Source organism: Mugil cephalus, chromosome 4 (genome assembly GCF_022458985.1).
Source record: "Mugil cephalus isolate CIBA_MC_2020 chromosome 4, CIBA_Mcephalus_1.1, whole genome shotgun sequence".
Taxonomy (NCBI): Eukaryota; Metazoa; Chordata; class Actinopteri; order Mugiliformes; family Mugilidae; genus Mugil; species Mugil cephalus.
Genome location: NC_061773.1, coordinates 27,725,564 through 27,860,036, shown reverse-complemented (window position 1 = coordinate 27,860,036; position 134,473 = coordinate 27,725,564). Strand labels below are relative to the sequence as shown.

At 42.2% G+C, this 134,473-nt stretch overlaps 1 protein-coding gene across 9 annotated transcripts; it reads right to left on the bottom strand.

Annotated features, from left to right (window-relative positions):
• Window positions 1–15,521: 15,521 nt before the first annotated feature.
• Window positions 15,522–96,557, bottom strand: chl1b (cell adhesion molecule L1-like b). Of its 9 annotated transcripts, none has more exons than XM_047583131.1 (32): window positions 96,399–96,557; window positions 74,875–74,988; window positions 59,775–59,974; window positions 55,636–55,653; window positions 54,056–54,164; window positions 53,687–53,877; window positions 52,998–53,120; window positions 51,525–51,695; window positions 51,251–51,277; window positions 51,040–51,151; window positions 49,685–49,866; window positions 46,987–47,118; window positions 45,171–45,311; window positions 43,775–43,886; window positions 42,812–42,978; window positions 42,551–42,716; window positions 42,337–42,461; window positions 41,839–41,940; window positions 41,324–41,521; window positions 40,054–40,124; window positions 38,215–38,437; window positions 35,753–35,868; window positions 35,315–35,519; window positions 34,995–35,117; window positions 29,481–29,660; window positions 28,345–28,374; window positions 26,457–26,528; window positions 23,252–23,359; window positions 22,917–23,078; window positions 22,384–22,515; window positions 20,285–20,357; window positions 15,522–17,397 (listed from the first exon to the last, which is right to left on the bottom strand). In XM_047583131.1, exons 3-32 carry the CDS (start codon window positions 59,872–59,874, stop codon window positions 17,193–17,195), a joined length of 3,876 nt encoding a protein of 1,291 aa, XP_047439087.1. In that variant the 5' UTR covers window positions 59,875–59,974; window positions 74,875–74,988; window positions 96,399–96,557; the 3' UTR covers window positions 15,522–17,192. The 9 variants fall into 9 exon arrangements, with proteins under 9 accessions (XP_047439087.1, XP_047439086.1, XP_047439088.1 ...); XM_047583136.1 differs by lacking the exon at window positions 74,875–74,988 and adding an exon at window positions 20,078–20,148 and having other exon boundaries at window positions 17,260–17,397; XM_047583130.1 differs by lacking the exon at window positions 74,875–74,988.
• Between the last annotated feature and the right edge of the window lie 37,916 nt (window positions 96,558–134,473).

Below are 134,473 nucleotides of genomic sequence, written 5' to 3'. Positions count from 1 at the left end.
CTAAATTCTTTTATTCTGGAAGTCTAATTCGTGTTGCACAGTTTTCTATTCTTGATGCTTATGTAAGTGCTTTGTACACTTATCTATTTAGTACGCTTTTATTTTTCACGCTTATTTAAGCGCTTTATACAGTTTCCTATTTTTTTACACTTTTATTTTCCACACTTATCTAAATGCTTTATACAGTTTCCTGTGTTTTACTGCTTTTGCTTTTCACACTTATTTAAGTGCGTTGTACAGTTTCCTATTTATTACACTTTTATTTACGCTTATTTAAGTGCTTTGTCTTGTACTGATGAGCAAAGTGACCTGAGTCAAACTCTTTGTATGTGCACGCATACTAATTTATTTCCCAGTATTTCTGTCCCAATACACTACGTGTTCTGATGAGATTGTAATGTGACAGCCACTCTGTTAGCAGTGAAGTTCAGACTGTATTAACCTTTTACAGTTCCTTCAACATCCTCAAGATACCAAAATAAACACAAAGCCTCAGATTGATTTATAGGCAGAGATCAAGTTGAGATATGTGAGCTCCGCAGAAGCAAAACAGTAGCAGCAGGATTCCGGTCAGTTAGACAATGAAATCAGATAATCTGTTCCAACATCAGATAAGCATCACCTGTTAGCTTCTTTCATCTCCTCTCACGAGGAGAAGGATCAATGTCAACAAGGTCATCATTCCTGAAAATAAGCTCTCCCTCTAAAGCACTGCTGGTGCATTCCGACTTCTTTTGAAATGATATCACCGCTCAGGCCGTCACTGCAAAGTCAGACTGTCTGTGGACACGGCGCAGTATGGCTGAGATCCAACGGGTTCAGGGTCACGTGTCTGCAGGAAAGGATTCTATATGTACAGAAATGCTCACACTTCTGTAATAACTGTAAAAAACCATGAGCAAAGTTGCTCAGATACACAAATATCAAGTTGACCCAGGTTTGTGTTATTGTCACTCTTATGGGTGTGTGTGTGTGTGTGTGTGTGTGTGTGTGTGTGTGTGTGGGTGGGTGGGTGGGTGGGGAGGGGGGTTACACTCTGAAGATGTGCGAGGACAAGGCTTATATACAGTGAAGGACAGAAGAAGCCTGTCAGCCAGATGAGCTGCACTTAGAAGTTTTTTTTGTAACAGTGCCACGCATGTGTACGAAAGAGCATTAGGGCCACAGAAGATAAATAATATTCACATATTCAATCAAATCATCAAAAAAAAAAAAAAAATCCGCCAATGAGTTAAACCTTTTTTGCAAGGAATTTTTGCTGTGCACCCATGACATAAAAAATAAGAGGAGGTAGATTTTTTTTTCATCATGAACTTCGCACATATGGTGCCACCAGTTTGAATACCTTTAAAATAAAACTGTACTCTCAAAATTCACATTTTTTTACTTGAAATTTTGACTTTTTCTCAAAGTGCATGATGAAAGTGCCATGATTTATTGAAAATGCATCTAGAAGGAGTTGGTACAGGTATCCCAGAATGTAGTAACCTTAGAACATACCCAAAGTAAAATGAACCCTGTTCATGAACGTTTTGGAGCTCATACATGGCCTTGGTCTCTTTTGAAGCCAAGACTTGTTTTATTCTAATCAAAGTTGTTGGGTGATTTTTTTATTTATTTATTTTTTCCAAAAAACTTCTGCTGTCCCATATAGGACGACCCAACCGAATGTGCTCCAATTGCAGAATGAACGTCCTCTACAGCCCATACTTCAGAATTTAATTTGTCAAGTCTGAACTACCAAGCACACAAGTAGAGTGTTCATTTACTTGGTGCTGATAAATGGCCTTGGTCCAAACTGAGATACCTCTGCAAAGATCTGCTTGGTGAATCAGATCGTTCAGGCGGGTGGCATGTGGTGATGGACAGAAGAAGGTTCTTGTTTACAGTCAAATTTAGTGTATTCTGTTGTTGTTGTTGTTGTTGTTCTCTCTATTGATTGAAACAAGGCCCATCATGAAATCCAGATGGGATGTCAACACCAGTGTAGTGGGTGTGGCTCAAACAAACAAACAAAAAAAAAACTGAGTGAAAGAGTGAAACAGCTTCACAGCAGCACTAAATATAATTAGCAACAACAGAAACACACCAGAAATATTAAAAATACCACCATAAAAATCAATTTGAGATATTGAACCAAGCATAATATGCACGAGATCGAACTTAGACCGGTACTGTTACGTCCCCTGAGGAAGTCTATGGGACGAAGGGAGTAACATTAATGATGAAAGCTTGGGAACGTGTCAGAGAAACAGTTTTAAATGTAAAACAACACCTTCAAAACAGATACACAACAAAAACAACAACAACCTCTGCAGCTCTCAATAATCAATCGATCAGGCAGTACATTATGACCACCTTCTTTATATTATGTAGGTCTGTCTTGTGTCTCCAAAACAGTTGTTTTGGAGTCTGGTCCTGTGGTGTCTGGTAACAGGAAATGTTAGTGTGGAGCCTTTGATGGGCCTTTGTGGATCATCCCACAGGTACTTGATAAGTTTGGAATCTAGTGAAAATTGGAATTTGGAGATTATCTACATTTCTTATCAGAGTAAGAGACCAAAAAAACGAAAACAAAACAAAAATCTGAATGCAATTAGATAGTCCTCCAACCAATCAGTGTCATTGGCTCATAAAAAAAACGGTTTGAAAAGACCAGAGATGGTAGTGGAGAAGTGGACGAGACATTTTCAACGAGTAAGAAATTGGAATATAATATGTGCGCCAGAGATGAAATATAAAGTCAGAGCGGGCATGTAAATGTCGTGAGAAAGAGTGTGCCACAGCCTGCAGACATTTTACTGAAACACTGAGACTAAAGGAAAGAGTAAGTTTTGACGATCAACTATCTCACCACCCACCGGGAGTTCATTTGTGGTGGTCAAAATCCCTCCTCCTGGCATGTGTGAGCAGGAACAATATCTTGTTCATGATTTTGTTACTTAGTATTTCAACCTCTCCTTTTTTTTTTTGCTTCCTGAAGGTCAGAGGCGTCTGAGTGTAAACTGCTGTGACTGTCGTGGTCTGAAGCTGATCCCTGAGCCGTGTTAGGAGCTTGGCTCAAAGCTTATCCTGCAGTAACTAGTAGTGATGTGCAGATTCATACTGAAATATCAATACTTCTGATACCAGATCTTTATGCTCTAAAATCAATTCTCAAATCAAAATACAGATACTTTGGATACTTCAGTCATTGGAGGTAATGGAGGGACACAGTGTAATGTAACTTAACTATTGAGTTGTGGCAACACAACAAACCTTGTGAAACACCTCAGGTTAAATCACAACACAGAATACAAGGTATTTATGATGAGGAGGACAGAAGAGGAGAGAACAGGGTCACAATTAAGATGCAAGGTTTCATTTTATAGTAGTTCTTAATAATAAAACAATCATTTATTTTAATGGTGGTATTATTTTACTTATTTCTTTTTTTAGTGTTTGAACCAGCATTTTCACATATTTTGTGTGAATGTGTCTCTGTTTGGTTTTTCTGTTGTTGTATTAGCTTGGCTATACGGTAAATGAGGCCACTACCTCAATATACTTCAGAGTTTGAAATAAATAAATAACTTACTCTAGTACTGTCAAGGTTCTATGTCTGTCTTTTATTTTGTGTCTTGTTGTATCCTGTTTTATTTTGTTAAGCTGTGGATGTCCTGTCTTGTGCCTCCTTGTCTCTTGATTGTTTATTGATCTCACCTGTGTTGATTGCCCTCATGTATTTCACCTGTGTCTTGTCATCCCTCAGTCCATAGCCCTGCCTTTCCCTTTGTTCCTTGTCGCGTCATTAATGTTGCCTTCATGTCTTCATGCCATGTTCCATGTTTTCACATCATGTTGAAGGTTTCTTTAGATTTTTGGATTTTGTATTCTCCTGCCATGCTTGCAGCACCTTTAGTTTGTTCTTAAATACTTTTCGTTTGAACTCCGTGCCTCATCTATAGTCCTGCATCTGGGTCCTCACCTACAACCTCAACTCCCCTTCCTGACAGAACGATGCGACCAGCATGGACCCAGCAGACTTTATTTTTGATAAGGTAGAGGAAATGAGGTGAGTAATTGCGTACTACAAAGAACGTATGCTCGGGAGCCAGCCCTGGCTCATGCCAGAGTTCCAGTCCCTGTCTAAGGGAATTCGCCTGGCCAGGAGGGCTCCAACTGGGAAACAGGTCCCTCTTGGCTGCCGAATTTATTTACATCAAGTATCGGTATCAGATCGGTATTGCAGATACCAACATGAATTGTACTGGAAAGGAAATCGGTGGTGTTGAACATCACTAGTAACTAGGTTGAAAAATGGGAAGTGAATCTTTGAAAGACCTGCTCCTGCTCCTGGCTCCCCCACCAGTGGCGTGGCCCATGCAGGCTAGTGACACAGGTGGGGGCAAACTCGCAGCAGATAACTCATCTGATTGGCTCAGAGCAGAAGAGCCCTTGTCGACGCTGTGGTGGAAGCTGGGGTAGAAACTCTCAGCCTGGGGAAAGGGCTGCAACGAGGCTCAGGCCACTCACAGCAGAGTCATTATTCTTACCTGGAGCTAAGACCAGGGCCTTGGGAAATCTCCTCGCCTCCCACCAAGCAGAAAGAGGCTTTGTCTGATTGATTACACTACAGCAGCATAATATACATTGCAAACATTATAATGGCCACTCTAAAATAGCTGCAGACCAGGTATGCATCACAGATAATGTTCAATTCCATTGTTTTCATTATTTTCCTCCAATATCCAGTGCTGCTCTACGAGAAAACTTTATTTTAAGGAGAGCTGCCAACATGTGCATCTAAACCCCACAAATTCTAATCTGCATTATGCTTCCACTTGCTCTAAAAAGTCTTACGACAACACATGTCTCACTCATCTATATCTATCTATATATATTTACCCACAATTTTATATTGTCTACATATTTTAATAGACTACTATGGCTACATGCAATATTGAATGCAAAATGAAAAAACCTTGACCAGAGACCAGCTCGTACAAAGGGACACATCTGCTTGAGGCTACAAAATATTTGAGGCTTTATACATTTCCTTTCACCATGTATGATTTGCAATTTCAGCACAATACCTGCAGGATGTAGCTTCTTAAAACTTCAACCTAAAAACATGCTTAAACCAAAGATCAGCTCTATGCTTTATGAGGAGGAAGAAGAGGAGTCTTTTTCATTTAGTTTGTCAATGCAGTGCGGAACAAGGCGTGAAAACACGTGGCTGCGAACTAATGGAGAAGGGAGGTCAAGCATGAGAGTCACCTGGATGCAAACATGCCAGCGTTTCCCCTCCTCTGACCTGGCAGCGTTGGGACACACAGAGCTTTCTGAAGTGTCTAATATAGGCCCATCTGCCTTCCTCCCCTGGGTCCACTGCTACCTTTGCCCCGCCATGTGTTCCCCTGTAGCCTACATTTCCAAAACGGTGCCAGCCGAGTCCACATTGAGCATCTGTCTGTGCTAGATACGTCAGTCCACGCCGGCCCCCCCGCTCTCAGCCCCTCAGCTCAGAGGATACTCATGCACTCCAGGCTTCCCACACCTCTCCACTAAATTATCACCTCCGCAGGAAGAACGCGCTGTGTTGCCTGAGCATTTGGATTACACATCATCAAGTGCTGGGCCCAGACAGTTGACATTGCAGCAAATCATCATTACCCTCACAACTATTTCTCCAGTAGAGTCACGCTTGAGTGTCATACAATAACTGCTATGTAAATACTTCAATGTCCAAACCCCTCCTCAGACAGACAAGTGTTCACTCAGTGGCTTGTTTAGTCGAGCTCTGAAGATGTGGAGAAGCAATGATTGATAAAATGGGATGCACTCCATCCTACGTTTATGCTCAGCCTTTTAGTTTCTGTGGTTTGTGAACCTTCAAACATGTGAGGACATTTTAAAATTGAACTTTGGAGAAATTAACTTTTACATCTTTCTCAAGCATTGTGTTTCTAATCTAAGCATTTTGCTGTTTTTTTTCTTCTTGGAAAACTTTATTTTTTGGGTTTTCAACTTACCATCCCATGTATCATGCACCTACTCTTACTTTGTACACTTTGTACATTGTGCTTCAGCTGTTGCATACACCAATCTGGCATAACATTATGACATGATTCCTAATATTGTGCAGGTCTCCCTTGTGCCTCCAAAACAGTTGTGACTCAGAGAATGGACATAGGCCTTCTGAGAGTGTCCTGTTGTGTCTGGCAACACAGTGGTGTTAGTAGGGGACTTTGGGTCCTATGAGTTGAGGGGAGGGACCTCTGTGGATCATCCTACAGATACTGGACCTGACCCACAAATTCACTAGATCCCAAAGTGATCAACACCTTGTGCTGTTCAACATTTCTTTTTGTGGTTGTTGCTACATCCTCCTGGGGGTCATTGCTATGGGGTGGGGTGCCTAGTCTGGTGGTTGGAAGTAGAGAAGGTAGTGTATTTTATTGAGCTAACTGTCCTGTGGGAAGACAGATTTGAGGGGGTAATAAGTGCAAGAGAGCTAGGTATGCAGAGATGGTAGAAAAGGGGGAGGTGGGTTGCTGTGGATTCCCGGCAAAATCCACCATTGCTCTCTTGTGTGGGCTGGGCATTCACGGGAGAGAACAGAGGGCAGCAGTAAACAGTGTGTCCCTAGCAGCAGAGCGAGCAAGTGAGTGGTTGCAGCTGGAGGAAACATCTTAGCTGGGGAGCATGCTAAAGGTAAGGATGGCTGAGTGGTTTTAGTAGTTAGTAGTAGGGCTAAGCTAATATCTTGGTTGTAAGTCACATGTTTGCGTGGTGGCTGCATGGAGGGAGGTGATTTCAGGACGCTGGAACCCACTGTTAAGCCTTCTTGAGGTGTCATGGGCCTAACTTAACAAAACATTGGTGAAGTCACGTGCCCACTTGAAAACCCCAATGATGTGCCGCATACTACCTACTGCTGTTGGCTAGGCTGGTTAGCTGATGTCTCCTTGTTGGTTGCTAGTAGTAGCTGACTGCTAGCCTGCTGTTTGGTTTTTCAGTTGGACTGGACTTCTAAATGCGTTTTGCCTTGGATCTTGGCATAAGGGATTGTAACATCTCATCCTATGTAATAATAATGACTGGTCTTTATCCAGCTGATCCCCTGAATAGTAAAGACGATAGAGCACCTCAAACTGAACCAAACCATGTCTCACACACAATGAAGAGATGTGTGTACGGGTTAGACTGTCATGTGTGGGATCAAAATACTCTCCTAATGACCTTTAATCGACAGGTACAGAAACAAGGGGATCATTTTCTTTGTGAAGCTACGTATATGAAAACACCTGAAGAGATTTGTTGCTTTTTAAGAACTTGTTTCTGCAAAAGTTCTTGGAACTGGAGTTTATTTGTTTTCAGAGTTATCCAGGTCCACTGTTTCTCCTTTTTATTTGCATTTCCAGAAGTAGACTCCTCATTAGGAGGTTTCTGAAAACTGCTGTGCCAGTTAGACGACAGGATGAGGAGTCCCTTCTAGAATGGCCTGAAATCTGGACCGAGACTGTTTTCAACCCGCTGTGTTGAAGATGGAAAGGAAAAGGGAAAGGACAACCGTGGGACAGATAAATGCTGATTAAATTTTCCAGGGTAATTACTCCGCAGTTATATCACTCAGCGGATTTGCGGGTGATGCCTAATGTCTCACATAAAACAGATTTTAGTCTTTAAGCCACAGTTGCACTTGGTTTTTTATCCATAAACTATGAAGAATTAAAAATACACTGATATGAATATTTCCTCAGTTTTAAATGGTTCTCCCCTTTGTTTTAAATAACCCTTATAATTAGTTCAGGATTGCATTTTGTGGCTCATCTAAAACGTCAAATGCATCAAATAAAATGTTCACATTCAAAATTAAAAGATACATAAAATGTAAAATTATCCAATTGATAAAAGCACTTACAGTATCAGTGCAAATTAAGTGTATTTTTATGAAGACTAATGATGTGCTGATTTTCATTATTTCAGGAAGGAACTAAAAGCAACCTCAACATAAGAGCTAGTGGAAAAAAGTTAGGTACATTCCCCTCTTCCTGTTTTCTATTTTTTTTTTCCTTATTCCCAAAGTTGCTGTTTGCAGGAAAAATGTGTTGATGAATGAAGCTCTCATACAAAGTGAGTTTTTGACAGCTTGGGAGACCTGGGAGACCAATTCATTTGCAGCGCAAGTGAGACACATCGAGTCTCAGTCCCTCAGATGTCCCAGACCCCCCCTGGGCTCTCTGAAAGAGTCGCTTGCCTGTGTGCTGCCACTGGAAAGGCAGCAGCACTCCAAGTGAATCGAGGCGTTGGAGAGCGGAGCCTTCGCTGTCAATGTGAAGCAGGATTTCTCATTACCTGACTCTGTGGATCAGACATTCCACTTGTAATTTCTGATGGAGACTGTGGCAGGTCAGGGGACACAGATTATGGAACGTGGTCATTGTCGTGAATGGAATCACTGCTGCAAAATGGACATGAAGCCTGGAACTGAAGATGTGCAACTGTGAAAATGTACATTAGTGATGTTCGATACCACAGATTTCCTTTCCAATCCAATACCGAGTCAAATTTCGGCTGGTATTGGCGATACCGATCCAATACAGATACCTTATGCAAATTCACCCTAATGTGTCTCATTAACCTAAAATAAACTCTTCTATCCTCCTCATCATAAATACCTCGTATTCTGTGTTGTGGTTTAACCTTAGGTGTTTCACAAGGTTTGTTGTGTTGCCACAACTCAATAGTTTAGTTACTTTCCACTGTGTTCCTACATTACCTCCCATGACTGAAGTATACAAACTATTGATATTTTGATTTGAGAATCGATCTTAGAGCATAAACACCTGGCATTTAAAGTATTGATATTTCAGTATCGATCTGTCACTAGTACTAATACATCACTATTATATTGTTTGGAATCAAAGCCTGCAATGTGATGGTTGCACCCGCATCTAACCAACAGAATAGAAGAATACTTTATTTTGACACATTCCATGTAGTTTAAAGACAAAAGACATGACACAGGTTTTATTTTACACATTGTATTTATATAAATATATGTATTTCCCCTAGTGTGTCCATGTGTTCTGATCAGCCACTATACACAGTATGTGCCCCATTGTGTTCTTTTTTTTTTTTTGGTATGTTTTTTGAGTATGTTTGAGGTCTGTTTTGTTTAATTTTCCAGTTACAGCCTGAGTTGGTTTGTTAATTTGAACCCAATTTGAGCCCAGAACCTTAATTCCTTTGTTGTAGATTACTTATTTTTGAATTTTGAGTGAATAAAGTGTAAAGTGTTTTCTGTAAACCATTCGAGTATCCTCATGCTTTAGCCAGCTCGGTCTCTCACACTTTCTCGAAACACACTTTGTGACTGATCACTGTGATGCATCGTGATCTTCAGAACCACGTATTCTCCCGTAATTCAAGTATTTCTATTAAAAAGTTAAGAGCTTCTATCTGCACGTATAGGGAGCCAGATATTAGTGCCGTCAAGGAACATGAGGTCAGGGAATGTGAGGCAGCAGCGTGCAGGCATTTTATCACTGCTGCACTGTGAAATGATAATTGGATTCGCAATTTCCTCTGCTTTTGTAATCGTTCTCTTTTTTTTTTTTTTGGCAACATGGGAAGAAATTTATTTGGCAAGGGGAATGAGTCCATTTTTCCTCTTTACTTAATGTAGCTATTATTTTTTTTCTTTCAGTGCAAGACCTCCAAGGCAATTCTTACATTCATTTGAGTCGTGTATTATTTAAAACACTGATTTAGATGAAATGCTGTTGGAGTGCTTTGTCTAGGAAAAAGGAAAAAAAAAAAAAAAAAAGGGCTCTGTCACATCAGTGAGGCTCTTAAAAGTCCACCTCATGCTTTAAGTAATTGACCCTCTCTCTCCTCCATTCATCGCTCAACAAATGCCAATGCTCATGGAGAGGCACACTTACGTTCCCTGCTGAAAACTCCATTACAAGTGCGAACACACAATAGAGTAATTTAAGCGTTTGACATAGCCATCGTAATAGACTGGAGGATACGTAGGATATATTGCGTAAAAGATGTTATATGCTACTCCTGTACGTCACGGTTTTCAAATTGTAGGTAAATCCTAAGACCAAGAGATCGTATGGGAGTTCATTCTGTACATCCTCCTTAAGTTAACTACGTGACCACATAACCCAGAGTATACAACATCATAGGATTCCCATTTTAAATGTAGTTTGAGCCGCGAATGGCTGCCTCTGAGCTGCTACTGTTCCTGTTTCCCAGGTCAAATTCACAGGGGAATAACTACTAGACACTAGGAAATAAATTGGTCAACCTTGTTCTCAATTTATCATCAAATCAGAAAGTTTTACTTTTCCTTTTCCTAGATGCTACAGAACACCGTATGCCAAAAACAATCAGGGCAACAGTTTCTTCCCACAGGCCATCACTCTGACAAACAGTCAACCGTCCGACAGTTAATCAGACAGAGACAACCCATGTCTAACAGCAAAGCCCCTACTCGTAAGTGATAAACACACATACATCATATAAAAACAAACAAAACAAAACATCGCTCTCACCCTCATGACTTTAGGCCTGGGAGTTTGAGGGTTCTGCTGGTTCAGTATCTTAGCTGTTCCTAGAACTGTGCTATTCTTAACCTTCCACATCCGTTCCAGCTCCTCTTTCAACCCATGGTACTTCTGAACCTTTTCGTGTTCCTTCTTTCTGATGTTGGTGTCAGCTGGTATCCCCACATCTATCACCACCACCTTCTTCTGCTCTTTACCCACAACCACTATGTCCTGTTAGCCAGGACCTGTTTGTCAGTCTGGAAGCTCAAGTCCCACAGAACCTTGTCCCTGTTGTTTGCCACCACCTTCTGTGGTGTGGCCCATTGGGACTTGGGTGCTGCTTTTCCATACTGGGTACAGATGTTCCTTTGCACTATCCCAGCCACTTGGTTGTGCCTCTCCATGTACGCTGTACCGGCTAGACTATTACACCCTGCTACTATGTGCTGGACTGTCTCAGGGGCTTCTTTGGCACAGTCTGCACCTTGGCTCTGATCTGCTCTGGTAGATCTTGGCCTCTGTGGCTCTTGTACTTAAGGCCTGTTTTTGTGCGTCCATGATTACCGTATCTGTGCTGTCTGTCTGTCCAGCGTTTTCCAGCCATTGGCATATTTTCTCGATATCAGCCACTTCTTCAATTTGGCGGTGGTACATGCCGTGTAGGGGCTTGTCCCTCCAGGTTGTCTTCTCCTCTTCCTCTGCACTTTCTTCAGGTTTCTGCTGCCTGAGACATTCTCCTAGCAGTTCATCATTTACAGCCATTTTCCTGATGTACTCGTGAAATTGTTGTTTCATCCTGGACCGTGGCCTTGACACTCACTGGTCCTCAGTCTCCCTCTGTCCCCTTAATGTACAGCCGCTTGTACAGTCTCAGGGTGTTGGACTTGGGGTGGAACCCTCTGTGTTCTTGTTTCTTAAGGTGAGGAGCTTTCTTCTATCTTCTCCTTTGGCCAGCTTATGATTCCAGCAGGGTATCTGATGACTGGTAGTGCTTACATGTTGATGTTCATAATATTTGCAATTGTGTGAAATTTTAAGGGTGTCCAAAAACTTTTCTCCACCACTGTACTTCAATATATATATAATATTTATCTGGAAACTGAAAGCTATGGAGCAGGTCTTAATGAGGACCAAGATTGGAGCTATAGTTAAAATAGTTTCCTGCCATGTAGATTTTTTTGTTGCCCTAAAAAAACAAAAACTAAAATGACATAAAAACATTGATTCAAGTCAAGATATCTGTACCCCTGTGAACCTGTAGCTTTGCAATGTAGATTATTCCAAGAAGACCTCGCTTTGTATTGGTCTTAGAGTTACAGTGAAAGCACTGAAGATTCAAATTTTTGGATTTCTGAGTTTCATGAGGACCCAGTGGCAATAAATGAAAAGTAGCTCTCCCAAATATTTATGAATCATTGGACTCACTTTAATAAAAGATACTTGTGTTCCAAATGTGGTAAATTCTTTTAGTAAGTCATGGAACAAAGCCCCCGGCTGAACATGACCTGCTGTGATAATAAGCACGGGAAGTTGTGGGCATTTAAAGACCCACTGTTCCACCAGGCTTTTACTGTTTCATTTGAGTTATTTCAGACACTTATTATTAACTTGGTCTCAGGCAGAAACTAAGTGAGGATGTTTGAGGCTGGCTTGGCTGCGTGTTACAGCTTTACTTCACTGACTTACAGCTTCTTCCAAGTAAACTATGAATTAGAAACAAGCAGGAAGATTAAACGACATCTTCAGAGTCTTTGGAAGTAGCTGATAAAGATACCACCAAAGATACCATCAAAAATCCACAGGTCACAACATCACAGATAAATCATGGTTAAACAAAACTACTTTCACCAGTTTTCTGACACATCCAATGTTTTATGGGTCCATCCACCCACCCCCAGACCCTCACATATTACAATTCATTCTTTTAAAAAGACCAAATGTGCTTGGATTGGGATTAAAAGGAGAAAGGGAAAGAAAGTAGAAGCCATAGATGTTGAGAACACCAGCAAAGTGATGTGAATTCAAAGTGAACAGTCACAGTCTCCTTTGTAGCTGAAAACATAATTGCCACCTTTTAACAGCAGGCCTATAGAGGGTGAATGCTGAATAGGCTATTGTAATATTATTTTTGTTAACGTTACAGATGGAACATCACATGAAGGTAGGCCCAGTCAATGGGACTGTAATTTAGACATTTTCTAGCTTAATGAGTGAATGGTCATGAAGTCTTTAAAGTCACAAACATTTGGTTTGGTTTTATAAAAGTTTATTTGTGCATATCCCTCCTGGAACGTTTAGATTCACATAAAGACAAGCTGATATGACATGCATGGGTCAGAAATGAATAGTAACTGTAAACATTGTGATGTATTTTGAGGGGCGGGGCTTAGCTGGAGGCAAAACATCTCAAACATACTAGCTTCTTAAAGCCGGGTAGCATATTTTAATGGACTGTTTTGGCAAGAATAGATGGGGAAAATGTATATTTTATAGAATATACTAATGGATGGACGATTTGACAGGACTGCCCGTCATGCAATGGCCAGAAATTTACATGAACATAATTGAGAAACCGTCTACACAAAAGGGTCTATATGGGAATGTTTAAGAAATGTAAGGATACTTGTGCTTTTTAGTTTGAAGAAGGTATTTATCTTTGTTTTCAGACAAACTGATAAATACTGATTTTGACTGTACCAGACGTGGTAACTAATGTTATTCAGTTCTGCATACTGTAAGTCAGCTAGTAACTGGTGCAGGTGCCAGTTTCCATAGGCTTTCCCCATATCCAAAATGTATTTTCATTTTGTCACACAGCTAACGTGTCAATCTACTGGACACAGACTATATCTTTCGTACTATTATTCAACTTAAAGTGGTTTCAGTTGAAGTATGGATACATTCAGTTGAAGTATAGATGCATTCAATGGAAGGCCAAGTAAATTTTTATTACACACTTTTTTCCAGTAGAAATTAAAATGTACTCTGTGCTTAGTCCAAGAAAGCAGTGTTTCATATACACTTGTCAAATCAAAGGTGGCAACTCTATCCAGCAGCTTCGGATGAATACATTGTAAGTAAATGTTGTTCCCTTACCTCAATCTGTAGCCAGACATAATCAGACTCAATTTTGTCTGATAACATACCATTTGGATTTCATTAAGGGCCTTGTTTACCATCTTGTGATAATTCAGTGTTCTGCTGGGAAATGTTTGCAACTGGCATTCATTGACATCCCCCCCATCCTACAACAATGACAGCAGCCACACACACAAAAACACTTTAGGAACAACAACAACAAAAAACAAACAACAACAACGACAAACAACAAAAAAACAAACAAACAAAAAAAAACACGAAGAGCAGCACAAGGTGTTGACCTGGTTTGCAAATTGACTTGATCCCAAACTGATCAAGCATCTGTGGGATGATCCACAGAAGCCCCTCCCCTCAATCCATAAGACCCAAAGACCCCCCACTGACAACTTTGTATTGCCAGACACCACAGGACACCCGCAGTCTTCTGTTTTGAAGGCACAGGTTACACACAATATTAGGAAGGTGGTCATACTGTTCTGTAATAGGGTCAGTGTAATACAGTTGTACTGAGGACACGAAAGGTAAAACATAAAAGTTTAATTGAAGCACATTGTTTTAAAGTAGCCATTGTCTCCTAAGGCTCCATTCTGTGGCTTTGAATAATTTGCATTTCTAAGTTAATCATCATTTGAGACAAATTCGTCACTTCTTGAAGGATGAGTTAGGCCACGGTCTGCAGTAATAACGCTGGGAGCTACTTCCTCTGAAGAGGTGAAACACCATTTTCGTAAGTCATCAGAAAGTGCTGCAGTTTGAAGTGGGCTTCTCATACAGACACATTATGACACACAAAGGTTATCATCAAACTAATGTTATGCCTGATTGAGTGTTCTACAATAAATCAGAGCCATTTTGTTGTAAACAAATTTAATTCAGATCACTTGATGTTTCTCTTCAGTCCACTGCCACATCATGCCCTCCCAAGCAGTTTGATTGGCAGATCTTCATTGTGGCCTTCTAAGTTCTCAATGGAGAGATTCCCTCCAAAATGTTGTTGTGGGGATGGGAAAGTTTGGGCTAGATCCAGGTGGCTCAATCTAGGCTAAGAATGTCAAACTCATATGGGAAGAATTTTTAGGGCAAACAAGTACTCCTTTAATGTACCGATACATGTGGGCATGTGAGAAGAAATTCTGAACAAATCCTTCAATTCTCCAAGGCTTTGTTCGCCCCAGCTGTTTTTCTGCTGCTGTGACATAATTTAGTTTCTCTCCAGAGAGCAGAAATTGTTATGGTGCACAAATAAACCTCTGTAAGCAGCTTCCCCAACACTGATTGCATGTGTAGAGTCAGATGCAGCTGTTAGCATTGTTGCCAAAGAGCCGAGGACCTTCAGCACAAGTAACAGAGGCTCCATTATCAACACCTAAAGGTCATATGTGTATAAAAACCGAAGCCTCTTAGTGCTGCGGATAAGGCAAACCTGGCTAAACAGCGAGAGAGAATTTGAGGCAGATGTGACCCACGTAGTGAGAACCCTCACACTGACACTTTCCACCCCCTGCTATCAACCATCAGACATGATTACAGCTCTCAGTCCTTCATCCACTGCCTGTCTGAGCCGTCTTGGCGATTCTCTCCTGCAGCCAGAGTAATCAAACAAGAGGCTCGACCCCTGTGCGACATTTGTCATAAGTCGCACTGCGAATACGAAGGATTTGTCAGACATCTTCTATTTTATTCAGAGCGAGTAAGGACGTATCACCAGGTGCTTTCTCTCAGGCTCATGTTTTACTGCTGACCAGAGGTAAAGGCAGAGATTCATTCAGCCATGTAATCATCTAAGGGCACATACAAACTGAACTAGGGCTATGAGGAACATTAATACTCTCCCCTTCCTTGACAGCAGTGAGCAGACAGACCATTACCAGGGTGTAGGAAAGTAAAGCAATTTAATGACATCCATAAAACCAATTAACATTCGTAACATGCAATGGCTGAATTTACAAAACATTGCAATTTTTTTTTTTCTGATCACGTGGTTAATGCAGAAACATAACGACTGTTTTGAATGGCAGTATATTGGAAGTAAGGCTTGTTAAGACTGATGTAACACTTCATTTAATACTACAGCATTCTGAATCAGCACGCGTAAAATACCATGCCACCAGATAAAGTCATCTGATTACAAAAAACTGTTCATAAATCCACTGCAACACCTCGGCCTCCTCAAGTCTGAGAAAATTACCCTGTAAATCTCTGGGATAAGTCGCCATGGACTTAAAAGAGGCATTGTGGGAAATGTGGGATCCAGCGATTTGGAGACTGACTCATATAAAAATACATGATATCATGGCTTCTTTTGATTTCAACCATTTTTTTTTTAAGTGTGTGTCTGTGTGCGAGCCCTTCAGTATTTTGGAAGGGAAGAACTAATTTACTATAGTAACACTTTAAAGAAATCATTTTGAGAAACATGCATGTCCTAAATATGAAGCCCGAGCTAGCAGCCGGTTAGCTGGTTAGCTAAACTGAAAATGGAGGGAAACGGCTACCTTTTCAAAACCCTTCTACCAGAACATGTGAAGCACTTATTTTAGGATCTGGATTCTTTAAAACACCTTGAGACAATATTGTTATAGGGGATTTTTTAATAAAGCGTATTCACTTTTTTTTTAAATTAACTTGTTTTTCTTTTTACCTTTGAGCTAAGTTAGCCGTTTCCCCATCAGCAGTTTTTATGTCAAGCTAAGCTAACAGTTGCCTATGGCTTCATATTTAGCATAGCCTCTAAAAGACACATCAAACTATAAATTAAAGCCTATAACGCTCAACTAAAACCTTCCTTATCTGAATTATGAACTCACAGCAAGTACTGGCAGTTTAAAAACTTTGATGGAAAATTACATTTTTGCAACTTTCTTTAACGTGTATTGGGCTGCAAATGCAGACAGAAGCTAGACTGTATACAGTTACACCGTGTAACAGATCTAAACGCTCATAAACAATATGGAAATAATACTGCCTCCTCCTCACGTCACCGGGAGATTTAAGAATCAAAGTTTATGATATTTGACGATATGTGAATTTGTTATTCTGTCAGGTATAAAACCACTGGAAAAAAAAAATAAGTTAATAAGCAAACCTTTATACACATCTTACATCGTATTTAATCAATCCCTTTCCAATATAAAAGGTCAGTAATCTTTTCCCCGATTAAAAAACTTGATATCCCCACATATCTGTGGCCTGCTGTAAGGTGACATCCGAGGCAGAGCTCCATACAATGATGGGAAAAGAAGGGAAAGGGGGGGACAAACAGTTTACACTTAAAAGTGATGGAAATAAAAAAAAGAAAGAAAGAAAATCCAAGTCCTCTAAATCTGTGTGTAATAATAATTATAAAAACAAGACACTCCGCACATACAATATACACTATATATACACAGTATTTAGTAATGCTCATTCTGTTGCAACTTGACAAAACAGAGCTTTATAAAATGAGAATGGCAGTGTGCAGTTGGCAATGACGCATTACATTTGACACAAAACCTGTGCTCAGTATGGATAATGTCTGTTTCCTGTTTCCCACGGCGGCTCCGCTGCTCACGCCGGGGTCTGAATGGTGGCTTTGATCTCGACGGACGCCCTCTTCTCTTTTCGCCCGGCGTACTCGCCGATGAAGGAGCCGTCTTCATTGAACTGAACATCCTCGTCGCCGTAGTCCACGAGGCTGTCCCCGCTGTCCCCCGCTTTGATCTCCCTGCTCAGAGAGTGTTGGCTGCCCTTCAGTGGCTTCTCATCATTGTCACTGCGAGAGAGGCACAGTGGATTTAGAATCACCTAATTTTACCCATGGCTTCACTCGGTGGCTTATTGGGGAGGACGGGTGGGGTGCGGTCTTGAGCTATCCTACCTCCGCAGTGAGCTTCTGCGACTGACATTAGCTTTTTACCTCTGACTGACCAATGGGAAATAATCTCACAGATGCACACGTCGGGACTAAATTAATAGTTGGAATGTACATGCATCAGTGCATCTGACAAAGTCACAACTGGATGACAAATGAGGCAGAGAGGGGGACATTAAACTGATGCTGATGCTACACAAGCTGCAGTTCTCTGACGCGTTCTAACACAGAGACTATTATGCAGGCTGAACTATGAGCTACGAACTATTTAGTTTTTGACATGAGCTGCCAGTCACTCAGGGGCCAGTTGCACCACTTAGCCGTTGACAAATTCAAATAGAGCGATATACAAATCATTGCATTTAAACTGGCTGAAGAAGAGATTGGCCATTACAAAAAAAAAAGTTTATTGAAGTCTAGATGTCAGCTTGCTAAAACAGTGAGCATTTGAGGAATTGCAACTAACAAAAAATATTCTGACCCACACAAAAATAACTGGATTCAACTAATATAACTATAACTCACATACAGCCTCTGAAAGGTGTCTGGTGTTACAGAATCCATGCTGACTTAGGTCCTGTCCATACTTTGCATTTATGATGCGTTCCATTTACCTCAGAGTTCAGAATTCGGCACTGAGAATGACGTCACACCTGAGTTATCGGCGCTCCAGTTACCAGTTAAGTCGGAAAACCAGGTGGCCGCATCCATGAAGCTCTTGTCTTGCCCGAAAATAACTTGGTGGAAACTTGGTGTGTTCAATATTTACATTTCTCAAGTGCAGAGTGAAATTAAAGTTTTTTAAAACATCTTGATATGAACTAATGTTATTGCTATAACGTTAAACTAATTTCAGGATATTTAAGTTCCACGAATTGTAAATGGAACCGATAACTTGAACCAACTCATGAGTCAACAGTTTTAATTGTTTGCCATGATAGTGTTTTGGTTTTACCAGGCTAATGTTTTTAGCCTGTTTTTATTTCAACATATGTATGTGGAAAAAATACTGTCTGTATTTTTCAAATTTCCATCAGAAGTGCTAATAAATGGAATATTACAGGAGCTTTATTGTTTACACATGGAGCGGCCATCTTGGTAACTGAACTCGGGGGTAGTGAGGATTCTATGACTTTCTGAGTAAAAAATCCGACTTCGGGGGCCGTTCCAGTTGAAATTCCAACTCAGAACTCAGAATTTCCGACTTTTGAGTACACACGGAGCGCACCATTAGATCTGGGTGATCCGATCATGGATCATTTGAGAGATGTGATTTTTGATCACATTTGGAGGTGGTCTGAGTCGCATGTGATTGGATGGCCCAGATCGAATCTTAATGCAAGGTGTGAACAGGCCCTTAGGCTGTGAAGTCACTGGCAGGGAATAAACTAGCCTTTAGATAAAGACAGTCTAGTTAAGGGTTTTATAACATATTCTGAATGGGGAATATACTTTCTGATCCATACGTCTTTCTTGTCTGTATGGAAGGTTTGAAGCTGCAGCCAGAAATGTGCTAGAGGTGCAGCAGAGCCATAGTTCCTGGTCGTGCCCATATCTACATTGTGTGCTAAACTAAGCTAAGCTAAGCTAAGCTAAGTAGCTGCTGGCTTCAAAATTAATTCCCCATTCAGACACATGAAAGCCCATTAGGAGACTTTCTCATACTTCTATCAATGCTGTTTTTTTCATGCTGTGAGCTTCTTCCTTGGTGTTGTTGGTGGTATTTCGTGCCCTGCTTCATTTTCTCTTCGTGTATTCCCTCTGCTTGTGATTGGTTTCTGCTCGTTTGTTCCCCCCTCAGTGTTTTCACCTGTGTCTCGTCAACCCTTCTGCTCATGTGTATATATATAGTCCTGCCTTTCCTGCATGTCCTCTGTCAAGTCGTCTGTGAAGTTACCTCTGTTGTGTCCTGGAGTTCTTTGTCTACTTTTTGGATTTCACCTGTTTTTGAAAAGCCTGATTCCCCTGCGGTGTTTTCTTCTTCCTGATTTTGCTAAATCTCATTTACGCCTTCACTCCTACCTCCCTAACTCACCATCAAACACAACACAACAATTTCTCTCAGGGTAATCTACCATTTACCCACTTGAGTTCTCGTGGTTTATTTGGAACAGAACACGGTTTAAACTTGGTGGCTGTCACGGAAAAAGTTTGGGACGTAAATAAAGCCGGGGAGACTGGCTCCAGAAGTACAAATGCTCTCACACTGAGCCACTTCTGACTTCATCACATCCACATTTGTTGTGCTGTGCAGATCCCGCTGATTGGACAATTACACTGGGGCTCATACTGCGGTGGACTGTTATGAATTGGACCAGTAAAGGATTAATGAAACGAGGCCCAGATATTACTGCCCTGGAGATGAGCTGCTTTCAATTACACTGATTGGTTTTAGCTGCCTGCTGCGTGCTGGGCAGCCTGTGTTTAGCTCCATCCGGACATGAAAATAGCACCATGTGAGCGGCACAACCACCACCTCCATGATGCTCCATGTCTTTGACGACGCACCACCACCTAAGACCACAGTTCTACTACTCCGACCACACCCATGCATAAACAGCTACTGCTGTTTATCACATACTTTCCCGTTACTTAGTTGGTCAGATATCAGCAGCAGAAGGCGCCGTGTGAACCTCGTGCATGCTGGGTTGTCTTTTGCCGCGTGAGGAGAAATGCAAAGAGAATTACTGGGAGATGGGAAGGAAAAGTCCGCTAGCAGAAGACAAAATTAATAGCTGTTGAATTGCAGCGGGGTGGTGAAATAGTGCTCCGAGGGCGACATGCTTACCTGTATTCACAAAATGTGTCGTCATTCATGCCCTGGGACTCCACGTCTGGGTGAAGGTCTTCTTTTTCCTTTACTGCTCACAAAATGAAGAGGAGATATGAGCAATTTCCTCAAGAGACGTCTGCCAGTGAAGATCACTTTGTCCCCTGACTGTTGAACGCTGTCTGAATACGCTAACGGTGTCAGTGTGATTTCACGAACCTACTCAGTGATTGAAAGATAAACGCAAGCCTTAGAAATTATTGCAAAAAAAAGGGGACATTTATATGATATTTTTCTGAATATAAACCCAATCTTATTTTAACCCTTCGATGCATGACCTACAAATACCTACACTCTTACATGAGTGGTATCAAAAATAACTCCAATTAGAACAAATGCCTTTTATGGTGTAAACTTACAAAATTTCTTTCATATTGGTTAAAGATGATGTTTTTTTTTTATTATATTTTGATCAATAAAAGAATTCATATTTTATCACAAATCTTTTAGAAAGATAAAAATGGTAATCATCCAATAACGATCCCTACATGAGAATGGTTTCATATTTTATGTAATAATAATTATGGAAGAGTAATAGGGCCACCCATGAGGAAAAAAATTAGAGGAGGTAGATCTTTTTTTCACCATGCACTTTGAGAAAAAATTCAGAATTTGGAGAAAAAAGCCGTCATTTTCAGAAAAAAGTCGAAATACATCATCAAAAAGTCAACTTTCAAACGTTCAATACAACTTTAAATTCTTATTAATTGTACCCCAACGCTCTTCCGCGGCGTATCGGCAGTATAATACACATACGGTACTGCCGTTGAAATGTCTTTCAACTTTTGGCTCAAAATTTCAAGTTTTTTCTCTTTTTTTACTTTTGTTCTTGAAATTTCAACTTTTTTGTCAAAGTGCACAATGAAAAAAAAAAATCTACATAATGCTCCCTAATACTCTTCCGTAAATAACTGTTTTTATGTAGTGCTTCTCTAAATAAGACTGCTGCTTTTAGTCTACAAAGTACTAATCTGATCATGTGCGTGGAAAATAAGTTCATATTTTATAACAGCACATATATTATGAGGTATGATACGCTGCATGTTGCTGTGTAAAAATAACCTTCAGGGTGGTGAGACTGCCAGCATTAGATGTGAAGATCAACAGTAAATGCACCAGACAGACACACAGGTTCCTAAGGTTAACCTTTCATAGGGTTCACCTTTGGTATTCCCCTGGGGTCATTTTTGACTCCATGTAAGGAAAAGTGTGGCACTGCATGTTGCAAGTAATGCAATTGGATTACAATTACAAATATATTGCAAAAACACAACCGCTGGGGTCATTTTTGACCCCACTTATGCATCTAAGGGTTAAAATTATGCCTCATCTTCTGCTTGTACCTAAATGCTCTTTCCAAAGTGACAATAAAAACATTAACACTTGGGTCTTATATGTACGTAGTGGAAGAAGAAAGAAAACTAAACACACGGCACAGGCTAAATGAAAGAAAAGGTTGTCAGAGCAACGGGTGATAATGAGAACTTAATGAGGAAACAAAGGACAAAGCTGTGCTTCTCTGCTTTGTTTTTCTTTTTTTTCTGCTGACGATTGAAGCGATAACTTCCCACATGACGACCTGATGGCCATTTAGCTGTGAATAATAAAGCCGATAAGGGCTCTCACGTCCCCAATCGGAGGAATAACATTGAGACACCACCACAGGGCTTGCGCTGTCGCTCCCTGTGCAGCCACCTCACGCGCAGCATTTGCATTTGTCTCGCTGTGGGCCGCACTTTGTTTGGATTGTTAGCCGGAAAAAGCTGCGTGTCTAAATAATGCAAAAAATTCAAGCGCTGGACGTACAGTAGAATGCTAATTTTCCTATCAATACAGCGGTCTATTTTATGTATAAATTTGCATTAAAATGATTTTGCGGCCTGGGAAAAAAACAACAACAACAGATCAGCTTTCATATTCCTGTAAAGGCTTCTTGGGTGATTGATTATTTCTTTCATAGCAACAAACAGCGAAATGGAATTATAATGATGCTCCAAGCACCAATTATTATTCAGGCAAGGTGATGTGCGTGTGTGTGCTTGTAGGTGAGCACCTACCGGAATATTTCCCTCCTTTATTTCTGTTGACAAAGCAGGCGATCAACACAATGAGTGTGAGGAGAGCGATGGCACACATCAGGCCGATAAACCAGCCCTGGGTGGATATTCCTCCGTGGACGCTGGCCAGACCTGCGGAGAACAATAGCCGGTGACTTTGACTCGCCTTGGCCTTTTCATCGGGACACTTGATTGAATGTTTACATCGACAAAGCCGATCTGATGCGAAGGCGAGAAGGTGGCAGGGCCCCGACGCTGATGGAGACGGTCCAATATTAATATTAAACAGCTAATCCCCCCCTTGTCTAATTAATCAAGTAAGGAACGCTGTACAAATGTAATTCCTCTTAGTGAGCTAAATTAAATCCTAGTGACACAGCGAAGGGCCACACTCCTCCGCCGCCGCGTGAGTCACAGCTCAAGGACGCACCGGGTGCAGACTTTTCAAAGGGAGGTCAATTAGTTCTGCTATTACTTTTCTTTTTCTTTCTTTTTTTTTTGTATTTTGTTTTACTTCCAGTCGCCCTCCTCACCTGTAGACCCGGTCGTGATAACATCTTCAAATATGCTAGAATTATGAACCCCGCTGTTGGGAATTAGCCGCACAGTGTACTCAGTCTCAGGCTCAAGCCCCTCAATGACGTGGAAAGTCCTAGAGGAGTTTAAGGCCTCTGAAATCTTCCAGTGACCCTCACCTGTGCAGAGGGGCAGGGACGCGTCATGAAAACACACACACACACACACACACACACACACATCTAGATGTTATCTAACGTAGAAATGTGAAGAAAAGACACGACACACACAATTAGAGGTGGTAGATGATTCACTCTATTCTATCAGAAACAAAAAGGTGAAAAGAGCTTACGGTTGTTCATATAGGCAATAAAAAACTCTGTGTGGGCTCCTCCGGACATCCAGCTGATATTTGCAAAGCTGTCGCTAACGGCCGAGCTAACGTTCAACAGGGCCGGGACTGACAGAGACACGGGACGAGATGAGGGGGGGAAAGGAGAGAGATGGCAAAGAAGGATTAGTAAAGGACAAGGCGAGATGAATGGCGTCATGGGGTGTTTAGGAGTGTTGTCATTATCTGATGGTGCATCCTGTTGAGGAAGTGGAGAGTGCTCTTTCCTAACGCAGTCGTATCAATTACGCCTGACAAAAAGGGGGGACGCCGGGTCAGTCTGGCAACAGCTCGCATTGAAAGAGTAATGTGGGTATGGAAATGGAACCACAGGTGAGGGCTGAGAAGCTGAGTGAACATCTACTCGGACCTTAAGGGAGATTTAACACCAAAAACCTTCAGGTGATGGACAGGAGATTTGTCCGTCTCTCGCGATTCTGAAATACGCAGCAGTGAGGTCACGTTACCCGTGCAACGTATTTACAAGCTTTTCATTCAGGTTATGTTCATTCATATCTGAGCCTTTCCCAGGTGTCATTGGGCATGAGGCGGGCTGCTCACTGGACAGACCTCCAACGAGCAGCAACCTCTGGGTCTGAGCGACGAAGCACATGCAGAAGTGCAAAAAACTGCAGTTCATCGAGCGGCCACTCAAGGCTCCAAAAATCCCCACAGACCCGCATGTTAAAAAGCCCAATTTATAGCATTATTAAACATGTTTATAGCCTGGTATTTTATTTCTGTATTAATGACAACTGTACGTGGGGTGGATTTTTTATTAAGGTTTAATATGTTGCATAATTAAGGGCTTTGATTGACTGAGTTGGGTGTTCAGGTCTCAACATCCAGCACGACGTTCTAATTTCTCTAATCTAATCTAATCTCTTACATGATTATTTAAATATCTTTTACATGCAGCAACAACAACTAACTTCTCCTTTTGAACAAAAAGCAAAAAATCTTCACATCTGACAAGCTGTATTTTCTTCAAGATAAATAGTTAATCATCTGTGGTCAGAATTATTCCTGTATGTAAAAATACAAGTAAGCGAATAATTGTTTCAGCTCTGATGTTTAGAAAAAACTATCTCCATCATGGAGGCCCTTGCCAGATTGCAGACTATTTTTAATACCATCCATTTTTTTTCACCTAAAACTGCTTTTAAATCCTGCACAAAACTAAGCTAATGTTGTTTTCTAATAGGTCAAAACACCTTAGATATCGTTACAACTAAAGGAAGGAGACTACAGATTGTATCCTGCTATAAATATCTAGGCATATGGACAGACGATTGAAGTCAAGGTTTTATTTTAGAAACAGGAGATGTTTCTCCTTTGAGGCCAGAAAGAAATGAATTCCTGCAACCTTTTTACCTTTTCTTGATTATGGGGATATTTTATATATCAATGCTCCAGCCCATTGTTTGAGCATGTTGAACACGGCGTATCACAGTGATCTGAGTCTGTACTATGAATGTACTATGTGTTCCAGGATGGGGTGGTCCTCACTGAGTATGCGAAGGCTCAGTCATTGGTACCTGTTCGTCTGTAAAGCCAAGCTCTCTTGTTATATTTGCTCTGTGATTGCTCAGAAAGCTGCTGGTAGCTATAGCTTGAGATCACAAGATGTTATACTATTATCTGTAACAAGTGTAAGGACTGAATTGCGTAAAAAGGCCTTTAAGTGCTCGGCTCCTCTTACCTGGAACAGCCTTCAAAAGCACCTGAATCTTGGGGGTCTAGTCCCACTTATAGTTCTCATTACCTCCATAATAAATCCATTGGTTAGTGTCAGTGTCTATAGCTATTTTAAAGTCATCGTTTGTAATGGATTAATATTACTTTTAATGTATTTGTTGTTGTTTGCTGTGTCCACTGTTTTGGCCACGCCCCCCATGAAAATGAGATCATTGATCTCAATGGGACCTGGTAAAGTAAAATAAAATAAATCAGTGTGTGTGTGTGTGTGTGTATTAGCATATAAAAAAATGACACACAGTGCGTGTCCTAAACGGTAACCGAAGGGACGATGACACGCTATAAACTTTATTTTAGTCAGAGCCTACTAATCTGCTAATGTTGTGATTGATGTGCATCATTAGTATGGAAAGCGTGCGCCTTGACAGCAGCTGTCTGAGCTAGTCAACAAAGCACCAGCCACTTCATTTCACCATGGCAAACATGCAAATCATCCACTGTGTCTCCAGCTCAGGTGCATTATTTGCCCAGGTGATAATTCAGTTCACAAGGACACCTGCGTCTGCGCCGTCCGTCCCCACCCCTGCAAATGACACGCTCCGGCTAATGTTGATGGATTAGTCTGCAACTATGGTAATTCCAGTCATTGGAAGTGCATGATGACTTCCACTGACATAGTCTCCTCCACTAAAAATATCCCAAGGCAGGCTGCTGTGGGTTGTCACTGCGCTCCTCAGTTTGCCATTATGTGCTGTAGAAAGCATCTGTTCACCCAGCGGGGAGCGGTGCCCTGGAAGACGCCCCTTCAAAGTCAAGAGGCTCTTTTTTTATTTTATTTATTATTATTTTTATTTATTTTTTTTAATAAACGGAGAGACCAGGAAATATTCTGAGACGGACGATCTAAACAGCTTCCACTTATCCACTTATCTCAGTGTCCTGTAAATATCACTGTCCAGGCGTGGCCCAGGAAGCTGCTCTTCCTCCTTATTTTCTCACTCTACCCGTGAACTTCTCGTCCCACAGCTGAGAGGCCGTTTATCCGGCAGAAGATTACATGGAAATGTCAGGTGAATGTTGGGTCAATACGCCGCCGCATACGAGGCAGACCTGGTCCCGATAAATCAATCACTTACAATTAGACATATTTGTCCTGTTGGAGTGACTTCACTCTACACTGTCGGATCGGGAAATGGATCTAGTATCCTAGATTTCCCTGTGGTATGGCAGAGAAATTAAACCCAGCTCACAGTAAAACACTGCTGCTGTCTCACATCACAGCTCTTTGTTCCAGCGAAGAAAAGAAACTGTCAAAACAAAAATATACCTGAAGGCGTATTTTTGCTATCAAGCCATTCAGAAAAGCCACATGTTTAGGGTTTAGGTACATATATATATACATTTCACAGCTTTGGCTTCACTTTGTAGGGTTTGGCGATTGTTGTGTGAGAATGTGCTGCAGCTCTACCTATGGTGGAACGAGTGGGTTTGGTCACTGGGGGCTTTGGAGTGCTTGGAAGTGAGGGGGAAGCTGACTTGCCTGAAAAGAAACAGATCTGGTGGTTATTAATTGGGGCTAAGAGCTCCGGGGCGCTACGTTCTACCGTTAGCACACATGCTATTTTTAACAAAACTAAAATTAGTGACTAACGTGAGCTACAATTCGGAAACTACTACTTTTACGTTTGAGCATACATGAGGAGAAATGTTCTTAATTTTCCTTGCACATCATTAAAAACAGGGGCGGGTGCGTGGCGTGCCCGCCGCTCTCCGTGGGTCGGGCTCTTAAAGGATCATTTATTACCTCAGCTTGAGTCAGACGCGTTGCCGTCTGCTGTTGCTAGGATAAAAGTCAATATTCGTTTACAATCGCTAATGAGCCGAGATTAATAAGAATTTATAATCAGGTTGCTCATTACCAATGCGATTAGAGAGGAAGCCACAAACTTTATCTAAGAAGAGGTTGACACTTTCCTAATGAAATGAGGCATCAGAGTGCTCTCTGGTGATGGCAAGGGCAAACAGCAGACAAGGTCGATTATGTGCATAGGCTCGGGTGTTTTGGGGCTGTGCAATGATCTACCAGACGAATAAAATATTTCAGGTTTATTCAAACCTACGACACCCGTCTACGTTTCTTCATCTAAAGCATGCAATCTCTACATCTCTATCTAAAACCATCAGGACTGTCGTGCATGTTTTACCGAGAGCCGTATAATTACAAAAATAGTGTGTTAATACAAACAGGTTTCGAGGAGTTTGAGAGTCTACATCTAAAGTGCGGTTTATGCCTCTGCAGGATTAGACGCAGTAGCCTACGTACGAGCCATTTCTACATGTGTGTTATAACTCCACCCAAACACGACTCGGTGCTGTGTCTTTTTTAGCAGTCGGGTTAATTTTTTTGTTTCTACTTCCTGCTTCACTGTCAACAATGGCAACTGAGACTTTGGCAGAAATTTGAACCTCCTCAGTTAACCTTTCCTCGATGCGTTCCATCTTTATTGATCCAAAACAATCAAATGGAAAAATAGAGGGTGTGTACGTGACGTCACAGCAGGCAAAGTCTCCATGGTTACGGCCACCGAGCGGCAAAAAGTGACAGTTGAACATGGAGATTAGCAGCATTAGCTTGAAACAAAGGCTTTACAATTTAAAAAACGGGGAAGAACTGTTATTTGATTGACTGAACAAACAGATATATTTTTACAGATATCTGCACAGGCACAGAAACCTGGTGCTGTGGTTCACATTACTTCTTCAGTTACGTTCTGGAGGGCTGTCAGATAAGTTTGTGGATGTTGTTGTTTTGATATAGTTACGGCCGACAGTAACTATTTCAGTTCCAAAAATAAATAACAATAAACTGAATATTTGTGATCTCTCCTCATCATCCTTTTCACGCTACACTATTGTATGGCTAACGTTACTTCTCAGTAAAGCTCTTTGCATTAGCATCTTTTATTTAGCTACATTCAACATAACTGAAATTACCTAAAACTAACTGAAGCTGAGACTAATCCACTTTTCCAAATCCACACTAGTTTGTATGGATCATTGTTGAGTCCAGTTGTCCTTAATTTAATCTGAAAATCCACATTTTCCCCGGTTGCACTATATGTACTGATACATTTCACCATGTTTCTGTCTCTTAGGGGGCGTGGCCATGGGGGGCTAGTGACGTCAGTGCATACCCTCTATTGCGGACATGAAGTAGAAGCTACTAGTTACGTTCCTGGAGAGGTGCGCGTCAGGCTACGGCGTTATTGTCTGGGCTGTTGCCGTAGCTACGGCGTCAAATTGACGCAGAAGCATAAACCGCCTACATGTCTGAGCATATACACAGATCTACATACTGAGCCCAGTAGTGGAAGCCAAAGTGGAAGCTGCAGGGGAAAGAAAAATTAAAAATGAGAAGACGGAGGGGACAAGCATTCGTGGCCAAGCAGACGCTCACACACACGGCAGGATCCGAGCTCTTTCTCAAAGCGCTGCATGTTTTTAGCGTATGAGGAAGCAGACAGAGGGCCATTAGGAGAAGCAACACTGACACAGAAACACATGGCACAGTTACCGCAACCAGCCTTCATGCGCAAACACATGTGACACCTCTACAAAACTGCAATTTAGGACATAAAATGAGTCACTTTCCCCGTAATCCTTTTTTTTTTTTTTTCCCAGAATGCAAGTAAACAACCCTCACAGCCAATTAAGCTTCTCTCTGTGACTGTAAGGATCCTTCCAGTAAACGCTAAGTAATGACTTGCATATTCAACACCTGTAGTGTCTTCTAACATTAAGTGGAGCATTCAGAGTTTACACGATGCCACTGAAATGCCTTCGGAGCTGCATTTGAGAAACCGCGGATAGTTTCCGTCGCTCCTGTCCAGTTAGTGAACCTCAGGTGAATCCGCGTACGGCTTTCCGAGTTTCATTTCCCATCAAATCACGCGCTCCTGTTTGAGCCAGCCGAGGTACGGGCCGCAGTCCTCCACAAATGATATGTAATTGAAAAGAAAAGATTACACGCTGCTAGCCGGCTCGTCGTGATTACTTACCCACCGGCTCGCTCATGATTATACAGTTCAGTATCAAAACCTTTAGTTTCCCTCCTGCTCAAAGCAATTTTCTTTCTTAGCTGATTGTTTCATAGCTCACACTCTCCCTCCAATCAATAAGCACTTGCTCTGTCATGACAGTGACAAATGAAATCCTACACTAGAGCCACGTGAAATTGTTTATCCATAAAAATTACTTACATGGGGATATGAAAAGCTCGGCTGCCCGGGCATTTATCACACCGCATGAATTCGGTGCCATTTTATTTTTATTTATTTTTAAATGTAAAGGGAAACCTCTTTGTCACCTCGCGCTGCTTAGCCTCAACTTTTGAACGCTCCTCACTTAGAAAGCACTCACCCACCCAACAAACCCGTCGGGTCCGGCCGCGCGCTGACAATAACGTGACTTTCCTGGACCTTCCAGCACTCACTTGTTTCCAGGGTGGTGGTGCACTCCTCGGTGACGACGGGCCCGCAGCCCACCGTGGTGCAGGAGCGCAGGTACAGCTTGTACTTGCTCACAGGCTCCAGGTCTCGCAGGATCCACGTGGTGGTGTCAGGGTTGCTGATGTCGACCGTCTGCGGTGGTCCCACTTCCTCCGTGTCATTAACTAGAAATAGTAAAAAAAAAGAAGAAACTTAATGCTTTAAATCGTACCCTGTAGCAAGATTATGATAAGGGTGAACGCGTGGCTTTACGGTTCACGAATCCAGTGCATGCGCTATAATAAGAGAGACTATTTTCTTTTCATAATGCCACTGCACCACCACCTAAAGGAAACCTACCACATGTCCTCTAATTGGGTTGTAATTACAGTTGGAAATACGGGGATAAGTGAAGGATTCATTTTTCACCACACACACCTTGTACTTTTCCTGTGCTCCACCGTTTTCTTTTTTTCATAACAGCTATTAGCTTAGCTGGAGGTACTTATATATGCGTTTTTTTTTAAAAAAATGATAAAAGTGATATAATGGGATCTGTGAGCGTTGAGTGCAAAAATCTTCTGTCCGTGTCTCTGAGGCTCTAAAATGTCCAATAAATTCTGACTATGTTCTAAAGTAAAACTAACCAGATTCATCCCTGATGTGGACCCTGTGTGTGATCGATTGTAGGGAAGAAGGCCCCAGTCACGCATTCGCACGTGTTCTGGTTTTGTTCCAAGCTCGATTCCAAGCAGCAGTCAATATTTATTTTACCTCATCAGGTGTCTGGAAAGTTCTCACACAGCCTCACAAAATACACGCTCGAGCCACCAGGCCATTAAAAAAAAAATAAGAAAACATGACAGCCTTGTATCGTTTAACTGGAAAGAAAAATCACCTCCAATTTTTAAGCTGTGGATTAAAGATCTCACGCATCATTTGACGCTGGAGAAAATCTGCCACTCTTCAAGAGGCTGCGCTCCGAGGTTTTATCTTCTAAACCTTCACAGAGAACAGGAATCCCAGGGACGTTATGGCTGTGCTACAGTGTCTTTGTTTTTTTCTGAGTTTATTTTACTCATACTTCTTATTATTTAGCTTTCTGTTGTTGTGTATAGGTGCATTGTCTCCCGGGTGTTGTGTACTGTCTGTATTGTGTTGTTAGTCTTTGCACCATCTCTTGTTCTTGTACACGTTCACTTTAAGCTCAGTCCCTTGTATTGTTCTTAGTCCTATGTGTTCATGTAGCTAACCTGCTCTATACGGTTGTACTGACAGTAACAAAATCTCTTTCAGTTTATGTGTTACTTATTGACCAATTCATGTTTATCTACTTTTAGTTTGTCTCTTATACACCTGATTATACTTATTAACTGATTGATTTGAGGCATGGTTCGGTTTAATGGACCATAGGTTTGCATTAAAAACAACCTTTCATTAAGTAGTGCATGAACAACACGTTGAGTTTGATCTATTAGGCTATTTGTTGTAACACAACACATCATTTGCCATCTAAATAATATGAAACTATTATCTTTAAAATGCTTAAATTAAATACAGTTATACATTTGTGTTCATCTATGTGTGAAATTTCATTAAATGTTTAGGAAACATGGGTTAAAACTGTCATTTTTTTTATTATTTATTTTATTATTATTTTTTTTATTTGTAGTGTGATAGAAATGATGCTTTCCTCTGGAGTAAAATACCTAAATGATGGAATATTTAAATAATTTCATTACAACCACTTTCAGGAAGTATTGCTACAAACAGTATTATGTAGGATGTCAAAACTATTTCTACAAATATGTGTTAGATTAATTCAAATTAATTTCCAATTTCCAGACCAAATTCAACCAAAATTGTGAAAAATATGTGACGTAAAGACGCTGCTGCTGCTGCAAGACGACTCTACCAGGTGAGAAAAAGACAAATTTGTTTTTAGCTTAATACAGCAGCAAATTATGACTTTACATCCTGAATTTATTTGTGTATTAGGGGTCTGCGCTCAGTCTCATTGAGATGGGGAGTTATTTTTTTTCCCGCTATGTAAAGCAGCCCAGTAAGCAGGGGGGTGGCATTTATGTTCTTTGTGGCAAAAACAAACACAGCAGGTGTTGAGGTGACCTTTGCTGTGAAAAACTGCAATGTCTCTCTGGTAGAAGCAACGGAAACAATGACGAGAATGTATTGGTCTCCTTCTATTTTTTTTCTCCCGGACATTTTTATTTCTAGAAACAACAAAACAACAAAACCACGCTCAGTGTTGGGTGAATTTTGCAATTATTACGCTGTCAGCTTCCTCTGAAACACTGAGGCCTGACTCAGCCAGGGCACATGATGTTGGTGGTGGTGAAGATGGAAAGGTCTGAAGAATTAAGCGGCAGAATGAGAAGATTTGTGCCAAAAAAAGGTGCCGTGTTAGTTGTTTTCTTTAAGGGTGACCAGACGTCCACGATTTCTGGGGACAGTCCCCATTTTGGATGACCTGTCCCCCGGCTAAACCTGTCCACGAAAATGTCCCCAAATTTTGGCTGTTTATGAATGAGAAAAAAATGGTGCACACAGACTACAAGTATTATGGTAGCCGGTTGTGCTTCTATTGACATTACAGACATAACAGATTAAATATGTTTAAATATGTCAAAATAAATGAAACCATAATTGTGCCTGTTTCTTTATTTCATTATTATTTACTTAATTACTGCAGTGGGGTCGCAAAATCTTTGGTTGATTAGACATTTTCTTTATATATATACTTTTTTAATTTACGGATAAATGTGTATATATATATACAGTTACATCACTGTATATCTGTATGTTTATGTCAGCTGTGTTTATGTTTCTGAATATTTGAACCTGTGTATTATTTGAACAGCTTAATATTGAATGTAAAATGTTAATAATAATGTATATTTATAAATAGCACTAGGCCGAGTTTAATATAGAACACATATAGTAGGTAGAGGGTCCCTACTTAATCTCTCCATCAGTCTGTGGATCCTTGGCGAGAAAAACGTTGAAGACCAAGTTCAAAGTGTTCAAATATGGGCTCAGATCGATCTGCATTATAATACAGACGCAAACAACGTGAATAATTTTTATCCTGGAATAAGTGGAGCTACTGCACCATGCGAAGGATAATACTGCTTGCATTTTAGGTGTGTAATGGTAAATTGCTCTGAACAAATGGGTGTTTTGAAATGATAGAAGAGATCGAGTGCAAACCCTCGTCTTCAATCTCCCCGTGAGAGGAAGCGAAACCATCTCTTCAGGCTGTGTAGGCATGCCATGCTCCAGGCTTTAGAGTGGGTTAACAGCTCTTTTAGGCACGATGCCACCCACTCACTTTAGGGTACATTCAGCCTTTATATTCTAGCGGTTCAGAAAGGAACAAAATCATGTGGTTGTATCTAGATGGGTTTAGGGAACCGTTACTATAACCACCGCAAAATGCACTGGTACAGGAAACGGCATCGTTGATTGTCTTTGGTGACAACGTGTGTGATTGGAGTTTTTCTTTTATTATTTGTTTTTTTTTATCTCCAATCATGCTCGGTGTGTTAAACAACACAACACAATCCTGAGATGTGACGTCGCTTTTAAAGGCTGCTGTTAACAGCTGCGTCCTCGTTTGAGATTCCACTTGAATCGCCGAGGTTGCCCTGACAGCTGGCTGCATTATCCTCAACGCTTCACACACCACTTCCTTTTGGGAGGGGGGGCGTCAAAGAAAAACGTTAAAAGAAAAGTCACACTTCGAAGGGTCCATACGCTTAACTGCTGTGGCACAATGAAAACGTCCTCTCGTGAAATACTGTATGACGCTCGCTGCAGCCGCCAGATCAACCTCAATTACCCGGGAGAGGCGGCGCTGTTTGAAGTTAGCCATTAGCTCCCGTTATGACTTTTGTTTAAGGACAGCGATGTGTGTGTCAACACACGGGATGTGTTCGGTGACTATGTCCCCCGGGGGCTGTGAGCTATGCTGAAGATGTCCCCTGCAGACAGGATGGGGTCAGCAAAGCAGCCGGATCTTAACAGACTGCGACACCGTGGCTTTGGTCAGCACTACCCCCACCTCCGACATGTCTCCTATACGCACGGTCTGACCCCGGCCTTTTCAGAGCAATGATTTTTCATCCCGAGGATCACGGGTTACACAATCACACCTTCCTTTCCCATACAAACACTGCACACTCTCGTCTGCGTCGTTGCAGTGCATCTTAGAGGAAGACATGGCGTATTACACTGAAGCTGTTCAGCATGCTGATGCATAGTCAAATTGAAATATATGGCTTGCGGGTTTTCCTTTAGATGGTGAAAGCGAAAGAGAAGCACAGGTATGCAAACACGATTAAATGCAAGAAAAGAGTCATCATCTGTCATCATCGTAGTTGATTAGGGATGGGTACCGATACTTAGTGCTGATGCTAACGGTAGCAACCAGAACAAAAAGCCACCCAGATTTCGGTGCTTCGTTTCAGTGCCATTGAATTTTTAATTACGGTCCCCTTAGTCAAGTGTAGCATAGGACATTTTTTTGTTATTTGCACTTTACAAATTTTCAATAAAGGAGCTAAGTATGGGCATCGATAGGATTTTATTGATACCGGTGCCATTATCGATTCTGCTTATCGATCCGATTCTTTATCAGGTCCCTTATCAATTCCTCCTGTGAATTTTTGATTTAGAAAAAGTAGGAATTCATGGTTTTGTGTAGTTTCACTTGTGTAAGAAAACAAATATAAAACTAGTCATTGGATCCTCACTAACTCTGCTCTGTGTAACTAAGTAGCTGCACTCGTTGACCGGAGATTGTCAAACACATTACACTCTCTGTATTTAATACATTGCGTCATTTACATATTCTCTATCGTGTTGGTGGCGTTGTCGCCTTTGCTTGAAATTCCGGTGCTGCATAAGTTGCACGTTGTGCCGTTAAAGTCCCTTCTAATGAAATGTAGCCACCGTTTCAGTCTCTCTGCCAGCAAGTCTTCCTTGTCCTGATGTGAATGACGTGCTTTGACATAAAGATTCTTCTTCTTCTTTCGTTTTATGGAAGTTGGCAAACTGCTTAAGTTTTAGGTGCATTACCAAGCCACCGTCTGGACTGGGATGTAAAAATTCAGCATGAAAAGTATCGATAAGGGGAATCAATAAGCATGTAGGCTAATGATATCGATTTATTAGATCAGTTGGAGTTGGTTCTTTAGAAGAACCAGTTATCGATGCCCATCACTTCACGTGACATCGAATCAGTTTTTCACCTACATGGAGGGAAGTGAACCTTAAATGCCTAAGGCCAAATGTTTGCCAAAAGTTTGCAACCTGCAACAAGGGAGGTAACACCTGGAATTAGATTCAGCATCTGACTACGAGTACCACAAATAAAATGGCATCGTTTTTGGACAAAGTTTGTATGTTTTCATTCTTTAAGCACCGGATAAAACCCTTAACGATACCCATCCCTATAGTTGATATAATTAGGCATGAGGACAAGGCTTGTGGATACGTACTGAGCTGGTACTCCAGGAGGTATCCAGTGAGAATCCCATTAGGCTCCAATGGCGGGGCCCAGGCCAGAGACACGGTGTGCCTCTGTACATCTGTGACCCTGAAAACAGCATTTTTCTCTGGGACTGTAGGGGCCGAGAAGGTAACACACACACACACACACACACACACACACACACACACACACACACACACACACACACACAGAGTAAGCAGTCGAATTCTGCAACCCAGTTTCTTTTGCTATTATTAGTCTTTCCCTTCAGTAGTTGCGAATCAATACGCTTCATGCTGTTTTTTTTTTTTTTTCCCACTATCCTACCTCCCTCTGGGGTTTTGAAGTTGACGGGATGGCTTCCTGGGCCGTTGCCCCTCCCGTTGAAGGTCATGACGATGAGGCTGTACTCGGAGAAGGGCGTGAGTCCCGGTACCGTGGCGTGGTTCCGATCCCCGGGGATCGCCAGCGTGTGTTTGTCTCCGTGGCTCTTCTTCGAGTTCACCAGGCTGCGCAGACGCCACCAGTTTACCTACGTGAGAAGAAAGACACGCAGGGCCACCGTCAGCGGCGGCTACAAGGCGTCCAACTTTTCGAGCATCATGCATATGTATCACCAGGAGGGAACGCGGCGTGCAGAAAAACATCGAGCGGGCCAAGTAAAAGCAGACAGAGTGGGGTGAGGGAAGCAAACGTTCAGAGCAAGGTCATGGCCGCTCCTTTTAAACTGTGTCTAAAAGAAAAGGTCTGTTTTTGAGGTATTACCCTGTAGCCTCCCAGATGTCCATGTAGCTTGTCCTTGTGTACTCGTGTCCAGCTAACCTTGACCACTGAGCTGTTCATCACCTCCACAGCTACATCATCAGGCGCTGCAGAGGGAACTGCAAAGGCAAACACTCATTAGACTCCACAGTACGCTGCAAGTAAGTCAAGTAAAAACAGAGCAGTGAGGCAAGACCAGACTGAGTCACTCTGGGGGGGAAACAAACATGAATTATTTTTATTTAAAGCTACGTCGGTAGGGATCTGTCAAAATAAGACAAAATACTATTTAGGAAGCTACGATTAGCGATCACCACTTTAACAGCGACAACCTATGAGGAAGGAAGCTCTATGATGTCAAAGGACCGTCGAGCTGAAGGGGGTGAATACTACGGTTCCTAACACCACTGGACCAGAGGAAGTGTAATGACCTGAGGTGACCTCCTGAGGACAAGTCCAGAAGAAAGCTAAACAAAAGAAATACAATAAATGTCTGTAGAGGCTGTTCTCTTGAGAACACTGGAGTTGCTGCAGTCTACAACCTTGAAACTCAGACAAAGTCAGACCCTCAGTGTGAAACATTTCAACAAAATTGCAAAGCATATAAATAAATAACTTCACAAGCCTGCTTGCATATTAATTCAACATAAAAAATAAAAATAAATACCAGAACTGCACAGAAATTAAAGTCTGTTTAACTAAACTGTGTAGCTTCTCTATAGAAACCATGTCGTAAAGACACACTAGATGATTTGCACCAGAAATGGCAACAAGAGGTGAAACAACTGTGAACCATTAAAGTGTAAACTAACCAGCCACAACATTATGACTACTGACAAGAGAGGTACATAACATCTTGTGACAATTCAGTGTTCTGCTGGGAAACTTTTGGACGTGGCATTCATTGGTGTGGATGCTACTTAGACATGTAGCTCCCACCTAGACCAGTCGAGACACCCCCACCCCCATAGCAATGACACTCCCCATCAGTATGCAGCCTGACACAGACATACACAAAAAAACGCTTTAGGAACAACTTAAAAAACATGAAGAACAGCACAAGGTGTCGACCTGGCCTCCAAATTCACTAGATCCCAAACAACACCCTGTCTCCAGACACCACAGGACATCCTCAGATGGCACATGTCCATTCTCTGATGAGTCACAACTGTTTTGGAGGAACAAGGGACATCTACACGATATTAGAAAGGTAGTCATAATGTTATGCCTGATCGGTGTATGTCAATAAACTGCATACAGGTTGGTCACTTTTATCTTCTCTTCTTAAGAAAAGGCTGCATCAGCTGATTAAAACCATCAGAGCATAGACAGATGCCATCACAGGCTAAATAACACCATTTATGACAAGTGTTAAATAATAAGTCTTATGATCCTTGATACCAGCTCCTTCGTATTTCTGCCTTTTATACTGTTACATGTTGATGCCTCTAATACACTAAATAACATGGCAACATCCAGCGATCTGGCAGACAGGAAGCTACATTAAACACATAAAACAGTGACTATTGTTGCTGCAGATGAACAGAATGAGCAGATGTTGCTGTGAGCTCTATTTTGGTCTCCACCGCACAAAATATTTGTTTCTTTAGCTGCTCAGTGGTCTGGATGTTTACTGGCTTGCAGCTACCTTTGTCTGCCCAGTAGATTAATTAGAGCCGTGCTGGTGATAATGAAATGCTCTTTAAAGATGAGGGGACCTGAAGAGTCAGGGACACTTAGTTAAAAATGTTACCCTATTCACCTGTAGAGTCTCGCCTTAACAAATAGATAAGACCATGAAACTTCTGCAGTTGATTACTTACATAAATACAATATTTTTTTGTATTACAAGTTTTCTGTGAATGTATATTTAAATATGCAAATGAGGAGCTATCTCAAATAAGTCTAATATGCGCTCATTTGCATACATTTCCAGAAATCTGAATAATGGCTAAAGTGAGGTTCAAAATTCTTGTTTTATTTTGTCAACATATTATATTTCCAGGTACTAACAGAGGGAATTTTGGTTATCTCCTTTTATCACTACATAAATCACAAAATCAGGGTCTGAATGATATATTTAAAATCTCCTCTGTAAATACCTGCAGAATGCAGTTGGAAACAAATCTGGAAAGTTTGGTATTTGTAAGTGCTACTGAAGTGGAGATTTCTGGCTCAGAGTAGCAGAGAATTTGATTTTAAAGTTTTACGTCGTAAAATTATGTATACTTTTATTGGAAACCACTATGTACCAAAACCAAATCTACTCAAATCCTTCACAACACATCATATAATCATATCAACATCATGTAATATCAAAATATCACATTAAAGTTTGAATAAATTCATTTGTTAATGCAGCTAAATAGCAAACAATCTCAAAATTGATCAGTGTAATGCACTGTGAACTGTGATTTTTTTCCTTTAAGTAAAAAGATATCAGGTGATTAAAGTTTGCTACTCACAGTCTTCTCCTGAATAACCGGTCACTATCTTGGGTTCGGGCCCCCAGCCCTGATGGTTCCTGGCTTGGATCTTGATTTCGTAGGGCACAAAGGTGGGGGTGTTCCCAACGACGAATGAGTGCCTCTTCACCGTGTGCTCCTTCCAGTCTTCCTCCACATCCTGTCGCCTGTAACTCACCTTGTACTCCAGACCGGGGCCGTTGTGCTCAATGGGTAACAACGGCTGAACGACAAAAGAAAGCAATAGAAAGTGCTAAAGTAGTTGTAAAAGTATAAAAAGAATTACCTGTGGGGAAGAATGGAAACTTCCGATCAGAATTATTATCAATATCAAAAAGTGTCCCACAAGGATCTGTTCTGGGACCCGCTCTATTTAAAATGTATATAAATTATATTGTCTTTGCACTAGACAACTGTATTGCTCATCTTTACGCAGATGACACTGTTTTGTATTGTTCAGCAGATTGCAGAATTGCAGATTGAGGCAATCTTTCTATCAGCCCCTTTCTGTACAACAACATTGGTTGGACGTCTGTTGCACAGAGGTGGGACAAACATGCTCAAAAATCTTTCTTACACTTCAAGTTCCACTGGTTCACTGTGAACTAGGAAAATCTGCTTTTAGTTTTTGTGCAGCCAACAGCGTGGAACCATCTCCAAAATATTCTCATGATTGACACTCTCATTACTCCTGGGCACTTTAAGACAGGGGTCTTCAATGTTTTTCAGGCCACTGACCCCCAAACTGATGGTAGGGACCCCCTACCTACTATATGTGTGTATGTGTTCAATATTAAACTTGACCTAGTGCTATTTATAATTATACATTATTATCATCATTTTGAAGACCTATGCTTTAAGACATTGCCCTCAAAATACCTTAGTGTGCACCTGCTTCACGGAGCTCTGAGTAGTGTCTCCTAATGTTTTAGTTTGTTATTTTGTATTTCTATGTTCTTGTACCCCGACATCATTGCAAATGAGCGAAACCCCAATGATTTTTCGAGACTTAAATAACAGAAAGAATAAAAGCAAAAGTAGAAAAAAGGAAATAAAGAACTACAGCCTGAAGGGTTTCATTGAGACGCTCGCAGTTGCATAAGAAGCTTCTTGTATTTGCCAGCTCAACGTCACTATATCCATGGGATTAAAATGACAAGCTAGACCAGTGAACTGTGCTTGGAAACGCTGGCTCTGCTTTATCCAACTGTCTAATAAAACAATGGAACAATTGACCTGGTCTTGCAGCGAGGCTTTTCTTTGATACGGGGCTTGCTGAGACATTGTAGATGAAAAGATTCGCCTCCTCATAGAGGTGGGACCGTGAGAAATAGAATGAGATACCATTATCCAGAAAAGCAAATCATTAACAGTGGGAGAGCTCATGAATCCAGGGTTCAGGAGCGACGTTACCATGACAGAGCCACCGGATAATAAGTGAAGGGGAGATTCATCTTTCTACAATAAAGCCGAATATATTACCGTGAGTGTTAAAAGAAAATTGTCCTTTTCACAGCCTCCCTTTCTCTTTCTAATCAAAGAAAAAGAGCAGCTTCCAATGGAAATTCATTCACGGTGATCGAAAGAAGAAAAAAAAAAGCTTTTCTAAAGATTTGAACTGAAGAATGAAATATCAAAAATGGGCCATATCCATTTCTAAAATAAAATCCTATTGGTAATTGTCTATGAAAGATTGATAACACTTCATCTCTGCTCTCTTAGGGAAATTCTTTGACTGACAAAAACTGTAGCAGAAGTGAATAATTCACTTTGCAAAGGCGTGCCACGTTGAGGAATTCAGAGTAAGGGGATAATAACAGACCAAACTCTTTTACTTACCTCCCAGTTGATATTCATTTCATGCGGCAAATGACCTTCGATTTTGATATTTTCAGGGTTCTTGTCGGGGGCTGTGGAAAAGAAGGGATATAGATTTTTGTTGGCATTGTTAGCGGAAGAAACCCCGAGTGAAACGGGCGCACAAGAGAGCAGGTTTTCAACAAGAGTGGAATCAATTATGTAGCGGGGGCTGAGGTTTTAAAGTTCACAGAGCGGCGGTGTTGGCGGCTCCAGTAGCCTGGAGTGGACCTTATCAAAAAAGTAGGTGTGGGAAAAAATATCGATATGGCAATATATCACGATACAGTGCAATACAATTGACTCAATTCATCCAATGAATTATCACTGTCATCTGATGTACATATATACAATGTGTAATTTAAGTTGCACTTAAAATTTCTCAGTGAACTACGAAGAATATTGCAATATATCGCAATATCATAATATATAGCAATAATGTATCGTATCGTGACTCAAGTATCGTGATATGTATCGTGAAGTCCTTGCCAATAGAAGGTATGCATGTGACATCACAGCAAGTGAAGTCTCCATGGTTACGGCCACTGAGTGGCAAAAAGTGACATGGAGATTAGTTTAATTTTAATTTTAATTTTAAAAAAGGTGCTGTTGTGTGATTGACTGAACCAACAGATTTGAAAAGCAGCCAGAGATATATTTTTAGAGATATCTGCCAAAAAAAAGAGAAATAAATGTATCACTGCATTATGAAGAAACAACTGAAATCTGGGCACAGAAACCTGGTGTTGTGGTTCAGTGTCGGGTAATATTAATTTATGCTGTATTTTTTGATTAAGTCATTTTGGCGTAGTTACGGCAGTAACTATTTCGGTTTCAACAATAAATAACAATAAAATGCTCCTCGTTATCCTTTTAATGCTACAATATTGTATGGCCAAAATTACTTCTCAGTAAAGCTCCTAGCGTTAGCATCTTCTGTTTAGCTACATTTATCATAACTGAAATGACCTAAAGCTAACTTGAACTAACTGGAACTGAGGCTAATCCACTTTTCCAAATCCATACTAATTCGTATGGATTATTGTTGAGTCCAACTGTCCTTAATTTGATCTGATAATCCACATTTTTCCCAGTTTCACTGTATTTACTGATAGATTACACTGTGTTTTTGCCACTCAGGGGGCGTGGCCCCAGGTGGCAGTGACGTCAATGCATACCATTTATACCCACGCCTACAAAAAAGTATATTAAACAAGAGCGTAAGGAAGGAAGGAAGGAGGACTCTTCAGACCTGCCGCTGGGGTTTTGTATCTCCCCGTGGGCTCGCTGACAGGACCCTTCCCCACGCCGTTGACGCCGGCCACGCGGAAGCTATAGTCGACGTGGCCGTGGAGTTTAAGGACGGCCGAGTTGCGGTTCCCGGGGACTCGGAGCAGCTCCTTCCAATTGCCCGGCTCCCACTGACTCTCCTCGTACTCGATGATAAACTCTGTTGACAGGCATAAAGACAATCACAGCAGTCCCTCACCTCTACGGCTCTTGCCAAAGGATTGCTTATCTAACCACCAGCTGTGCAGTAAACTCCTGCTCTGGGCATGTTGATTCCAAAGGGAGACTAATCATAATTCATGCTCGGGTGAACCAATAATGGATTCATATTGTACAAGATGGTATCAAACAAGTGCATTTACACAGAGAATAATGCCAAAGTGTGTTATGTCATGTTAATGCTTTCACGCTGCTTCAGTGTGCTTCAGTGTATGTGTTGACACCTGCACGCACAGATGCTCCCTTTTTCTTTTTTACCCGTGGTTGAGTTGTTGTGATCGTCCCCGGGGATCCATTTCAGCGTCACACTTCTGCTCTTGTGTTCAGACAATACCAAGTTCTCAGGTGCATCTGGGACATCTATATATATATATATATATATATAGAAAAAAAAAATCATCACAACAGCATGGCTTTGGAAAATCACAGACACATCAATCTCCGCTGCAGGAAAAGGCCAAGGGGACAAATGTTCAATCAAATCATCCCGAGAGTCAGAGGATGTGGAACGAGCCGCGTCGCCTTATTGGCTGCCGCTGTTCTTTCAGACTTTGAGATGTCAACAATATCTCGGAGGGGCTGTCAGCGCAACGCAGCGCTGCACTAATAAAGCCGTGCTCTGCGTTTCCATGCTCTGCGTTGGCTTCCTGACATTTTGATCACATTATGAATGTGTCACACAGATTAATGCAGAACCAGAGGTCCTTTGGCTCGGAGCAGAAACGGTGCTCATATCCTGCAGGTTGGCTGGCTTACCTAAGACCGTGAGCCGGGCTGTGGCCGTGTCCCGGTCCACTGGAGTCTTTGCCACGCAGGTGTACACACCCTGGTCAATGTGGCTCACGTTGAAAATGTGAAGAATCCCGTCTTCCAGAAAGTATCTGTGGACGGAAAACGCAGAGACACGATATTGATTGACAAAACTGAAAAGTAAAGAGGCTCTCCAGAAGGGACTGAGTCGGTATATTACCTTGAATTCTCGGTGTAGTTGAGGCCTATCTCCATATCATCTTTTTCCCACAGGAGCTCAAAGTCATTGCTGAAGGACTTGTCGTACTCTGCCCGGCATGAGAGTTGGGCTGTGGTGCCTATTAAGATCTGCTGGTCCTCTGGGGTCACCACTATCCTAGTGGGATCTTCCACAGACAGGGCCCAGTTAGTTACGTTTCAAGGACAGTGAGCTGCAGTAAACACTGATATATATTTCTTTTTTAAAGTAAAACTGTTTTACCTTTTACATAAAGCACGGCGGTGATGGCGGACGACCCCTCCGTGTTTTTGGCCAAGCACGTGTACTGGCCCATGTCCTCCTTCTCTACGCCGTAAATCTCCATCGAGCCGTTGTCGTGAACGGTGAACCTGGGTCCCTCCACAGATTCAGGCGAATCGTCTCTGCTCCTGGAAAAGATTCAGAAAAAAACAACAAAAAAATGACAAGTGTGGACACTGCAATCACTGCAGCAATGTGATAAATGCCAACTACTTTACTGACATTGCATCTGGTCACAAGTTTGACATATTCATTCATTTATAAATTGCAATACTTCATACATTGTTTACAGACTTGAATATCCATCTTTATATTGGGAGAATAAAGCGTAAACTGAAGGCAAGATTAGCTGACCCAATAAGAACTGGCAATCCCAAACATCCTCTGGCTGTTCATTATAAACATTGCAAATCATGGCAGTTGTAATTCTTTAAAGATATTGGAGCATATTGAAAACTCAATCAGGGGTGGAGACAAGTTCAGACGACTCAGAGTCATTCTGGCATTTTGAAGAACTGGACTTCTCCCCCTTTGTGTAATTGTTCTCTATTGTAACTGTGAGTTCTGTTGTCTCTTAGGTAGCTCCTTAAAGAAAGAAAAAAAGCCATTTCTTAGTCCATTACCAAGCTCAATACATGGGCGTATTATAATATTCATGTATGTTTATTTAATTTTTGATTATTTGTTGAATTTATGATAAACTGTGTGGTGCGAGTTCCCTTCATGTCATTGGCAGGCCACACTTTTTATCATCACCGTCTAGAGTGCCTCAGATCTCTTTCTATAAATTAGACTGTAGCAGCAACACAAAGCATCTGAATGGAACAGGAGAGTGTAAGAGAGGGACCGTACGCACCAACCAGTTGAGATCTACTGCTCCCTGCTGGTGTATCTGAGCCGGTGTTTGGGAAATGGCACACTTACCAAGTGATCATGGAGGGGGGAGAACTGAAGACCTTGCAGTGCATCGTCAGCCCCTTCCTCTCCACGGCTGAGTATTCCTCCCTGTCTTTGGTCAAAATCATAGGGGGCAGATCTGAACGGGAGGAGACACAGAAAGTAATCATCAATCTGAGGTCTAGAGATGTTCGATACCACTGATTTCCTTTCTGATCCCAATCAGAGTAAAATTCAGGTTGTTATCCGCAGTACCAATGCAGATACTTTGTGTAAATACACTCTAATGCGTCTGGTAAACCTAAAACAAGTAGTGTATTTCAAATCATAGCTTCATAAAGAGTCATTTATTTTAACTAAAATCGATTCTCAAATCAAAATACAGATACTTTCAATACTTCAGTAATTGGTGGTAATGTATAGGAACACGGTGGAAAGTATCTAAACTATTGAGTTGTGGCAACACAACAAACCTTGTGAAACACCTCAGGTCAAACCACAACACAGAATACGAAGCATTTGTGATGAGGAGGACAGAAGAGTAGAGAACAGAGGTATCAGAAGTATCGATATTTCAGTATCGATCACTCCTGAGGTCGAGAAAAACAGACGGGAAGTAGGTGCGTGTGAACTACACGTGGAAACGCAGCAGAAAGCGTGATGAGGCCTGTGTTTTTTAAAAACACTGTGAAGCCGGAACGGAACGAGGCAAATAATTGCGGGTTAAACAAGGTGACAACCCCGCTGCCTTACCTGCGCGTTAATTGTGCGATTCTTTGTGTAAGAAAGTGATTCAGCTGTCAGGTTGTCAGAAATTTGAAAATGAAATCAAAGTGGCAAACAATGCAATAATGAGCCAGTCGAGCGTGTGCACCTTATCAGTTGTAGCCAAAGCCTCCCATTAAAGCGGCCTGGCTCTGCTAATTGTTTACAAAGGCAGCGGCTGGGACTTAACATTCAGGCTCTGGCCAGCTTTATTAACTCCTGTGTCACTGAGAATGAGAGCAAACTCGCCACTTTTCAGCAGAGTGACGGAGAGCAACATCCTGTCTTTTTATTTCTTTATTTATTTTTTATCTGCTCTTGTAAAGCAGCACATGTTTGTCTTATGGCAGCGGAATCAGTGTGGGACTGAGGGGGAACTTGTTAGCATATAAATGGCAGGGAACAGGGCTCGCCGCTCCGCAGGGACCGAAGCTAGCTTGAATGAAGGAGTACAGCGTGCAGACAGCTCTCCTTCCCTGGGCGCCTCCCTTTCTTTATGGGCGTACGCCGGCGTCAGCGCCAGCTCTGGAGCTTGACACATCAGTCGGCGGCGACGCACCGCAAACTCCCGAACAACGTGAACGGATTGTAATTTCAGGCAGAAAACCTGCTGGTAACAAAAGCAGCGGTGCACGGAAATAAAAGTGACTGTACTCACTCATGATCATGATGTTGGCGTTGGACAGGAGGGTTCCGTGCCTGTTGGAGGCCTCACACTGATAGACTGCGCTGTCAGAAGCTTTGGGGTTATGCAGAACTATCTCATCGCCGACCATCTTCCTGTTGGCTGCCGGGGAGTCTGTAAGAGATCAAAGATACATGTTAAGAGATGCAGACACACAGCATGCTCTGTGTACAATTGTCTCTTCCAGATGCTCTCTTGCAAACTTAATTTACAGAAAGCCCCACAAAGTGAACGCAATGAAGGCAAATGCGGGGTTTGTTGTATAATGTATGGATCCGTATGCAGTGTTTCCATTTCCTGCACACCAGTGTGTAAATATCCAGCCACTATCTCCACTCACAGTGGAAAATCAGGATGACACACGATGAAAATCAATGGAGCTTCCAGGTCTTCTGTCCACTCATCTGAATTCAAGTTGCAGTTGCAACAGCCCAAGCTGAGCGTGGTATTCTTTACCTCCCGACTGCACGTGAGCGGTCACATCAGCCATAATGCAATATGAGTGTAGACTGTTAGACTGAAGAATGTTGACATGTTGATCCATAACTCTTCCACATGTTCACCACTTTCAAACGTGTGCTCTTCAACCTCAGCTAAAACGGACTCAAAGAAAGAAGACTAAAGAAAAGATCCTTCTGGATCCACGCGGGGCTTTGTGAATTTTATGTTTTGGTTTTTTTGCATGCAAAAGACAGAAACACTAAATTTCAGTGTGCATGATATTCATTCAGAATTTCTCAATTTTTTTATTGAGCACATTCAAAACTGTGTATTTAGCCAAAGTGCTGCACAGGGACATGAGAACAGATCTCAAACTGAGGAAAAAAAATATTTTAAGAGAGGATGTGCAGAGGAAAGTGGTTCCAAAGTTTAGGGGCAGTGACGGAAAATGGAACAACTCCTCAAAAATGAAGCTAAAGCAAGTAGAGCTCCCCCTGGTGGCTGGCTGCAGTACAGGTCATAAGCTCCACCTCCTCCATGTTAGTGGATGGGACTTGGGTCGAACTAAAACACTAAAGTACACGTCACAAAATATTTCCAAGGATGGTTTCTGTCATTTTAGGTAGTTGAAGTATAATTTTAGTTATTTGGCGCTATTGAAACAGGATGTGACATCTTAACTTGATAACTATAAGTTGCCTTGCCAACTTTCTGTGAAGAAGTCCAGAAGAACCGTGAGACTAGGACAAAATGAATAAATAAACAGATAAATAAATGAATAAGAACCGTGTATATTCCAACATGTCTTTGTAACTCGGGGTAGAGATAGAGCAGAGTGCAGCATTAATCCAGCGATACAGTAGATAGTCTGGCGGAAGTGTGGGCGGGTCATCGATAACGTGGCATCCCTCTGAGAAAGCACTGCTCAGATTCTGGCTCCAAACTCGCGAGATGGGGCCGCCCACATCCCCGGGAAAATAGCATCCGTTTGGCCAATGCAAGGAAGCGGAGATGCGTTGTTCTATAATGAAAGACATCTCAGGGTACAACCTGAATGCAACAAGCATTCGAACTGCTGACCTTCTCAGATTGATTATTTAATAGTGTGGGCAGTAGTTTTCACAGTTTACAGTAAATAAATAATAATAAAAAAAAAAAGCTGCTCCATCCGAACTATCAAGAGGCCAACTGGTTAACCTGCCTAAGAGTTTACTTTTTATTAGATAACATGTTTTTGTCCCAATATGCTCAAATCAGTTTTTACCTTCCCCGTCCGTTGAGTGCAATCTTTCGCGGCAGGAAGCAAAACAACATTTAGAGAGTTTAAAGCGAGTCTAAAGAGACTGACCCTGCAGAGGTAAGCCGTTCACCCTCCACGTAGTAGTCGGCTGAGGAGTCCCAGTGGCCGAGCACTTGATGCGCACCTCTGAGCCGATCATACTGAGCTGACTCTCGGGCTCCAAGTCCCACTCCGGAGGCTCTGGGAACACACACAGACCACGTGATGTTATCAAACTGACAAGTGTCACACAGCCTGACCAATTTCAAGACGGCACGGTGACGTTCATTCCCAGAAAACCCAATGAAAGAACTAACAGCTGCACACGCTGACACTGGACATGTTAAAGGTGTCGTTTTTCTTTAAATGATGATTTGAAATTTGTGCTTTGCATCTACAGTGATGGAACATAATCTAATGTATCATACTCCTTGAGATACTTGTTTCAATCTTTTGCTACTCTATTATATTCATTTATTTGGATCCTCATCAGTCACTACCAAAACTACACAATAAAAACACAAAAACCAAAAGAAAAAAATATATAAAAGAAATATATACTAAAATTGCATAAATGTGTCCAAGAAAATTTCCTATTGATGATCAAATAATCAGAAATGATTTGTTAAATCACAACAATCAAACACTTTTACATGTTAAATGTGTAACGACTGTTGGTAACTGTTCCATATTTTCATTCCTCTGTCCATAACAGTGTTTATTTCTGCTGAATTTGTTAATGCCATTATTTTCCATTTATTTTGTTCAATTAATTCAATTTATTTTTACACCTATTTCCATTTTGCCAGTGGTCCTGAATAGTTTATTCATTTATTTATTATTATTATTATGTACAGCCGAGCTACTGTTACCAAGCTGTTTCCTCTGTGGATGAATAAAGTTAAGTCCAATTCTTCAATTCAGAAAGATGTATTGTAAACTTATTCTTTTGTTGTTAGTATCTCATTTTGTACAGTTTGTGAAACTCATATATATGATACATTAGAACAAGGAACCAGAAAAAGGACATCGCTCAAGAAAAAAAAAAAAAAATAGAAATTAATAACTGAAGATAAAATAATAAGTCAATACGTTGAAAGAGGAAAATAAATACATAAAATAAGCTAAAACATATAATATAAATGGAGGTGAAAGAGAAAAAATAAATAAGAGATGCCTAATGCTCTCAATACATCAAATCGACTCAGTTTAGGTCCAGAGAGGTGAGAGTATTAACATATGTGATGAGAGGCTGCCATCTTTTATAAAGAAATTGACTAACTGAGCCTCTAAAAGAATATTTAACTTTTTAAGGGTTTATGTCTGTCTTTTATTTTGTGATCATGTTTTGAAGTTTCTTGTTTTATTTTGTCAAGTTTCCTAGTTTCCTTCCTGTTGTGTGTGTCCTTGTACTTTGTCATGTCTGTCTGTGTCATGTTTTGTGTTTCCTGTTTTATTTTGTCAAGTTTCTGGATTTCCTGTCTTGTGCCTCTTTGTCTCTTGATTGTTAATTTGTCTCACCTGCTGTGATTGTCCTGATCTGTTTCACCTGTGTCTTGTCCTCTTGTGTATATATAGCCCTGCCTTTGCCTTTGCTCCTTGTCGTGTCATTTAATGTCTCCATGCCATGTTTTTCATGTCCTGTTCCATGTTTCCATGTCATGATTCTTTTGAGATGTGTGTTTTGGATTTATCTGCCATGTGCAGCGCTTTTTGTCAATTATTAAATGCTTTTTTGTTTGAACTTCCACCCTCATCCTTATTGTCCTGTGTTTGGGCCCTCACTACAACCTACACTCAGATCCACAGATCACAGATCCATCTGATTCTTGTCCGTTATTTTTTTTAATTTTTTTTATTTTCCCGGCTGTGATTGTGTCTCTAACCCAGTGGTCCCTCTGTGCATCTGTCAACCGTTACCTCCTTGTTGTCCGGTTGTTCCTTTTCTGATTAGTGTGTTTTCTCTTCTGATTGGAGAACACCTTTTGTTGGATGTGAACCGAACCTGCTCACCTCCCCTCCACAGCGCCTTTGTTCTCTTTTGTCGATCCTCATTAAACTGACTTTCAGTTGTCCGTCCTGCCTTTTCCTGACATTTGGGTCCTCTGCCTTCCTTCCTTCCTGCTCAATCTGTGACAGTCTTCTGACAACCAAGCCTGCTCCCGGTGGACCACACACATAGAACTCCTTTTGTGTGTTTGAGTTTCTATTTTTTTGTACTCTGTTGGTATTTTACTCTTTTTTTTCTTTCCTTTTTTTATCTTTTGTGTGCACCGTCCTTTGAACTGTGTGCTTCTCCAACACTGCAAATTTCTCCACTGGGGGATAAATAAAAGGTTGTCGTATCGTATTTGAAACCCAAATGAGTGAAACTGTAGTCCAAACTATGAATACAAATGAGTCTATCAGAGCTTTATTACCTGATCTTTCCTCCATTTCTGATCATGATTCAACGATGTGAAAGAGTCTCTACTTCAACCGAGAGTAAAACGCTACAGAATCAGAATAGAATATTAACACCCTCTTGTAATAATATCCCTTATGAAAGGCCCATTGTGCTTGTATTGCCTCTGTTCTCTGAGCTTGTACTTGTTAATAGTGAGTCAATTTACATTGTTTCACTGGAGTACCGCGTCATTAGAGCAGCTGCAGCTGTTAAGTGGAAGTGTAACTGTGAGTGAAGGTCAGTCTATTGTTCAAATGGCAGCTATTAAATAATTTAAAGTGAGTTGTAAGTGATAACGCCGGTGGGTCACGCTCTTCCTACCCTCCACTGTGACTGTGAAGTAGTGGACGGCCTCTCCGAGCCTGTTCTTGGCCTTGCACATGTACTTCCCCCCGTCCTCCTGCTCGGCTCTCGGCACGTACAGCAGTTTCCCGTGATTCTCCAGACTTGCTTTGGCAGGAAGTTGATGGCCTATCTTCTCCCATTCGACCTGCGGAGTTGGACTGACAGCGAACGAAAGGTTGAGTCTAGATATAGAAATGGGCCCCATACACCCATCAGGCATAACATTATGACCACCTTCCTAATACTGTCTACGTCAGGGGGTCAGCAACGATTTTCATGCCAAGGACCCCAAACTGATGGAGATTAAGAAGGGACCCCTACCTTCTATATGTGTTCTATGTTAAAAACAGCCTAGTGCTGTTCATAAATATACATTATTATTATTATCATATTGCATTCAATATTAAGCTATTCAAATAATAATATTAATAATTTCAAACGTGCAGCAATAGTCTGGCCGTGCAACTGCCATAAACAGCTGTCTCTCTCTTGGCCAATTGCAGAGGACCTGACAGAGTCAGTGTGTAATATGCGGCCTCGTGATTGGCTCAGCAGCTATAGAGGCGGGGCCTAATGTGTACAGGAGGCTTAGATTGATAGTCTGTGTGAGATGGTGCCTGTTGAGACAGCTCCTCTATCGATGAACGAGTGAAGCACTGACTAAAAGAAGACGTCTTCTGCATTCTCCATTTATAGCTTTATTAAAATATCTTAGATTCATGTTAATGTGTATTTAAAGAAATTTAAAATGTATAAAAAATGTCTAATCAACCAAAGATTTTGCGACCCGCCCCCCTGCAGTACCTCTGCGGATCCCCTAGGGGTCACAAAGGTCGACATGGGCCTTCTGAGGGTGCCCTGTGGCGTCTGGAAACAGGATGTTGTTAATGGAGAGGGGCCTTTAAGGGGAGGGGCCTCCGTGGATCATCCCACAGATACTTGATCAGTTTAGGATCCAGTGAATACGGAGGTCAGGTCAACACTTTGTGTTGCTCTTGATGTTTTTTTTTAGTTAAAGTGTTTTTGTGTGTGTGTCTGTGTCAGGCTGCATCCTGCTGGGGGTCATTGCTATGGGGGTGGGGGTGCCTGGTCTGGTCTAGATGGGTGCTACATGGCTAAATAATGAATGCCAGGTCCAAACGTTTCCCAACAGAACACTGAATTGTCATAAGATGGTTTACATGTTATTTCTTTCTCCTGTCAGTGGTCATAATGTTATGCCTCACCGGTGTACATCTAAAATGACAAATAAGTCAATTTTAATTAGATTTATGTTTAAAAAAACAAAAAACATTTTGGTTTGTTTTTGTAAATAAGGTAACGTTGCTCACAATCCTTCAGCAATACACTCCAACTCCAAGTCTTCTCCCTTCACCAGCCGTGTCTCTGATCTGACACCAGAGGGCGTCATAAGAGTGGGTCTTCTGTCCCGGATTGCATTAGCTAAAAAAAAAAAAAAAGTACAACAGAGACAGTACAGTAGACATGAGTGGCTTACACTCACACACACACAGAAATACACTCCAGGAACGTCAGACTTACCACCACCATCAGGGCTGTCACTTTTCTCTGAAATGGGGGTGGATGAGAACAAAAGAAAAGACAAAAATGAACACGAGGACAATGGGGACGCATCGTGACAAACATCACCAAAGATCAAAAAAACGCAAACATGAAAAACTAAAAGCAAAGAGATGCACGTAAACGAGGCGACGTGACACCGGGGGTGGCTTTTGAAGTGCTGCAAGCGAACGTCGGGTTTGACGAGTGATCTGAAAGCAAAGTGGGGAAGCGTCGGGGTTGAAGAGAGGCCTACTTGTCTTGACGATGACGGACATGGCGGTCTTCTGGACGATGGTCCGTATCCTCGGGAAGGCGGCGAAGCAGCAGTAGTCCCTCCGGCTGTCCCGCTCCACGGCGTGGGAAAAGTAAAGGTCTCCGTTCAAGCCCATGGAAACCCTCTCGTCCTGCTCGATGTGCTGGAGATCTGCACGAGGGAAGACGATGCTCATGAGTTCATGTGGATGAAAGTTAATTAATTAAAAGTACAAAGACAATTATCAAAAAACTTTACAGCTGTAGTTATTATTTCACATAAACTACTTCTTCACTTTTCAGACTTTAACAAAACTTTACATGTAAAAAAGCTATTTTTTTTTACATATTCATTCATTTTTACCCACATTTCACAGTATTTTTTACACTGAAAAAAGTTAATATAAGAACATGTCATTTTAAGCCTGCGACAATAACAATAAAACACAATGTTTGTCTCTTGACATGAATATATTATATTTTGAATTTATGTAGATTTGTCATTTTGATTTTTGTGGTCACTGACTTTCAGAATCTGTTCATATTAAAAAACAAATTTGTGGCTATTTGATTTTTATTTTAAAATGCAGAAATTGGTGTTTCAAGATTTGCTAAATATACCCTTTCTTGTACCTCATTAATAAACCAGACTTTATCACACAATGGACTTCCAAACCTCATGTGAAGCAAAGAAAGCCCTGATACTGCAGCCTCCATCTGCAGCAGTGAAATTCAATAATGCATTGATGCCTGAGCATAATGGAGCTGGATGCTTCCTCCGTGGCTGCGGTGGAGTGGCTTTATCTCCGTGGAGTGCCTGTTTGGCGCTATGTATCCTGTATCACATTGTTCAGCCCACATCACTGATAATACGACATACGATAACACGGGTGAAATATTTCAACGCGACGCTAATTACGCTCACATTTTCTGAGGAAAGAGCTTTCGGAATGAGTTTGAAATGACTGATCCGCCTTCGATGTGTGACGCTAATGAGGCCCATCATTTCTGTAAGCGTTCCTTTTTTTGTGTAATGTCTTTTTTAAAGGTGCACTGTCTCCCAGGTGTTTTGCACCGTGTGTACTGTCTGCACTGTTATTCTGTTGTCCATATAAGTCCCTTATATTGTTTTAAGTCCTATGTCTTCATGTAGCTTGACATGACAATAAAAAACAGTTTGACCCTAAATGCTTATGTTATATTTATAATAGAAATATGCTGTGCTGTCGTTAAAGCCAGAGGAGGTTACTATGGAGAAAGAATAACTCCTGATAATTGTCTTCTAATAAGTTACTCTTTATATAATAATCATGTTTATTTTGATGCAAAGTAAACCAATGATGTACAGATTCGATGTTGCTTCCAGACCTTTGGCCTGTAGCGTACAGCCGGGGTGAGAGGAAAACCTGCAACGTTAAAATGATTAATTGCACACACCGTTTCCAGTTCATCAGAAATGTTAGGTGCAGCTTACTGATAGTCATCCAGTAGATCTGCAGAGGAGGAATTCCTTTAGGCGGGTCACATTTTAAAGTGAAAGCCTGGCCCTCCTCCACCACCACAGGGTCAAGCGTCTCTTTAGGGAATTTAGGAACACCTGGAGAAACAAAACAGCAGAGCGAGGAAACAAACATGAGTGCGTGCAACACATGGCGCAGTCCTCGTCTTCTCCAGGAGATGGCACTAACATCATTGCTGAACTCCGTGTGAAGCATGTGTTTTCTGAACTCTGTTATCATTCAGCAGATTGAATCCACTTTTTGGCCGGCAGAAACAAAACAGACATCAGCACTGGTATCGTGTGTGTCACCACTGGTGAGCTTGAAACCCAGCCAAATTTCCTAAAGGCCCCCCTGCCGCGCAGAATTTCTGTGAGAATTTATGTGCTGGGCCTGGGAACAAGATGAAAAATGTAGCAGAGGAAATGATGGAGAGGCTAAATCACATCCAGTGCCTCTCTTGGTACAGAGCTATAGATGCGATGCTGCGAGGGGCGGAGCTCTCAGGAGCCTCAATGACTTTCTGCCACGTCCAATACAATGAAAAGCACACAGCGGAGAGGTGCAGTCATTATACCGGGTTGCCGGCCCTGAATCACGTTGAAAGCACTGTAACAGAGCACCCCACACACACACACAACAGATATGGAAGAAGGTTACTCACTGGGCACAATGAACTCAATCTCCTTGGATATGGCGGTCCCCAGTTTGTTTGAGGCGTAACAGCGATAGGTTCCCTGGTACTCTGTAAGGTTCCCATTATTGGGTATCACAAAGGTCCCAGAATTCTCTTCTTTCAACAGGCGGGGGTCTAGAAAGGGGTCGAATTCCTGGCCATTCTTTGTCCAAGTGAATCTACATAAAGAAAGCAGGCGCTGAAATGTCAAGACTTTCAGCTAAAAACTGTAGCATGCTCATTTTCAGAAACGCACAAAGACATTAAAGTGTTGTGCTGTTTGTTGTGGGTGTGTGTTTTAGCTGCCAACCACCTCCCCGTCCTCTCTACAGTAGCCATGGGACGCTCGGTACTCACTCTGGCTCGGGATTCCCTTTGGCTTCACACGTCATGGGGAAGCTGTCGTCGAAAGGGAACGCGATGAGAGAGCTGGGCGACTGAGCCGTGATGGTGGGCAGCTGCTCAACTGGGCAAACAAGAAACAAGCAAGCATGAAAATACACAAATGCATTCAGAAGTATGTGTCATGTGCAGACTACGGCAGAGGCTCCCAAACTTTGGGGCTCGTCACCAGCCATCATCACAGGTTTCGTAGCCTCAGAGAAGATACTTCCCAACCTACACCAAACGTTTATGAAATTATGCAATGGTGACAAACTCTACCGGTCAAAAGTTTTAGAACAGCATCAGTTTCCTCTGGTATAGTTGGTCAGAGCTTCATCCTACCCCAGAAGGGTGAAAGTAAAGCATCCTAGTGACACTTCTGCAACAAAATTTGGAGGAAAACTATTTGATTTGATTTTAGAAAGAAAGACTATGCCAAGTGTGTTCACATGTTAAACCAACCAAAGATGGTTACTCTGATGAGTCCAAAGTTTAGAATAGATTTTGGGTTATATCTTGATTTTTTTTAACGTCAGTTGTTTATTTGATCTATGCTTTCATTTCAGAGTGAAATGACACATTAAACTACACACATTTCAATAAATAAAAAGAAAGAAATATTGGAGTCTTCTAAAACTTTTGACCGGTCGTGTATATTTAATTGGAAAACAGCAAAAATTTAAAAGAAAAAGAAAATAAAAATAGGGTGACCTGAATTGAGTTTGAAACAATTTTGAGCCTCAGAGCCTCAAACTCTCAAAGTTTGAGTTTGACACATTTTTAGGTCTCAAAAAGAGGACGTCTGGTCACCCTAAAATGAAAAATAAAAAACTAACCACATGAAGGCTTTTGACCATAGACTGTATATAAATATGAACAACACCTCCCCACTTCTTTGCAGTAGCCAAACTGATGCTACTATTCTAGGGATAAGAGGGCAAAATGTTGAATTATATACGCTAAATGAACTAAAACTTATCAGAAAGATGGGTATGGATCAGTATTATATTAACTATCGTAAATGAGAGAAACCATCCTTGGAAAAAAAAATGTATTTACGTTTTAGTTTGTCCCATCCGCCAAAATGGAGGGGGTGGAGCTTATGACCTGCAGCCAGCCACCAGGGGGAGCTCTACATGCTCTCTATTTGCTGATACTTGTTGTGTCGTCCATCTTTATACAGTCTATGGCCTTGACCTCCTAATTGGGAACCACTGTATGATGTGTTATTGTTATTATGTGTCTATGTGCAGAGTTTTATCCCAGAACACAGCATCACACACACCTGAAACACATGTTGTTCATTTGTATTTAAACTGTTTTGTTCTGGCATAAAACTCTTCATTTCATCTCACATGGTCTTGAGAACAATGCTGTGACGTGTCATAAAATGAATAGAATTAGTATCATGATTTGACGTGAAGGGAAAAAGCAAACAAGCTAAAACACAAAGTATAATGGAGTCATGGATGATGACACGTTCAGGCTCAGAATCAACACACATGGCTTGTGAGTAAAGCTGCTGCAGCTACAGGGCGTCAAGGTGAACTTACTGTTTATGAGACTTAAAACTAGATAATCCGCGGCAGCAGGGTGAAAATAAACAGAGGAAACAGTCAGCAGTTTGGGAGTAAGCCCTTCTTGTCACAACTATTCTCTCCACACACAAAACACACAAAAAAAATAGCAATGCAAAAAAAAAAAAAAAAAAAAGACAACTGGAAGGACTTTCTGCCAGTGAGCCCAAACACATGCGTTTGCAGAAAACCTGTTTCTTTATCAGGCCCTTCAGAGATATTTCAGAATAATTCATAGGGAGAGGTTTGATACGCGTTTCCAAGGAAACAGCGTTCCATGCTCATCCAACACAAAGAGAACCTGATTCAAACAAGATAATAGCTGTAGATGCATTCAGTTCAAACAACATTTTATGACTCTTACGATTTATTTCCCTCTAAATTATTCAACGCTTCTTCTTATGAAAGCACTCGAAGGACAAGCTCTCGCTGGAGGAGCGTAGACAAGAGCACGAACGTTTAACCTGCTTCATGAATGATTTCCCTTGAGAAGCTTTGTGTTGTGTGTTAAATAGTAAATTGTCACTTTATTATGTCTGAATTCGACCGACATATGATTTACATTACATTTACTTTACATTCAGCTAACCTTATTGATAGAATATAGTTTTAAAGTAATTTTTAATCAGAATAAATAGAACATAATACCTCCTTTCTTATACTCTGGATATTTTTAATACAACACTAGTTCCATAGTTAGTACATATCCTAGCATTGTCCTGAAAACACACATACATGATGGAAGAAATGCTAACTATCATTAAAGCTGCTGTCATTAACATTTAGCCTCAACAGAAACGAGTTGTGAATGAAGCATTGACACATCAACACCTTTTACATCAAACTTATTTCCATGTTCCACACTCACAGGTCCTGTTTCTGGTCACCTGATTAGTGTCAAGTCCGACATTCGCAGTCTATTAGTTCTGGTTTTGGTCTCTACCAACCTTTAAAGGAAACATCTGGCGCGTTAGCTGCTGAACGCGCCGCTGTGTCGGCCCTGGGCAGGTAATATATCGTCAGGTTTTAAAGCTTTTTGTTTTACACAAAGCAGCTGCCGGCCGCATTCAAAAAGCAACATAATCCAGCTGCACAGCTAAACAATGTCACTTTAAAGCTCCCTGAAGCCAGGTGCAGACTCAGGTGACAGTTCTCTGAGAGTTTACCAGTGTTTGTGTGATCGATACGTGCTTCTAAAAGTCATTTCACACGTTGTTATGGAGAATTTAATGTAGCTATTTCAAGTTTACTTGTTTTCTCAAGCTCAGTGAATGTTACTTTATCTTGTTTTTATATAAAGATGACTCTTAAAATGACACATTCCTACATCTGCCCAGGTTTTAATCCATCTTTCAGCCAACACTAATACAGTCATTTGCAGCCGCGTTGCATTAACATTGAAAAACTTTGGAATGCACCGTAAAACATTACAGCCACGTTAAGTTATGTGAACTATTTTCATCTCTTAAACTCCAGTTTTCATGCCTCAATGATCAAGCTTTTGATACTGAACTCAAGTTCATAAGTTTACAGAACTTAATAGGGTGACCAGACTTGAGTTTGTGAAAAAGAGGACTCTTCTGTTTGAGGCTCTAGTAGAACAAAAGAAGTTTGAAATTGTCTCAAAGTTTGTCTTTTTGGGAGTTGGTGTCTATGGCTCATGACGGCCTCCACCTCACATCTTTCCATAGCTCTCTGTTCTTTTTCTGGAGTTTTTTTCCTATGTTTCTGGGGATCGACATTCTATCATGGCCTAGCCTGAACCCTTTTTACTATTTTTAGTTTCATCACCGTACGTTTAGAACTTTAAGGTGCTTGTTGTTATTGTGTCTGTCTTCTTCTGTGCCACTTACATCTGTTATTTGTGTTGTAGTCCATTCATAGGCCCCATAGCCAGCGCCTCAAGAACATTAAAACTACACTTCCCAGAAGGTGCGGCTTCTTTCAGCAGAGTGTGCACAGGTGCATTACATTCTGTTAATGACCAGTGAGGGATTGACCGTTTTTTTTTTTTAACCTGCCTGCTCATTGTATCATGAATGCTCCGATGAAGGTCTTGACTGATGACCGAAAAATAAAAATATTAAAGTGACACCACTGCACAAATTCAAGTTAAAGTCTCACAAAGAGGACACGGTCACCCTATAGTAAACTTTAAAACTTGTCAAGGTTGACTTTAATCACATTTCTGAGGTGGCAGGTAAACTTTTGTTTCTAAGTTTTAGTAACTTGAATAGTTTTACAGCACAGGGCTTCATCAGTGCATTAAAGCAACAGATGATAAAAAAACATGTCAATGCATCCCAACAGAAAACCACTATCTACCAGCATTTAAACAGAGAACATCCTGGTGGGGCTTTAGGACCACAGAACACCACAGTGATGTAGGTATTTGGTCTGTTGCAGTGAGCTGTGTTTGAGAGTTTGGTAGGTGGCCCCAGAAAAGAGCTCGGTAGATGCTAATCTCTATTCTCAGTGCAGTGACCAATTAACTCTGCTCTGGTGCTTGGTTTCGCATCAACTCCACTTGATTTTCATGGAAACAAATGGTTTTGGTTATTTGTGTTACTTTCACAATATTTGACCTGTAATTGGCATCATCTTTGCACTACGGTTTGTACTTTCTAAATCCAAAATGCTGCCACACACCAGCTTTCAGTCCTGACGATGCTCTAAAGTTTGTAGCTTCTGTCATGTTTTGGATCTACCTCACACGTGAGCTCGTCTCGCGATACCACAGCAAGATTTCTAACAAGCGGAAGCAGGAAATATTTAAACCTCCTGAGACCATGTGTCCCCATATGGGGACGTTACATTTTAGGTTTGCAACAGCTCATTCTGCTTCATTTAGTCCTGTTGTCCTCATAAGGAGACACTTTTGTCTGTAATGTACTGGAAGTGAAGGGTCAATACACTTTATGTTTGTTAACTTTTCTAGTTTGATATGACATGAAAATTTAATTCACCAGTACGCATTTGGGGACATTGGGATTTCATCGTTTCCAATTCTGCTTTAGAATTAAAATAAACAGTTTTATATTTTGGTTCAAATTGGTGACTTAAATTGTAATATACAGTGAAATAATCCCTGTGTCCACATGATTGTTTTTCAAAAACTACTTCCAGTTCAAAGATGATGCATTTTTTTTTATACTTCTTAGATCCTACTAATCCCACATACCTAAAGATCTTAATCTTATATTAAAGAAATTAAACATTACAAACAAATACTTGGGTCTCAGGTGGTTAAAAGAGCGATGCAAGGATTTTATGAATCTATATCATAACATCTTTCAAATGAAGATCTATTTGATTTGGAAAATGGATTTTTTTTTTTAACTCTGCCATCCTCAATACAAGTTATTAGGCCTTTAAGTTAATCAATCAGTCAATCAAACTTTATTTATCTGCAAATTTTCATACACAAAAGATGCAACACAAAGTGATTTACATTAAAAACAGCTTTTTAATCTTGTATTTAATGTGTGCGCTACTTATGGTGCAGATAAAATGCCGCTATCCGTCAGGTGGTTCTGTTTACCTTCTTCTTCTTCTGCTACTGGCTTTCTTGGATGTTTTTGTTCTGGGGTCATACGGCAGCGCAGCGGTTGTGTCGCATGCTCTCACGTGTTGTCCAGTTAAAGTCCAATTAAGGTGTATACATGGCAGAGAAACTCGATTTCCAATCATATTATCTGGGTGTATTAATTGGATAAACAGAACTCTGATTTTAATTGGAATAAAGTGTCTACATGCACTTAAGTTGTCCAGTTAAAGCCGGATTAAGGCAATAATTCATTTTTTTTTCACATGCATGTAAACGTACTGAGTGAAAAGAAAATGTCAAAAAGCTCAGTCCCTTTTCCCCTGTCTGATTGCTGGATTGGTTTCTCCTTGTGTGCTCCGCCCTCATTAGTTTCACCTGTGTCTTGTCACCACTCTGCCCAGGTATATGTAGCCGTGTCATTGCCTTTGGTCTGCTGTGTATCCTCTGTTCTACTGTGTTTCCCCTGTTCTGTGATGTCACCCACTTTGTCTCTTAAGTTTTAGTCTTAACGTTTTCATTAAGCACATTTTGTTTCCTACTGCCTCACCTGAAACCGAATTTCACTCACCTTCCAGTGGGATGTCGATGGCTGCACTCGTATGAAAGGCACAAGCACAGGCGACCACGGCCATCACGGCGGCCAGTCCCGGGCTCCTCTGCAACCTCATGGTTTTCCCCGCTGTGAGATCTCGGAAAGGTTTTCTCAAGAAACAGGCGTCGTGCTCCTCGCTCTCAGTTCATGTCTCTGGCGCGCTGAATCGGCAGTACCTGTGAAGGCAGCACAGACGGAGAAGGCCCCATGAATCCGTGAATCCACCCACGCGCTGGAAAACGCACGGCGAGGCAAACCCCAAACACGACAAATCCCCCGTGACTGGGAGCTTGACTGCTCTCTGCACAGCCAGGCATAACCGCACACTTTCATATGCATCAACTCTGGTGCTGGTTAAATTTTTTTTTTTTTTTTTTGCTGTGACAGAGGAAAATATTCACATTAAAGTCTCCTAACATCATCCTCCCCTGGGAATGCGATTGTTTTGTAGTCTGTGGAAGTGTGCAGCAGCAGACAGTCTCCTTTTCATGTGACAACGGAAATAAATAAATAAACCAACAAACGAGGGAGTCATGTGGATTTATTAATGCATGGCAGATGTTCAACATTACCGAAGGAGGAAAAAAAAAAGCAATTTAATGCAAACCGAGCTGAGATCGGAATCAACATCAAAATTACCATCAAACTAAGAATACCACTGAGCCGATTTAATCACTGCGCTGTTTTCATGTGTGCCTGCATGTTTCTGATAACAATGACTCAAAGAGATTAGGAGCGCAGCTACAGTTTTATCTACATGTTATTGCTGCAAACATTGCTGCGAGACAAAAAGAAAGAAAGAAAGCGTACGCAGTTAACAGTCAGACAGAGTAAGATGTCTGCAGTCGCACCGGCGTGCTGCAGAGAACAGAGCACTGGATCATTTTCCATCTAACAGAGCAGAGTGTGGATCGTAATGAGCACATGATCGGTTCCAGGGAGCAGAACCAGGGGAGGAGGATGGGAAGGAGCGATGTATGGGAATGTCTGGAGCCGGTGCTCTGTGAAAACCTCTGGGGGACCAGTTCATTAGTGGTCCTCGTGCTGGCTGTGACCCAGCTCAGCGGGGTCATGCTGGAGTAATTATCTCTTCTGCTAACATGGCCCATAATATCAAAAAAAAGGCAGATCACAAGAGTTTTGGGGTGAAAACATAACGCTGCTGGTCTACAGGGAACCTCAGGAGATGGTTAGGATTCAAGAGGCATTACAAGGATAAAGTCCGGTAATTGCGATTACTGTATTAGTATTGATAGCGAATCCAATTACTGTCAACGAAGGCGTGTGTGTTATGTTAAGTGCATGGTGACCAAAGATGTGAGCTGTACAGTAGGGCTGGTTCACTGGTTCATACATACACTGATTCAGACCCGACTATTTTCAGCGTAGTGCTTCTAAATTTACATGGTGCGACTGCACCACTAGCTGGGTTTACATGGAGCCATATATTCTGATTACAATCGGTTTAGAAGCGCAAACCAAATGAAAATGCTCCATATAAACACCTCAGTCAGAATAAACAGGCCCGAACCGGTAGGTAGAATATTCCTTTTCCCAGACCGATCAAAAGTCATGTCAACGGTTTCCTCTACCGGAGAGCTTGTTTTAAATAAAAACTCTGAAAGAACTAGACATTATCACACACTTAGATGGCAGAGAAAATAGAAATATCGAACTGTTTGAAAAGGTCCATCAAAAATGAATTTAAGCCGAGATAGACCGAAGTCTGGAACAAATTCAGAACACCTCAAAAACCTTGAAGCTCTTATAAGGCTTACACAAAAGGAAACACAAAAGTAGAAATGATCCCAAAAAACTTTCTGAATCAAGCTGATGCTTTAAGACAAAAATTGTAAGAACAATAGAAACTATGCTGACTAGATGAGAGATCAGTCACAGGATTATTTTTATTGGATTTAGATTATCCAGAAAGTTGTTTGCCAACCGCAATTCAAAAGAAGAAGAATGGGATGTTTTCATTGCATTTCTGTAAAACGCAGTGCTGCATGTAAACATCAGATCAGAATAGATCACCTCACATGTAAATTGATCTGAAACCTTCAATCGGAATGAGAAAAAACAGCTACTGAGAGGTGTGGTGAAGACGGAAATGTCCAAAAAATAAAGCGGCAGAACGAGAAAACTTGTGCCAAAAAAAGGTGCACTGTTGGTTGTTTGGGTTTTTACTTTAGGGTGACCAGACGTCCCCGATTTCTGGGGACAGTCCCCGATTTTAGCTTTTTGTGAATGACAAAAACGCACGCATACTTCAATTATTACGGTTGACATTACAGATACAGCAGTTTAAGTATGTTTAAATATGTCAAAATAAATGAAACCGTAATTGTCCTTTTTTCTTCATTTCATCTTGATAACATTTAATTTTTTGTTGTAAATGTCTCTGGATTTGCACAAAAATCAGTTTTACTACTAGTGTGGGATCATTCTACAATATTTACTCATCATCACAGTAAAATAGTCCGTCCTTAGTAAATCTACTGCATTAATTCCTCTCGCCCAGCCCGACTGTACAGCAACATGCTCAGCCAACTGTGCCTTGTCCTTAAAAGAGCTCAGCCCTCGCAGTGAGGCCGTCTCTCCTCAGCCGCTACGACAAATCCAATAGACACGGCTGAGGTCAAACTCCTGCTCAACAGATGTAATTGAATAATTGACCACAGAACAAACTAGTCGATTTCTTTCATACGACACGGGCCCCGTTTTCAGACCCAACGTGCACTCTGAACTTTTCACCCATGCCTCACAGTAATGGTATTAACTCAATAGCGGCCTCTCTGAACCAGCCGGTGACCTCCGCCCCCCCCACCTACACCCTCGCCAACAAGACTCAAGACACATATATTTATATATATATAATACATCCACCCCACTCAATCACAATCTGTGCCTATTGACTTTACTACTGGCCAAAGATTTGTGTGTCAGAGCTGTAAGTCATGCAGAGGAATGCCTCGGGCTGTCCTTTTGTTTCAGTCTTTCCCAGACATGGTGATTTATGTTCCTAAATGCAGATTAAAATCAAAAGGTAGAGGCTTTGCATTAATTGGCTTGTGCTTTCTTGGCAAGCTTGGCCTGGATAAGAGGAGGGGGGGTTACAATCCTCACAGGAGGGAGAATGTGCTCTCATTGTCTTATTGTGCTGGCCAAAAGTGCTTTAACACCACCTCAGATGGATTACACTTTGGTCAAACTGTGCTTGATCACTTGCCTTCTGATTTAATTCCTCCTTCCCTCGTTAAACATTTATTGGGAAACGACTCGGCCATCTGGCTGAGGGAGGTCCGCTCGGAGCTTAACTGCTGCGAGCGGTGATGTCTACATTGGGCTCACAGGGTACGGTGCCTGTTGAGGCCTATGTGATGCACGGAAAAGAGGGACCCTCTCCCTCTCCCCCTCCACCCACCAGCCCGCCAACTCACCCTCAAACCCGTCTGATTTACAGACCGCAGGCTGTTCTTAATCCCCGCCCCCTTTCAGGAGCGATCACACCAGCCTGAGATTGATGGAGCTGGCAGGAGGGTAAAAGCTGCTCGCTGTGGGAAGACCAGCGTGCACCCTAACCTTACTTAGCCAAAGCTCGGGGAGGGAGGGAGGGGGGACGCAAGTTCTTCAGCGGAGGCGGCTCACGGAGGGAAATGGGCCAAGTGGTGGACTGTGCCTCCCAACTTTAAAGCTCTCGCTTTCTTAGAGTGACAGATGTGGAGCACTTTCTGACTAACTTCCTCCTTGTAAACAAGGCGACCGAACAGTTTCGCATGTAGGACGCGTTTTCAAACAAAGACATCGTAACCTAATTTTATTGATCATCACTGACGGCTACGCCGCAGTGGAACCTCATTTTAACTCCCAGATGTTGAGCTTCATATTGAGCTAAAAAATGCATCAAAGGAAATAATCTGCATTTAATTTGACGATCAGATGTGTCCATCTGGTCTGTGAGTTTGGTTCTGTTTTTGTTTTGGGCGTGTGAGGACGTAACCTTCACAGGACTGTGTCTTTATTACCATTTTACCTGATTACTGTGTGGTTAATCAGAAATATAATTGGTAGGTCATTTTTCATTAGTTCAAAAAAATTGCACAAATGATTCATTTCATGATCATTTAATTTGTTATAGTCCTTTATTTATTTTATTTTTTTAGTATTAAACTGAATGTGAGATGTTGCCAGGGGCAGTTTCTCAGAGCCCAGACTGAAGCTGTGATTGGTTCACTCAGTAGTAGCGTGTTTCTGCTTTAGTATTTCCAGCTGCTTCTCCATCTCTGCAATTTTCGAGTTGATTCTTTTGGATCAATAAAGATGGAACACATGGAGGAAGAAAGTTCAACTGAGGAAGTTCGGAGATAATAAAATATTTCTGTGACTCGGTTTTCAGCAAATGTTTCAGTTTCAGTAGCTGTTGTTGTTGAAAGTGAAGCGGGAAGCAGAAGCAAAAGTGAACGGACTTGTAAGAAAACACAGCGCCAACTAGTGTTTGGCTGACTGAACAATGCACAAGAATAACTGAGTCACACCAGCATTGATTACACTACCAGTTTTACAAAACTTTAGCAAAATGGAAGAATAGACCAAAAAACAATTATCACGGAATCAATATATAACCCAAAACACATCCTAAACTTTGATGTCATCACAGTAACAGCCTTTGGCTGGTTTAACATCATTTAAAACACTTTAGATCACATTTCTAAAATGTGTTTTGTTGCAGAAGTTTCCCAGAAATGTGTGTTTTTCTTTCACTCTTCTGTCCAGTTCATCACACACCAGCTTCATGGGGTTAAAGTCTAGAAACTGGGCCATGGTCCACCCCATGCTGTTTTTATCCTGAGGTAGTTCTGGTAGAGCTTGGACTAAAGTTCTGAGTCATTATCTTGCTGTAGGATGAAGCTCTGACCAACTATACCAGAGGAGACTGATGCTGTTCTAAAACTTTTGACTGGTGTATGTGCGTCTATGTTCCACCGTATCCTAAAAGAGCCTTAAGTGCTCGAGCACTTCCTCCTTCTGTGCTGTATTGAACTGTGCTAATTCAATTGATACATTTAGTTTATTTAGGAGTCTTTGTCCCGTCTTGGCCGGGACAGGAGTTTGGCTCAGATTCGCGGTGCGAGTCTGTCTGTTTCAGACATCTGCAGCCAAGACACATTTAGAACCGTCTGATCCTGTGACGGCACAAACTGGGATAAAAGCAGCCTCTCTGCCAACATACATCTCGCTGCCTCGTTTTATCCACATCAGCTCTTTTCTTTTAACGTAACTGTAGATTTTTTATATCCTGCATACTCGCCCCCCGAGTCGGGCTTCACCTCAAGTCTCTTGTTAGCATGTTAATTCAAAGAATCTCTCAGCTTTTATTCACACTACGGTACTGTACCACTGTGCAGCTTGACTTTTACTCAAAGAAGAAACAATCCTGGCGCACCTCCACGAGTCAATTGGCAGACTGTTTGTTTCTCGACTCCTATAGTTCGGCCATCTGGTGTAGCTTAACACCCAAGCTTTAACCCATAAACAAACGTCCAGATATAGTATAGAAGAAAAAAAAAACAGGGGTTGCACACTGTAATGAGTGTTTCAAGGAAAAACAGCACACCAGCAAGCTGCTTCCTTGATCATTCCCCACACTTGTGTCTGTGTTGTTTAGTAACAGGGTGGAGTCCAAGCTCCAAGCCGTTCAAAGTTCACTACAGTAGACTGTTGAGTTGGCACCATCTGCTCCTTTTCTCGCACAAAGACAACAGGCAGAGAAGTGTGGGCCTTAATGTAGTTTAATGTGCAAGCCTGTAATAGGATTAAGCAGATCCTCGTCTTGTCAGGCTGGATTAAAATATTCCCTTTGCTAAAGACCTGAGACGGGCAGACAGCGGAGCCGCGCTCCCCTCTCACGGTCCTGATATCGCCCGCACGCTGATTCCCATTTGATCGCTCGAGAACAATTAAAGCGGCGGCCGAGATGATCAGCGCTAAGCGGCAATTGACTCGCGTTGCTTCTGATGTGCGTAATGAGCGCGACGTTTTATTCTGTCGACGTTTTGTTCTTTTTTTTTTTTTTTTATCCGATCAGTTGCTCATTTGGCTGCCAAATCCCACTGTCTAGCCTGCGAGTACAGATGACAAGTAGAAATGAAATTCAGAGTAGGGACCAAACATGTATATCATGGTATTTTTTTTTTTTTTGTTCAGTACATTGACTATTGGTTGAGTGAGGAACTGATGCAGTAGATTGATTAAGGATGGAATATTTTACTGGGATGATGAGTAAATATTGTAGAATAATCCCACACTAGTAGCAAAACAGACTTTTGTGTAAATCCAGAGACATTTACAACAAAAAATTCAATTTTGATTCATATTTAAACTGCTATGTCTGTGATATCAATAGCAGCATGACTGTCTACCGTAATATTTGTAATCTGCGCGCAACATTTTTTTCTCATTCATAAAAAGCTAAAATTGAGGACATTTTCACGGGCAGCCTTCAAAACGGGTACTGTCCCCAGAAATCGGGGACATCCATTCACCCTAAAAAAACAAACAAACAAACAAACAAACAACTGACACACCACCTTTTTTTTTGCACAAGTCTTCTCGTTCTGCCGCTTCATTTTTCAGACCTTTCCATCTTTACCACTCCTCACACTGACGCAGTATTCGCTGCATTTCTGAATTTGATACCGATTGTGTTGCAACCTTTGGCAGTGACAAACAGTATGCTAGTGGGAGCCCGGCCATGCAATTCATCTATTATTAAAATATCACTGAACAAAAAAAAAAAGGAAAAAAAAGAACAGAAACAAAACACAAAATGAGATTAGGAAGTGGGAGCAATAAAAGATAATGTGCTTGTCTAATTGAGATTTTGCTCGATTTCACTGCACTTCAGAAAGCATGACAGTTCAATTACCACACCATTAATATTTCAGGGGTCTGAAGGATTTCGCAGGCTGGAAAGGGAGGAGGGGTGGGGGGGTGGGGGGCAGCTCTTGGGTGTAGAGGAATGAGGCTCAGATGAGCCGTGGGGTTTGTGACCCCCGTGTTCTGTGTGAAGCTGATGAAGAACGACCTTCGTGACCCCGCGTGAACTCACATCACCATACAGGGAGGGAAGCAGCGCACACAACCCACAGGGGAGGGGTCCCTGTGCAGAGCCTCGTGTACTGTAGGTGCAGCGGGGCAGTCGTGTCACCAGCTGGCAGTGGACACGAGCGTGTTTGATCTAGATCATTTGGCAAAAGGGACGACAAACAACTGAAGAGCTCGTTAAACCACCAGAGGTTTCCGTCTTGTCATTAATGTGCGTTTTTCAGAAAGCTTTCTGTTCTTTTCTTCGCAAACAAAACAGCCCGTTCCCCGGCCTCTAATTAGCTGCTCTTTTGTGCATTTGAAAGCAATTTTTGTTATAATAGAGCTTATAATATTCACGTAAAAAACAAAAACCCTCTGTAGTATCTCCACATGTACAGGAGCAGCTAACCCTTCCGCTCCACATTATGACTTTTAATTAAAGTGTGTTGCATACGTTTAACGAAAACACTTAAACTGGTCACCAGAGCGTGTCACGCGACACGGTCATAAATCACGCTGTGAATGTGCGCCGACTAAAACCACACAACAGATGTCGAGAGTCCTCGCTCTGGACCTGCTAACACGTTTAAAGCAAAGCAAAAGGTTTTTCCGAAAGTGCACTGCACCTGTCTGCATCACGGCTTACAGCTTCTTCGTCTTTTTCCATTTTCCCTCTGATGTGAAGTCTTTGAAGTCTCACAGGACCGTGTGCGCCCCCCACCACCACATGCCCTGCCCTGCCCAGGACAATAATCACATTAGCGTGTGATCCTCGCTGAGTAACCGGCAGAGAGATGAATTCGCAAGTTGGGCCGAGGGGACCGGAATATTATTCTGAGTGAACTAACACGGCGTGATTCTCTCCACTTTCATTCACTCCGTCTGACTGATGCTGGCAATTTCCCCAGACGAAACTGGGCCGCGGCGTGACATGATCGATGGCTGTTATATCCCCAATCCTCACCTCCATCAAACCCCGCAGCAATTTATTTCTGCCAACAGCTGAGAATTTCTGATGTCCCTACAGTATCTGGGAAGCCGTGTTTTTTTATTTATTTATTTTTTTTGCAGAAAACTCTCTGCCTCTTCGTCCCGTCTTTAATCCCTCCGGGTGCCTCATATACATATAGCCAAGGTGATAAGAGAGAGGAAATGAGAGGTTTTCTGCTCGCTGTTAGAGTGGAGCATCTGGACAGTGTTAGTCCGGGTAAGCTGTTTGACACAGCTGTCGGATATGTGGCCCAGTTCCTGTCCCTCTCCATCACTTGGCAGGGTCGAGCTGAGGTTTTGTTGAGACAAATCGAACGCAACGAGCTCAAGATCGGGGCGGAATCGCAGCACTGGTTCCAAAAAAATAATAAAGAAGTCAGCGAATCTATTGCTGAACATTTAAGGCATCAGCAGCAAATGTCAAATAAATATCTTGAACTTGTTTCCAAATGATTCTCAACGCAAAACCACCTCAGACGTTACGAAGAGACGGAACGTTTTGACGTTTTTTTCAATTTTCTACTTCGAAAACTCGCAACACTTCCATTTCATCAGGGAGCTGCTTCTCTTCTCTAAAGGCACTGAACCAAGAGAAGCACTATTTCTGAACGGATGGCTCAGCAAATGTCATCACAGGCGATTGTTCTGAGTCCGTTTGATGTGAATTAGCCTTGGCAGGAAGCAAAAGACCGAATGAACTTCAGTGAACGTGCATGCAGTCTATGTTTGTTTAGGGCTGGCTGTGGAAATCATCCTGACATCCTGCACTGTTTGGGTGCAAGGCTTCTTTAAGTTAAGACGGTGACCTGTGAAGCCTGAAAACAAGACCGAAGAGTCGCTGTAATTATATGAAATACGGTCACACTGATTTAAGATGTGACGCTAAAGATGATTCATGAACTGATACAGGCAATATAATTTAGTCTTTCTTACTGAGTAATATGAGTATTGGATTATTGGTTTAGTCAATAGACCTTTTCACGGTTTGTAAACAATGTGACGTTATTTGAGGGGCGGAGCTTAACTGGAGGCAAAACATCTCAAACACCATAGCCTGTCACAGGCTGTAGCATATTTGAACTGACTCTATTGGCAAGAATGGACGAGGAAAAAGCATATTTTAGAGAATATACTAATACACTCACTCTCCCAGACCGTGGGGGTTATTTTAAAAAGTTGACTCTGACTGATGGGACTATATTAACAACCCCTACACTCTCAGTCACTGGATGGACGATTTGACCAAAGGACACTGAGGGGACAAAGTCTGATCTGTCTTTATCAAATGAAGCCTCTCCAACAAAGATATTACAAGAAGTAAGTGGAACCACTGTGGAGGGTAACATAGTGAATGCACCTCCTGCTTAGACACACCTGACACATACAACTAACATTCATTTAGCTAGCGGTTAGCATTAATTAGCATTAATATGTAACAATAATAAATAATGGTTAACCTGATTTCAGTCACAATTTAGTCTATCCAGGCTGAAACTGATGATGCATTACATATTAATCTGACCTCATATGAAGTGGCCAGGCTGTTGTTGATTGTCTCACTTCAATCGTTTCTTTTTATCGCAAACAAAAACAAAACAATAAATTGCATATGAATCTCCAAATCCTACAGATGGTAGTTGTAGCGTGTCACAGCATACTGCACCTCCCATGAATTTTGTTGTGCTGATTAAAGGGATTATAGTGATAATAGCCTCATCCTAATCATGTATTTATCAGACACTGCAGCAAACAAGACAAGAACTTAAACATTTATTTATATAACCACAACTATATGAACCTCAACACAGAATACAAGGCATTTATGATGAGAAGAACAGAAGAGGAGAGGACAGGGCCAGTTTATAGTAGTTCTTAATGATTAAACAATAGTTTTTTAATGGTCTTATTATTTTACTAGCTCGGCTGTATAGTAAATAAGGCCACTACCTCAATATACTTCAGAGTTTGGGCCTTCACCTCTCTGCGGTCTACGCTACACAGCTCAAGTGCCACATTAAAGACGATCAGAATCTGAAAAGAGCAAGAAAGCGACTCCATTTAGTGGCGTTTCTTCTCTTCTGGGACTATTTTAAAATGTAAATCACATGCCGGTCATTTTGTCTTTTGTAGAAAACAAGTCGCCTCCTGAGCAAACACGAAGCCAAACAGCTCACATACGACGTACGTGATACTTACGAAACGTGATTTCATTCTCAGCTCTGGACCCCATGACTGACTGGGGTAACACATCCTTCCCAGGTACAAAAAAAAAAGAGATCCAGAGTTTTGATTTCTGCTGATCCAGATCTATGTTGTGTGACACGTTCTGGAGATGAACAGAAGCACTGTAGTCACATATGTTGCCAAAAGCCTGCAGCTTGGCAAAGGCGCTCATTAAGCCTCTGACAATCATTCGCACAAAGCCCCATCTAAAGGCTATTCACCGGGTGTGTACAAAGGAGAGTGGAGGAATGCAAGTTCCATGTTGTCTGGCCCCCGCCACTACCCTCCCGCCCCTACTCCGACTCGGCGTCATGAAAGACGTCTGCTGCACCTGAAGGCTCGCCGAAAAGCGTTTATTTGCAATGATAAGCCTGAGAAAAACATAAAAGGTACACCGGTTGTGAGCACAGATTACCCGCTGTGAGGAAATCTGTTGAGTTTTGCTCCTGCTACAATCTTCTTCTGTCAGCCGCTGACAATCTCCTTAATTGCTAATACCGTTGAAGACTGTCACAAAGCATTAGTCCGGCATTGTCGTGGGTTCGCTCCTCTGACTGTTAGCGCACATTTGTGTTAAAATAAAACCTAGATGGCGTCTGAATGCAAAAGGACTGTTCCACATTGGTGAACAGGAAACCCACTACATGACCATTCTCGAGTGGTGGCTGGGTGACATGTCAAGGGGGGGGGGTGCTGAGACTGTCGATAAGAGCCTTCCACCAGCACAACACACACACACACACACACACACACACACACACACACACACACACACACAAAAAGAAAAGGCAGTCTTTCTCCCACGACACACGAGGGGGAAGGGAGGAAACGACCCTCAGTCTGGATGATGTATGGTGTGGACCGTAGTCAGACACTTGGGTTTTAACGGGGAGAAAGGCGGAAAATGAAAAGGGGGAGGAGGGTCACGCTTGAATTATGCTGATGTGGGTCGTAACCGCGGTGAGAAGCCAACCAGAGCCGCGGAGCAACTTGCGGCCGCGGATGACAAGGTTGTTATCACTCGGGCCTCGCAAAATGCTGACAGCGGGGAAAAATGAGATGGACAAAATAGTAATTCAGCGGTGGCTCGTAGGATGTCGTTAGCCTAATAGCATAATTGCCTAAGTCATATTTGAAGAAGAAATGCAATTTTTAGCAAACACATTGGTATTTTCATTGATATTGTAACAAAAATTGTAGCAATTATGCTATTTGGCTAATGTAGGGCTGGACGGTATGACAAAACATGGTATTTTGTTTTGGTTCTCAAGAGTTTGAGAGAGAAATTAATGACTAAGGATGGACTATTTTACCGTGATGATGAGTAAATACTGTACAATAATCTCATACTAGTAGTAGAAGAGATTAGCATGGCCCCGTGTGAGAGATAAAAAAATAAAAAAATAATTAAATGTTATCAAGATGAAATGAAGAAGCAGGGACAATTACTGTTTAATTTATTTTGACATATTTATTCATATTTAAACTGCTACAAACGGCTACCGTAATAAATGTAGTCTGCGCGCAACACTTTTTTTCCCTCAATCATGAAAACCTAAAATTGACTTTTTTGGGGACAGTTTTAGCCGGGGGACATGTCATCCAATCAGGGAAGTCTGGCCACCCTGAACCTTTTTTTTAGTCTTTTCATTCTGCCACTTTATTTTTGGACCTTTCCATCTTCACCCCGCCTCACAGTGGCACAGTCGCACCATGTGTGTTTAGACGCGCTACATTGAAAATGGTCCGGTCTGAAACAAGTGTCTCGTGGCACAGCGGTTTGTTAAAATTCATGTCATAATGAAGTAAAATACTGTGTTTGGTATGAACCGGTACACCACCCAGCCCTGGGCTAATATTTTAATGTTCACCTATGCAGGGTTTCATGTTCTAAAGCTAATCACGTTTGAAGAACAAAGCCCGTGAGAGGCAGCTTTCTTTGCTTCTAATCTGCGGGTGAATGGACTCAAGTGAACAGACTGACATCTCATTTGATCCGACTTGAGGTTTTCATTTAGCAAATGGGGTTTAAAAGGCAGACGATGAACGCGATGAAGGAAAATGCCGAGGCCGGCGGCTGAGATTCAGAGCCTTCGCAGAGGGCGACTGGTCTTTTCATGATGAGAGCAGTCTGCCAAAGTCAGTAACTGAGAACACTCACACGCTTTCGCAACACCAGTGCCAGGCCCTCAGAGCCCATAAGCACCCTTTGAGCCACAACAGGATGGAGCTTCCATTATGGCCACACAAACAGAGGGAAGCCTTATGAACTTTGCACAAATGCTTAGTGCTCCGGGGCTGGACAGTTCTGGAAGCCGGAGGAGATGGGAAGGTACCGGGGCAAGCTGCCAGTTCCGAAAAGCTTAGTGTTCATGCACTAGGGCCAGACAAACCTGACATTGTCCTGGGCACTGCCCCGGGGAAAGCCTCTTCCCTTTTCTCTCTCCGCCACTCCGGCTCATTCACACTTCCAGCCCAGTTGATTCACAGATTCAGACACGACTTAACAGAGGCAAGAAGTAAACAGTTATTCACACACCCTGAACCGACTGTTAAAACGGCGTACAGAAGGAACGCGTGAGCACATCATGCCATAAATTCAGCCGGCTGACTTTCCGGATGTGCCATTCATCATACGACTTCACATGGCTGGGACTCATTTGGAATTCAGTTTCAAAATGGGTAATCCGCCACGCACCCGCAGAAAACGTTTACGGCCGCTTTAATTTATGACATATCTCTTATCTCCCTCAAGCAGCAATCGCTAAATGTTATCTGACCGCTACAAGACGGAAGGTCTGCAGCCGCTTCGTGTCGGCGGGATTAAAATAATGCTCTCTTGACCTGCTGCCCCCACCGGGCAAGAAGAGACTGAATGGGAGGAAAGTGAAAAAAAAAAAAAAACCCAAAATCAACACCAGGCACGATCAAAAGTAAAGCCACAGAGCTCCCCCGCTGGATTCTTTCAGAGTAGTGAAAGCTAAAACTCATGTGATACCTTAAAAAATCTCCTTCGACCTGCCAGGGTAAGATAAATGCTGCAGCATAAAGGGGGGAGGGCGGCGTTAAAAAATGAGTTAAGGCGCCGCCATCAATATTCCTGAAGGACAAGCAGATTGCTGAGAACGCATGAAGACTGATTTACACTTTTCTCAGCCTTTTGGCAAATACGCCGGCTGCACACAGAGAGGGGGCTCTTAATTGAACTTTGGGAACGCGGCCCGTTTCACCAAAAAGTCGTCTGTTAGTCAGTCTGTCTGTCAAAAAAAACGGTCAATAAGCTTCAAACCTGGCACCGGCAGATAGAAGCAGTGCAGCCTGCCCGTGGCTGATACCAAAGTGCTATATTCTCTGCAACTCTGAATCAATATGACAACCGATGCATTTCTCAGTGTGGGTTTTCTTATAAGTTGCCATGGCAACAGGTGCCCCTATCTTCATACCGATCATTTAGGCATTGAAAAGTTTCCCCGGGCTGACGCGTCGTGCAGCTGCTCGCTGCAGCATGTTTCCACGTTTATTCCAGGCCACAGTTTGGGAATGTCACCCGCAAACAAGTTGCAACTCAGCCAGAACCCGAACATTACGGCCACATATGCGACTGGTTTCGTTTATGACCTGTGACTGCAAATGCAAAACAGACAGAATTCCTGCGATGAAATTACCCACATTTATGTGCAATTCTCTATTATCTGTGACACTTTAATGGGCCCCTCAATTATTACCAGGTTCCCGTCGACAGCGGATTTATTCTGGACGGTTCGTTACAAAGACACTGATCAAACCGCAGATATCTAAGAACAGACAAATCAAAGAGCGAGACATCTGAGGGGGTCTGCACACATTCTTGAAATATATTAGCTGTTATTTATTGTTCTAATGATAGTGGAGCTTAAGAAGTGTCTGCAAGAGTTAAGTGGTTGCAGGTCTTTCAAGTTGTGGCTGAGAGCAGCAGACAGACAGACTGCTATCCAGCTCTCTCAGCCAGACTGCCGGCCATCAGAGGCGTCACAGATGGTGCGCTCAGCGATCATGGCAGCGATCAGGGGATCTCTAGTCCTGATTAGCACACCTACTGATCACAATGTGCACAACAACGTCTGTTCCATCTCGACACCTTGCAGCAAGGAGGAAAACACAAACTCTACAACTCCCTTCTCTCAGAAAGTGCAGCAAAATATCACGGAATAACGATTTACAATATTTAATATTTGAAGAAGAAGAAAATTGCGAAATAATTGTGAGTTTCAAGTCTGTGTATGTAACAACAATTTAGAATTTAAAGTGGAAATCTGTGAACTTTGAAAAGGAGTCATTGATTTAACTATATCAAGTAAGAAATTGTAAGAGAATCTGGACAAAAGCAGCCTCTTGATCATCCGTGTCCGCTCTCCTGTAGGCCAGCTCAGATGAAGTGTCCACTTAGACCTCAATTTAATCATCTCTTCCCCCCTGAGCATCAATAAGCTATTTCCCGCTGGTCGCTTGTACCGCTGGGAAAAGGCCTCTACAACTCCACAACTATTTAGAATGTGTACACAGCTGAAGGAGAATACAGAGGCAAACACGAGCTTCGAAAATGAATTCATTAAAATAAACGCAGTGTCTCGCGGCTAAATGTGTAGGCATGGCAACCGGGCTTGGCTCTGCTCGGAGGTACACCCTGGACACGCAGCCTTCCAAACGGCTGCAGGGATCAGCAGCAGGCACGCACACACACAAACACACACACGTATGCACACGTACACACAGCGTGCACGGACCTGCTCACGCTAACCTGAATCAAATCCCCTTCTCCAGAGAGAGGGCGGCTCAGCTGTAATTTAATGGAAAGGTCCTGCAGGCAGGAGGCTGAATGAGAAGATGATCATTTCCATCAGCGGCATCCCACCTGTCAGAGAGAAAAGCTCATCAGGAAACACTCAAGGCGCCAGCAATGTGTTTGCCTCGATATTACTATTGTTATGCCAACAAGCTGGATTAATTATTTCCGGAAAACAGGCTTTTTTCCACCTAACGTCCTGCGACAAGGAAAAGCAGGACAGATAATTTAGTCCCACGCCCACTCCTAATAAGCAGCAAAGATCTAATAGCCTTTTAAGGAGCGTCCCGCTGGCCACCTCTTCAAACACACACCTCGGGGTCGGCCCTTTAGGACCGCTGAGGCGGAGCGGCCCGTCGCGCTACACGGCTAATCCTGCGGTGGAAAATGTCGGCGGGTCTCCGTCTCACATGGGCGCACAGCAAGAGATGAGGAGGAGGAGGCAGGACCAATATTTGGGATGAATTAAAGAGCGTGTGTGTCTGCGTGTGTGTGTGTGGAGGGGCCGGGGCTTTTTTCTAAATGGGCCGGCTGCGCAGCTTCGAAAAGCCTCATCCTCATGGCCATTCAGCGAGCACATAAAAAGAAACACCACTTCAGTGTGTGTGTGGGCCGACGGCCTCTAGATGTTACTTTGCCGCAGGAACAGCAGGAAAATTCTCAAATCTCCAATATTCACTGTGAAATATGTTGACTCGGAGCAACTTACCAAACAGAAGTACCACATATTTATATGTTTGTCCATGGGAAGCATGCAGCGGTGAGAAACTAGTGTTCCAATTATTCTCAGAGACTCTGTTGATGATAGCCAATTAGCCAACGTCAGGTGTAGTAGCCCCGTAGGCACAAACCCGGTAAAGTACACCGGGAACCGTGCTACCTCGCAAATCTCCCTTCTGGCTTTATTTGACGGATTGTGCTTATCAGTGTCTAGTTACATGCTACACATGTTCCATGAAAATCCAGCACAGCAGTGGAGACTTGGAGTTCAGGGTAGTCGTGACTTCTACAACTCGAAATCAGTCTAAATTATTCACTGTGTCTGCAGGGGGCCTGTAGAGGAAGTGAAAAAACTTGACATTTGCCAACAACCAAAGGCGCGACATGGCCGGCTTAATAAATTACAGGATCGCTGAGAAATTTATGGATGTGCATAAAGTGACTCGGGGCGAAACACGCACAGTTCCCTCATTAGGTGTAATACAGCACAGCCAGTGTAATGATATTTCAGTATTTAGGTGCATTAATGGCGAAGAAGCCGCTGTGAAGGAAATCTTATAAAAGGAAATGGAACCACAGCGGCAGACAGGCAGAGTGTCACGATCCAAGAGCTTAAAGTTCTCTGTGTTTCTAAGAGCGGCTGCCACTTGAAAGGACGAGCGAACAAATGACACAAATGCCCGCTTCAAACTGAAACACGAGGCACACCCAGAAAGTTATCTTTTCACAACTTGAAAGGACACATGGGGCATTATATATAAAAAAAAAGAAATCCAGTGAAAGGGGCTTTTGGAGTTGCTGCCTTTGTCAGGCTAACATCAAACGCTGTGCCTGAAGACAGAATATGGCTTTGTGTTTTCTGCACGTGGGTGGACGTCTGACGTTTGTTGTGCTAAAAGTCATATAGAGGAGAACCAACTGCTGTCTCTTGTACCCGCACACGCATTTATTACTGCGACAGTTTGTAACTTAAGATTGACAGCTGTTCTGAATACCCATACGGTAGAGTAGCGGCTCTTATATAATGATTTTTTTTCGAAGTCCCCAAACACTAAAGATGGTGTCCTTTTCACATCCGAGGGGAGAAGAAGACAGCCTCCATGTGGCCTCCCCTGCTAGTAGCTAAAGAGTAGATGCAAGGTTGCGTGCCCTTTATGCTAAACCAATGTCTTCACAACGTCTACAGACCACAACCCCAGCACCAGCACTTCTCCAGCTCCACTCTGAAGGTGTCAAGAGGTGGAACTTCTGGAAAGTAAACCAAGCAAGTGACCAACGCTGGTCTACCACACCTGTGCCACATCCAAGGAAAGATTGAGAGTTACAAGCAATTAAAAACCTTAAAAGAGTCTTCTACTACCGCTTATCCTCAGTAGGGTCGCATCCTATCCCAGCTGTCATCGAGAGGCGGAGTACACTCTGGACAAAGACAAACAACCACTCACACAATCAATGTAGGGTCACCAATTAGGGTCACAAATTAACCACCAATTAGCCTAACAAGTTTACGATCTTTGGAGGTCAGAGGAACGGGAGAAAACCTACCCACAGGGAGAACATGGAGACTCCACCCAGAAAGGCCCAAGCTGCAAACCACTGAGCCACTGTGCCGCCCCTTCACACAGTCCAATGCAATTATCATTTCTTCCACAGAACAACAGCACATGGCTGCATAACTGAAGTACAGTAAGGTTGAGTTTTGCTGGAGACCATTATACCACCCTCTGTCTGTAGGTCAACCAATACTGTGCTGTGCTGCTTTGACGTTGCAGTTGTCATGTTTCCATTTAGCGAGCATTGCTATCGCTCAGGCAGTACTTGTTTCCTTGTCGTTCTGGTTAAGAGATATCAGGCCGAGCCACACAACATTCTTGTTGTCAAGCTTAAATTGTCACTTAGTTTTTGTTGCCGTGTGCTGTGTAAAGGTTTAAGCTGCGGGAGGCTGAGAGGTTAACGAACGAGGCAGCGAAAAGCTCCAAAGGAGCAAAGAGGGAACTCATTCAGGTGTCGAGAGGCATCAAGTGGCTGCAGCCAAAAGGGAAAGTGGTTTCCTCAGGTTGTAAGTAAACGTTCAAGTGCTGATGGAGCAGCATCGTTTAGCCGCCATGCTGCGGTCAGCACGGAGTGGAATAAAATCCAATTTGCTTAATCATAAAATCGAACGTATAACCGGACAGGGTAAAGGAAGGAAATGGAGATAAAAGTCATTAGTGGTGGCATGCCATCTGTATCTATAGACTCGCCCACAGAAATGAGAGGTGCGGCGAACACTGCTGGAATATGGATTTGTTTTGTGGTTTGGAATACATCCCAGTAACGAGCTGACCGATGGAGCCAGGCGTCCAGCTCATCTCCCAGCAGCCCCTGTGGTGCGGTGGCTTGATAATCAGGTTAACTGATGATGAAACGCACAGCACTGTGAGGTTCACAGCAGGTCGTCCACGAGATACAACCACACAAAGGTGAAAGGCTCCTCTTGACGGAGACCCCTCAGTCTTTTCTTTTGGTGCTTTTGAAATGTCGACACATTCGAAGCAGCATCGAAAGCGTGATGCTGAATGTGCAGTGTTCGCTGCATGAAAATAGAACTGTAGATCAACGACAGAAAAAGCAGTTAATCAAAAAGGATGTGTCGCCAACTAAGCAAGTTTAAGGGTGTGAGTGATTTTATTGCCATCGCACAACAGCAGCTGATGTAAATAGCACTTTTTAGAGATGGTGAGGAACATGCAGACTGATGACTTGTAGTTAGATTTTATGAAGCAGGTGTCAATAGATTATAACATTAGCATAATTTAACTATAAATATACGCGGAAGGGATATTATTCAAGTTTGTATAACTCCCATAAACATCAGTTGCAGGTTGCTCTTGTCAGGAGAACCACCTAGCAGCTGAACCTTCAACTCATTTGTTTCTGCTAGGGTAACAGTCATTTAGCAAAAGGAATACACGATGACAACATGACTCTTTAAAGTCTAACTCTAAAGTCTTACCCTAATAAAAAAATAAAAACCCTAATAAAAAAAAAAGAAGAAAAACCAGAATGTGTGTGTATTCATTGCATTTAAAAAAAATGACATGATAACAATGACGTCCTTAGAATTTATTTTGATTAAGTAATTAACAATGAGGAAATCTACCTTCTGTGGATTATTTCACTCTTATCGTAACTGGTCTGTTACAAACAACTGACTGACTGACCATTTTTGACCAAACTCCCACCTTCTCTGGAATATGTTAAAAAGGGTCTTGAACCTTTTTGGTTTCACAATGACGTAGCTGAGGAAACTTAACAGTGGAACTGATGATCGTGTGTCTATTTGTTGTTCCATCAAAGTCCATCTACACCAAGTGTAATGGTGCATTTTGTAAGTGTAAATAGCACTGCTGCTGCTGCTGCTGGTGCAGCCGAACAAGATTCTACCTGAACAGTTCAATAACGTCAATCCCAACGTTTGACTTGTTAACTCGTCTGTTTGAAACAGCTGCACGCTTTGAGTCATGGAAGGACATAATGGAAATGGGATTAAGAGTTGAGAGAGAAGTTTGATGTACTCTGCTGTCTAATCCTTCCAGCTGGTCAATACAGCGCTGGGCCTGTTCCACATGTTGACCAGAATGAGATACATCTCTAGAGTTGACAGAAGATCAATCTTAGTCCTGTAGGCTGTAGGCTCCACACACCCTAACTCCAACCCTGTTCAGACCTCGCATTAACATCCAATCTGGGAAAATCACTTAAAAGACAGGTGTGAACACCCACATGATGCATCAAGATCTGAACATGTCTGAACATGTCTGTGCAAAAGCAGAATTTCAAATAATGAAGTCCCAACGTCCTCAATCGAGTACTTGATAATAAACAGGCTTCAACTGTAAAACTCGATGAGGTTTTGAACCTTTTCCACTTGTGTTACAGAAGGAATCACCTAAAACCCCCGCTATCATGTTTTTACACCAACTAGTATCTAGTTATGAGGATAAAATTTTAAATGAAGCAAAAGAAGACCTCCTATAGTCAACAGGGGTGGTCCTGATGCAGGATCTCTGACGTCTGTTCATTAGTAATGAGAGCCTTTTACGATATTCTGTCCTTGTAGCTGTCAACTAACTAAAAAATAAATCTATTTAAGTAAGAATTCACAAACAAAAGTGCGGTTAAGTTGGGTATTTTCTCATTTACCAATGTCTTTATTTACCTTTATTACCTGATTAGGATGGAAACTTCCAGGGTGGGAGTTGTAACTAACTAACTAATGTCATGGTCGAGATAAATCCAAAGTCAAAGTCATGGCGCATAAAACAGAGCTGTTCTCATGTCTGGAGCAGCAGTAGAGATCCAATAGAGACATCAGCTGTTAAAATATTCCACTGCGCCCCAGGTGATGTCAGGGTTTATTTGCATACAGAGAAACTGATATTGGATCTGGAGACGCTTTTGCAGAACCGTGTTTAATGCCGGGTATGAAAACCTAAAGCTACCTAAAGCTGGCCACCTGTGATCGGATTTTAATCCAAGGTCTGAACACGCTCTTCCAGCACCCACACTGATAAGGAATAATTATTCTCCTAAGCCATCCTTCAACCCTGCCTGAACCTCGTTTATTTGCTTGCAGAAAGTTTCTCCAACACAGAAACTTGTGAATTGCAGCCACCATTTACACATGCAGAAGCACACATTCAATATAACGCACTGGCCTGGAATGGCCAGCGGGTCACTTCACTGCCCATTTATTTCCACTTTAAAGCTCCCGACTGCACGGTTACGCTGTTACAGTATCAAACAACACAACGCTTGTTGTTGCTTTTTTTTGATATTTTAAATGTCAAGGTCCGCGCTCTGTTCCTTACAGGGAATTCAGAGATTGAAGATGCTCCATATACAAGAGGCCTCAGTGTTCCCTGTGTGCTTTTTCCACGAGGAAAATATGGGATTCGGACTCCCTGTTCCCCAGGAAACCAGCCGTCTCGTTGTCATATTTCTCATGTCCTGTAATGTGCTTGTTTTTTTACATGCAATCCCCAGCACACAGCCACCATCAGGGCTGCACTATTCCATGTCGTGACATGGGAACCCTTATAAACGTGTTAAGAGCCCGAGGCATTAGCATTTTGGACGCTACTGAATAGAGGCATTTGTTCCTCTTCCTGTGCCTCCCTGAAAGACTCTATTAAAAGGAGGTTTAGGAATTGCTCTGTTTTGGACGTGGTGAAGTTGGGACAGCACGGAGAGAACATTTAACAGTAGTTTTTCAAGTAAACATTTAGTTTTTACACTTTTCCTTTGGGATTATTTGAATTTAGACGTAAATGACAGAGTAGATTCATAAAATATTCATGCCTTGCTCTGTCTTTTGAACACATTCACCATGTTTTATGAAACACTTGTGTGCTTTAGGCTGCCAAATCCTGTCAAAGTGTGAATCATAGGATGCAAAATATCGAATACTGCTAAATATTGAATGAGTGGAATTCAGATCAAAATGGATCGCGTCAATAAAACCAAAAGTGTTTCATCTACGACCTCCTCCATCAGTGACAGAGGATAAAACGCATGTTAAATGCATGACTTTAATCATAATAATTTTTTTTTTAAAAAAATGTTAATATTTACACTTAGACTGACACTCAATCCTTTTCACAGACCGAAGATGTCATGGAGAAAAACACTCTTAATGGATTCCACTGTCTATTACCAGCTTTTTAGGAGGCTGGTAGCAAATCCCTCTCCGCCGTTGGCTCCATTAACGAAGGCTTTGATTGATTTCTGCTTCTGTCTCGTGCTGCGGTCACAGCAGGATCTGTGGTCAGCGCGAGGCAGACTCTTCACTGTCAGTTCTTCCCGGCTTTCATCTCCAAACCAACAGTTTACGTGTTACATGTGAAACGGCTACCTCATCCATAATGCATTCTCCTCAGCTGTGCCCGGCGATGAACAGCGGTCGCCGCGCTGCATCTCACACCTCTCGGCAGACGCCTTTGATTCTCTTGTCGCCGGTTGCGCGCGAGTGCTCAGCTGCTAATCCGGAATGAGGTTATTGAAAAATACGATTGATCAGGATGTGAGTGAACTACATACAGTACAGCAGACTGGGGAAACTGGCGACTGCAAAACACATCAGTGCATTTCGGTTTGAAATTGTTCTGTTGCACTGGGATGAGATTTTATAATGTTTTAGGGCATAGGTCTTCAACAGGGGGTCCACAACCCCTTGGGGGTCCACGGAATTTAAATTTATTTAAATACACATTAACATGGATCCAACATATTTTAGTAACGGGATAAATGGAGGCAGTCAGCACAAAAATGGATCACTTTGTTTTATTTTCTTCATCTTTTAATTTTACTGTTGCATGTTTGAAATAAAAAATAACAACAATTGAACCTGTGTATTATTTGAATGTTGAATGCAACATAGCGACAATAATGTTATAATGTACAGTATATGTACATGATGTTTAATATAGAACACATATAGTAGGTAGGTAGGGGTTCCCTACTCAATCTCTCATCAGTCCTGAAAAACGCTGAAGACCCCTGTTTAAGGGAGAAACTACGATTCCAGGATTTGTACAGAAACAAACTGCTCTGCACAAGCGACTATCGCCTTGTGCCATCAAACCCAAGTATGCACTTTTGCTTTTTCTGTCATTTCCAAGCACCAACATATTTGGACCAGACCAGAGAGAGATTGCGCTCACTGGTCAGGAAACAACATAACAAGATTAAAAACCAGAAATTAGTGGCCAGGGCGAGTGGCGGGTATTGGCTTAACAAAGACAGATGGTATCAGAGTACATTTGAGAGTGCAGAGCAGCGTAGCACAGATAAGAACACTGAAAAAACGATTATTGTTTATCTGTAAAGGCCATGCTTTAGTTGCTGTATTTTTTTTCCGGAAAATCATTCTGAGTATCGGGCTCTGAAGTCCAGCTTTTGGGAACGCTCCAACACCAACCTCTGTCCCCAGCCTCTGCCCCATATGGGGAATTGATTTGACACAATATGAGTATTGATTGTCATCAGGTAGGGGCGGAGCAAAATACTTTGAGCTAATCAGATTCTGGGATGCCCTACATGCACAAACTCACGGTGGATTCGGAAGTCAAAACCATAGATGAAGTATTTGTAGTTAAGTCCTGATAATCTTCCATTGCCTGTTTATCTTGATAGGATGCAACAAATCTACCAGACTGTGACAAAATCTGCTCCATGTGACACAGATTTAATTCCAACTATGATATACAGTGGATTTACCACAAGCTCTCATGGGGGGCACACAGAAGTTAAACCACCGTGAAAGCTTATTGATTTGTAAATTGTACATTTGGAAGAGGAAACAGTTGCACCTAAAACCAGAGAAACGCTCAACGACTGCAGGCTCTGAAGAGTTCATTTGGAAATCTATACCACCACCACGAAAGAACAAGAAGAAGGGGGTTTAGACAATTGTAATTGGAAAAAGATGGCCGTGTAAAGCTTTTCGCCCTGACTGGAGAAATAAACAAAGTTGATGAATGCGCCGTGTCACGGCCGTATTGATTTTCAAATGCCGCGTTTAACACCGTCTCGAGAAATATACGTCATAAATCTTCATTGCGCCGGAATATGCGTGTCGATTTACATCGCCACCTACTGATGCCGGACTGCTTTTCCACGTGAAGGCGCTTAATTTGGTTGTTTGAAATCTTCAAACGCAATCAGGAGCGCAGGGACGGCACACCCACCGCACATCAATTTTACCAGCCCCATCCCCCACTTTAACACTGCCACCACTGTTCACCGCCGCCCCCCGTGTTCTCCATATTGAAACAAGCAAACAGCATCTTTTCCAGCGTTTGAATGAAGATAAATGAGGACAAACTCCCCAATTAGCCTCCTTTGATGATTCAAGGGTGCCAGACAGAGGACGTCACCACTACTCTCACATACTACTACACATTTTGCTACGTCCTGCTCGCTGCTTTTAAGCTGGAACAGTGGATTCATCGCTACGCTGTAATTCACGTGTTCACACCCTCCGGTCTCAGATGAGCCCTCCGAATGTGCCGAGGCAGCAGATCGGGGACAGCCATTAGTGTCCACGGCGGAGCAGCTCTAATGATGATGGCTGTGGACTTGCTGCGCTCTGCATTCTGCGCACCAGAGCTCCCGACCGTGGTCATATGGCACAAGGATTCCCCAACACGCTCTGGTGCAGATAGTGGCCGTGCTGCGTTCTCCAGGTCAAGACGGGAACCAAAATGGCTCAGGAGAACATCTCTTTGAAGAAGTGCATCAGCTTTGATCGCGTTTTTCTTCCGTTTCCCTTTCATGTAAATGCCTCATGCTGCCTTTCAGTCTAAAAGCCCTTGTTGTAAAAGTAAGCAGGCTGTGTAAAGAAAAAAGCAACTGCAAATGTAGCCGATCAAAGTGGCCGCCCCTAGCCTTCAACCTGGGTGCCATTTACTGACATTCAGTCGCCTCAACTCCTGCTTTAATGCAGCGGCAGGAAACTGGAGCCGTGCAGTCCTATGAATCAGGAGCCGTGTGTGTGTGTGTCTGTGGCGTTTTCAACCATTTTCACCACTTATTGAGCAAAACAAACCCCTCCCCCACCCCGCTGCTCCCTTTAGGAGACAGTATGAGGTCTGAGCATCGTAATGGAATCCCGCACCTAGAGCTATACTTAATGGCTGGCTTGATCAGTATTGGCCCACCCCATTTCACAACTCACAAAAGGGACCGACAAACGTGACTCCACTGGCAATGCGGACTCCACCAGTGACAGTACGCTCCTCGAGCTACATACAGTATGAATCACCACACGGCACATAGATAACCATTACTCACGGCACACATGCAGTGTTTTTCCATCTCTCTGGGGTAGAACGCCTGCGGTTGTAGAGGGGTCCTGTCCTGATAGATTATTTTGTCTTTATTTTTTTGTTACTAATTCATTTGATCACAGCTGTTGTACCATCTGTGTAACAGTAGCACACGGAGCATTCAGAGCAAAGCAATTAAAGCTCCAATGTCAGCTACCATCAGTGTGTACAGTTTATGGGCAAATATTGCGAAAGTAATTAGCTAAGTTCAAGTTAACAGAGAAAAATGTTAGAGGAGTTGGGTATGCACGTTTGTATGTGGGCCATATACACCGATCAGCCACAACATTATGACCAATGACAGGAGAAGTGAATAACATTTAAACCACCTTGTGACCATTCAGTTTTCTGCTGGGAAACGTTTGGACCTGGTATTGATTCAAAAACGCTTTAGGAACAACAACATGAAGAACATCACAAGGCGTTGACCTGGCCTCCAAATTCAATACATCCCAAAGTGATCAAGTATCTGTGGTCCATTGGAATCTGATCCTGCTTAGGGAAAGACCTCTATGGCCAATCAAATCATTTGCTTTATGTGGTGATCGAAAGAAGAGCAACAGTCACAGGTGATAAGACTTGAGTCTGACCAGTGCCAATTCCTGACCTACATATTTGTTATATTATAGACCCCTTCACAGTTTGTAAACAGTGTGACAGTTTTTGAGGGGTGGAGCTTAACTGGAGGCAAAACATCTCAAACATTGCAGCTTGTAAACGCCTGTTAGCGTATTTCAACGGATGGGATGTTTTGGCAAGAATAGATGAGAAAAACGTATATTTTAGAGAATATACTAGTACGCTCCGAGATGGTGAGTGTTATTTTAAAAAGCTGGTTCTGACTGATGGGACTATATTCACCAACCCATACACCCTCACTCACTGGATGGACGATTGCACCAAAGTAGGACACATAGGGGACGAAGTCTGGTCTGTCTTTACCAAGTGAAGCCTCTCCAACAAAGATATTACAAGAAGGAAGTAGAACCCTGAAACATACAACTAATGTTGGGTGAGCTTGAAGTTTGCTTTAGCTTAGTTAATAATAACTAACTTAACCCATAACATTATCCAGGCTGAAAATTATGTATTACATATTAATCTGACCTGATATCAAATGTGCTGCAAACAGAGAGTTGTTGATGATTGTCTTACTCCAATTCTTTCTTTTAATCGCGTTCAACCAAAGTCGTCTACGACTGGCAGGGGCTGGTATGTGATAAAAGTTCAAGTTAGTGTTCTGGATTTTTCGTTGTCCCCAAAAATACAGCAAGACAATATTTTCATGGTTGAAAGTGACAGTGTTCTTCAAGCTTCCCTCTGTTTTGCCTCCTGCTAACGTTGTGACATCACAGTGATGTAGGCCACGAAGGGGTCTATACTAGTAGTACTACACCACTACTAAACTACTTCTTACATGAAGAGCGACAGCATCTCTGCAATATCCCGATTCTCTGTGATACAGCGGATCAAAATAAAACTGCCGTTAATGCTGGAAAATCCTCCTCTCTTCATTGTGATGTCAACACGCTTCTGTCAACTTACAAGTGCCGCTTCAGTGTCTCTTTGTGAAGTTTGAGAGACACCCCTGCGCACGCAGGAGAAGACTCATTGTCTTTCATTGTGCTGTGAATAGTTCTTTACAGCCTGGCCGTGTAGCGGATGAGAGGAAGGATGTTGTTTACTTCATGACTGAGATAGCTGAACCGAACTCGAGGAGGAGCAGCAGCCTCGGTTCAAACAGCGTTGAAAAATGAGGGCTGTGCAAATGGGAAGAAAGGAGCGTCTACTGGGGCTAGCAAACTGTGTCCGCGTTCACTGCAAGGGACGAAGCCTTTTCTATTATGAACAGAGGAAGAGTCTGCCAGTGAGTTGCCCTTCACCGAAAGGCACAATACACAGGGTTAATAGCGGCGCTGCTGGCACACTTTCCAGCCCTGCTCAAACCCCATCGCACTGCAGGTGGCGAAGAGAAAGAGCGGCTCAAGTATTAAAGAGGCCTCAGTGAGGTTAGTAATGACATTCGACACGCAACCACAGAGGAAAGACCTGCCTGTAACCTTCAAACCCTCCATACCTCGCCCACTGGTGAACCGCAGGAAGAAGCGAAGCCATCTGTAACTTTGGCTTGGCTGAAATGGGGGAACTGGGGGCCGTTCGCCGCTCAGGGACATGATCCAAATGTCTCGACAGCAGGTGAGTTACACCACACGGCAGAGCCAAGGGGCCTATACAGCACCAGTACAACAGGAAGACGAGAATACGCACCCTGTGGGGGAATCAGACCTGTGCGCTGTGATTTACGTGGATTCGCGAAAAAAAAAAGAAGGATAACCACGAGTCCGTGACGCAGGGCGCAAACTGAGGCTCAGCTGGGGCAAGCAGCTGCTCAGAAAGGGATTACTGAGGTGTAAAACGGTTTAAAAACAGTAGCTATTAATTTGCTCTCCATAGTGAAGGAAAGACACACGTGGACTCATCAGCTGTCAGAACTGACAGAGCTCAAGGCTAATGTTGTCAATTATACCGGGTTTCCGCGGTGATCTCTGCAAACATCCCGTGTCAGACCGTCACACCGTGAACACGGCGGCTCTCTGAATTATCATGACCCCTGCAGAGCCGGCACACTTGTCTTTTGAGTATTTTTCCAAGGTGGATAAATCACAGAGGTGACATCGACTTGACATGAAAGGGCTTTGGATTAATAGACGTATATTTTAGTGGAAAACACACACTAAACATGTGGTCTTCTCTTAAAGTGGAGCCGCAGAGGACGGCAAAACCTGCTTTAAAGAAAAATGTTTAAGGACACATCAGTCTGCTTTACGAGCGTGATACAGCGTCAAAGCCCTATCAAACAGAGCTTCAATTTTCTTTTCGAAATTGGGCAAATTCATAAAAACAACTTTCCGAGTTCAATTTTCTCACCGACGCGAGGAAGTAATTTTTTTTCTTTACTCCAGTTAATTCGAGAGAAAAGCCATCACGCTCGACTGGCTCGAGTTAAATCGTCAAGTTTTTATGAGAACGTGCGAGGCACAAGTGGTCGGCGGCTGGTGTGTGCGGCTGGTGTGTGCGGCTGGGGTACGCCACGAAACAAAGTTAAGACAGCGACTTCACTGAATAATAATCCTGCCACGGTTATCATACTTGCGGCAGATTCAAGAGAATTAAGAGGCAAAGCCTTCGACTGAAAAAAAAAAAAAAAAACCTCCCTCAAGAAAATAAATCACGTCGGCATGAAGTCAATTTAAATGCAAATGTTAACGTTTAAGACAACAAAGTGCCAACGGAAATCTGTCTCAAGGAGTTGTGGTGAAGGAGGAGGTGACTGAAGACCACCCGTCACGTTGCTACCGGGAAAGATGACGTGCCGCAGGAAACCGGAAGGGTCAGCAGAAAAAAAACGACTGACCACCTTCCCCTCAGAAAAAAATAGAAGAAGAAGAGTGATGTGAGCATTTCCAGGCTGAAGCCATAGATATCAAAGTCGGATTTCTCTGGGATCACATCTATTGATCTGTTTTTGTTTCTTAAAGCTACAGCTTCAAGCCTTTAAGCCATTTCAAATTGGCAAAGCACTCGGCGCAGGGTCTGCTCATGCACAGACTAAAGAAATGAGATGACAAATTCTGACCTAGACATATGGATGGATGCTGCTTTTTTGAGCCTAAAGAATGTGATAAACTATAGGATTCACCCTGCTTGTTGGCGCTGGTTTGATATATTTTTCTTCATTTAGAAAAGTCGAACCAAAGCAGAAGACATGCAAGCGCTTCCACAAGAAGATTGTGCACTGATAAATATATGCAGCCAAACCTAATGAAGTAATTACTGGGCTGCAGGGCATTATTTTTATTTGTTCCTCTTAATATGAACAGGAACAATCTGAACATCTGTGTATTTCCAAAAGTATCTGCAATTCTAAATATGGGGTTGTTAATCACGTACAGCCTGCGTGACAGAATAATGTCAACGTCCCGTCTTATGTTGCATGCATTGTGTTGCGCTAATTAATGGCAGACATTCATAGTTTTCTTCTCTGTGAAGGAGAAACCAGCACAACAATTCAATAAACAACAACGAAAAAATAAAAACGTGTTCTTCCCTCGTGGGATCGCGGTTGAAAGAAGAACCCTTGAAAGCGCTGCAGAGAGGGAACTGTGGGTATTGTGATTTATTTGCTTTTTTTTCTCCTACTCTAGCGCGAGGTTCAAACAAACAAGGTCGTGTACGACATTCACACAAAAAAACATCCAAATCTAGTGTGCCATTTTCTAAAAAGAAAATAATTCCAATTATAGTGACTGCTAATCTGGTTGGCATCCTCTAATGAGCCCTAGACTCTTGTAGTTCAGGAAGTAAAGTCTGCATAACGCCGATTGTCTAATTCAATTAAAGACTATTTACCCCGGCCACTGTCCTCTTGCGTCTCTGAGTCAGTCAATTTGTGACTAAAACGTTGAGTCATTTAGCATCGAGCTATTTCCTCAAAGAATCCACATCCTAATATCTCTGCCTCACCGATGTAAAAACCTGGTGACTGGTCTTTTTCTGATGGTAAAATCCCCCCCACCCCCCACCCCTGACACTCATTAAAGCTCCACTGTAAAACCGTGAAAAATGTTACAAGGTGAGATTGTTTGCATGCCGATATGAGGACGTTAAAAAAAAAAAAAAGTCTTGGTTTCTATCCAAAATAATCTGGGGCTGTAAAAGTAATGAGGTCAAGGAGGTCTGTGGTTCGTAGCTGGTGGTCTGTGGGTCACGCTTGTAAAAAAAAAAAAATCTGAGCTCCCCCAAGCTGATGAATTAATTTGGATTGGTACCAGCTTGGCAAGACTCTTTCACTCAACATTTGCTGTGTGTGGGGGTGAGTACATTAAGAAATAGACACGCTGAGGTCCGGCTCTTTGTTGGAGACCCTAAAGGGCAAAGACTTTTAGAAAGTACCACATCATTCAAAAACTACTGCAAAGGTTAATTATCAGGACGGGGTTTCACCCATAAAAAGAGCAAAATATATCAACGGTCTAACATCACATAACAGAAAAATGTTCTTTAATACCCCCAATCTGACAGACATCGAGTATGGACCCCCTACCTACATACATACCTACTATACGTGTTCTATATTAAACTCGGCCTAATGCTGTCGTGGAAAAATTCAATAATTGAGGGTTGTTGACAAGTTGGTAATGATTCAGACTCAGTGATCACTTTTGTTGATTTATTTGCAAGTATTCTGTGAATATTCAGAAGGAGACAATAAGTTTTATAGTCCACGCTCACGTTGGTTCTACGTGGATCTGGTGAAAGTTTACTTTCCACTTTTTAAGTCTTACTTCTGGATAGAAAAGAAGCGCAAGAAGTGAGAAAGTCAAGAGGAAGTGTAAGCGAAGTCAAACGAGACAACGTATGTCTGAAGTCTGCACAGAGAAAATGTAACATAATGTCACACTTATTATGAGCTTTCAGCATTTAATATAATATTAAACTGTTCAAATAATACACAGTTTCCAATATTCTTTATTCTTTTTTTGACATTAGCGCTGCTGTGCCGGAAAATTGTGTGAGAAAATAAAAATATTAAAAAAATGTATAAATGTGTCTGATCAACTAAAGATTTCGTGACCCCTCTGCAGTACCTCCCAATGGACTCCTAGGCTCTATGAAATCATGTATTATGATCAAAAAGTAAAATCATCATCAAGTGTGATTTGAGACAAATGGATCAATGCAACGGGCACAACAAGACACAAAGACAGGGACTCGACTTTTTGTTCACGTGTTCACGTATTGGACCACTTTGCAAATGAACCACTCAGCTCAGCCTCTTTGTTTCTCGACTCTAATCACGCTTGAGCCGCTCTCTAATCTCCCGTTCGGATGATACCACTGTGCTTGACTCCAGACCTCAATGGGCCGGTAAACAGGCTCTTAAAATGCAGAGCGGACGCCGGGAACTGCGTGTTCACACTAAATCAACATACGTGGAGGCATGCACTGTTCTTTGGGACTCCCAGCAGTCCACTTACAGTACCCAGCGGAGCCCAGCGCCATGTAATGAGGTCCCTGGGGAAAGGCTGTGGACATGGAGCGCTGCTGACCCTGTCACACACAGACACATATTACTCACCTGCTTCTACGCTAGACCCCTGCAGCTCTTGAGGGATACATTATCTCATACAAGAGATCAAGTATGGATTTGTGCGTAACACTTCATGATGTTCACAGTTTCTTTTTTTTTTTTATGAGCATGCAAAGAGAATTTAGGGCAGTACGTGAAACATAGTGAGCCTCTATTTGCCACCTCCAAGCCTTGCTAGCCTTATAACTTTAATTTACCTTAAAATACCCAAACTTTTGTGAATAGGGGCCTGATGTATAGACTGTATATAAACATGGACAAAGTGTCCCCTATGTCTTCCTTGCATTGGCTAAACTGACAATAGTTTCCCGGGGATATGGGCGGCGACATTTTGCAAGAATTATAGACTGTAGCTAATTTTTTGTATTTCGTTTTAAAACTCTACAACTGGCCCTACTTTTCTGAGCAGTTGGCATAGCAACTGGTGGTCGCCATTAAGTCACATCCTGTTTCTATAGCATTAAACCAACTAAAACTAAACTTATCCCCAAAACCATGACACTTACACAATATTATATCAACTACCTAAAATGACAGACACCATCACAAAAAAAAAAAGACTTTACATGTATTTTATTGTTTTAAAGTCCTGCCCACTAACATGGAGGGGGTGGAGCTTATGACCTATACTGCAGTCAGACACCAGGGGGAGCTCTACTTGCTTTGGCTTCACTTCAATTTTTTTGCAAAATAAAAGCGATATTTCTAAACTTTTACTTTGTACGTGTTTCCTTTGAAAAATGCGAATGAGCTGTAACTCTCGTAAGACATAATAATTCTCTTAAATTCTCATCTCGCAACACTTCACTTTGAGGAAATGGACTTCAAATGAACTGGTCACATGACCTTTCCATTACCAGTTTTTATATTGCGATGTTTTGGGTTTTGCACATTTCTAGGGGTAGCACGTAGCACATGAGAACGAATCTATTGGCTGGAAATGTTGTGTCCTCCTCAGGTGTCTTTTCATCTAGCTTTGTGTAGTGCTAATAACACCATGGCTGTGGGTTCAATCCTCATACAGACCATTGCTTTAGTGTATTTTGTTGTTGCATTCTCGTGTTGCCTAAGACAAGGCAACCACAGAAAAACTATTCCATCCTAAATGAGCCCACTAATATATAAATTATCATGCACATCAAGCAAGAAATGTATACGCGCTAATGAGACTAGAGGGAAAAGTGCTTTGTTTTTACTGTCGGCTCATATGTGTTGAGCCAACAAATTAGCACCACACTTCTGGCAAACATCACAGAGCAGTGGTCTGGAGATGTTTCTTATCTGTCCTGGCACGTCCTCTACGTCCCCTGCCTGTCAAACGTGTCCTCCCTCATCCTTGGACGCCCTTCACGTTCGCGTCCCAAGGGTCCCCTTGTAACCCCATCCACGCAACCCCACACAATACCCTTCATGGTGCACAAAGCCAGTGATACCCCGCTCTTCTGTTCCATTCTCTACATTTGTCACTTTTATTCCTGTGCTCTTTGTTCGTTTTACCTCTGCATGCATGAGTTATCCCAAATTGAGCCCACAATTGAAATGGAAATCATCCCTGTGTCCCGGTGACTTAAGGGCAATAACTTCTTACTCCTTGAGGCATATCTGTCATGTTTGTTGTTCCTCTGTGGATCTTATGCTTGCGCTGCCCTTTTCACCAAGGCTTTTAACATAAACTTTGAATTTAGAGGATATGTACCCTGTGATTCCGCGGCGGCGTTATAAATCTGAGCAGGCAGGCGAAAACGGGGACAATATGATTGGAAAACGAGCTGCAAGCCGTCAGCGGCGCGCCGTGGGATTAGCATTCCTCTCATAAAACATCCCCCTTATTGGTTCTCATTACTGGTTATGGTTTTCAAGTGAGCCTAATCTGAGGTGATTAATTAAACAGAAGAAGTACAATTCTAAAGGCAGACGAGGTAGAACAACGCTACGTGTCCCAGTGAATCAGAGGGAGGGGAGATTCCCATGGAAAAATAAATAAATAAAGAACTGAAAGCTCACAAACAGCCTGGAGCTCGGGATAATAACACAACAAGTGGAAGAGTCACAGTCGCTTCACGAGAAATTCTGTTTTCTGAACGACGACACCGAGACACAAAACATTATGAAAGGGTCGCAAGCTCTTTAGCTGGCAGGACAGAACAATACGTCTCGGGCAAATGTTCCTTCGCCGAGAAAACAGAAAACAGAAAACAGCCTTGGTGCCACAGAGGAAAACAAAAAAATGAAACAATAGAAGAACAAACTATATGTTCAGGCTGAGACGGGTGCAGAGCACAACGCTACTGACCTCTTATCCTCTCCTGCTGGGGAGAGAAGCACTGAACACATGAGATAACATTGACCTCAGTGCAGGTTTGTCCTTCAGTATTAACTTCACTGATTAATTGTCCATTGCAGGACATTGATCACGTTCACCCAGCGGCCCTGGTGATGCAGTGGCCTGTTAAATAAGAAATAAACCTTGATGCTGATGATCAGCGCCTCTTATCTTTGCGATGCCTCATCAGCAGCAGCAGCAGCAGCAGCAGCAGAAGAGAGGGAATCATTTCCCCCCCTCTCTCTCCCTGTCTCTCTGTCTGCCTGCCTCTCTGAGCCAGGCACAGGTATCAGAAAAAAATCTGGTAAAGAAAAAATATGCACATTGCCAGACAGCGAGTAAGGAAATGAATATTTCATGTAACCAAACACGTTTCCAGAACACACTGGCTGGAAGGTGCCTTTCCGGCTGTCACCGGTGACAAACATGAAAGAGGAGGGCTGGGGTACGGCTACGCTGCAGCACTCTCAACCGTGCCTGGAGCGCACCGAGCGCCAGTCGTCACTGTAATTGCTTGCAGTGCCGGAGCCTGAGCTGAACCTCAATTAGGGTCCGGGTGCTGCTTGCTAGGCTCCACACCTCCTCGACCCGACTCCCGGCGTCTCAACGCATGCAGACGTCTCAGAACCGGCGGGTATCACCGCAGCCTTCGTCGTTAACACCGTTCATGCGTGCACTTTGTATCCGTGGGACCTGTCCACGCAAACTGGACCTTTTTCTGCACCACCACCACCAAGGAAGTCTTAACAGGATGGTCTAAATGGGTCTTTAATGTATTTCTATTGTTAGGTTGCTTTCTCTAATCTCTAATAGCCTTCTGATCCTCTAGATTCCTCCTGACAAGCTGAATTGTGATGCAAAATTACATTCGACAGATGCATGTGTGCATAAATCAAACATGACACACAGAGGAATCTCAACACATCTCTCAGTCTGCTCTGTAAAACACCAGGTGTGTGCAGACTGGCCACAAAGAAAGGGCTCTCTGTTCCTTTCTCCCATTCACTCTCAGACCCCATTTTTCTCCCACGTCGTTACACAGGACAATACAGCAACTGCACGAACACTTGTGCTGCAGTTCACACAAACACACACCTGTATGAACAGGTAAAGGCAAAAATCAGAGCGCGCTTTGCTTCTTCCTCATCTTCAATGCGCTTCCTGCAGCTTAAAGCGCTGCCAGTCTCCGGCACTCGGGCAGGAGATGAAAACAACGGAGCGAGGTGTAAGCTCGAGTGCTTTTATCATCTGTTGAAATCTGAGCGCGGCAAACAGAGCCCGGGCGCCCCACCGCGCAGCTGAAGTGCAGCTTCGAAGTTTGATCCCAGCCGATAGGGAAGAGCCGTCCCGCGTACGAGCCGTCGTTTGCCGCAAACCCGCGGTCAGCTGAGCCCGCAAGAGAATCAAGAACGAGTCCGTCGGCGGCCACAAAGGACGCTCTGTTCGCCGCATTTTGTAACCTAAGCGATTTAAAGGATGAAAAAGGCCCATGAAATGCGCCAGGTCGGAGCTGCATATTAAGTGGCTGACATGGACCGACTGGGAGATGGTCGACACTTTGCTTGTCCAATTACTGGCTCTCGCTCAAATTGTTTGGTGAGAAGCATTCGACCTACTTCTGGACACAAAGCACCACTGCCCTGAATACAGAGAGGCTGGGGACCACGTGTGATGACAAGTGCCATTAGAGGCTCTTGTCTTTGGCCTAGAAATTAAAACCAGGCAACTTTACCTGATGTGTGGCTAAGTCTGGTTATGGATGCTGAAAATGCGCGTTCGGCACATTGGGCGGGGGGGGGCGTGCTGGGATGAACAGAGGACAGCATAAATAGGATCTGCAGCTGGAGATGATTAAACTCAGTAATGGTCCACTGACCTTCACAAGGTCTTCGCGATTACCAAAAAGCAGCAGCAGCAGCAGCAGCAGCAGCAGCAGGACCCGTATCACAAGTTCCAGAGAGAGTTGTGCTTACTCCGACAAAGCCACTTCGTTTCACCACGTTTGGAAAATGTGCCACAAACCGTATTATAGCAAATATAGGCCGAGCCGACGGCGCTGTGAACAATACGAGCATCAAAAGGAATATAAATATCAAATTGTGGGTAAACTATGGAGCATTTCTGTGTTTCCTGGGAGTCCTTCAAAGGCATCATCTGAAACTGGCTCCACCGAACAACACCCGAGGAATTCGCAGCACTTCCACGCAGTGTGTGCGAGACATTTGCATACCTTGTAAATATTCATACTGGGGGAAATCACAAGCATGTGAGATGCAACAGCACACATGCAACAACTGTTCCACCTCCCCACCACCAACACCACCGCCGCCAATTACGAAAACTGCAGATAACAGCAACAGACCCAATCTTCTGTTTTAAATGTCACTGTAATGGGATTTTAATCACACAGATTTAAGTCTCATCAGTCACTATAATCCTGTGACAGGCATGCCATATACTTCACCACCAATGCATGTAATGAAGAGCAATTTAGCTAAGAGTGGAAAGGGGATTAAAAGAACCTGAGAGTATTATGTCTGAGTTTTTATCAAACGCGTCCTTTCACCGAGTTTTAAAACTGCTTCTCGCACATTTTTGAAACCATTCGCCTTTTCAGAGCACAAGAATAAATCTGCCGAAAAGTCACGTGCGCTTCCTTCCTCCCCGTTCAAATGTGCAGCACGGCTGTAGCTGAAGCATCTGCAGGGCTGCTGCTCCTACTCCACATAACTCAAACCCTGCGCCCGTCACATCACACGACGGATAAAAATCCATTCATTTATTGCCAGCAGAGGATGAGATAAGGCGTTCAGAAGAGCCGGTGACAAGGTGTGATTCACTCCTGCGGTTGAGTGCTGGGCATGAGAGTCAGGGATAAAGCAGGCTGACATCAGGACTGTGGAATGGGCAGTAAAGTGGTGGTAAATAAGAAGGACGCAGGCAGTATGATCTCCAGTCATTATTACTATTAGACACATTAACAGGCAAATTAACTTTAACATGTCAGAGTGACACACACATCAAATTTGCATATGTGTTCTGGTAATAAATAAAAATACAAGTCAGCCTGCACCTTGTTAAGCCTGGCTCCCCCTCCACTGTTTAAACTGTAAATCTAGTTATTATTCCACTCATGACAAATTACAACAGGAGTCGTGACAATGTTTCTACACATGGAAAAAAAATCTTCTCCGTAAAAAAACAAAACAAACAAAAATGTAATGAATGAAGATATTTCCAACCACCTGCCACAGAGTCCGTGAAGGTACCTGCTCCCATCATGCCGCGTTCAAAGAACAGCTTACAAGTGCCACAACTAAAAGCACCACTCCGCAGTGAGGAGGGGAAAAAATAACTGTGACATGTATTTATTTATTTTAATCTAGGGAGAAAAGAAAAAAAGGCAGGAACTCACCTTCGGGTCCAACTCCTGTCGTTGCAGCCGCTCGCAAACTTGAATTTTTCTCCACCGCTGGAGGAATAAGCGCAGAGGGAGAGGTTTGACTGGAGCCGAGCGCCGCTTCGCTTACTCGCAGCCGGGTCTGAACGAGAGGACCTCCCCTCCTCCTCCTCCTCCTCCTCCTCTTCGTCCTCCTCCCCTGGATGCTACTATCGTCCCCACTCTCCGCTTCCCTCCTCCTCCTCCTCCTCCTCCTGCGCCTCTGTAAGAAGAAAAAAAAAGTAATAGCGGTTTCCTCCTCCTCCTCCTCCTCATCCACAAAGACAGACTCTGGAGAAAAGAAGGGACCCTATCGCAGTCAATAGGTTTCACTAAATCCCATGGCAACGCGGAAAAACCGTGCGCAACTTCCCCGCGTTGTGACCGGGTTCAAACTACCCTCCGCCCCAGTCCCCCCTCCCTCCCTTCCTCACTCCCTCCCCACAAAACAGTGACAGACATTATTCCCAAGGTTCGGAGTGAGCAGGTTTTAATGGGAGGGGGGGAGGACTGACTGAGCTCTGCTGGGACGATGCTGCTCAGATATGGAGGAGAGGAAATGAACATGCGATAAACTGGACTGGGTTCGTTTCCTGGTGTCTCTGGTGATGTGGACGTGGAGCCAGTTACACGTGGTTATTTAGCTCCATGTTCATATTCTAGTTATTTACTTAAAGCAAAAACAGATAAATAAGCAAATCAGTCGTCTAGCATAGTAACATAATATAATATAATATAATAAAATAAAATAAAATAAAAAAATACACGGGTAAATACATAGTAGAAGTAGTAGCAGTAATAGTAGTCTTTAATATTTAGTATTATTAGTAGTAACAAGAGTACTAGGTTCCTGGTGTAGTAGTGGGTGAGGTAGTAGTAGTGGTTAGTGGTAGTGGTAGTAGTAGTAGTAGTAGTAGTAGAAGTAGCAGTAGTAGTAAAAAAAAAATAGTACAGGTAGTAACAATAGTAGTCGACTATAAGTAGTAGTAGTAGTAACAATAGTAGAATACCAGTGGTATTAAAACAAGTAGGAGGCTAGTTGTAGCAGTATTATTAGTAATACTAGCTGTAGTAGTTGTACTAGTAGTACTCTGGCACCCACACAGAGAGAAATGAATGACACCAGGAGTTACTGTGTGTCTGTGTGTGTCTGTGTGTGTGTCCCTGTGTCTAGGGGACGTTCAGGGTTGTTTCCTGTTTCCTTGTTGCTGGACTTGTTTATTAACCTGTTGTGTGTCTCACTTCACTAATTAAAAGAGAGGCACAGGTACGTTCAGGCCACTAGAAGAAACCCTTCAGCCCTTCAGCCCTTCAGCTTTTCAGCCGTTCCCCGTTTCCAGTTCGACGTTCACACCTTGCTCAAGGGCACCTGAATAATGCACAACGTTCATAGTGGGGCTGTTGTCATGTTTCAGTCATTTTGTCCAGGATTTTTCTTTTCTTTTTTTTTCTTTTTCAGAGATTTAAATCTTCTCTACTGCTGGACCTCTATAGTTTTTGTATTATTTAATTGATTCAGCTTCACAGTATGACAGTAAGAATAAAGTAAAATGAAGTATCACTATTTTACTTGCACACTCATGAATTCTAGATATTTAAATTTTGATTTTAAAGACTTTAAGACATTTCTTGGGACAAAATACACGAGAATAGACTTAGATAGACTCTATTGATGCACAAGGGAAATAAATTGTTATAATAATGACATAAATAAAATATGATAGTATGAGCAAAGAAAAGAAGGTTTGCACCTGTACAAATCTACAAGATATTTAATTAGAAATGTATATGTACAACATACTGTTCATAGGAAGATGCTGAAATAAAGGTACACATTCAAAACACAAAACCAAACAGCCCACCCGAGGTCTCATGTGTGCTTTCAGTTGTGGTACCCACTGCATGACCCGTGTATTGATTTGCATTGCATTAACAGGTGTTCATATTGTTGTTTCAACCTGCTTTGTTCACTCCTTCCATCATATAACCTCAGCCCTCGTATTGTAGACTAATGGCGTCTGTAGGGATCCGTGATTTCAGCACCTCTGACAGCACAGGATCATTAAGAACTCTTTGCATCAGCGGAGCGGGCAGTAAAGGTCACCCAGAAATCAATTTATCCAATAACCTCAGACCTGCGGACAGAAATAGAGTGGATTTCTAACCTGGAAATGACGAAGTGGGAAGACGGTCTTTGTGGGAAGAGCCCTTTGCCATTTCCAGTAATGTTGTAATGCCTGAAAGCTCATTTCCAGTCGCCTCTGACTCAGTTTGTTTTCAGCATTAATTAAAAAGTATCCGGATTTATGGCCAAACTTGAAAAGGTCTTTATTTGATGACACACTGCAGGAAGTGTGACACTTAGAGGAACAGCATATATCTTTCCATTGATCTCAAGGGAGTTCCTCCTCCCTGCTCACATCCATCTTGTCCACCCATATTTACGACCGAATGTCAGGATGCACCTGTCACTTGGGATGTGGCCTGTGATGAGTCTCAGCCATATAGACTGCATTGTAGGGGATTTCATTTCTATAGTTTGATGATCTACACCATGGACTGTATATAAATATGGATGATGCCTCCCAACTTCCTTGCTTCCTGAGTCTGCATCAAAATTATATTAACTGCCTAACATGACAGAAACCATCCTTGAAAAAAGTCCCATCCACTAGGGGGAGCTCTACTTGCTTTGGCTTCAGAGAGTCTGGCCGATTCAAATCATGGCGCCGTGTTTGCTACATCAGAGGTTAGATTCTACAGTGTAACCGTATGGGGCGGATGTGCTATGTTGAAATAAATGTCTTATTTTCACCATTAACAGGCCTATAAATGTTATTGCCAACGTCTGTCAATATGTAAAAGGTCCTCACTTAAATATACTTTAAATATAATCAATGATCCTGTAAAATGTTTTGTAGCCTAATCACCTCATCAGTCATGGAGCTGAGTTTACCTTCTCCTCAGTCTCCGTGTTCATCCATCACCGTTAAAAGGTTGAAATTACTCAGAAAAATCATAAATACTTTAGTATTATCATGATAGCATTAGCATGCTAGCTAAAATAACTTAGTAGTTACTGAGGTTAGGTTACATGTCAGTTAAATGTGTCTATCTACATGGACATAAATTACATGAACACATGGGTTTCACAGTATATATGAAACTAGCTGCTATTTTTCTAAGCCTTTAGTCTAGATAACTAGCTAGCATGAGGCTAGGTTAACTTCAAACTTCATTCATTTGTAAAGCGGTCTTGGGCGTTTTTGAGATCAAAGTTCACATTAGTGATGGTAAGACTTTATTTTTCCTATATAAAATCTTAACAAAGTTCAAAGAGATATTTACATCACATAATAGGGAGAAATCAGTTGATATCACGTTCGTCCTTTTAATCTTCTGCTCCACAACTTTCTCAGTTTTTGTTCGCTTTGTGTTTTCCTGATCCTGTCGAGCTGTAAATTGAGCACTGTGGCATATTTTAACTTCCAATCCAATTTTATTCTCTGTTATTGCCACTTCTCTGTGGGTGAACATTGGTTATATGCATCTAACATGGCGCCCATGAAACATGAACCAATCAGCTCAGACGGTCCATTACCTAGTTGGACAGACTCTCTCTAATATACGTCTCTGTTTGGCTTCACTTTATAGGAGCTGTTCCACTGAACATCTCTATACAGACTGGTTAGCTGGAAATGTGAGGATTTTAAAAAAAAAAATGTTGTTTTATGTTAACAGCTGCAAACACCAACACTTGTATAACTACTTGTGATGTAAAACACCAGCAGTTATAGATGCTAGCTTAAAAACTGTGTATGTATGAGGGTAATGTGATTATTCATCGTGCTGCATTCAGACAAAAGAGAAGGTGGAGCTGAAGTCCTGCATAAAGGAGAGTCATAACAGGTCTAAAGGTAACAAAGTCACCTGACCATGGGGGTCTTCTCCAGTCTGGATCCCTCTTCATCCAACTGGCACCATCATGGAAAGACCGAGAGCGCTCAGTTACACAAAGAAGGGAAATGAACAGATTGACTTGAATGCATATAACCCGATTTAGGGGTATCATAATCGCAGTGAATGGATTACACAATGGCTTGACTGGGCAATAACTGTAACGAGACACCTTTGTGAGGTGCTCCTTGTTACAGTGAGTGCTCTTATCAAACCAAATTGGATTCGGTGGAACATCTGCTTCCTCTTTTTCAACGGGAACGGGCTCATCTGTACAAGCGTTAACTGTGTTACTGCAGCTCGGGGCCCAGTTCTGAGCTGACCTTTAGGAGGCCCAGGTTAAATGCTGGAACTTTGTGGAAGTTCCCTCTTTTTCAGATATGAAGAATATGTTCTGAGTCAACTTCTCAGTGTGAGCAAAACAACCATATTTCTGTCTCTTGTCTTTGTTTTAACTTCACTCAATAGGAAAAGAGGATGGCACTCACACTGGTGTCAGTGTTTGAGTTAAGGTGAGACGACTGTTGTTTGCTCATGTCAGTCAGTTCCAATCAAACCGCAATCACTACCACACTTTACAATTTATGACTGACGTCTCCATTGTCACGCAGTCTCCTTACGCTCTCAAGTAGTTTTCATTGTTATTGGTGGAGTGGAGTGGAGTCTTAAGTGACTTTTATTCTGAAGTAGCCACAGGAAATACTTTGAGACAGTATGTTCTCAAGGTTTAAAGGGAGTATTAAGACCAAAAACAAAAGCCCCTGTGAGCAGTGGAGATCCTAGGTTTTTTGGCCGCACTTCAATTCACTTCAATTTGATTCAATTCAATTCACAACTACTTGACAATGACATAAAAAATCATTTAAAATCAACATAATAGCCGTCATTCATCAAGTTCATACAGTCTGAATGTTCTATTTTTCTACCGTTTTTAAAACTGAAAAATATTTACACACATCTTCAGCTCTTTTTGTAATGAATCCCACAGTTTGACACCACACCTTGAAATGCACATCTGTTTTAAAGTAGTCCTTAAGGCAAACTGATGTGTCATGGTTCTGTGTTTTATTTCGTGATCATGGTTTTGAGTTTCCTGTTCCATTTTGTTTGTAGTTTCGTAGTTTCTGGTTTCTCGTGCCTCCTTGTATTTCTGTCTTGATGTCTGTTCGTATCATGTTTTGTATTTCCCGTTTTATTTTCTTAAGTACTTGATATCCTGTCGTGTTTCCTTGTGTGTGTTGATTGCTCATTGGTCTCACCTGTGTTGATTATCCTCATGCATCTCACCTGTCTCTTGTGCCCTCTTGTGTATATATAACCCTGCCTTTCCCTTTGTTCCTTGTCGTGCCATTTAATGTTACATCCATGTTTCCATGCCATGTCATGATTCCTTTTGTATTTTTGGTTTTCCTGCCTTGTGCAGCGCCTTTTGTTGAACTCTGCGCCTCCTCAGTCCTGCATTTGGGTCCTCACTACCTCTACCTAAACCTGACATGATGTTTAAAATGAAATTTCCCTGTACTGTCCTGATCTTCTGCAAACCATCTGGTAATACTTTGCTTTATACGTACTATGGGCAATTTAACAGAGCATAACAACAGAATGTGCACAATTACACGTTCAGATTAAATGAAAACACATAATAGTCATTTAAAACTTTAAGAGTGTTTGTATTAAAAGTGCATTTAGCTTTCTGTGTTCATGATTAAGAAGCTGAATTGAGGAGCTGGACAGCCTCGGGATACAAATGCTGTCCTCCTGCTCCGACTCCTGAGGGAAGACACTCAAACTCAGGACACAGATGGTGGGAACTGTCCTGTAAAACCCTGCGTGCTGTTGATGTGACAGTATGAACAGGTTGCTCCACGGTTTTAGGGCAGAACTTCACCGTGTTTAATAGATGGTTTCTGTTACTGTAACGGAATTAAACCAACATGTAAAGGAGAAGGTTGTCACATTTTCATTGAAAGCATAACAGAATGTTGTGAGAATGTTCTTGCTGACTCTGATCTGTCTCTGACGATTTAAAATCTCCTCATGTGTTGGATAAAAACCTGAGCACAGTTCTCAAGTACTTGTCCCCCTCAATAATTTCAACTGGCTTCTCAGCACTGAATGATGGCGGTGACGACCTCTGCTAACTGGCTGCAGGGCTGAGCCGTGATGTTGTCTGTGGCCAGAGAGCGGGGGCAAGAGGACTGTGTCATCAGCAAATTTCAGAAGACGACAATGTGGCTGGACGGATTTACAGTCATCTGTGTGAAGGAGGTGGAGGTGAGGAGCTGGTGGAGGTGATGAGGATGTCAGACAGGATGTTGTCCATCGGGTCTCTCTGCAACCTGTTTGTGAGAAAGTCTGTAATCATTGAGGGCTGAGGTGAAAGTCTGTGATGAGCTCCTCGGATCAGCCACAACATTAAAACCACTGACAGGAGACTTTTTTTGGTGATTCCCAGAGTATAAACAAAATGTGAGCAGATGACAGGGGAGGAAAAAAAAACAAGCAGATAATATAACATGGTTTGTTCTCTAAATCTTACTTTAATTTGATTTATATTCACTGTTGACATGTCACCAGAGTTATGTAAAATATCATATACACACTTTATTGTTAAAACAGGTTTAAATGCATTAAAAACTCAAACATTGCAGTTGAACTATACAAAACCAAACAGTTCACTTCACATATTTATTTACTATTACTATTTATTTTGTCTGTGTCAAGAATAAACTTGTTTCAGGTGTCATATCTTTAAACTATAACTGGGCACTGCTTTGTGAGCTATGTTTCCTCCACATCTCCAGCAGCCAACTAACACCAAGACCAACAGTTCTTCATACTTTTGCATCCTTTCACGCAACAGCCCTGTTGTTGACCCACACAAACTGGAGCTAATGACCCAAAATGCACTGCAGCTTTGCGAGTGTGACGTCACCTGACAAAGACCAATTCATTGTTCTGTTGGGAAACTTTTGGACCTGGCATTCATTGGTGTGGATGTTACTTAGACATGTACCACATAGCAATGACACTCCTTGATGACATGAAGAACAGCACTAGGTGTTGACCTGGCCTCCAAATTCACCAGATCCCAAACTGATCAAGTATCTTTAAAAACTGGTAAAATAGTGTAGGTAGAGACTTATGGAGCATTGGCGTGGCAGTCATTGCAAAATATGCCACACTTGCATAACTACTTGTGATGTAAACTTATGAAGTTGCTTATGTGGCCACGTGCAAAATGTGCTTTCCCATTTTCTCATATATATTTTTTCCCACAGGGGCCACAAATAATTTCTTGGTTTTCCTGTCCTGTCAGTGAGCTGCTGGATGAGTTTAACTCCTCGTCAAATCGTGAGGAAATCTATTTTCATCAATGCAACATGTTCAGTTTTACTGTAAACAAACCAATTATTCTCCAGTTATGTTTCCGGTTTTATGTTTTATATTTTACGTAGTGGTATTCAAACCACATACTGTACGCTTCAATAAAAGTAAATGCAACAATGGCAACTCAACCAGGATTTATCAAGTAAAACATGCAAATATATGCAGAGAAATAAAAAAAAAACTAAAAAAGATCATCTTAACCATCATAAATTACGCATGCACACATTATTGGAAAACAAGCCATGCTTTTACAGTAGAATGCATGTTAGAAATAAGCAGTAAAGACACTTCCTCCTTCTCCTTGTGTTTTTTTTTTTTTTTAAATAATGCATGTTCAGACCGCACCATTTTCTCAGGTGGCATACTGTTGGCATTATAAACTGTAATTACGGGCAGGGAAGGAAAAACCAAGATATGAAATCATGGCACCTCCCCAACCAGACAGGGCAGGGCCTCATTATGTGACAGCGAATGCAAAATTTCCAACGGAGACTGAGGCAGCAGAAGAAGAATGAGCTGGTGCCGTGAACGCAGAGGCCTGAAAACAGAGGGTACCTCTGTCAAAGGTGTCAAAGTTCACGGGCAGAGCATGAATGAATGCACCCCCCGCTGCCTTGCTTCCGTCTTGTTTTTCCTGACATGTTTCACCATCTCTCCTTCTCTCCCTTTCCTTCTGTATTATGGAATATCACTGTGGGGCAGAAATCCCCTCATTGACGTCTGCAGGGCTGCATAATGAGAATAAATGAGCTGGAAGTAAATATGCAGGCTATGCGCTGCTTTGCCGCGCTATACGAGAGACAGCCCATAGGCTTTCATCAGAAATTAAGATGGATTGTGTTGCCAAAAGCCTGTAACAATGCTTCGCAGTGTGTTATTTATCTAAAGCGAAATTCAAAGGCCCTTTCAAAGGGTTTAACTCGTTCATTCATTCCAATTTGGAACATTTTGTTTATGAGCTGGTATTCTTCTTGTCGCTGGTATTTATTTTAAGAGCATAAGATGATAACGGTCAAGTACTTTAAATTGAATTTGCACTGTCATTTGCACACTTACAAACACAAACATGTGTTTTTTTTTTTCATCCCAGTGGGTGGAGGGTGGAGGGTGGAGGGTGTTGAATATTGTGTAGCAGTGGTGGTCCACCAAGTCCTTCAGCCGCTCCTCCCCCAGCCCCTCGCAGCTCTGTTGGTGGCTTCATTATATTTTATACAGGCTGCACAATCCAATTTAAGTCCTCACCACCAGAGAGCAGTTTCTCCCACAGACGGCAAAGCAAAGGAAAAAATATACAGTAAATGTAAATAAAGAGGGGCTTCACTGAAGATATTTATGAGTATCATCAGGTCTCATTCCAATAGAGGAGTATATAGTGACTTTAGATGTAAAATAAACCCGTGGCTTTTTGCCCCCTGCAAATGACAAATGAGCAACACAGCACTGAAACTCACACATGTAAACAAACAGCACGTTGACAGGGTGGGTTTAAGTTAAAGTGTCAGACGTTTTACCACCATGTGTGCTCAGAACTGCAACACGCACCTCCTCAAATAAATAAATAATATATAAATGAAATAATATATCACAAATATACTTCTGTACTCAATATTTTTAGTCAAACACACACAAAGACAGACAAAAGAATTTTTGCTTTGCCATCTCTTGGTTTACAAAGGTTAATTCTGGACATTTTTGTTGTTACTCTCTTTTTCCTGAAAAGCTTTTTAATGTGTCAAGGTTTAAACCACTGATGTGATGATGGCCGATGTATCAGCCTCTTCCCTGTCCTGTCCTGACTGACTGGGACACTTAAATAGTAAGGAGCCATTGTTAATTTGAAGTTATTGATAAGGCGCACACACACAAGTAGTGAACTGATGAGGTTGCATGAATTCAAGAAGGTGTAACATCATGATCACCTTCCTGATTAGTGTCTTCTCTCCTGTTCCTGGTTCATCAAACTCACCTGGTTCCCATCTACTCATAAAGCCTCCGTAAAGGACCTGGACTGTGTCTGAAACCATTCGCTCACTCCCTAACCGAAGGTTTCACATTTCTGCACTGAAACTCTAAAATGTGTCTCACGCTGGGTATAAACACACAGAAACACAGCTATTTACTTTTAGAGCTGTGAAAATGTTCAGGTTTCTTAACCTCATTGCATTCGGCATTTTTTTTTTTTTTAACGTGTCACATTCAGCTCTGCTACATGTGCTCATGATGTTAACTCTATCTCTGTTTTTTGAGCACTTCCTATTTTCTTTTGAACGCCACTAAACTCTGTTGTTTCAGATGTCTTCCCTTCACTCTTGTGGTTGCTGCCGCTGATTATTAGCCCCGCCCTGATGGATGCGTCTCACCTGTGTCTCGTTGTTCCGCCTGTATTTAGCCTCTGTGTTCTCTTTCCGCTTTGTCAGTTCGTCTTTGTTCTGTCACAGAAGCTCACCAGCTTGTTTTATGTGCCCTGTTTTCTTTCTTTTATCCTCTGCCTGTTTCAACAAGTAAAGATTTTCTAACCACCCTCTGTGCGTTGGGTCATGCAGCTGAGTCCCCCTCTACCAGTTCCTTGTTGGAAAGAACTGAAAACTGAGGGTGCAGGTTGTAATGTAGTTCCCCCAAATTGGACAAACGAAAGACTGAAAAATCATTGTCTGCTCTGATAAATCTGCTTTCAGAGCTCGGTGAAAACCCATCTGACCTTGTACTGTGTAATGGTTCAGGCTTTTGTTAAGACATAGTGTAGCCTGCGCTGGTGTGAGTTATGTGTACTTGAGCGCTCATCTGTCTGTCTCCTTCTGTAACAAATGACATTCAAACACAAGTTGATATTTTTTTGTTTTTTGTCAGTCAGGCTCATTTGTTTTTATCTCTGAACCTCCTCAGTTAACCTTTCCTCAACGTCTTCCATCTTTATAAATCCAAAACAATCAATGTGAAAATGAGAATGGAGAAGCAGCTGGAAGAACTAAAGCAGAAACACGTTACTACCAAGTGGACCAATCACACATGGAGCTTCATTTCTGAGGAGGTGTGCGTCATGGTGATGGGGTCTAGACTGACACCGTATCTATGGCATCAAAATGATGCATTAATACAAACTAAATACATTAAATACCACAGCCTACCAAATGCCCAGATCTCAGTCCAAACGAGCACCTTTGGGAACCAGAGATTTGATCGTGGATGAAGGCGGTTAGGAAGCGAAAAGTGATACTATCAAAGTGTACCTGGGTCAATATATAACTGAGGGACTTTTGTAGTCCATGCAATAAATCTTGCATCCATTTTTATTTTAAGTAAAAAACAAAAACTGATGTGTTTTACGTTCATTATGATCATGTCTTTATAAAATCCAGAAATTATATATTATGGAAGTAATCACTTATTAACAAAAAATGACCAGATATCACTAAAATGCCAAGTAAATAAATAACAACCACCTTCTAATTACCTAAACAATAATACAATGAGCTCACTGATAATTAGTTTTAATTGTTCTATTCTATTTGTTGAGATAATCATGACAGATATTTCTAATTTGGCAATATATCTAATTTTATATGGAAAATAACAAGAAATCACATTCAGCTAAGTTACACATTGAAACACATTCCACCTCTAAAGGAAGTGTGTTAAATTCAGATCACATGACCTGCTACAAGGTTTGTTCTTCCTCCTCTTTCGTAGTTATTAAATATAAAGTAGTGTGTGAGTCAAGTGTGGGTTTAAATGAAACTTCACTTTCAATGTACTCAGTTGTATATAGTAAATAGTATTGAGAAGAATCTTTCCGTAAAAATGCCATGTGGTGATTGGTTAAAGGCGGCCATGTTGATTTTAGCCAAAATGTGATCAACTATGATTCCTGTCAACTATGTTAAACTCAAAAAAAATAGAGTGGCCGGTGAATGTATTTGCTCCTCACTTGCAGAACTGAAATCAATGAAGTGTTAGCACATGTTGGCATAAAGACTAGAAACAGAGGGAATAGCCCTGCACAAGTATAAAAATGCCACATTTAATGCTCACTAAGTAACGTACAGACAGGACAAGTTTTGTTTTATATTTTTTTAAGGGTGAACTATGGCTATGGAGAGCTAGTAGCTGAATGCGCAGTGCAGTTGCCAGGTTTCATATTATATGCTGTATCTGTCAATGCTCTGCTGCAGCCAGAGAAGCTGCACAATAAAACCATGTCAGTTTACATCCGTCTTGACAACACGACTAGTTTTCTTTAGTTATTTTTATTAATCACATTCGAGCTCTTTAAGTTTAATGTCCCTTATTTCCGGGCTGTATGCTAAGTTAGTCCTGGCTGCAATCTCACTTCTGCAAGTGCTGAACTCTTGTCTTTACGGAGATGTTTCAGTTAACGCATTGCAGAGGTTTGGTATGTGCCCTTGCAAATACTACGTGTTTTGTCTATTCATGCACCATTTTAAATAAAATAGTACTTCTGCACACATAAAAACCTTCCTGCAAGAACAAGCTGTATGACTGGTGAAGGCTCCGGGAAAGTTTCTTTTTTATTTCTTCATTTATTGTGCGCTGAAGACTATATTGCAGAGACGCGTCAAGGCAGCCGACACAGAGGAATCTCCGGTTTAGCACGCATCATCGAGGGCGGCTGTGATGTATCGTACGAAGCCTCCGTGCTCAGGCTCAATCCACCTGCAACAAAGAAATGAGACTAAAGCAGGAGCCTCTCCCATTTTTCGACTATAACAATGTGTTAACAACATCTGTAGCTTCCCCGTGGCTCCTCGTAGCCCCCTCGCAGCCTCGCACAGGAAGCGCCGGAGGCACAGCCGTGGCTTTCGCTTCGTAATTAATACCAACAGCAGGTTGAGAGAGGGCGTTTCCCTGTGGCAGATTGCTCCACGCGTAGGCGTCCTCCCCAGAGACCACGCCTTACTCCGCTAGTTGAGCTCCATCACGCCGCGCGCCTTCGTGGAATCATTTGCTCTTTATGAAAGAGACAAGGAGCATCCTCTCCACCCAATAAAGGCTGGGAGATACCGTGGTGTCTGTCTGGATGAGGGTGTGGAAGGAGGGGAGGGGGGTTCACAGAATAAAAGCTGTTTCCATAGCAATCCAAATATTGCTGCTATGAAATTTGAGCTGCGACGGGAGACTGGTGCCAATGGCCGTCAATCATTCGACAAGGGAGGAAATGGGGAATAAGATTTCCCTCGCTCTCCTGTAGCAACAGAACCGCTGGGCCACTTGATAGAGATGGAGCGTTATCATTAGATTTGAGCACGTGTTGGTTTTTATGAGCGTGCACGAGCATGGCTGTGTGTTGCAGCTTTTAGAGCTTTAACAGGATCCAGATCTGTTATCACGTCCATTATCATTTTATTGCAGAAAATCAAGGACAGATGAGCCCTTAACGTGAACATTACATTACACAAAGCAAGCAGATGCATGGGATCTCACATGTGGAGCAGAGCGAATGCAGCTGACTGTGTTGTGCAATGTGAACTAATGTAGCAAAAAAAAAAAAAAAAGATGGGCCAGAGTTGCTGCTCTTGTCTTGTGAAAGCATTTACCATGAGATAATTAAATTTCTCTGTGGCTGGATGCGACACAATGACTGTGTGATCATGCAAATAATTGCCTTTCCGCTAGTGCTTGGACAGATAGGTCGACAGGCGAGGCCGTATCAGATCCCCGGGAAAAACAAGCTGGAGCCCGCATTTACAAGCACAGACTGTCATTTTGTGGTTTTTATTAGTTCATTATCATGTGGACGGTTCCTGTGCATAAACACTGCCGGCCCCGACGGTGAAGATATCATTCAGTAGGAAAACATCGCTGACCCCGGCTCTGGCCCTGCAGGCAGCGCGAATATTTGGAGATGAGAATCGAAAAGGTGTGAAGCGCTCGGTGATGCACTCTCTCAGGGGAGGCGCATAAGAAGCTAATAGAATCGGGCCCACGGGATAACAGGGGTGTTATTTTGTCTGTTTCAATTAAATGTATTGGGGAGCCATCAGAGGGGGGCAAACCGCATGTCTGGTCATGGGGCAAGCGGTGTCCACAGGGGAGCGAGGAAGGGGTGGGGGGGCGGTGGGATAATAACCAGCAGAGTGGCTTTAAATGAGCCAACCAACAAATCAATGACTTTAGATCCACAGCACATCTAATCAAGTCTCGAGCCCTGGGGTGAGTTAAAAAGAAACAATGGAAATCGATGGGAATAATCCCTCAAATGTGCTTCATTGTCTTCACGCTTTCCCTTTATTATCTGAGGCATTAATGAGCATTCACACAATCTTTTATTTTGTTCCATAATAATAATAATAATGATAGCAATGATGAAAACAGCATGTTGGCATAAATGCACATTAATCCACTTCACATTTGCCCAAGCATTCCCTCTCTTAATCTGGAGCAGCCTCCTGTGTTGCACGAGACTCAAGAGATTTACATCAGATGCTGCACACCGCGCGACTCGATGATCTCCGTGTTGTCGTGACATTTTAAAGCTCGACAAGTGACATTTTCAGCTAACGGTGAACTTAATTTAGCAGAAGAAAGACTCCACGTCGAGGTTTCTCCACCCTTTTTTTTTCCCCCGAACTGAATTCTTAATAGTGTCAAGGTCATGAAAATGTGATGACATTATTACATATATAGTACACTACTGAAATGACTGTTCATTCTATTTACCTGGTGATGTGTGAGGAACATTAACTACACAGAGGAGGAGATTTCTGTAAAATTTTTATATTCGTTCTTGGCTTTTCTAACGCCTTTGAGGCCCCATTTCGCACCATTTCTTATGTGTCCAGTTAGCAAGTGTATATTTTTAATTGTTTTGTAGCACAGGTGCAGTCATGCCCTGGCACTGACACCTGTAACCAACATCCAGAGCACAGGTCTTCAATAGGAGGTTTGTGATTCCTAGGGGGTCTGCAGAGGTACTCCAGGGTGGTCGCAAAATCTTTGGTTGATTGGACATTTTTTATATATAGCAGGTAAAATAAGTATTGAACACATGTGTTGCTCAGGTGTGATGTTGGGCCATTCTTCCACACAAACAGTCTTTAATTCTTGAAGGTTCCATGGGCCTCTTCCATGAACTCTGGTTTTTAGTTCTTTCTGTAGATTTTCCATTGGATTCCAGTCAGGTGGTTGGCTGGGCCGTTTTAGCAGCTTTATTTACTCTCTATGAAGCCAGTTGAGAGTTTCCTTGGTTCTGTGTTTGGGATCATTGTCTTTCTGAAATGTCCACCCTTGTTTCATCTTCATAATTCTGGAAGATGGTAGCAGATTTTTATCAAGAATGTCTCAGTACATTTTTTGATTCAACCATATGAAGTTTGCCAGGACCGTAGGCAGAAAAACAGCCCCACACCATGATGTTCCCACCTCCAAACGTCCCTGTGGGTGTGGTGTTTTTGGGGTGATGTGCAGTGCATTTTATATTTTGGTACATATTGGTGGATTTATTCTAATATTGATCTAATATTTATATTAATGTTACTATGTGAAATAATCCCGATGTCCACACATGAGGACATAAGTTTTTCTAAAAATGATTCCCTTTTTAAAGATGTTGCTTGGTTTTTGTGCGTCTTAGATTCTACTCATCCAAAATAAAGAGAAATGAAGAAATTGAAAATAGATCCCAAACAAAAGCTCAGGTCTGAGGAGGTGAAGGTTTTATAAAGGTGTCCAGGCTCTTTGTCAGAAGGTTTATTTTTCAGATTAAATGTGAATACTGTGAGACTTTTTAAGCTTTATCCTAATGCAGGTCAGGGCACATCGTGGTCCTGTGGTGTGACGGTTGGTTCTATAGTGTCTGAATCCATTGATCCCTGTTTGAATCTTAATCAGCAGGAGCCAGTGGAGCGGCGATAAACGAAGCAACTTTTAGACACTGAGGTCACTGGGTCACACCCTCCATGTCCACGGCTGAGGTGCCTTGAACGCGCCCAAACGCCTCCCCCCCTCCCACACACACACTGCTGCTCTCTCAGGGTAACCGTCCATGTCAGCCCATCACATAGGATTTTATTTCATATTTGATATTTCCTGTGATTTTTATACACCGATCAGCCATAACATTATGACTACAGAAAGGAGAATTGAATAACATTTAAACCATCTTGTGACAATTCAGTGTTCTGCTGGGAAACTTTTGGACCTGGCATTCATTCATGTGGATGTTAGACATGTAGCCCCCACCTGGACCAGACAGATAGCAGTGACAGTCCTTGGTGGTCCCCCCACTAATGGACACCCACAAAAGGCCCATGTCCAGTCTCTGATGAGTTACAACTGCTTTGGAGGCACAAGGGAGACCTACACAATATTAGGAAGCTGGTCATAATGTTATGCCTGGTCGTTTGATATGTTAATTGTCGTTGAGTTTTAAAGATTGTGAATGAAATCTAATAAGTGGGAACTATAAATGTACAATTTCTAAAACTGATTTCCTAATTAGAGGAGTGAAATTTGATCAACTTCAGCAAAAGATAAATTGCAAGTGAAAATGGAATCCAGTGTTGTTAGAGTCTGACTCATAATATCCAATAATTAAAATCTGAATACAATGACTTTTGATTATTCTCCCCCGTATGAGAGTATGATGCTAAATTCATGGAGCTTCTCTTTAATATAAAAATGATAAATTAGCGTCATTGTGTATGAAATCTCCCACACCCCCAGTGGCTTGTCTGATGACGCTACACAGTGTCTAGACGTGCGGGCTGAGAAACTTCAAGTTTGCGTCTGTGTGTGAAAAAGAATACCTCTCGTTAAAATACAAGTTTACAACGATGTCACGACCCATCGCGTGCAGAGGGAGTGAGGGGTACGTTAGAAGCGCCCCAACGAAGCTCAACCAAAACCAAATCAAGACTTTGTTTGGAGGAGCCGGTGTCTGCGCCGTGTTCTCGTGCAAATTACAGCGTGTGGCCGATTTCCTGTGTCCCTGCAGCAGGATGCGACGTCCTGGATCTTGTTACCCGTCTGATCTGGACACACAGTCTGATCTATTGAAGGAGGGGGCAGTGGGTGGGGGGGATTCACAGGCCGAGTCGGCACAGGGAGGCCGGCAGCAGAGTTTCGGGGCTGGTTTATGTCACTCTGACAGAGAACAGAGAGGGCCATGTTGGTGTCAGCAGGGAGCCAGACACTCTGACAAGCCCATCTCCTCCTCCTCCTCCTCCTCCTCCAGCCACTATAGTGTCTCATTTGTGGCCTTTACCTCACAGGCTCCTTCTTTCACAATCCCACCTTTATACATCTGAGTCATTAACGCTCATGTTCCTCACAGATATAATCTGTGTAATCACGTGTTGCCCTGATTAAACTCCATTATTCCTCTAATAACATTAGCAGCTAAGAGCTAGGAATGGGTTGAAATGTTATCATTAATGTATTTTTCAGGAAAAAAAAAAAGAAAGCAGGACCAGAGTGAATGAAGGCTTTAAAAAAAAAAAAAAACTTGGTCTCTATTTTCCTACCATGAAAAGAGATGGCTGGTTTTGTTGCCATGGCGATATAGGCTACGTGGAATGCAGGAAGTCAATTAGTAATCTGGCTGCATCTCATTAAACGTTGTCTGGCAGCGGTGAGTGGCTGGAGTTGGGATTTATTTTTACCAGGGAGAATTACTCCTCTGAGCATTCATGGGCGTCTCACCCCGTCGCCGCCCGCTTCAACAGGCAGCGGTCAGTTAACAATCCGTGCATCTGTGACCCGTCACCGGCGTCAAGGTTGACGACTCGGGGCGCTATTTAAACGCCCTAATGCGGCTATTGTGCATCTCAAATGAGGTATAATCTGGAAGGACCACATGTGTTTGTCCACGGCTCCCTGCTCTGGAGCCAAAGGTGCCGCTGGAGGCCGGGGGACGGTCGCAAAAAGGGGCCTGCTGATAAATCTGCCCCCGCGTCCACCGAAGACCCACACCCACACTTTCAGAGATGTGCACGAGCCTCTAAAAGTACTTGCTTGTTTTTTCCCGTCTCGCAGCTCTATTGTGTCTCAGAGGATCAAGGGTGGAGCATGAGCAACGCTGAACCCGCCCCCAGATGCACCGGAGACCGGCTCCTCATATCGCAGTGAATTCAAAGCAGCATCGCAGCAGCACTAATGAAAAGCGATATGAATTCATCACAGGCAGCTCACAGCTCATCATCTGCACGTGGTATATCAGAGCACACATCGGGTCACGAGTAGCTGAGTAAAATGCTAATGCATCCTCGGCCCATTATCACCGCCTTGACCAGTTTTATTGTACGACCTGATGCATCCACCAGCACCAGTCCATCCATCCATCTATTCATCCATTCATCCATTCATTGGTTCATTTACATGCTCCCGAGGTTTCGTGTCATTGTGTCTGACAGGCAGATGACATCAGCATGCCCTCTGGCACCTCCACGGATGCGGCATCTCTTCCTCATCAGACGAAATAAAGGAGGACTTTGATGGTATCATCTCCACACACACACACACAGACACACTCACTCACACAGTCACACGACAGCAGACTTCCATTTCCCAGTAATCGAGTGTCTGTCTCGCCTCTTTGTGTTCGGATGAAGCCCTGATGAAGTCACCCCTCCACGAAGCCTCTTCCGTCTTCTCCGCGCAGAATCCCGCCCCCACAGCCGCGTTCGTGTCGTCTTATTTCTCTCTCCACTACACACGATGAATATTAAAACTTCTTTTTTTTTCAGGCTTCTTCTTTTTTTCTGTGTAAGCGTGCATGTTTTGAATAATTAAAGTGCCAATCTCAGGTTTTCATTTGAATGAGGGAAGACGGTGATAACTGAGCCAATGTTCCACTGGTTGAATCGTATGTTAATTATATTTGATATTTGGTATTTAATCTGATCTTTTAAGCCCAAATATATGACTTATATCTGTGGTTTCTGTAACCCAGGCTAAAATGTCTTGGGAACTTTAACATATTTCAGGTGATATTGTTTTGCATTGTTTTGCCAAGTCAAAATCACGTCAGAGTAGTTTTTCTGCAGTCATGTCGTCTTCACTGAAACAACGTACTGATCCATGTCCATCAACGTCTGTTACAAAGCGCCGTCCTCATACGTGCTCCTACTTTGAAAACGCCAACATCTGGTCGCACAATATGTAAAAAAAAATGTTTTTTTATTAAAAGCGAATGGTAAAAAAGCAAAATTTTGTCTCGATTTGAACATACACATGCACGGACCGACCGGGATGGACGGGATCAGGAATGAGAACTCTAGAGGGACGGCTGAGATCATGTTAGAGATGGTTCAGAGGACGGAGAGTGAGTATGTATTAGTGGAAGGATGCTGAGGTTAGAGGAGGTTTATGGACGTGGTGAAGGAGGACATGGAGGTAGCTGGTGTGAGAGGACAGGGTGAGGCTGTGGAGAATCCTGAAGAGAACAGACAAAAGGAAAAGAAACTTAATTTAATTTATAAATGAGCATAAAAAGTACCATTATAATTTTCAGTATGTGTAGATTACTTGACTACTGGGTTTAGAAAGGTTGACTCCCATTAACTATGACAATGTAAATATCAATTTACTATCCAGCTGCTACTATGAAAACAATCCAGATCTTCTTATCTTCTCATTTTACTTCCTATCCAGCATGTTAGAATAGAATCTCTTTGTAATAACACTCTATGGTGTCATATCTGTGCAGTAGGTAACCGTAGACTCCCCATGCAGGACTTTGACTATACGTCCCGCCAACAGCTGTGACTGATGTGAAACACATTTCCTTGTTAATGTCTCTCAGTGGCCGTGTAAACACACTCCTCCTGCACACTCCCGACGCAGACAGAACCTGAACTCCGTCCTGGGAAATTTGATTGCAAGTAGCCCGCTTCAAGTACAGGTGTGAACACTCAAAATAGGTAGTATTTCTCCTGCAAGGGCGCACACAACCTAACACAGCTGTTAGTGGAACTGATACAACCGTGGAAATCCACTGGAGACGGCGTATACATCGATCAGCCACAACTTTATGACCACTGACAGGAGAAGTAAATAACGTTTAAACCATCTTGTGACAATTCATTGTTCTGCTGGGAAACTTTTGGACCTGGTTTTCATTCATGGGGATGTTTCTTAGACATGTAGCACCCAACTGGACCAGACCATCAACATCTGCCCAGAATAATAATTGAGGCCTCTCCCCTCAAAGAACCCCATGTTAAAGCTCCTGAGCTGTAAGGAAAACTGGCCACTTGTAACCAGATTAGCCAGGACGGATGTTACTGGAAGGTCTGAACGGGGCCTCAGACAATTCAGTCAAAGAAGATAAAGAAACTCAAGCACACAAGTACACAGTTTTCCTCCACGTAGCTCGACTTAGCTCAATCTTATTGTTTGATATAAACCAGGCTAAAATACGTCTGACTCTAAAGGTGTTCCTAAAGGAATCCCTCTGGTGTTTATAACACTTCCTATGTTACCATAATAAAACTTAACATTAGCTGACTCACAGCAGCTTTTCTCCACTTAATTCTGTTTGCAAAGATGCAAATTAATACTGTAGCTGTGGTCAAATGCTACTGTGAATAACAGATCACAAGAATAACCACGATAGGTCATTACTCATTACTTGCAATCAGTGCAGTTCAGTGTCCAGTGCTGAGATTATTTGGAGAAGCAGCTAGTTGATGGTGTCTGATCGTTGTGGCATGGCACCACTGCTGTCAGAGGTGACATGAAAAATATATATATTTCAGAAAACGGGACAAAAGTGGCCAAATGACTGTGACTTGTTTATTTTTCCTTGTTAACTTCTGTAGTTTGATTTGATATTAAGCTCAAATTTAACACATTCTGTCAATAGTAACGAGCTACAAAAATCCTGTTTTTGCTCAGCATTGTTTTATATTTTGTTACCCACTGGTCATTATTATTATTATTATACAGCAAAATAATACCTGGGTCCCCTTATGAGGACATTTTTTTTTCTTCAAAAACTACTTATTCTTGTTCAAAGTGTTTGTACTTCTAAGGTAAATACCTGGAGAAATTAAGAATGCATAGTAAACAAACGCTTGGGTCTCAGGAGGTTATAACAGTGATTTCAAAGGGGAAAAAACGTGAAATGAAAAAGAAATGTTCCAAACAATTAAGACTATGGGATAAATTAAAGGATTATCTCATCTCATCTTAATACAATTATACAGATGGACAGATTCTATGTCCAGTAGCATCACTACATAGAAACAGATGTGAAAGATATTTAAGCTCTACAATACTGACCTCTTTGGGCCGTGGCGTTCATTACAATTCTTTCAAGCTATTACTTTGACAGTGACCTCTGCTGAGTTGAATGGATGGCTGGTTTATTCTAACAAGTAGCTTTGATAAGTGGATTTGCATTCGCCCCGTGGATAATAACCTGTGGCACAGTGCGATATCGCAGCATTTGCAAAGCGATTCTTGAATTGTTTCGCAGAGATGACCTCAGATCTATGTCACGTCTTCACTGACACAAACCAACTCATGCATTTAGGTGCTGACAGTGTGGAGTTCAGGATGCACTCCTTCCTGCTTGCTAGGAAAACAAATTGTCCTCTGCCCCCCTCTGATGGTAAGATAAAGAATTACAATTTTTCTACACGGCTGGGAAAAAGAACAAGCGCTTCATATTACGTCTGCAGTCTCTGTCCCCCTCCTCTGGCTACATTTATCCCTACACGCTTGAATTCCAGTCTTCCTCAAGATCCCGTGCCCTCAAACACCCCCCATTCTTTTTCATTTAAAGTGTACTCACAGCGTTACATTTTTTTTTTTCCACGGTTCTTTTTAATTTTCTCCTGATGCAAATTATACTTCATTGTGTCAATGTGGTCAAAAAAGGCTGAAAATGATCAAGCATCATAATTTATGAACACCTGCCTGCGGAGGGAAATAGGGGACTCTCACCAACAGAAAGAAAGAAGAAAAAAGTGATGTTTTTTTAATTCAATATTCTTTTCAAGCTACTCTTGACTTTGAGCTCCCCTTGCCACTGGGGTATCCCATTATTTCCCCCACCATTTCATCTTGAATATATAATTAAAGTCCCCCTTTTTTTCCCGTGTCAGCAGGGGGGTTTTACACAGGGTCAATAGCCTGGTGATTTAACACCAGAGAGATGAATCCAAAGAGCCACTTGTATTTACGCCCTTGAGCAAGGTTCTTGTCCTTAATTGCACTATAAAAATACAGTTGTTCCAATGCGCTCCAGTACATATAAAACACATCATATTTCTTAAAGAGTTATGGGCTGGGATTGTTATTAATGAACTCCAGCAGCACTATCCTCGTGTTTTATGGAAGCAATAACATAAAGAAGTCTATTTTTCCCTGCGCAGCCGTATGCAAAGTAGGGCTGGTCAGTGATTACTTAGTAATTCATCCTGTTTTATATTTATATATATAAACTTCTGGCATACAGTCCAGTCTGGAGGGAGAAATGGAGCATAAAAAGCATACAGTACTCTCTGCTGACTGTTTGAATTATTTTAAGAGAAAAAAAAAAAAACCTTGCACTTAACATTCTTGCCCCCCGAGGTGCCGGAGAAACGCCGTCTGAAGCCGAGCTGGTGGTGCAGACGCGTATGTAAATCCACTCCTCCTCAACGCCACCCATAGACGAGGTTTCTGAACTTCACTCTCACCCATTTGCAGCTTCACACACCAGCACAGTCTCCTGCCACATGTCAATGCCAAGTCTAACCTCACACCCCACACCATCTGCCGCCGCTGGCACCCCCCTGGGTTTGACGCTCGCTGCTCTGCGGGAGGTGGGGAGAGGGATGCTGAACATGCAATTCACACCTCTGCACATACTGACCGCTTTTACAGATGTTGGGCCTGGATCACACAGTACGTTTACATGCACATGGAAAAAAAAAACAAAAAACGAATGATGCAGATAATCCCATAATCTGAAAGCACCAGATTAAAAAAGTTCTGAACTATTATCCATCTGGTTGTTGTTTGAAACGCCGGTCTGCCGCATGAATGACTCTGCTTATTATGACATAATAGGTCAACTGGAAAGAGTATTAACCCGCTGAAGAGTGTGGAGGAGGACATGTTCCCATCAGTTATTCGATTTTCTCCGTTGCATGTAAACTGGGACAAGGACCTCATTCAGAAAGTTGAATTTAGAGCATAGCTCCATTAAGCTGTGCATGTAAACGCACTGACAGAGGCTCTCAGTCAATCCAGAGAATGCATCCTCAAATCTCTCATCATGAATGTGCATTTGTGTTTTAACTATTTTGATATTTTGCATGTTCTTACAGCTGTTTTTTTCTTCTTCTTTTTTGATATGATGCTATGTTTTTTCAAGTCATGGCTTCCCGAAAATAATGAACCACACTTGTAGCGCATGCATTGTTTGCTTGAATTTGTTTAAACAGCCATCCCAACTGTATACTTAAACTAAGCTACTAGACCCAGAGGACCGATACACTGCTCCGTAGTGCTCTTTAAACGAGGAAGCAATGCGGCGCCCTACGAGGTGTTGCTGTAATGGAGTGAGCAGAGGGTTCTGTGTGGGTGCCCCGCTGCAGAAAAATAAAAAAAAGAGAGTGTCGTTCGGGGTGCACCGAGCCTGAGAGAATTGGGCGATCTTCCAGGGCGAAACAAAAAACTCAATTAAGTACCCTCTAGGTTGCCCCCACCGCGTGAGAAAACACGACGCTATGATGAATGCCCCTTCCATGAACAGAAAACATGATGAAGTGGGGTTGCACGAGAACCTGAGATACTGTGAGGGGGGGTGGGGGTTATGGTGACGTATCCTGAGGAAAGTAAAGCAATTTTAAAACCACTCCGCCGTTGCTGCTGATGTTATTCCAGCTAATTGATTTGAGTACAGTGGTGTGGTGGTTGGCACTGATGCCTCACAGCAAGAAGGCTCTGGATTCTGGGTTCTGTGTGCAGTTTGCATGTTCTCCCCGTGTTTGCGTGGGTTCTCTACGGGTACTCCAGCTTCCTCCCACTGTCCAAAGATCCTGCAAAGGTGAAGCTGTTACAGAAAATTAATGAATGAATGAATGGAGTGCAGTGCTGCTTGCTAATTTTCTGAACCACACCACATTTTAACCATTTCCTTGAGTCACTGCGGCTACACTGATGCTGCTGCAGATTTTAGTGACATAGCTTTTTTTTCCAATAGATCCTTTCATGGCCTACATCACTGCGATGTCACAGTGGAGGCAAAACAGAGGGAAACTTGAGACGAACACTGTCACTTTCATTCATGAACGTCTTGTCTAGCTGTATTTTTTGGGGCCAAAAACGAAAAAGCAAAAACACTAGCTTGAAGTTTTATTGGATACCAACCACTGCCAATCATAAACAACTTTGATTTAACGTATGTAAAAGAAAACATTTGAGTGAGACAATCATCAACAACTATCGGTTTGCAGCGCACATTTAATGATATAAGATTAAAATTAATATCTAATGCATCATCGGTTTCAGCCTGGATAACATTATGGGTTAGACTGAAATAACGTTAAGTTAACCATTATTTGGAGGATTCATGATACATGCTCCAAACCCTTCCCTGTCATCTGTGCGTTTCCCAAGGCTCTGTCCTGGGACCCCTCCTCTTCCTTACTTACATTCTTCCTCTTGGCCACATCTTCAGAAAGCACAGTATCAGCTTTCAGTACTACGCCAACGACACCCAACTCTACCTCTCCTCCAAACCCACCTCACGCATCATATCCAGAACCCCCACCACTACCAGTCTCATCACACACACAGTTTTACAGTAACTCCACTGGCTACCCATCCGCTACCGCATCACCTTCAAGATCCTTCTTCTAACTTTCAAAGCCCTCCACCACCTTGCCCCTCCCGACATATCTGCCTTGCTCCACATCACAATCCCATCACTTGCCGTCCGTTCCTCCTCATCAATCCACTTCTCTGTTCCCCCTGCAAACATCTCCTCTTTCGGGCGCTGAACATTTAGCCACTCAGCACCCAGTCTCTGAGCGAGTGAGTGCATTAGTATATTCTCTAAAATATGCATTTTCCTCGTCCATTCTTGCTAAAACAGTCCATTGAAATATTCTAAACGCTGTTTACAGGCTATGGGGTTCGAGATATTTTGCCTCCAGTTAAGCCTCGCCCCTCAAAAAACATCATGCTGTTTACAAACTGTGAAGGGGTTGGTAGATAAAGGTATGCTTGAATTATTCACGAGCTATTACAGTGTCATGTAAGCTGGGAAAGCTTCAAATACAGAGGTGTTATCTTCCTTATATTCTGAATCATCCTCAATTTTCACTTTTTTTTTATTTAAACGCACATTAAGTGGATTACATGTGAACTCAAGGTTGTTTTATGAATGTATGTAGAGTAGATGTTCTTGGTGGATACCACTGAATGTCTGCGTATGACCGTGGTTTCTGTTTGTAGTCCAAGGAATATTGACCAATTACATTTGGATTTAAGTTGGACGCAGGCAAACAGGCTGTCAACACCACGACATGTCGCGTATCCTGTCAGCAAGGAAGCTGACTAACGCTTTGCATTTGTCAGCCAAGTCCCATAAAATCCTTTTAAACTGGCAACTTGTGAGACATCATCTCCGAGCTCCGTTCTCATGACTCACATGTCAGTCAGTCACATGGAGCAGGAAGATGTCGGCCTGGATGCTGGCCCCAGAGACGGAGCCTTCAGACGGCAGCATATGGATGACCCAGATTGCATACATACTTTGCTATGAGTGCACTAAATGTCTGACACAAACTCAAGGTGCAGTCTTCTTTTGTCAAGATGTGAGTCGAGCCCCTTTAGCTTGGAATAAGTTGCACCTGTCGGGACATGGATCAGTACTGTGACTGGAGAACGTGAAAGCAAGGGAGGCAGTGAAAGAGATAAAAATATGCTTGAATAAGTAAGGAATATTTGTAAAATGTAAAATATCCACCAATCAGCCACAACATTATGATGGGAGAAGTAAATAACATTTAAACCATCTTGTGACGATACAATGTTTTGCTGGGAAACGTTTGGACCTGGCATTCATTCATGTGGATGTTACGTAGACATGTAGCCCCCAGCTAGACTAGACTAGACACCCCCCACCCCATAGCAATGACACTCCTTGATGGCATCAAGGTGCAGATTGACATAGACACACACACAAACACTTCAGGAACAACTCAAAAAACAAGGTGTTGACCTGGCCTCCAAATTTACTAGATCCCAAACTTTGTATCTGTGGAATTTCAAAGAATATGCAAGATGCCTTTATTGCACCCGAACCTTCCAGACATCTTGAATGCACCAATGATATTTTCTCCCAATAAGCCGGTTCCTTTTCAGTGAATTTAGTGAATTCAGTGATTTAATGATAAACATCCACCATGCAGTCAACACAAACAGTGACATCTGCAGAAGCAATCGGCCCACCTGGTGTGTATGTCTGTTCGTGAATGGGATGTTCCTGCAAAGTCCTGGAACAAAGGTGTTCTTTTTAATGGCTGGCTATTAATATTGCACGGGGGTTTCTGAAGGTGTTATTTGTTTTTGCTGCGTACAACAGAAATTGTTGTTGAAGTGGAAAGTCATTTAAAATTTAGCACGGCACTGACACGCCATCATTACTTTTTAAATCGATTTCTTTTTCTCTTTTTTTTTTTTTTTTTTTGCTTTTGACGAGTGTGTTTCAGTGTTAGCAATTACATCCTTATTTACACAATCACCAGCTACTAAGCCACATTTGGAATCATATGTGAATATGTGTTTGCAAATCACCGGTGGTGCCTGTTACCAATAAAGAGCAATTTGTGTGTTGCACCAAAACAGAAAAACTATTATTTTATGCCTAAGGCAGGCTACTGCACAGACGGCAGGTATTAGCAAAGACAAAAAGAAAACTCCATGAACTGGGCCGAAAAACATAATTATGATAAATTAGCTGTATAGAAGTTTTAGACTTCCATTTACCTCGCTTGCAGGCCATGTGAGAATAAGAGCATCTGTGTGTTTGGACTAATTGAAAACAGCTTGTTTGGCTGGAAGGTTATTTGTAAAGTCGGTGCTGACTGGCAGCTAAAGGAGTTGTGCCGTAACCACCTTCTTGAAATTATGTAAAAGAAAATTGAACGGTTGGCACTTTAGGGGGAAGGGAGAAGACAGTGTGCTCTTACACGTGGGGAAGGTTAGTCACATCCTCGCAGAGAAGCGACTCAACGCGAGCAATTTGAAAGCCTTTCACACTTTAATGAGTAATCTTTAATCAAAAGACAGCAGCATGAGAATTTAGTCATATCTGTTCGTTTAGAACGCATGAACAACTTTTTTGGGTCCTCCTTTCATCCTGGAACAAAAATATTAAACTTTAACAAGAAGCCCCATCAAGTGTGGATTGCATATGCAACGGTGAGCTGTCGGATGTGGTTTCTCTTAAAACTCTCTCAGCCTTTCAAGCTGACACGTAGATGCGATAACACTGTGTGACCATAACGTGCAGGAGCACTGCTGCTGCTGCTGCTGCTGCTACTGCAAATATTTAATTACACCATGACAACACAATCGCCACCCTAGTTTAGCCTTGCTAACAAGGCCGCCAGAATTTCCAATTATTAGAGTGTCAAGCGCGCTTCTCAAGAGCTACAATCTTTTTTTCTTTCTTTCTCTTTTTTTTGAAGCAAAAGTGAGCAGCAGAAGGCCTCATTTGATTAATCGGTGCAGCCAGTGTAAAGAGTGGCAGGCCCGGGGGGAGCGGGGCAGTGGGTTGGGAGCGAGCACCTCGGCTGGCCGAAGAAGCACCGGGGAAGGCTGTTGACAGTCCCCAACCTCATTAGAGGACTACTCAGAGGCAGCTTGTTGCAGTGCAGTCTGCTGGAATGTGCTTCCACCGAAACACTGGAAGGGCTCTGAAGCCTGCTGGTGCGTTGTAGCCATGTCAGGCCGAGAGCACAGCCAAAGTGTGTTTGTACCACTGCACTGTTTTGACATTAATTATCCTCCCACAGCCTGCAGCCTGGAGCTCATGGCCAGCCATTGAGAATTTGCTCCAAAGTGCTGTCTAATTCCCAGGGTTGGTTTTAAAATCTTCCTTGGCTTTGCATAGTAGCGACATTAGCGTTTGTGTTGATGGGAGTTTTCACTTCCCCTTTTGCTCTGTAGACATCTTGCACAATTGTGTTGTAACACACGTCAGTATGTGTTTGCAGTATGAGCTGTGGCAGTGCTTTCACCAGCCACATCTCGCTGGTGTCCGTTCCATGATGCAATGCAGACTCAGACACTCGTTCATTGAGAGTGAATATGTGTGAGCAAAGAGGCTGGTGGCTGCTGTGCTTTAGATCTCTGGCCCCCGGCTCAAACGTCCCCCCCCGAACTGCGTCGAAGCTCTGCTCCGCCGGTGACATCCTGCAGCTCAGGTAATGTCAGATAAAATTGACAGAACATTCCCACCCTCCCTAAACGGGAGCGATGGGAGCGGGGTGCATCTAGAAGAGCAGACGGGGCGGTGAGAGCGGCACCTGGGTACTTATTTATTGCAGCCTTCAGTTAAACGGGTTGGAATCAGCCGTGCTTACCCGGTATCCTCAGTGTAACTGCGGCAAAACAAATGAATGCAGCTTTACCTGGGAGAAGATGCATCGCCGGTGAATAGCCCGTTGCAAGATAAAAGTAGTGTAAAGCGACAAGAGCCAGGTATTAGGTATTCTATTTTATTTTTTATTTTTTTTTGCAAGTGAAAAATAGTGTTGTGATGTTCCCAGATTGCAGGAGTGAACACAACAATGCTTCAGCACTCCCCGGAGAGAGAAACATTACACTATTTACAGCTCTGCTTTGTCCCAAGAAGGAGCCTGAAAAACAACCTGTGTCACTCGCCGATGGGATCCGGGGCTCTGAAGTGATTGCAATGCAAGGCGCAATTATCAGAGCAGGGCTGCGTGCAGAGGCAGCCAGGCAGCTACTCCACACAGCTCGCCAATGCATGAACACACATGTAGATGGGGGGTTGGGGGGGGATAATCCAGCTGCCGCCGTAACATGAAGTATGTTATGTCATAACCATAACTATAGACCTTGTGCACACACTGCAACTTGCCTAATGAAAGATTTCATTGTTGCATGTAAACTAGGCTAATATAACAAACAAGATATTAAACTAACTGTGAAAAGCGAGGTTTGTATATATATATATATCAGGTTCCACATGCATGCAGACATTAATATGAGACAGTAATATAGAACCGTAGTTTCCTCCTAAATGGTTCATGTATTGAACTTTGAGTTAGGGGTGTATTTGTGCGACTGTATTAAAACTGCAGACAGGTCAATATCCATATACAGATGTCTTTAGACTTGCAGGAATCAATATTTATTTTTAAATAAACAACAGACTATATGACTGCAAAAGAAGTTGCATAGAGTAAGTTACAAAATTTGCATCCCTCCTCAGCTCCGAGGCTTCCTTCTTCTTTTTTTAATCGGTCCCATTCCTGCCCACACGCTCTGTTCTTATATCCTTATGTAACTGACGCTCAGTAGTTTACTCTACAGCCAGCAATAAATTCATATTTTAACGCCTTAATCCGTTGCCGTCATCACTGAGTTTTGCATGAGCATTCCTACCAGAAACTACCATTTTTTTTGATGGTCATGCAGAAATCATGCATGTTGGACTGTATTTTAGATATATGAATAATAGACTCGTACTTTATTAATCCCAAACTGGGAAATTTCAATGTTGCAGTCACATTGTGCAATGTACCATACATGATGTACACGTATAGAGAAAAATTATTTACAGTAAGTTAAATTAAACGATTACGTATTAACAAATGAAATTACATTGGAATTAATGAATAAACTAAGCACAAGCCAAAAGAAGCATCATACTGCTGACTATGGTGTCGTGTAAAGGGTGGTGGGCATTGTTCCTGATGGACTGGATTTTGTTCAAGGTCCTTGCATTTACCACCGATGTCAGGGACTCCAGCTCTGCCCCTACCACAGAGGTGCAAAGTGTCTTCCTTCTCAGTGCTGCCTCCTCAGCACACCACAGTGTAGAGGAGGGATTGTCTGGTAGAACACGTCCAGCAGCTTCAGGCTGATGTTAAACGACCTCAGCCTCCTGAGTAAATAGTATACAAAAAAGGTCAGCGCCGTCTCTATGTTAGACAACTAGTCCAGTTTGTGATCCAGATTTAGGGTCAGATACTTTTGGACCTCCGGAAATCCACTAGCATCTCTTTGGTTTTAGCTGAATTTATCAGAAGGTGGTTTGTTACACGATAAAAGCCCCATTCACACAGGATTAGTTTTACCTGAGGACGTCCTGTGATTCAGATATTACCTCCTACGTCTGTGTTTCATGTGGTCCATTCTCACGGGAGTAAGAAAAACTCTGTGTTTTACTCAAATTCATGTTCTGCTGTTGTGGCTCTGCTACTTTCCATCTCACTCCACTGTGTCAGAGATTATAATGGATATAATGGATTATAGTGGATGATAAAAATATATTTTTCATGCTATTTATCTGAATTACCAGCGACCTGGTGGTATTTAAATCAGCTCCAGAGTTGGTAGGTAATTTGTTGTGTAATTCTTACTTTACAAATCACAGACATGGACGATTAGCACGGGATTAAGATCACAGACAACCTCCGTGATTATTAGAAATTACTGGAGATTCCAGATAATATTAATCCCGTGCAAATAGGGCTAAAATTGTTCACCAGATCCTGATACTCCTGCTCCTGTCCTTTGTGTGTTTATTGATTGTGTCTGATTATTTTCAGCTGCATGCCCTTTTAAGTTGACCCTCAGGGATCGAATCAAACTGAATACTGTTACTGTAAAACTATGTGGCCAGTCACATTGTGGCCGGGTTGAATAGTAATAATAACAGTAACAGAAATTATAAATAAAATCTCACATGATGAGGGCGTTGAGACAATTCTTATCAGAATACGAGTCGGTTAAAACTCTCTTTGGATTTTGTTGTGTGTTTCAACCAATACAGAGAAAAAGTCTGCAACATCCCTACGACCAATCAGAGCCAGTCCCTTATAAATACAGTCCAGGGTCCAGTTGCCACATGGGACACAATTACTGGGGTTTCTCGCAAGGTTTATTATAACGTAAAAAAACGTCAACAGGAAGCTAACTGTGTCCTGCTACACTGTAATCTGTGTTTCGTGGCAAAGCAGCAACACCATATAAGTGCTCAGTAACAAAAAAAAGGGAAAAGTAGGGACTCTGGCTATACACAGGAACAAGATACGAAGACACAGATAAATACCTAACCAACAAAGTGAAACGGTAAATGTATATTTTTTTGTATTGATTACATTTCACGGCGGTTTCACCACCATGCACCTCTAGTTCAGTTAAAACTCCAGGGAGAATAGTAAGATAGTATTTTCCCATTAATTATGCTACAGAAATATTTATATCCACAATTTAATCCTCAATCTCACTGGGATTGTTAAATTATTTACAAAGGTGTTCAGCCCTCCAGTGAACACTTTTACACTGAACACCTGAGGAGACAGGAAAGGTAAGAAACATTATTATTCAACACAAGGTTTCAAACTATACAGATTGCACCTCTAAAACGTTCCAATCGATGTGTCTCTTTTCACAGGACAAGTGCTAATCAGTAGTGGCTGAGAAGTGCTACCAAGAGAAACACATCCAAATAAAATACATTTAGTCTTTATGTGTCTGAGCTGTTTATTTCATCCTATGTACCTGAATTGCTAAAAGTTGTTGTCCATGTGATGAAAAGGGCCTTCATCACAACCACTAATGTGATACAAAAAAACACTGTATTTTAATCTAAACTCAGAATTGGAACATTAAACCTTGTCAACGAGTCCTCTTTTTTTCTACCATCAAACTGGCGAAAAGTAAAATTCTACAATGTGAAGTATAAGGTGCAGAGGAAAATGTTGCTATCCCCTTTTACCCGTTGTTATACTATTACAGTATAGACGTAACAAGCTCAAAATGTCGGTGATATACTTCAAAGCAGATCTGCAGGTTATATGACTTCATAGTCAGGTAACTAGACCTATTTATACCTAATTATACAATCTACCTAAGGTGACTGCAACAGTCCTTTGTGCAGAGCTTTCTTCTCTGCAGCTGAGCTGACCTATACTGCGGGATATGAAGATCCTCAGTGCCGTCCATCTTTATATGAGCATCATATTAAAAATCAATAAAAATTAAACACCATTGTTGACCACCACTTCAAACCACTTCAAACGAAGCTCTGGTTTTAAAATTCTATTCCAGGCCTGGAAGATCTTTACTGGAGCATGCTCAGTTCCCAAGAGAGAGAACTTTTCTGGTGCAGACTCAAGGGGCCTGCCTAATCCAGTTTCAGGACTTTATTAGCAAATTTTTGTGCATTCAGTTCAGAGATGTCATTTCACTCTGTAAGTAAGAATAGAGGGCACAGCGGCATATCACAGAAGTAAATCCATTCCAGTGTTTAATAAAGTCTAATACCGGCCCGATGTGTTACCAGACCGACCTCTGTTTGATGGTGGTGTGGTAGCTGGAGCCTTCACCAGCTGCATATGATATTCTCTCTGTTCTCACACACATCATCTCACATCTCCTTGAAACTCATCAACACTTCCACGCTCGCTCTGCTCCCTTTTCATGCTGACAGTGAAAGGACATGTTATGTAGCTTGCGATCACACATTAGCGTGTTTGGAAATTCACAGTGGCTCCTATCACCTTCAGCGGAGCGCGATTTCTCTAAGTGCACGCTGTGTGTGCACTCTGGGTCTCACAGCCTGTCCCCCGTCCGGCAGCTTCCTTCCACCAGCCTGTAGTTTTGCTGGTCCGTGAAACACAAAGAGAATAGACAACGATGGGGGTCTCCTGGAGACTTCATGCAGCAGATCGTTTGAACCTGGATTCCCAGCGATGCCTATGGAAGGCAGGAGTGTGAAAGCACACCTACAGTACACCGTCCTGCACTGCTGTGAACAAAGAGACTAACGTATGAGACTTCCAGCTCATGCTACTACTCTGGAGCAGCATCAGCATCTCATGTTGCCCTTGGCCTGGGTTTCATGATTTCATTTTGATGCAAACAGAATTATTTGCATTATTATTTTCCATTATTACTAAACCACAGACAGAAGAAGGAAGCACCGTGTTGGAGATAAATGTACACACTGTACTGCACAGCAGAGTCACATTGAAATACAAAAACATGCACCTCATTAAATGTGTATTATTCTAACAGAGCATCATCAGCGAGCCGTACTCTTTCGCAGCCGCGCTCGTCGCTCTTCAGACGTTGCGTGAGCAGTAACCGATCACGGCTGTGTGCACATATCAATGTGTCAAGCCCTTTGTCCTTGACTCGCACCGTGGAACTAATTTGCAGCTGCGAGGAGCATGCTGCAGGAGCCGCAAACACACCAATTAAACTGACATTCAGCTTTCTGCTCCCTTGTCTTTCAAAACACACAAGGGCTAGTGCTCCAAAACCCGGAGAGGGAAAGTTCACAAGTGAAATCCCTTCGGTTTCCTGGGAGAGAGCAGAGGCAATAATTATTGGCCAACGCATGTGGTTTATTGTACAGCCACATTCTCCTGACATGTCAGTAAAAATACTCCTACAAGACCTAGAGTGATGCAACGACACATCAACAAGCTTCTTTAGTGGTTCATTGTCTCTGGCTTGATACTACTCTGTCCTTTTTCCTCTGTAATAAAATGTATTTATGTATTTTGATGCACTGATCAGCCGCACCATTATGACCACTGACAGGGGAAGTGAAGCACATTGAGTATCCGGTGACAGTCCTGTGTTCTGATGGGGAACTTTTAGACCTGGACATTTGTGTGGATGCTACTTGATGGCAGTGATGTCGTGATGAATCACAACTGTTTTGGAGACAGAAGGTATACATACTCTGAGACTAATGAGGCACAAGTGAGAGTGGGGATGGAGCGCACAAACAGAAACCAATCCAACAGTCAATGGAGGGAAAACACTGGAAGTAAAAGAAGAACAGAGGAAACACCACGGAAGAAACTTTCAAAACAGAAAAAAAAAAGAAAATTACAGGATTACAGAAAACGTGCTCAAAAGTTAATATTATGACGAAATTCAATGGCAACATTTTTCAGTATCTTTACAATGCAACATGTTTATGTAGAATAAAACTGGATCACAGACACCAGGGCCCATGTCCATTCTCAGATGAGTCACAACTGTCTTGGAGGCTCAGGGGAGACCTACACAATATTAGGAAGACGGTCGTAATCTTATGCCTGGTTAGTTTATATGTAAGGCCTTAGCTGAACTTCCACGCATGCTTTGCAACCTGAGCATCAAACCGAGACCAAGCGAGGGGGACGTCTCGGGACAGACAGCTCGACGACATTATCGGCGCACGGAGAGGGAAAAAGATTGAAGACAAACTTGATATCCCTCTGAAACCTGTGATTGAGTCCTCTCCGAGCCGACAGCTGAGCCACTCGTGAGCCTTAAATACCCTCCAGTCGATACGACGTCGAAATAATGAAATAAAACCACAGCAGAGTACGTATTAACGTGAAGCTCAGCAATGTCATTTTGAAAATATGATACTGACGGTGGCGAGGCCTGACTCAGTCAAATTTGAGATCACTATAAAAATCCTTTTACCGCAGATCAATCTCCAGCCATAAGGTCAGATCACGTCTCTTTCAGAGCTCAAGATGTCTTGGTGCTCCCCTAACTGAGCTTGAATACGTCCATTGCTCCTATTGCACAGCATAGACACTATCTGTCAGTGGCATTTATAAAAAAAAAAAAAAGATATTTGCAGAAACATGTGGTTTAAGAGGGTTAACGGGCTCTAATGGATAATGCCCACTGTAATCATGTAAAGGTTACAAAAGATATTATCCATCGTACGTGCTCAGCCACGGCTGATTCATGATCTGGGGTGAGAGCTTACATATTTAATGTAAATTACTCAATAAATTACAAGTTTAGCACAAAGACTGCACGCTCAGGCCTCAGTGTATGACACTGGATTATAGATAAGGAGTGTGCTTTTGAAAAAATGTGATGTCTCTGCTTGATGTATCTTTCCCCACACGTGAGTACGAACCTGCATATTTAAACTGTGGAGGCTCGTTCGGTTTCACATAAAGTAATAAAGGCGTTTAACAAAAGGAGACAATCTCCCTGCCAGCTTGTGTCACAGTTAATACGTGTCTGAGTTAATTTTCGGCCCTGATCATCCTGTAAACAGCTCCGCTCTTATGTTTTATCACCTTGAAAGCTCTCGGTGTCATTTACAGAAAGAAAGTGTTTTTTGAAATGGTTTAAAAAAAAAAGTTGAACCCAATTCCTCCTTTTTAGCTTATGCAGTGACAACACAAAGCGATGAGAAATTTTCCATTCTTATTTTTAAGATTCACTAATCAGGCATAACATTATGACCACCTTCCTAATACTGTGTAGGTCTCCGTTGTGCCTCCAAAAGAGTTGTGACAGAATGGACATGGTCCTTCTGAGGGTGTCCTGTGGTGTCTGGCAGCAGGATGTTATTCATGGGGGGACTTTGGGTCCTATGGGCTGAGGGCAGGGGCCCTCTGTGGGAGGGGCCTGGTCTGGTCTAGGTTGGGGCTACATGTCTAAGTAACATTCACAGAAATGAATGTCAGGTCCAGATGTTTCCCGGTAGAACACTGAATCGTCAAAAGATGTAATTTACTTCTCCTGTCGGTGGTCATAATGTTATGGCTGATCAGTGTATCAAGTAAGTGTTACACACTTGTACTTTTCCCATAACTTGTACTCGTACTGTATGTATTTAATATACTGCAGCTAGCTAATATTATTTGGGTTTGTTTTTTGTTTTTTTGACATTTTTAGCAACAGCTGTTAGAAACTGTCTTGTGTGAAGTGAGCTAACGTCCTGTTTTGTAAAGCAGTAAACTTATTTTGAAATTTTAACACTCCAATTTGTGAACATGCTGGGATAAGTAAAAAAAGGCAGCAATATAATCAGAATCTGTATCTCAAATTCTGATAAGAACTGAGTTTGTCTTCATCAGATGGTAATTAAATATGAATCATCGGTTGAGTCATGAATAAAACTTCATTGTCACTTTTCTAGAAAACCAAACTTGTTTTTACACAAACATAATAAAACTTTCATTCGAGGCAACAAATAACTTAAAAAGAAAGAAAGAAACCAAAAAAAAAAAGCGTTCAAAAGGTTTGTCATTTTAACAAGAAATGTTTCTTTTATGATGCAATACTTCTGTGTCAATAATGCGAAAGAAACATGTCATTATAACATGAAAGTCCTCGGATCCTGCTGTGATGGGGAAAAGATCTTCATATAACAAGATGTTGTTTTTTTCAAAAGTTTGAGACAATACTTTCTTGAAGGAATGTCATGATGGATTAAAATGAAACAATATCTCTGTATCTGTTTTTTTTTTCTGCCTTCCTCTCAAGAACAAACATTGCAACTGAGCAATAGCCACTGATTTGAATTGACGTCAATTTAATTCATTATGAATTACTGCAAGGTATTACATCTATTTAACACAGTTTGTCAGGATCAGTTAACTAAAAGCTACAGTGTGGAACACTTTTCTCCCCATTCCATTCGTGATTATTATTAATAATAATAATAATAATAATAATAAACTTTATTTGTATATAGCACCCTTCACAGATAAAAACAATCACAAAATACTTCATAATAAATTAATAGCAAATAAAACAAAATGAAACAGAAATAAAAATAAGTAGAACAAACCATGCAAAAAACATCAATTAAAACATTAGGGCAATGAACAATCAGTAGAAAATACAATAACAGACCCAAGGCGCAATAAAAAATTAGGTAAAACAGCATTGAATTAATTGGTTAAAGCCTGAACCACCTACATATAATCTGTGAACTCAAAGGATGTGGGATGTCTATGTGACTGTCTGAGGCTTATTAATATAGTGACAACCGGATTTGACCTCCGCAACCCCCCTTCCCCAACCCCTCTTTTAAATTACTTATTTGATGTTATTATTTGTTTATTTTTTCTATTTATTTTTCCCCTTATTTATCTTTTCTCCTCTCTCATTTCTTCTTCATTTCACTACCTCCGTTATTATTTGATACCAACATATCTACCTGAATGCTTATCATTATAATATATTATGTCATGTATAATATATACATTACTGTAATGAAACATATTTACATTGAAAAATAACAAATAAGGTAAAGAAACCTATATTTTAAAATCAATGTGAAATGTACTGGGCAGTCAGGAGTCTGGTTAAAAGACGAACGGCTGCATTTTGGGCACAGCTCACAGAGGATTGATTTCAATGGATAAAAAGACTGTTGTAATAATCTTAACTAGAAAGAAATAAAAGCACGTACAAACACCTCCATCTCAGTTTGGCAATATTCCTTAAAAGGAAAAAGCATGAGCTCATGAGCAAGGACAGGGACTGGTCAAACATGACACTTAAGTTTCTAACATTATGTTTGGAGTGGGCACTTAGAGAAGCCATTGGCTTCTCAAGCACAGAAATTGAATGATCAGGAACGATTATGAGATCTTCAGTCTTTTTTGTGTTCAATTAGAGGAAGTTGTCAGACATCCAGATATGAATGGAATCCAGACATTGGCTTAAAATAGAAAGTTGGTCAGTCTCATTAGGTTTAAAAGAGCAGATCAGCTGTGTATAGTCAGCATAAAAATGCTATTTGACCAAGAGGCAGCATATATGAAGAAAACAATATGGGACCGAGAACAGAACCCTGAGGGACACCACTTAATAGAGGAGCTGTTTTCGGATGTAAACTGACCCACAGCAACTGAGAATCTCCCTTCAGTGAGGAAAACCAGTCCAAGCCTGATCGACTGAAAGCAGAGCTAAGATCTAGTAACAACAACAAAGAGCATTTCCCAGCATCAGCAGCCAGCATGATATCATTTCTGACTTCATTTCTTTATTACAATTACAAAAAAAAAAAAAAAAAAACATCACTGTGTACATATGACATCATTATTATACAGGATGTTACAATCCCTTGTGCCCAGAACACATTTAGAAACCCGGTCCAGCTGAACACTGGCCAGCAGGCTAACAGTCAGCTACCAGCTAGCAACCAACAAGAAGACACCCGCTAACTAGCCTAGCCAATGGCAGTAGGAAGTAGGCAGCACATCACTGGCGCCCCACGACACCTCAGGATGAACAGTGAGTTCCAGCATCCTGCAGTGACCCCCCTCCATGCTGGCACCACACAACTGCATGTGTTTCAACCACAGAGAGATTAGCTTACCCCCTTTTTACCACCAAAATACACAGTTGTGTTGACTGGGCGTACAGACCCAGGTTCGGTTAGGTAATGGAGATTGAAGATACAGGACTGAACCACAACCCGCACAAACACAAAATCACTTCCCAAGTGTAGATAAATTTCCAATATTCGGACGATAATTCATTATTAAGGCAGTAGAAATACATATCAGACTCCAAATATCTTACAAATACCTGTCCAACCCGTAATAGTCATAATAGTCAGGCGCGGTTATTTTAACCTAATGTGGATTTATCTTTCCTCTCTTTTTTTTAAATTGCAGCCTCGTGTCATAGATGAAAATTCCCCCCGAAGCTACTTCCTTTCAGTTTTCACAGAGACGAATAATGGCCGCCGTCCTTCACAGCGCAGCTCTTTC

Bases quoted from the DNA above. Each gene is read 5' to 3' on its own strand.
- chl1b (XM_047583131.1), bottom strand. From the start codon at position 59,874: ATGAGGTTGCAGAGGAGCCCGGGACTGGCCGCCGTGATGGCCGTGGTC. The intron at 51,696-52,997 runs GTAAGCTGCACC...TCCCTCGTGCAG, and splicing joins GATCTACTGGATGACTATCA to ATCTCCAGCACATCGAGCAG. The intron at 41,941-42,336 runs GTAAGCCAGCCA...ATATATATATAG, and splicing joins AGCCCGGCTCACGGTCTTAG to ATGTCCCAGATGCACCTGAG.